Source organism: Cetorhinus maximus, chromosome 11 (assembly GCF_964194155.1).
Source record: "Cetorhinus maximus chromosome 11, sCetMax3.hap1.1, whole genome shotgun sequence".
NCBI lineage: Eukaryota > Metazoa > Chordata > Chondrichthyes > Lamniformes > Cetorhinidae > Cetorhinus > Cetorhinus maximus.
Genome location: NC_135889.1, coordinates 36047768 through 36177810, shown reverse-complemented (window position 1 = coordinate 36177810; position 130043 = coordinate 36047768). Strand labels below are relative to the sequence as shown.

The 130043-nt window shown below is 44.0% G+C and overlaps 2 protein-coding genes and 1 long non-coding RNA gene across 4 annotated transcripts; 2 read left to right on the top strand and 1 right to left on the bottom strand.

Moving 5' to 3' along the window:
* Positions 1 to 24569: 24569 nt before the first annotated feature.
* Positions 24570 to 26089, top strand: LOC144686514 (uncharacterized). The gene is made up of 2 exons (XR_013577938.1): positions 24570 to 24875; positions 25367 to 26089. It is a non-coding gene; the product is annotated as an uncharacterized LOC144686514 (long non-coding RNA).
* A 4923-nt stretch (positions 26090 to 31012) lies between these two features.
* On the bottom strand, positions 31013 to 106620 carry tyw5 (tRNA-yW synthesizing protein 5). The gene is made up of 8 exons (XM_078551805.1): positions 106470 to 106620; positions 82496 to 82650; positions 61659 to 61728; positions 59580 to 59624; positions 46706 to 46843; positions 37445 to 37532; positions 34977 to 35093; positions 31013 to 31379 (listed from the first exon to the last, which is right to left on the bottom strand). The coding sequence occupies exons 1-8, from the start codon at positions 106548 to 106550 to the stop codon at positions 31123 to 31125; spliced, it is 951 nt and encodes a 316-aa protein (XP_078407931.1). The 5' UTR covers positions 106551 to 106620; the 3' UTR covers positions 31013 to 31122.
* A 997-nt stretch (positions 106621 to 107617) lies between these two features.
* On the top strand, positions 107618 to 124734 carry maip1 (matrix AAA peptidase interacting protein 1). 2 transcript variants are annotated; one of them, XM_078551807.1, is made up of 6 exons: positions 107618 to 107965; positions 114016 to 114087; positions 114684 to 114810; positions 117184 to 117334; positions 121306 to 121403; positions 122902 to 123263. In XM_078551807.1, exons 1-5 carry the CDS (start codon positions 107651 to 107653, stop codon positions 121382 to 121384), a joined length of 744 nt encoding a protein of 247 aa, XP_078407933.1. In that variant the 5' UTR covers positions 107618 to 107650; the 3' UTR covers positions 121385 to 121403; positions 122902 to 123263. The 2 variants fall into 2 exon arrangements, with proteins under 2 accessions (XP_078407933.1, XP_078407932.1); XM_078551806.1 differs by having other exon boundaries at positions 107625 to 107965; positions 121306 to 124734.
* The last annotated feature ends 5309 nt before the right edge of the window (positions 124735 to 130043 follow it).

The following is a 130043-nucleotide window of genomic DNA, read 5'->3' as shown; positions in this document are numbered from 1 at the left end:
AAACTAAGTGAAAAGGAAAGGAACCATCATTAAACTTTATATGAGTCTATAGAGGCTTTCTTTACTCTCACTCCTCTTCCAGAAGGTAGGGTTTTCTTGCCTAATTTCTTTCATCTAGCTGTCATGTGAACTCAAACTGGTGGGACACATTGATAATGGAAGTGTCTTCCACAAGTGACACAACCTCTAATTCATCACAACAACATGTGTTATCTCTGGTGATAATAAGCATCACCTCATATACGTTCTACCATTGTTGTTATGGTTCCCCAGAGTGTGTTGAACTTTTAAAAAAGTTTATTCTTTCATGGGATGTGGCCAACGTTTATTGCCCATCCCTAATTGCCCTTGAGAAGGTGGAGGTGATTTGCCTTCTTGAACTAATGCAGTCCATGTGTTGTAAGTGCAACCCAGTGTGGTTAGGGAGCTCCAGGATTTCGACCCATCAACAGTGAAGGAACAGCGATTAGTTCCACATCAGGATGGTGTGTGACTTAGAGGGGAACTTGCAGGTGGTGGTGTTCCCATGCATCTGTTGCCCTTGTCCTTCTAGATGGTATAGATCGCTGGTTTGGAAGGTTCTCTCGAAGGAGACTTGGTGAGTTGTTGCAGCGCATCTGGTAAGTGGTACACACTGCTATCACTGTGTGTCAGTGATGGAGGGAGTAAATGTTTAAGGTGGTGGATGAGATGCCAATCAAATGGGCTGATTTGTCCAGGATGGTGTCAAGCTTCTTGATTGTTGCTGAAGTTGCATCCAGGCAGGTGGAGAGTATTCTTTCACACTCCTTACTTGTGTTTTGTAGATGGTGGACAGGCTTTGAGGAGTCAGGAAGTGAGTTACTCTCTGCAGAATTCCCAGCCTCTGACCTGGTCTTGTAGCCACAGTATTTAATGATACTGTTCCCTCACTGTTGCTGGGTCCAAATCCTAGAACTCCTTTTCTAACCGCACTGGGTTGTACCTACACAACATGGACTGCAGCAGTTCAAGAAAACTATTTATATGGCTGGTCCAGTTCAGTTTCTGGTCAATGGAAACCCCCAGGATGTTGTTGATGGAAGATTCAGTGAGAGTAATGTCATTGAATGTCAAGGGGCGATAGTTAGATTCTCTCTTGTTGGAGATGGCCATTGCCTGGCACTTGTGTGACATGAATGTTACTTGTCACCTATCAGCCCAAGTTTGAATGTTGTCCAGGTCTTGCTGCATTTGGACACGGATTGCTTCAGTATCTGAGGAGTTGCAAATGATGCTAAACATTGTGCCATCATCAGCAAATATGCTTATTTCTGATCTTATGATGAGGCAGCTGAAATACCCTGAGGAACTCCTGCATGGATGCCCAGGGTCTGAGATGATTGACCTCCAACAAGCACAACCATCTTCCTTTGTGCTAGGTATGACTCCAACCAACGGAGATTCCCATTGGTTCCAGTTTTGCTAGGGCTCCTTGATGCCACATTTGGTCAAATGCTACCTTTCTGTCAAGGGCAGTCACTCTCACCTCATCTCTGGAGTTCAGCTCTTTTGTCCATGTTTGGACCAAGGCTGTAATGAGGCCAGGAGCTGAGCTTCTCTGACAGAACACAAGCTGAGCATCAGTGAATGGATTATTGGTAAGTGTCACTTGCTAGCGTTATCAATGACCCCTTCAATCAATTTGTTGATGTTTGAGAGTAATACCACTTAAAGAAACCCTGCACTGCTCAAAAAGAAGATGCATTATGCCTGGAGCAGGTGTTGGAAGTTGAGGTTGGAGAGAATTTGAGCTGAGAATGAGTGAGGAATGGCCTAGAAAGGAAGTTAGAGGCTCTAACTGATTTTTAACGCTGCACTGGAAGTCTTGGTGATCGAGATGGAAAGGAAGAGAGATGATCTCTATCTTTAGGCAACCAGGAGGCCCCCCAGACACACAGTCAAAAAGCTGTGTGGGCAGATAAGTTTGGAGGTCAATGACAGAAGTCAAGCCCCAAGAACCTGGATGCAGCACTGCAAAAAATTCAATGACCTCATTTATGGTCAGATCAGTGAGTGTATCTTCAATTAGAAACATATAAAATTTACAGTGCAGAAGGAAGCTATTAGGCCCCTTGAATCTGTGCTAACCTTAAAAGAGCTATTCAGCATTTTCCAGCTTTTGGTCCGTAGCTCTGTAGTTACTTAATGTGCACATTCAAGTTTTTTTTTAATACAATGAAGGTTTCAGCCTCTACCACTCTTTCAGATAGTGAGTTCCAGATCCTCACCACCCTCTGGGTGAAAACATTTCTCCTCAACTCCCTTCTAATCCTTCTATCAATTACTTTAAATCTATGCTCCCTGGTTATTGACCTTTCTAGGACCCTCATAATTTTAAACACTTCAATTAAATCTTCCCACAACTTTCTCTATTCCAAAGAAAACAACCTTAGCCTATCCAATCTTACCTCAGCTCAATTCTCTCCTCCTGGCAGAATCCTGGTAAGTCTCCTCTGTGCTCTATCTAGTATGATCACATTCTTCCTGTAAGTCTCCTCTGTACTCTATCTAGTATGAACACATTCTTCCTGTAATGCAGAGACCAAATGACATATCTGACCAACTGCACCATTAACCTCAACTGCTAACTCACCTACCAACACTTTCTATCAATCAGGACTTCTACCGAACATTCACAGAATTCACCTCACATTCACAAATGTAGTAGTGCTGCAAGCCTTCCACTCTCATCTCACAGGTTACAGACACCTCCCAGCTGAGGCTGCAAATAGAATTTTGAAAAATAAAACGGGTAACTATATTGGCAAACAATGATGTACAACAACAAAGAGAAACATTTAACTGGGTGTTCAACAGAGTGCAGGGAAATATATATTCCACTAAAAGGAAAGAACAATCTAAACACTAGTGAGACTCCATGGATGAATAAAGACATAAGGGAACAATAGGAAAGAGGTTTATGTTAAGCACATGGACAGCAGGGGAGTGCATGATAAGTAAGAATACGAAGAGAGCAGGAGAGAAATCAACAACACAATGAAGGCAAAGAGGAACCATGAAATTAAATTATCAAGGAACATAAAACCAAATATTTTACAGGCATACCAATAAAAAAGAGAAAACTGTGTTGGAAATAGGACCATTAAGGGATAAACAGGATAATACAGAGCTAATGACAGAGAAATGGCATAAATATTAAATAATTATTTTGTTTTGATTTTTTTTTAACCAGAGAAATAGAACAGGTGGACATGACATTGAACGATGAGATGAGAAATGAGATGAGTGGATTTAAAATTTAAAAAAAGGAATGTATTGAATAAACTAATCAAACTCAAAAAGGGTAAAGCATCAGGTCCAAATGGATTTCATTTTGAAAGAGCAAATAACATTCGCGCCACACAAGTGCCAGGCAATGACCATCTCCAACAAGAGAGAATCTAACTATTGTCCCTTGACATTCAATGGCATTACCATCGCTGAACCACCCCCCACTATCAACATCCTGGGGGTTACCATTGATCAGAAACTGAACTGGACTAGCCACATGAATACTGTGGTTACAAGAGCAGGTCAGAGGCTAGGAATCCTGTGGTGAGTAACTAACCTCTGACTCCCCAAAGCCTGTCCACCATCTACAAGGCACAAGTCAGGAGTGTGGTGGAATACTCTCCACTTGCCTGGATGAGTGCAGCTCCCACAACACCCAAGAAGCTCGACACCATCCAGGACAAAGCAACTCACTTGATTGGCACCCCATTCACAAACATCCACTCCCTCTGCCACCGACGCACAGCGGCAGCAGTGTGCAACATCTACAAGATGCACAGCAGGAACTTACCAAAGCTCCTTCGAAAACACCTTTTATACCCACAACTGCTACCATCTAGAAGGACATGGGCAACAGACACATGGGAACACCACCACCTGGAGGTTCCCCTCCAAGCCATTCACCATCCTGACTTGGAAATATATCACCGTTCCTTCACCGTTGCTTGGTCAAAATCCTGGAACTTCTTTCCTAACAGCACTGTGGGTGTACCTACACCACATGAATGCAACGGTTCAAGAAGGCAGCTCACCACCACCTTCTCAAGGTCAATCAGGGATGGGCAATAACTGCTAACCCACCCAGCAATGCCCACATCCCACGAATGAATAAAATAAAATTAAATAATCTAGGGAAAGCATAACAGAGGCATTACTACTCATATTTAATAATTTGTTAGAAAAAGATGCACTGCCAAAGTACTGGTAGATAGCTAATGTAATTCATTTATTTAAGGAGGAAGACAGAATAGCCCAGATCTTCTGGTCAGCAATGATGCTGGGCAAATTGCTGCTGCCTGACTTTTATATGCTTTTTCAGTTGGTACCTCCAATCCCGGCTGCAGCAGCAATGGATTGGTGCAGGCATCCAAGAGGAAGAATGGCAAACGCAGGAGAAGATGGGTGAAGAGAGAAATCCCTCCTCCCCTTTTTACAATGTTAGGTGCTGTATTCAGTTCAAGTTTTAAAGGTCTCAAATCTTCCGTGGTGACTGAGTGAGTAAGTGAGTAGTGGGTGAGAGTGGCTGGGTGAGTGGGTGAATGGGTGCATGGGTGAGTTGGTGGATGCATGAGTGGGTAGATCAGTGAGCGGTTAAGTGAGTGGGTGGGTGAGTAAGCAGGTGAGTGAGTGGGTGAGTGAATGGTGGGTTAGTGAAAGATTGAGTGAGTGAGTGGGTGAGCGGGTGACTGAATGGGTGAGTGAGTGGATGCGTGGTGAGTGAGGAGCTTGCTGAGTGTGTGAGTGCATGAGTGGGTGGGTGGGTGAGTGAGTGAGTCAGTAGTGAGTCGGTGCGTGAGTGCATGGTTGAGAGAGTGGGTGAGTGTGTGAGTGAGTGAGTGAATGAGTGAGTGAGAGTGAGTGGATGAATGAATGGGTGAATGAGTGATTGGCTGGGGGAGTGAGTAAGTGAATGAGCAGATGGGTGAGTGGGTAAGTGAATGCATTGGTGAGTGAGTGAATGAGTGAGAGTGAGTGAGAGTGAGTGAGCGGGTGGGCGAGTGAGGGAGTGAGTGGGTCAGTGAATATATTAGTGAGTGGGTGAGTAAGAGCTTGTGTGAGTGAGTGAACATAGGAACATACAATTAGGAGCAGGAGTAGGCCATTCGGCCCTCTGAGCCTGCTCCACAATTCAATAAGATCATGGCTGGTCTGATTTCAACCTCAACTCCACATTCCTGCCCACCCCCGAGATCAGGTACAGAAAATGAGAGAGGGAAAGCAATATTGGATTAAGAGAGATACAACAGACAGAAATAGAAAGCTATAAAATGTTTTATTTTATGTTTTTGTATTGGCAAGAATAATTAAAATCTGAAGGAATGAGACTCCACACGTGCAAAAGTTAATTTTCAGTGTCAGAGAGACTATTTGGCAGTAATGTATACTTACCATGTCATTACCATTTACTTACACAGAAAGGAGAAGCCCTGACTTGTTCTGGTGAGTTTAGAGTATATATGCTGGGTAAATACAGCAACTTCAAAGTGTTCCACGCATTTCAATGCTGACCGTCTACTGTTGTGGCAAAGCTTCAGGAGTAGGGCAACTCAGAAAGCACTTTCCTTATTTAAATGTCCAACTGTATATGTAAAGTCACCAGACATTTCTGTACAATTTACACCCTAATAGTGAGAAGCACTGTCAGCCTCAACATTATTTCTACTGCAAATTAGTTTCATTGTGTTGCACTGACCATAACTACACCACAGTGGGCAAGAAATCTAAGGCAATAAAAACAGAAAATGCTGGAAAAACTCAGCAGGTCTGGCGGCATCTGTGGAGAGAGAAACAGAGTTAACTTTTTGACTCCAAATGACGGACTTATCCAGAGTCTGATGCAGACCCACCTCCCTGGCAGCTGGTCTGAAATCCAGATTCAAGACATTTTGGCTTCAATTATGCAGGATGTTTTGCCTTATTGGGAGCCCATAAGCAGAGACTGCAGAGCAACACATGCAGTAGAACTGATAAGTGATCTATGAGTGCTATGAGTTGTCCAAGAACAGATTTATTTACAACTCTCTGCTATTCCTATTCTAACCACCTGATGGAGCCTGTGCACCGTTACCACAACTTGTGTTGAGTAAAATCGTTGATTATCTTGTGGACATATATTCTAGCTACAAGAAAAGCTTGCATTTATATAGCACCTTTGATGTGATAAAACAATAAAAGTGCTTTGCACTTAATCAAGGAACTGGGTGTTAAGGAATATCCTTAAGAAGGAAAGCGAGGTAGAAAGGTAGAGATTTAGAGAGTGAATTCTGGAGGTTAGGTTGTGGATGTGCTGTTGAATGTTCATTGCACGGGGTCAAATATGACACGAAGGTTGTGAATGGTCCAGTTCGGCCTCAGACAATTACCAGGAAGAGGAATGGAGTCATTAGCTAGGGAGCGGAGTTTGTGGCAGGGACCAAAGACAATGGTTTCAGTCTTGCCAATATTTAATTGGAGGAAATTTCTTCTCACCCAACACTGACATTTTACAGACAGTGGAGAGGTCATTGGAGATGGTGGTAAGGTAGATCTAGGTGTCATCAACATACATGTTTTCAGATGATGGCACCAAGGGGCAGCATGTGGATGAGAAATAGAAGAGGACCAAGGATAGATTCTTGGGGCACACAAGAGGTAACTGTGCAGGATGGAAAGAGAAGACATTGCAGGTGATTCTACAGCAATGATTAGATAGACAAGAGCCAGGCCAGTGCAGTCCCACTAACCAGGATGACAATGGAGAGGCATTGACAAAGGATAGTGTCATCAACTCTGTCAAAGGCTGCAGATAAGTCAAGAAAATGAGGATGAATCATTAACCTTTGTTGCGGTCCTTTGTGACTTTGATGAGAGTCATTTTGGTACTGTGAAAGGGGCAGAAATCTGACTGGAGATTTTCAAACATCAAGTTATCGACATAAAGTTAAGAGCGGACACCAGTATCAAGGAATTTGAAGTGGAAGGGGAGGTTGGAGATGGAATGATTTTTTGCAAGAATAGAGTAAAGGGTTGGTTTTTTGAGGATGGAGCGGTGAGGAGTGCAGGCCAGAACCTGAGGAGAAAAAACCATTAACAACGTTAGCTAACATGGATGCCAGGAAGGGAAGGCGGATGATCAGCAGTTTAATGGGAATAGGGTCAAGAAAGCAGCAGGTCAGCTTCATGGACCTGATGAACTCAGAGAGGGCATGAGGGAAGATGGGAGAGAAACTCGTGAAAGATCAGAGTTCAGGATTGGGGCAGGGGGAACCTTAGAGGAAGTTTAACCTAGTGGGCTAGGGGGAGGGAAGTGGCAGGCAATGGATTGGATGGGCTCAACCTTAGTGACAAAGAAATCCATGAGCTCCTCACATTTCTTGTTCAAGTGACGGTGCAGGAGACAGGAGAGAGGGGTTGAAGAAGATGTTTTGCAGCTGAGAAAAGCAGTTAGAGGTTACCTTTGCAATCCAGGATGATGCTGGAATAGTGACTAGTTTTCACAGAGGAGAGTAGGGACAGTACGTTAACTGAACACGAACTGTATATAACTGACAGAGTTACAAAATATTTGATTCTATCATCCATCATATCGAATATAAATAAGTTACATTGAATTTAAGCACTTGAGTTTGAATGTATTTTTTATTTACTGAAAAAGTTGCACCGAAATCGAACAACAGTAAAAGGAATTGCCAAGGCTGGAAATCTGAAACAGACAATTCTGCAGACACACCCGAGATATTCAGCATTTGGGGCAGAAGAGCTTTGTCATTAATCCTGAATCAGAGCTCAGAACCTGTTCAAAAATTGTTTACCTGACCCTCTCACGTACGTTTTTAAATTTAAAAATTAGATCAGCACGACATATCAACCAACGGTATATGATGCAGACAGATTCATTCTCTTTCATTCTGCGTGGCACTCACAGTTACAATTGTGATTAATTAAATGCAGCACAACATTTTAAAATAGATGTAGAACCTGTTTTGCCCTTTGTAATCAGAAATTTAATTATTATCCAAAGTAGGCTGATCTGATGCACTATCAATATGATATCCTACCAATATACATGTGGGACTAAAAACAAAAAACTACTGCGGATGCTGGAAATCCAAAACAAAAACAGAATTACCTGGAAAAACTCAGCAGGTCTGGCAGCATCGGTGGAGAAGAAAAGAGTTGACGTTTCGAGGACGTTTCGAGGACGTTTTTTCATGTTTCATTACATGTGGAACTAATTCATTGAAGAATATGCAGATCAGCGGTGGGGACGATCGTATCCTTGTCCAGCTGCACATTGAATTAATCTGGAGAAAAAAAATAAACCAACTTTCCCACTCTTATAGTTCAGCTGGGTGGGTCCTGGAATCTATCCAAAGAAATTACACACATTTCATATCAGCATATAATATTCCCATTAAGCAGTGTATTATTGTAAAACTTTCCCTCTTTTATGCAAGTTAGCTCAGGTGGCTGTAAGTGATCACTGCCCTGCTAGTGATGTGGACAGATATGGTGACTATATCTTCCCCAGTGGTAACATCTTTGTGTTGCAGTTTTAACCCCCGAAAGGAGAACTGGAAGGGAAAGAAATCGATGAAATACTTTCTGAAATTAATCACAGGGCAAAGTTTTGCTCTTGTCGAGCGGGCTCGGCTGGGGCGGGTGGGGGGCGGTCAGGAAGCCGACCGGGAGCTGTGATTGGGGCCAGACCACGCTGGGCAGGCCAATTAAGGCTTGTGCGCTTCGCGGATACATGCGGGTGCTTTTAATTTCTTTAAATTACCTTTTTAATGGCCTTAATTGTCAGCAGGCGTGCTGCCGACTCTGGTGCGTTTCCATCACGTGAGTGGCGGTGATATCGGGACGCTCACCCGACATCATCGCTTGTCATTTTACATTCAGTCAGGTGGGGTGCATGCCCACCCAACGAGCTAAAACTTCAGCCCATAGAATCTTACAGTACAAAAAGAGGCCATGCAGCCCATTGTTTCTGTGCTGCCTCTTTGAAAGTATTATCCAATTAGTCCAATTACCTTTCCCCGCATCTCTGCAAATTATTTTTTTTCTTTGCATTTGATAGTTACTATTGACACTGCTTCTTCCTTTCAGTGTTTTCTTTCAATCATTCATGAGTTGTAGATGTAGAGTAATGGCATAATGGTTATGTTAATGAGACCATGATGATACTAATGATATAACGTTGACATGAGGAATCAGATAACCAAGAGGCTCCAAGATAACTAGGTGCAGAATGGTGTCCTGTAATCCATGTGCTTACCCTGAAGTCTTTGTAAATAGTTCTTAACAAATTGTTTCAAGTTAAACTATACCAACTATCTCAAGTCTGTCTTAAGAGAAGCAAAGCCTCATCAAGGTATGGTAAGACAAGAAGATAAGACAGTAAAGCCGCACTAAAGCTCGGCAACAACATAAAACATGGTAGCAGTGCTGGGGCCACAGTTTAGCAAACTGCAACCCACAAGTGATGAATGGTGAACAGATTGACTTTGCAGCGATAAAGATCAAAACGAAAAGTACCGCAGTGAGGGGACAGTGAAACACGCACAATGTCAATAGCTACTGGACAGCCACTACCCCTTCCACAACCTTTCCAGCACATCAAGGGTCTGCAGCAAGGACAGCGATGGGAGCACTGGAAGAGACAGTTTGAAAGGTACTGGGCGGCTTTGGGTTTATAAGGGAAAATTCAAAAACACCAAGTCTGTACACTTCTTTATGCTGTGGGAGCCATAGCTGATGAGGTCCTGGTGTGGCAAGGTGTCAAGGAAGCCTTGGCATCATATGACAAGGTTATGAGGGCCTTTGATAAGTACTTCGGCCCCAAGAAGAATTTGGTTGTAGAAAGGGCAAAATTCAACCAGAGGAGTCAAAGGCTGTGAGAATCCATTGATTCCTTCATTAATGATTTATATTGATTGGCTAGTAACTGTGGTTATGGAGCCTTAAAGCATGAATTGATTTGACACTGCATTGTAGTCAGCGTGCTCAATAACATGCTGTCCAATCTGTTACAATCCAAAGATGATTTGACCTTAGAGAAGGCCAAACAGATCATGAGGCAGGCTGATTTGTGATGCCAGAATCGGGGTGTAATTCGGGGCGACGTCGAGGCTCAGGTGGGTTTGATCCAGTACGTAGGCCCAAGGTAGGGAGCCCCACCCACCGAAAAGCCCACAAAAATGTCCACCAAAACCACCAAAGGGGTAGGGAGAATTCTTCCACCTATGTTCAAGTGCTCCAGATGAGGTGCCAACAGACAACACCGCCATAAAGACTGCCCAGCAGGGGGAGCTGAATGCTTTCTCTGTAGCAGGACCAGCCATTGTAAACAGTTTTGCAAATCCAAAACATCATTCAAAGGAAGAAAGCTAGAATATATTTCCAACCATTTTGAGGACCAAGAAATAGGAGACACTCTCTTCCAGTTTGATGATTTCCTAGGGGAGATCAATGAAGCCAATAAACAGTTCTGGTCTGTGGAGTTGGAAGTACAAGGCTATAGAATGGAATTAAAACAGTACAGGCAGGAATCCTGCTTATTGGACAGATTGCACTGGCTTCAAAATTAGCTTAAAGAAGTAAAAATCCAACCGTCTGACATTAAGTTACAGGGGCCTAGAGGCACAGACCTCCAAGTGAAGGGTTGGTTCACCACCACCCTTAGGCATTGAATGGGCTAGGGTTGTTTTCCTTAGAATGGATGAGGCTAAGGGGTGACCAATTTGAGGTGTATACAATTACAAGGGGCCTAGGTAGGGCAGACAGGAAAGACCTGTTTCCCCTAGCTGAAGGGTCAATTACGAGGGTAGGGGGGGGGGCAAAGATTTAAGGTGATTGGTAGAAGGATTAGAGGGGACACGAGGAAAAACTTTTTCACCCAGAGGGTGGTGGGCATCTGGAATTCACTGACTAAATTGGTGGTTGAGGCTGAAACGTTCAACTCATTTAAAAGGTACTTGGACCTGTACCTGAAGTGCTGTAACCTGCAAGGCTGTGGACCAGGTCCTGGAAAGTGGGACTAAAAATGAGTGGCTAGTTTATTTTTTCTCTTTTTATGGCCGGCGCAGACATGATGGGCTGAATGGTCTCTATTTGCACCGTAACCTTTCTATGGTTCTATGAAGAAAAATAAATTAACAAAAGCTTTATATCTTACAGAACAAGCCAATTTCTCTGCTCAGCAGGTCAGTGTGTTTAAGACTTGGTTTTACATAGAAATTTGACAAGGTTTCAGTGGAGGAGAGCGTAGCAACACTCCAAGGGTGAATTTCCAAAGTTGATGAGAGAACCGACAGACTCCGATACTGAAGCTGCTCTTGAAGTTTACTCATTACGCAGTGAGTCCTTCTTTATTATAGAAGCACCATCCACTGGACTGCATGAAGAGATTGCAGGTCTCTCGCTTCTTTTCACAGACGGGCTAGAAGGCAAGGAAATAAAAGACACTGAAAAAGATGGTGACCATCCACCAGAGGATGTTCTAGATCTTGCTTGGCTCTTTCCTGACAAAGTTCATGAGAAGGAACCCTTTGCAGAAGCAGGTGATCTGTTGCAAGATGAGGACCTAGATCTTTGATTCCACTGCCAATGCAGCTGAAACCTCTGCTGTCTTTTTTGAGAAGTCACAGCTATTTGTTGAAGAAGGTACTGAAAAGCTGAATTTGTCAATTTGTCCCACTGAACGCACTAATGAGATACATCAGCAATTGCTGGCTGACCACACTGAGCTATGCAGGGAGGAAGAGATGCTTGATTCCAAGTTGGATCATACCACTAGAGGAAATGCAAAGCTTATTAATTTGTGTACAAATAGCCTTCAGCCCACACTTAAAGCTCATCAGCAAGTCATGCTAACATTCAAATCGTCTTTCAGTGAAGAAGCAGAGGCCCAAACTACAGAGCTTCTACAGCTAAGAGTCCCACACAGGAATTTCATCTAGATCCAGGTCTGGAGGTTTATTCCATTGTTGAAGATGATGTAGTCTTACCTTGTGCTGACACCGTTATCTCATTGCCTACAGTGGAGCAGGTGTTGCTGAAACAAGCCTGAAAATGATACCACTACCTACAGAAAGTGCAAGTAGTAGCCTAAAAGTAATACGGAAGATGTCTTTTCTTCATATCCCGCAATGTCTTCAGGATGTTCTTCATTCTTCTTCTTGTTTACCAGATATATTCAAATCTCAGGTATTGAACGCTTATGTTGTCATCCATGCATCAGTGAATGAGACAGCTGTGAAATTCTTCATCGAAGTTGAAAATGCTTCATCTTCTCATGCCCTTCCCCATTGTGCAAAGTGGAAGCAGAAGATTACAGAGAGAATGTTTGTTTGCCCTCTTCCAATTAAAGAAAGTGCCACTGTCCATATCCTGAAGACTTCTGCCTTGAATCAGTTTTTCATTGAATGGGTTTTACAACCCTTACAAACAAGTTGCCGTAAAGATCACAGCCAGTGTATCAGCAGTCATCAGAAGCTGCTATCCCACTGCATCAATGTGCTTGCCTTCCAAGGAGAAGAAAAGGGAATACATACATCCAGAAAGTCCTCCAAGAGAGACGAGAACACTGTTGGAAGTGAAGACTTGGGTTGGGTGGGGGGACGGGGAATGTATTCCATGGCACTCCTGGCTTGTGCCTTGTAGATGCGGAAAGACTTTGGGGAGTCAGGAGGTGAGTTACTCATTGCAGAATTCCCAGCCTCTGATCTGATTTTGTAACCACAGTGTTTATATTGCTGATCCAATTCAGTGTCTGGCTAATGGTGATCCCAGGACATGATGGTGACAGATTCAGTGATGGTAATGCCATTGAATAACAAGACGAGATGGTTTGATTCTATCTTGTTGGAGTTGGTCATTGCCTAGCACTTGTGTGGCCCGAATGTTACTTGCCGCTTATCAGCCCAAGCCCTTGCAGCTCTTATTGCATGCGGGCATGGATTGTTTCATTATATGTTGGAGTTGTGGATGGAACTGAACTGTGCAATTATCAGCAAACATCCCTACTTCTGACCTGTCTTTGAGGGGAGGTTGTTAATGAAGCAGCTGAAGATGGTTGGATTTGGGACACTTCTATGAGAAATTCCTGCAGTGATATCTTGGGGTTGAGATGACTAGCCTCCAACAACTGAAACCATCTTCCTTTCTGCTAGGTATGACTCTAACCAGTGGAGACTTTTCCCCTGATTCCCACTGACCTCAATTTTGATAGGCTCCTTGATGCCACACTCAGTCAAATGCTGTCTTGATGTCAAGGGCAGTGACTCTCACCTCACCTCTGCAATTAGCTCTTTGTTCATTATTGACCAAGACTGTAATGAGGTGTGATGGAGAGTTGTCCTGGCAGAATCTAAGCTGAGCGTCAGTGAGTAGGTTATTGCTGTGCAAGTGCCGCTTGATAGTTCATAGAAACATAGAAAATAGGAGTAGGAGTAGGCTATTCAGCCCTTCGAGACTGCTCCGCCATTCATTATGATCATGGCTGATCATCCAACTCAATAGCCTGCTCCTGCTTTCTCCCCATATGCTTTGATCCCTTTTGCCCCAAGAGCTATATCTAACACCTTCTTGAAAACATACAATGTTTTGGCCTCAACTACTTTCTGTGGTAGCGAATTCCACAGGCGCACCACTCTCTAGATGAAGAAATTTCTCCTCATCTCAGTCCTAAATGGTCTAACCCGTATCCTCAGGCTGCGACCTCTGGTTCTGGACTTCCCCACCATTGGGAACATCCTTCCTGCATCTACCCTGTCTAGTCCTGTTAGAATTTTATAGGTTTCTATGAGATCCCCCCTCATTCTTCTGAACTCCAGCGAATATAATCCTAACTGACTCAATCTCTCTTCATATGTCAGTCCCGCTATCCCAGGAATCAGTCTGGTAAAACTTCGCTGCATTCCCTCTATAGCAAGAACATCCTTCCTCAGATAAGGAGACCAAAACTGCACACAATATTCCAGGTATGGTCTCACCAAGGCCCTGTAGAATTGCAGCAAGACATCCCTGCCCCTGTACTTGAATCCTCTCGCTATGAAGGCCAACATACCATTTGCCTTCTTTACCGTCTGCTGCACCTGCATGCTTACCTTCAGCGACTGGTGTACGAGGACACCCAGTTCTCGTTGCACATTCCCCTCTCTCAATTCATAGCCATTCAGATGATAATCTACCTTCCTGTTTTTGCTACCAAAGTGGATAACCTCACATTCATCCACATTATACTGCATCTGCCATGCATTTGCCCACTCACTCAGCTTGTCCAAATCACACTGAAGCATCTCTGCATCCTCCTCACAGCTCACCCTCCCACCCAGCTTTGTGTCATCTACAAATTTGGAGATATTACATTTAGTTCCCTCATCTAAATCATGAATATATATTGTGAATAGCTGGGGTCCCAGCACCGATCCCTGCGGTACCCCACTAGTCACTGCCTGCCATTCGGAAAAAGACCCATTTATTCCTACTCTTTGTTTCCTGTCTGCCAACCAGTTTTCTATCCATCTCAATACACTACCCCCAATCCCATGCGCCTTAATTTTACATGCCAATCTCTTATGTGGGACTTTGTTGAAAGCCTTCTGAAAGTCCAAATAAAACACATCCATTGGCTCCCCCTCATCAACTCTACTAGTTACATCCTCAAAAAATTCCAGTAGATTTGTCAAGCATGATTTATCTTTCATAAATCCATGCTGACTCTGTCCGATTCTGACACTGTTTTCCAAGTGCTCAGCTATTAAATCTTTTATAATGGACTCTAGAATTTTCCCCACTAATGACGTCAGGCTGACTGATCCATAATTCCCTGTTTTCTCTCTACCTCCCTTTTTAAATAGTGGGGTTACATTAGCTACCCTCCAATCTGTAGGAACTGTTCCAGAGTCTATAGAATCTCGGGAGATGACCATCAATGCATCCACTATTTCTAGGGTTACTTCCTTAAGTACTCTGGGATGTAGATTATCAGACCCTGAATATTTATCAGCCTTGAATCCCATCAATTTCTCCAACACCATTTCCCTACTAATACTGATTTCTTTCAGTTCCTCCCTCTCACTAAACCCTGTGTTCCCCAACATTTCTGGTATGTTATTTGTGTCTTCCTTTGTGAAGACAGAAACAAAGTACATATTTAGTTGGTCAGCCATTTCTTTGCTCCCCATTATAAATTCCCCTGTTTCTGACTGTAAGGGACCTACATTTGTCTTCACCAATATTTTTCTCTTCACATACCTATAGGAACTTTTGCAGTCAGTTTTTATGTTCCCCGCAAGCTTACTTTCCCTTTCTTAATCAATCCCTTGATCCTCCTTTGCTGAATTCTGAAGTGCTCCCAATCCTCAGGTCTGTTGTTTTTTCTGGCCAATTTGTATGCCTCTTCCTTGGATCTAATATTATCTCTAATTTCCCTTGTAAGCCATGGTTTGGCCACTTTCCCTATTTTACTTTTGCGCCAGACAGGAATAAACAATTGTTGCAGTTCACCCATGCGCTCTTTGAATGTTTGCCATTGCCTATCCACCATCATCCCTTTAAGTAACGTTTTCCAATCCATCATAGCCAACTCACGCCTCATACCATCGCAGTTTCCTTTATTAAGATTCAGGACCCTAGTCTCAGAATCAACTATGTCACTCTCCATCTTGATGAGGAATTCTATCATATTGTGGTCGCTCATCCCCAAGGGGTCTCGCACAACTAGATTGCAAATTATTCCTTTCTCATTACACAATACCCAGTCTAGGATGGCCTGTTCTCTAGTTGGTTCCTCAATGTATTGGTCCAGAAAACCATCCATTATACACTCCAGGAATTCCTCCTCTATGGTATTGTTACTAATTTGATTTGCCCAATCTATATGCAGATTAAAGTCACCCATAATTACAGATGTTCCTTTATTGCATGCGTCTCTAATTTCCTGTTTAATGCCATTCCCAACATCACCACTACAGTTTGGGGTTCTATATACAACCCCCACTAACATTTTTTGCCCCTTAATATTTCTCAGCTCTACCTATACAGATTCCACATCATCTGAGCTAATATCTTTCCTCACTATTGCGTTAATTTCCTCTTTAATCACCAAAGCAACTCCACTGCCTTTTCCTTTTTGTCTGTCCTTCCTAAATGCTGAATACCCCTGGATGTTCAGTTCCCATCCCTGGTCACCCTGCAGCCATGTCTCTGTAATCCCGACAATATCATACCTGTTTACATCTATTTGCTTGGTTAATTCATCCACTTTATTGCGAATGCTTCTCACAAGACACAAAGCCTTAAGGCTTGTCTTTTTAAAATTACTTGTCCGGTTCACACTATTTTTCACTGAGGCCCTGTTTGATTCTTGCCCTTGATTTCTCTGCCTATCACTTTTCTTATTCCCCTTTCTGTCTTTTGTTCTTTTCCTTGATTCCCCCTCCTCTGACTCCTTGCATAGGCTCCCATCCCCAACCACTCTAGCAAATATTCACCCGAGGATATCAGTCCTGGTCCTGCCCAGGTGTAACCCGTCCAGTTTATACTGGTCCCACCTCCCCCAGAACTGGTCCCAATGCCCCAGGAATCTGAAAACCCTCCCTCAAACTATCTCTTCAGCCACGTATTCATCCACTATATCCTGCTATTTCTACTCTGACTAGCACGTGGCACTGGTAGTAATCCTGAGATCATTACCTTTGAGGCTCTACTTTTCAACTTACTTCCAAACTCCCTATATTCTGCTTTTAGGACCTCATCCCTTTTTTTACCTATGTCGTTTGTACCAATGTGTACCACGACCACTGGCTGTTCACCCTCCCCCTTCAGAATGTCCTGTTGCCACTCTGAGACATCCTTGACCCTAGCACCAGGGAGGCAACATACCATCCTGGAGTCTTGTTTACGGCCACAGAAACACCTATCTATGCCCCTTACAGTTGAATCCCCTATAACTATTGCATTCCCACACTTTTTACTCCTCTCCTGTGCAGCAGAGCCAACCTTGGGGCAAAGAATTTGGCACCATCAATGACACCTTCCAGCTTTACTAATGATTGAGTTACACTGATGGTGAGGTAATTTCCTGGATTGGATTTATCCTGCTTTTTTGTGGACAGGGCAAAGCTGACCAAATTTCCACTTTGTTCTGCAGATGCCATTCTTTTGGTTGCACCAGAACAGCTTGACTGGTGGGCTGGTTCTGGTGCACAGGTCTTGAGCACTAAGCAGGTTGTTCTCTGGGCCCATATACAGTGCTCTCTGCTGTTTCTTGATCACATTATTTTGTTTTTTCTCAAAAAATATACTTTATTCATAAAATTTTGCAGAAATATATTACATAACAGCTCAAATTTGACATTACATAAAGGGCAATACAGCTCAATTTCTTTCAGTAGAGTACATGGGGCACTGAGGTGCCTCACTACACTTACAATTACAGGTTATATTTACAATATATATTTCATGTCAAACAATCTCTGGTGCATACATCCTGAGGGATTTTACACAGGTTTCAGCTACTCTCTGTAATATAGCAAAAGGGCCTTAGTCTGCGGCCTTTCCCCATTGGGCCTTTGTGGTGACTGCAAACAAGCTTTAATGCACTCTTCAGGATATAGTCCTGGATCTTGGGAGGAGTCAGTCTGCAATGCTCAAATGTGGACAAGTCTTTGCACTGAAAATTCAGCACGTTTTGGGCGGACCAAAGAAACTGACAGCAGCAGTTGGCGTTTATCTTGGTGTGCATCCCGAGGCCATAGTGCACTGAGCTGGAACGTACAGCACTGAGTGGGCCATAGAACACTGAGCTGGGCCATAGAGCACTGCGCTGGGCTGTAGAGCATTAAGCTGGTCTCTAGATGACTGAGCTGGGCCATAGGGCACTGAGCTGGGCCAAAGAGCACTGAGTTGGGCCATAGAGCACTGTGCTGGACGGTATTGCATTGAGCTAGGCCATAGAGCACTGAGCTGGGCCGTAGAGCACTGAGCTGGACCATATTGCACTGAACTGGACTGGACAGCACTGAGTGGGCCATAGAGCACTGAGCTGGGCCATAGAGCACTGCGCTGGGCCTAGAGCACTGAACTGGGCCGTAGAGCATTAAGCTGGGCCCCAGATGACTGAGCTGGGCCATATGGCACTGAGCTGGGCCGTAGAGCACTGAGCTGGGCCATATTGCACTGAGCTGGGCCATATTGCACTGATCTGGGCCGTATTGCACTGAGTTGGACCATAGAGCACTGAGCCTGGCCGTATTACACTGAGCCGGGCCGTATTGCACTGAGCCGTACTGTATGGCATTGAGCTAGGCAGTCGAGCACTGAGCTGGGCCGTAGAGCACTGTGTTGGGCGGTAATGTACTAAACTGTGCCATATTCCACTGAACTGGGCTGTGGAGAACTCCGCTAGGCCATAGAGCACTGAGCTGCACTGTAAGGCACTGAGCTAGGCTGTAGAGCACTGAGCTAGGCCGTAGAGCACTGCACTGGGCCATAGAGCACTGAGTTGAGCCGTAGAGCATTGAGCTGGGCTGTAGAGCATTAAGCAGGGCCCTAGATGACTGAGCTGGGCCATAGACCACTGAGCCGGACCGTATTGCATGGAGCTGGGCTGTAGAGAATTGAGCTGGGCCGGGGAGCACTGAGCTGGGCCTTATTGCACTGAGCTGAGCCGTTGAGCACTGGGCTGGGCCGTATTGTAATGAGCTGAGCCGTAGACCATTGAGCTGGGCTGTAGAACACTGAGCTGTGCCCAATTGCACTGAGCTGGGCTGTGGAGCATTGAGCTGGGCTGTATTGCACTGAGCTGGGCCATAGGGCATTGAGCTGGGCTCTATTGCATTGAGCTGGGCCATAGAGCATTAAGCTGGGCCACAGAGAACTGAGCTGGGCCATAGAGCACTGAACTAGGCCATAGACCACTGAGCTGGACCGTATTGCATCGAGCTGGGCCGTAGAGTACTGAGCTGGGCCGTGGAGCACTGACCTGGGCCGTATTCCACTGAGCTGGACCGTATTGCATCGAGCTGGGCCGTAGAGTACTGAGCTGGGCCGTGGAGCACTGACCTGGGCCGTATTCCACTGGGCTGGACCGTATTGCATCGAGCTGAGCCATAAAGTACTGAGCTGGGCCGTGGAGCACTGAGCTGGGCCGTATTCCACTGAGCTGGCTGTAGAGCACTGAGCTAGACCATAGAGCTCTGAGCTAGGCTGTGGAGCACTGAGCTGGGCTGTAGAGCATTAAGCAGGGCCCTAGATGACTGAGCTGGGCCATAGAGCACTGAGCTGGTCGATAGACCACTGAGCTGGACCGTATTGCATCGAGCTGGGCTGTAGAGAACTGAGCTGGGCCGGGGAGCACTGACCTGGGCCATAGAGCACTGAGCTGAGCCGTATTGCACTGAGCTGAACCATTGAGCACTGGGCTGGGCCGTATTGTACTGAGCTGAGCCGTAGACCACTGGGCTGGGCCACAGAGCATTGAGCTGGGCTGTAGAACACTGAGCTGTGCCCGATTGCACTGAGCTGGGCTGTGGAGCATTGAGCTGGGCTGTATTGCACTGAGCTGGGCCGTAGAGCATTAAGCTGGGCCACAGAGAACTGAGCTGGGCCATAGAGCACTGAGCTGGGCCATAGACCACTGAGCTGGACCGTATTGCATCGAGCTGGGCCGTAGAGAACTGAGCTGGGCCGTGGAGCACTGACCTGGGCTGTATTCCACTGAGCTGGACTGTATTGCATCGAGCTGAGCCATAGAGTACTGAGCTGGGCCGTGGAGAACTGAGCTGGGCCACAGAGCACTGAGCTGGGCCGCAGAGCACTGCGCTGGGCAGTAAAGCATTGAGCTAGGCCGTAGAGCACTGCGCTGGGCCGTAGAGCACTGAGCCGAGCTGTATTGGTCTGAGCTGGGCTGTAGAGCACTGAGCTAGGCCACAGAGCTCTGATCTAGGCCATGGAGCACTGAGCTTGGCCGTAGAGCACTGAACTGGGCTGTAGAGCATTAAGCAGGGCGCTCGATGACTGAGCTAGGCCATAGAGCACTGAGCTGGGCCATAGACCACTGAGCTGGGCCATAGACCACTGAGCTGGACCGTATTGGATCGAGCTGGGCCGTAGAGAACTGAGCAAGGCCGTGGTGCACTGAGCTGGGCCGTATTCCACTGAGCTGGGCTGTAGAGCACTAAGCTAGGCCATAGAGCTCTGAGCTGGGCCGTATTGCACTGATCTGAGCCATAGGGTACTGGGCTGGACCACAGAGCCCTGAGCTGGGCCTAGAGCTTTGAACTGGGCCATAGAGCACTGAGCTGGGCCGTAGAGCACTGAGCTGGGCCATAGAGCACTGAGCTAGGCATTAAAGCACTTCGCTGGGCCGTATTGCACTGAGCTGGGCTGTAGAGCACTGAGCTAGGCCATAGATCTCTGTGCTAGGCCGTGGAGCACTGAGATGGCCTGTAGAGCATTAAGCAGGGCACTAGATGACTGAGCTGTGCCTTAGAGCACTGAGCTGGTCCACAGACCACTGAGCTGGACCGTATTGCATCGAGCCGGGCCGTAGAGAACTGACCTGGGCCATGAAGCACTGAGCTGGGCCGTATTCCACTGAGCAGGGGCATATGGCACTGAACTGGGCCATAGAGCACCAAACTGGGCTGTATGGTACTTAGCTGGGTCGTATACCACTGAGCTGGGGCATGGAGCACTGAGCTGGGTCGTATACCACTGAGCTGGGGCATGGAGCATTGAACTGGGCCGTATTGCACTGAGTTAGGCCGTAGAGCATTGAGCTAGGCTGTATTGCACTTAGCTAGGCCATTTTGCACTGAGTTGTGCCATAGAGCACTGAGCTGGGCCTTATTGCACTGAGCTTGGCCGTATTGCATTGAGCTGAGCCGTAGAGCACTGGGCTGGGCCACAGAGCATTGAGCTGGGCCGTAATGCACTGAGCTGGGCCGCAGAGCACCGAGCTGGGCCGTAGAGCACTGAGCTGGGCTGTGGAACACTGAGCTGGGCCCTATTGCACCGAGCTGGGCCATAGAGCACTGAGCTGGGCCCTATTGCACTGATCTGGACCGTAGGGCACTGAGCTGGGCTGTGGAGCATTGAGCTCGGCTGTATTGCACTGAGCTGGGCTGTAGGGCATTGAGCTGGGCCGTAGAGCACTGAGCTGGGCTGTAGAGCATTAAGCAGGGCCCTAGATGACTGAGCTGGGCCGTAGACCACTGAGCTGGACCGTATTGCATGGAGCTGGGCTATAGAGAACTGAGCTGGGCCGTGGAGCACTGAGCTGGGCCGTATTCCACTGGGCTCGGGCATATTTGACTGAACTGGGCAGTAGAGAACCGAACTAGGCCGTATTGCACGTAACTAAGACATTTTGCACTGAGCTGGGCCGTAGAGCAGTGAGCTGGGGCATATTGCACTGAGCTGGACCGTATTGCATCGAGCTGGGCCATAGAGAACTGAGCTGGGCCGTGGAGCACTGAGCTGGGCCGAATTCCACTGAGCTGGGCTGTAGAGCACTGAGCTAGGCCATAGAGCACCGAACTGGGCTGTATTGCACAGAGCTGGCCCATAGGGCATTGAGCTGGGCCCTATTGCACTGAGCTGGGCCATAGAGCACTGAGCTGGGCCCTATTGCACTGAGCTGGACCGTAGGGCACTGAGCTGGGCCGTGGAGCATTGAGCTTGGCTGTATTGCACTGTGCTGGGCTGTAGGGCATTGAGCTGGGCTGTATTGCACTGAGCTGGGCCATAGAGCACTGAGCTGGGCTGTAGGGCACTGAGCTGGGCTGTATTGCACTGAGCTGGGCTGTAGAGCATTAAGCACGGCCCTAGATGACTGAGCTGGGCCATAGAGCATTGAGCTGGGCCATAGACCACTGAGCTGGGCCATAGACCACTGAGCTGGACCGTATTGCATCGAGCTGGGCCATAGAGCACTGAGTTGGGCCCTGTGGCACTGAACTGGATTGTAGGGAACTGAGCTAGGCCGTGGAGCACTGACCTGGGCCCTATTGCACTGAGCTGGGCCATAGAGCACTGAGTTGGGACCTATTGCACTGAGCTGGACCGTAGGGAACTGAGCTGGGCCGTGGAGCATTGAGCCGGGCTGTATTGCACTGAGCTGGGCCATAGAGTACTGAGCTGGGCCGTAGGGCACTGAGCTGGGCTGTATTGCACTGAGCTGGGCCGTATTGCACTGTGCTGAGCCGTAGACCTCTGAGGTGGGCCGTAGAGCTCTGAGCTGGGCTGTAGAGCACTGAGCTGGGCCGTATTGCACTGAGCTGGGTGGTATTGCACTGAGCTGGGTCGTAGAGCATTGAGCTGGGCTGTATTGCACTGAGCTGGGCTGTATTGCACTGAGCTGGGCCATATTGCTCTAAGCTGAGCTGTAGAGCACTGAGCTGGGCATTAGAGCATTGAGCTGGGCTGTAGAGAACTGAGCTGGGCCTTAATGCATTGAGCTGGGCCGTATTGCATTGAGCTGGGCCGAATTGCACTGAGCTGGGCCGTATCGCACTGAGCTGGATGTAGGGCACTGAGCTGAGCTGCAGAGCACTGAGCTGGTCCATAGAACACTGAGCTTGGCCCTTTTGCACTGAGCTGGGCCACAGGGCATTGAGCTAGGCCCTAGGGCACTGAGCTGGGCTGTATTGCACTGAGCTGGGCCGCATTGCGCTGAGCTGGGCCGTATTGCACTGAGCTGGGCTGTATTATACTGAGCTGGCCCATATAGCACTCAGCTGGGTCATAGAGCACTGAGCTGGGTCATACAGCACTGAGCTGGGCCGCATTGCACTGGACTGGGCCGTATTGCACTGAGCTGCACCATAGAGCACTGAGCTGCGCCATATAGCACTGAGCTGAGCCATATTGCACTGAGCTGCACCATATAGCACTGAGCTGGGCCGTATTGCACTGAGCTGGGCCATATTGCACTGAGCTGGGCCATAGAGCACTGAGCTAGGCCCTATTGCACTGAGCTGGGCCATAGAGCACTGAGCTAGGCCCTATTGCACTGGGCCATATCACACTGAGCTGGGCTGTATTGCATTGAGCTGGGCCATAGAGCACTGAGCTGGGCCGTAGAGCACTGAGCTGGGCCGTAGAGCACTGAGCTGGGCCGTAGAGCACTGAGCTGGGCCGTAGAGCACTGAGCTGGGCTGTAGAACACTGAGCTGTGCCGTAGAGCACTGAGCTGGGCTGTAGAACACTGAGCTGGGCCGTAGAGCACTGAGCTGGGCCGTAGCACACTGAGCTGGGCTGTAGAGCACTGAGCTGGGCCGTAGAGCACTGAGCTGGGCCACGGAGCACTGAGCTGGGCTCTATTGCGCTGAACTGGGCCATGGAGTAATGAGCAGGGCCATAGAGTACTAAGCTGGGCCGTACAGCACTGAGCTGGGCCCTATTGCACTGGGCCATATCACACTGAGCTGGGCCGTATTGCACTGAACTGGGCCATAGAGCACTGGGCTGGGCCATAGAGCACTGAGCTGGGCCACGGAGCATTGAGCTGGGCTGTATTGCACTGAACTGGGCCATGGAGTTCTGAGCAGGGCCGTAGAGTACTAAGTTGGCACGTAGAGCACTGAGCTGGGCCGTAGAGCACTGAGCTTGGCCATAGAGTACTGAGCCTGGCTGTAGGGCACTGGGCTTGGCCATAGAGTACTGAGCCGGGCTGTAGGGCACTGGGCTTGGCCATAGAGTACTGAGCTGGGCTGTATTGCACTGAGCTGAGCCATAGAGCACTCAGCTGGGTTGTAGGGCACTGAGCTGGCCCGTAGAGCACTGAGCTGGGCCGCATTGCACTGAGCTGGGCCGTAGAGCACTGAGCTTGGCCATAGAGCACTGAGCCGGGCTGTATTGCACTGAGCTGAGCCATAGAGCACTCAGCTGGGCTGTAGGGCACTGAGCTGAGCCATAGAGCATTCAGCTGGGCTGTAGGGCACTGAGCTGGCCCGTAGAGCACTGAGCTGGGCCATATTGCACTGAGCTGGGCCGCATTGCACTGAGCTGGGCTGTATTGCACTGAGCTGAGCCATAGAGCACTGAGCTGGTCCGTAGAGCACTGTGCTGAGCAATAGAGAACTGAGCTGGGCCGTGCTGCACTGAGCTGGGCTGTGTTGCACTGAGCTGGGCCATAGAGCACTGAGTCCTGTGTTATGGAGCTGCTCGGGATGAACCTTAATAAAAACCACATCTCTTTCTAGAGCAATTGTGGAATTTTTTAAGCTCACATGTAGTGAATTAAATTGATTGGAGACTGGCTTCTGTGATGGTGGGAACCTCAAGAAGCCAAGATGGATCATCCACTTGTCACTAAAATAGAAGCAAAGTACTGCTGGTGCTGGAACTATGAAATTAAAAATAAACAGGAAATGCTGAAAATACTCAGCAGGTCTGGCAGCATCTGCGGAGAGACAAACAGAGTTAACTGCCATTTCTCTTCCACAAATGCTGCCAGTCCTGCTGACCTTTTCCAGCATTTTCTGTTTCTCCTCCATCCACTTGTCACTTCTGCGGAAGATGACACTCAACGTAGCCTATTTTCACTCAAGGCCTGGACTCCGCCATCATTGAGGATGTATGTTTAGTTTAACTGTGCTGGGAATTAGGAGTCTTCGACAAAGCTTTGGTGTTGACATCACTGGGCTACATGTCTCATTTAAAATGAATTTGCATTTTGACAGCTTTAAAACTCTATTGTGAAGATTGCTGCCCTACTCTATGACGCACTGCTCCACCGCCCCTCACCACGGAATACACGAAGTTTAAGCAAAGACTGGAAATTTCTGGAGCATCCTGAGCAGGCTACACGATGACGAACTGACTGACTATCTTCACTGACAGCAAACAGAATGGTGGGTCTGGTCTCTTCATGTTCATACACCATGTAACATTATTAACTCATGATTTCATTCACTAGAGTTGTTAGAATAGGGTATGTACAGTACTTTGCAAAACAACTCCAAAAAATAACTGAACCATCGTTACGGTTATTTAATAAACCGCCTTCCAGTATAATGTACCTCCAGGATAAATGGCCACACTATGTCCCCACTGTTTACTGTCATTAATGGCATCGAATTGAATGCAGCAGCATTTCATAAACTGAAGGATTTAACATCATTAACGAGCGGGCTATCTCAGCATTGCTTTCACAATAGCGGCACTGTTCTTTTCCAGCAGGTCTGACAGCATCTGCGGAGAGGAACACAGTTAACGTTTCGAGTCCGTGTCGATAACTGTGCTCCTCTCCGCAGATGCTGCCAGACCTGCTGAGTTTTTCCAGGTATTTTTATTTTGGATTTCCAGCATCCGCAGTTTATTGCTTTTATCTGTTCGTTTCCAGGTTTGCCGTGAAGTGGTTTTGTTGTTGGCAGTTCTGTTTCTCGCTCTGCCGGAGACCCAGAGTTTCCCAAACTGCTGCCGCCGGAGGAAATGTCACTGCAAACTTTACGAACTGCTGTACGGCGCAGGGAACCATGGCGCTGGTATTTTAACGGTGGGCAAACGGGGATCCGAACTCGAGGGGCCCTTCTCGTCGTCGGATCATCCGTTTCTGATGTCGCCCAGGAAACAAGACGAGGATGACCCGAGCAGAGAGCTCGTCCCTTGGCGGGGCTCCGCGGCTGCAGCCACAGTCCAGTATAGTCTGTCTCTCTGCAGCAGGGTCTTCGACCACTTCCTGAGGTGTCTAGCATTTGGAATAGCAGAAGGTCTTCAACAGAGTGATTGTGATTATTTTGCAAAGTTATGTGTTGGTGTTATAAGCAGCACTTAGTCATAGAGTGCGGGATAGTTACTATTATCATCGGTGAAAATTACCTTCTGTTGTCTAGTGTGTGGTTTTGTTTGTGTTTGTGGCATCTTAAGTATTGTTGTCGAAGACTCCAGATGTATTGTGTAGTCATTTTACACAGTACCCTGAGATGTTCAGAAACCCAATTGTGATTTTGCAATGTAAACCCCACGTCGCTAGGGAGTTGTTCATCTTTGTGATGTTACACATTCTATATTATTGTTCAAAACTTCAATGATTAAAGGCACGAGCAAGTATTGGTTGGAAAAGCAATATCAGTTGATTCTTTCCATTTTGTAAAGCGGTGCGATAAAATGTGCAAAGTGACGGGAGTAGATCCCAATTGTACGAAATACAAAGGTCTAGCCTTTTGCTAACATTTTTAATCCATTTTGTTTTCTATCGCAATATATAAAGATGCAAATCATCTTAGAAATGAGCGCAGCGACAGGCTCTGTGCTCAAACACCTGTCCAACATGGATTCATTTGTTGCATTATACAAAATAAATTAAGAGTAAATGGTGGTACTAGTGGCAGGCACAATGAGGAAATAGATGGGGCTCGCTGTTACTCCAATACTAAGTACTACCAGTAAAATAATACGATCATATTGCAATTAATTGGATTAAAAACTCTACATTAACTGAGTATAAAACCTGTAATCAAGTGAAAAGTCCCCTAAAAGATCTGTAACCGTGTGTAGGTGCATATTTGATTGATACACAATTCCTACGTTTATAACAGTTTCGATAGTAGGCACGGGGGCAGCATCACTTTGACTTAGACAAAATCAACTTGCTCCCAATGCACAAGGTGGAAAGTACTAGGCAGTTAATAAATGGGTGGTGTTTTCAGTCGAGATGTGAGGATCCTTTACCCGTATATTTAGTTTTGAGTGGGATGACAACTGACACGGCACATTCAATTGATCTTTGCTCAAAAGAGCTTTTTGCTGATGAAAACACACTGCTTTGTCAATCATACAAAAGCATGCATTTATATAGCACCGTCAACATAATAAAACAACCCAAGATGCATCTACAGGGGAGTTCTAAAGTAAAATTTGACATGGAGACACATAAGCTGACATTGGACCAACAGCTCGGTCAAAGAGATAGGTTTTAAGGAGTGAAATAGAGGCGGTGAGGTTTAGGGGGGAAATTCCAGAGGTTAGGGCCTAGGCAACTGAAAACTTAGCCAATAGTGGCGGAGCAATAAAAATCAGGGAAGCTCAAGAGAGCAGAATTAGAGTGCAGAGATCTTGGGTTTGGGGCTGTAGGAGATTAACAGAGGGGTTGAGATCATGAAGAGATTTGAAAACAAGGATGAGTGTTAAAATCAAGACATTACTTAACTGGGAGCCAGTATTGGTCAGTGAAGACAGAGTGATGGGTGAAGGATCTTGATGCAAGTGGGACATGGGCAACAGAGGCTTTGGATTATCTCCAGTTTACAGGTGCTAGGGAGAGGGAGGGAGTTGTGGTCAGGGAATGGATTTGGTAGCATGGATCAAGGACAATGGCTTCAGTCTGGTCAATGTTTAAAGAGAGGAAATTTCTTCTCATCCAATACTGGATACTCTTTCGAGTTATCAACAGTCACAGATTGCAACTCTTTTGAGTACAATCACAGTTCTTGGTTTCCAGGAGTGGGACATGAACCCACAACCCTCTGATTCAAAGGCGAGGGTGCTATGAACTGAGCCACAGCTGATATTGGACAAACAATCTGACAATTTCAAGATTGTGGGGCTGTGAAGAGAGGTGATGGTGAGGAATATGCTGAACAGGAGGAGATCATTTGGTGCATTATGCCAGTCCTGGGAAAGCTATGCAATTAGTACCACTATCCTGCTCTTTCCCCATAGCTTGCATTTTTAAAAATTTTTCAAATATATGTTCAATTTCCTTTTAGAAGTTACCATTGGATCTTCTTCCACCATTTAAGGCAGTGCATTCCAAATTAAAAATACAAAAAATTTGTTTTAAGGATGGGGGCTGTGTGTGTGTGTGAAAGAAAGAAGTCAAGCTAGGGTGAAGGCTGCTCCACTCAGTGGGTCACATTTCCATGGGCTGTAGCTCAGACACCCCTGATCAATATTATCATTTTTTGCAACTTTGTACTTGCAGCCAGCAGTATTAATCACCTGAGAGCCAATGGTAGTGCATAACCATATTTCAGGGCTGTCCAATCTGTCATCAGACATATCCACCCAAACCTCAGCCAGCCTGACATGTCAAGTGGCTTGTGTTCTGACATAAAATTGTGTTCTCACGCCAGCACCCCCAATACACTTGGTCCAGGGTTCCAATTGTTTTAACATTTCAAGGAGTTTTTTTCATAATTAAAGAATTGTCTTAATGAGAAATGTTTAAGCCTTCTGACTTTGTGGGCTGACTAGCTGCAATCTGTGAAGCTTTAGAGTTAATATCAACTTAAATCGATGTCCCACTTTTTTTACTGGAATCTCAAATTGCTGACACCAACAGATGCGAGTGTTCAAATTTAAAATTGATCCATTCACGAGGCAACAGTGTTAAAGAACAGTGCTTTCCGAGCCCATACCATTCAAACAGGATGAACGACTAAATAAGTAATATAAATGCAAAGTAGGACTGAGTTACCTGGGTTTTATGGATCAGATATGAGCTGAGACATTGACATCCCTGGTCTATATTATCCTTTTTTTGCAAGTGTGTGCTCCCACAAATTTGCTGGTAGTTTAAGTTCCATAGTTATATATGTATATATATATATTTTTTATTCATTCATGGGATGTGGGTGTCACCGGCTAGGCCAGCATTTATTGCCCATCCCTAATTCCCTTGAAAAGGTGGTGGTGAGCTGTTTTCTTGAACTGCTGCAGTCCATGTGGCGTTGGTACACCCACAGTGCTGTTAGGGAGGGAGTTCCAGGATTTTGATCCAGTGACAGTGAAGGAACAATATATTTCCAAGTCAGGATGGTGAGTGGCTTGGAGGGGAACTTCCAGGTGGTGGAGTTCCCAAATATCTGTTGCTCTTGTCCTCCTAGATGGTGGTGGTCATGGGTTTGGAAGCTGCTGTCGAAGGAGCCTTGGTGAGTTCCTGCAGTGTATCTTGTAGATGGTACACACTGCTGCCACTGTGCGTCGGTGGTGGAGGGAGTGAATGTTTGTGGATGTGGTGCCAAACAAGCAGGCTGTTTTGTCCTTGATGGCATCAAGCTTCTTGAGTGTTGTTGGAGCTGTCCTCATCCAGGCACGTGGAGAGTATTCCATCGCATTCCAGACCTGTGCCTCGTGGATGGTGGACAGGCTTTGGGGAGTCAGGAGGTGAGTTACTCGCCACAGGAGTCCTAGTCTCTGACCTGCTCTTGTAGCCACAGTATCTATATGGCTGGTCCAGTTCAGTTTCTGGTCAATGGTAACCCCCAAGATGTTGATAGTGGGGGATTCATTGTTGGTAATGGCATAGAATGTCAAGGGGCGATGGTTAGATTCTCTCTTGTTGGAGATGGTCATTGCCTGGCACTTACCACTTGTGAGCCCAAGCCTGGATATTGTCCAGGTCTTGCTGCATTTGGACATGGACTAATATATATATAAAAAAGTATATAAGCGGGGACAGAGAGAGAGACATTGTACATCTGTACGTTTCTAGCCTTCTGCTTGTTTGCTGACAATCAGCTGATGCCATATCTAATGTATTAATCCATGTATTATATATATTCCTGTATTAATCAATTACACTGTTAAGATACTTAAATAACTTACATTTTTATAGCAGCTTTAACATAGTAAAACATTCAAAGGCATTCACAAGACTAGAATCAGAAAAAAAATTGACATCAAGGCAAAGTAGGACAGATGCCCAAAAGTTTCATAAAAAAGGTAGGTTTTAAGAAGCATTTTAAAGGAAGAGAGGCAGAGAGCTTTAGAGAGAGAAATATAGCTGTGGCTACAGATAACTGAAGGCACAGTTGGCAGTGGTGCAGTGAAGGAAATTGGGGATTTAGAAGAGGCCAGAGTACAGAAGGTTAAAGGGGTGGAGTCGGGTAATGTTATGGAAGTGGAAGTACGTGGTCTTAGTAATGGAGAGAATAGTGTTGAAAATTCGGCTCAGAGTTAAGGAAGATACTGAAGTTGTAAACAGACTGGTTCAGCCTGAGAGTAACCAAACAGGGGGATGAAATCTGTGGCTAGGGAACACAGTTTGTGGTGGGCACCAAAGACAATGGTTTGTCTTCCCCACATTTAATTGGAGAAAATTTCTGCTCCTGGATAAGACAACAGGTGCAGTGGAGGGGTCAAGAGAGGTGGTGGTGAGGTAGAGCTGGGCGTCATCAGCATGGAATCTGTCTTCAGGTGATGCCACTGAGGGGCAGCATGTAAAACGGTCACAGGTAGGATGCACGACAGACAGATGCTTGGGGGCCTGCAGAGGTAACAGTACACGAGTGGGAAGAGAAGCCACTGCAGGGATTCTCTGGTGATGGCTGGATAGATGAAAATGGAACTGGTTTGCATAAATAATTTAATCTTTTGTTACCAACCACTAAAAGGAAATGAGAAGAGATGATTGGCCTCCAACAACCACAACCATCTTCCTTTGTGCTAGGTATGACAGTTTACTGTCTAGTTATGTCTTATGCACAGCCTTCAAGTTGATTTCACAAAGAATCCTCATCTTTTAGGTAGGTACTCTTCGTACATTTTTAAAAGGCAAGACAAGTTCACTAGCAATGTTTTGAAACTTATTTTCTACGCTGTAAGACATATATATATATATATATATATGGAGATCTTAATGCATTTAGAAAAATATTATCCCATTATTTGGTTAAAGGCACAAGAGAGATGTACTAATGTTAACATTTTTAATATTAAACATGATTTTGCACTTAAGAATTGGCCAAACTGTCATTTACATACAGTATAAAATTTGATTTTTATACACCATTTGAAATTTGCACCATGGATGCTCTTTACTCCCATAATGATCATGCATGATCTTTAGACACAACATGAAAATACTGCATGATATATTTTATGTGTTTCAATGGTACTTTGAAAAATTAGTGTAATAAGCCCCTTAAGTATTAAAACATGCAATCTAAAGCAGTTATGCCTACAAATGAGAAAATTTACCACTAATGTACTTACTGATAATGGTTTATCTTATCATTTAAAACAGAAATTCGTGGAAAACTGCAAACTCTTTTCAGAATGCAAAGATTAGTTTTATTGTAAATTGATACGCTGACAAATAAATACTATACCTGTGTAATTGTTCTTGATTTGTATAATCAGGGCATAGAAATTATTCTACTTATAATGATTGCTGTATGATTTGCTTTGAATTCGTAGAACCATTCGCCGTGCATAAAAGTCTCTGTATTCGTCAGGAAGTTCTTCCAGTGTTTTTAAGGCTCGGTCTAAAATCTGCATAGCTCTTGAGGCTGCTACGGGATCCTTGTTTCCATAGGTGTCTGTTTTATCATAGCAGTCTGCAGGAAGGTGTTTCCAAAATACATTCACTCCCACTCCAAACTCTTTAGCAACAGTGTTATGAAACCACAATGCTGTGAAAATAAAGCAGTCTTTCAGATGATTATTTAGATGACTTTTACAAGGTAATTACAAAGAGCAATTTGGATGTTGCACTGGATGTTGAAAGCATATTAAGCCAGTATAACTTATGAACCTTAAGTCAAATTAATAATCAATGTGAAACTCATTTTTATGACAATCGTTGAAATGGCACATCTTGGTTCACTTATATATCCAATGCAGTCAGATTCCAAATAATATTCTATGGTGTAGATGGATACCTGCAGTTTCGGAACGTTTTGTCACAGTACGACAAATCTAAATCAAAGTGCCCATATAAGTGCCTGATCAAAAGGGCACTTGCACTATGAATTAAACCTGGATGCAATTAGCTCAGTTCCAACTTATGGGACTGAATTTTCGTCTGGGTGCAGAGGCGCATTTCGCTGTGCAATTGATTTTTTTTGAGGGGAAATCCAATTTTCCTCTCCATTCTTGATCTCTTGCCATTTTCCTCTGGCCTTTCTGTAGGTTGGGGATGCCTAGTGTGCAAAACGCACACCTGCCTCTGCTGAGGTCGGGTTCCCCATTTTAAATCAGATTTCCTCCCAAACACCTTTTTCGCCTGGAAGTGCAGGGTTTTGAAGTCCACTAAAAGCATACCAGGTTTCCTTCTGAAAAGGAAGAATGTGCAGGGCTTCTTCTTCTTATTGTGTCCACGGACAGTCTATACATGGCCCAGCCAGAACTGGACACAGGACTGAGGGGAGTAGACAGGGTGTGGCATTAGGTAAACTGCTTCTATAGAGATCTGGCATAGGCACAATGGGCCAAATGGCCTCCTTCTGTGCTGTAACAATTGTGAGGCTTGAGAGTTTGTGAAGAAAATGGAAAACCTGCTGAAGAGTGGGAACATTCTGAAAGCTAAGTGTAAATGTTTTGACACCTTCAAATGTCGCTATTAGTAGCTGTAGTGTAATGGGGATGCAGTGATTCACCATAGGGATCTGTCCTGCAAAGATAAGTTGACCCTTACATTGACCAGCATTGGGTGATTGTTCACTTTACAGTACCTTTCCAATGGAGAAAGTAGCATAATGTATTAAAAATGTTTAAAAAAAAGTCTTCAGCTGTCCTATTTTTCTTCTCTGATTTAATTGGACTGGCAGATCTGACTTTTTTTAAAAAACCCTGCTTCTGAATATAGACAAAATTGTCTGCCCCTGCTCCCCTTCCACTGATTGACAGTGCTTTGAAATGCCAACAGTTATCTGTTCTGTCAGTGGAGCTGGAAGCCTTTGTGGTGACAGCTCTTCCATTACAGATGCTTGGCTCGGTTTTGAAAGCTTCGGCTCATCAAGCTGTGTTATGAGCCTATAACAGAATTTGTCTTTGACATGGTTTCTGGTTTGTTTATTAACTTAATAGGCACTTAAAAGGTTACAACTTTATTTTCCCTTGGGTTTTTTTGGTCCAGAATCAATGACAGTGAGCTTGAATTCAGGGTTTTCTTAGATTGTTAGAGGTTTCATGTTTTTCCAATGATTTTAAAATAATTTCCATGGCTATTGCGTGGCTCCTGAGAACTGTACATACTGCATACTGGGTGAGTGGCTCTGGAGTATACATGGGAAGCATAGAGGTGACTAGGGGAATGTGAGGTGGCATAGGGTGGCATGAGGGAATGAGGTGACGAGGGAATCTGAGGGGGCATGCAGTGGCATAGCGGAATTTGAGGTGGCATGGGATGGGTGAGGGAATGAAGTTTAAGGGACCTTTAAACAATGCTAGGAGCTGGGCTGCTGTGTTGGTGAACCAAGGCCTTCGCACCCACACTCCTTTACGCCTCGCAAAATGCACTGTGAATCCAATCCCTTTGTGAAAAGATGAAAATCCCTCGTAAAATCACACATGAGTTGGGTGTGCATTTATCAAGCCATGAAAGTGCGCAGGTTGGGTTTTGTCCCTAGCCTATATGAAAATTTGGCACCTGGGATCCCAACAAAACAACTGAAATATTGTTGCAATTTGTAGCATGTTACATCCAATCAGGTCTGGGTGCAAGATGTCAATGCTGGGAGCCTACGAATTATTTTTAAAACGTTTATAGCACAATAAGTGATGCTAGGAATCCGGGAAGGAAAGCAAAGGCTCATCAGAAATTGACTTGCTGGCCAGTTAAAGATGTTGAGGTCAAAGAGTTGGGACAGGGATAAAGCTGAAGTGGCAAGGGCATGAAGAAAGGTTTAGTCAGAGTTGGGGAAGGCTACAACGGAGTTGGAGTCCAGGGTGATGCAGATTTTCTTCATTCTTTGGTTCTGAGCTGCAACTGGAGTTACTGGTAGAACTGGCAAACTAGGGATCAGGAAGGCTAGACAAATAGCGGTTCAGGCAATGATTTGGAGAGGGCATAAATATAAGTTGCTGTTGATGGGTGCCTTGATTCAAAGTTTAATTCTTTATGTTAAGTTTTAATTTGTGCTGAAACATTTCTTTAATCAGGCAATTTGGTTCAGCAACTCTAAATGGGCCAGTCACTGTATGGCCAAGGTGAGATGAGATAAAGGAGAGGCAGGTTTTTTCATAGAGCGCTGACAAAACAGATTCTTTCTTCGATTTGATAGAGGAGAAAATGATGTGAAGGCTTACAGATTTTAGCAAACAAGGGAATACAGTAAATTAAAACCCATTCATTAAAACAACACAAAAGATTTGTCTAATAGGTGAATATCCATTTATCAAATCAGGCAGCAGAAGACATTCTGTGAATCACAGCTGTTTTATTATTAACTATAGTTCTGTACAAATATCAGTTTCTACTATTCCCTTCTGGATACTTTCTCTGTCCAGAAGCAAACCCACCGGCTGGGGAAAAACCCAGCTCTTAAGCACAGGCTTCAATGAGCATCACCTGCTCTCAATTCACTCTGAGGCTTGTCCTGGTTTACTCTTAAAGGAACCTGCATTTCAAACATTGTCAAGATTAACCTATTTATTGAAGAGACGAATATACCCAAAGCCAAAATAAAATGGTGGCTAAAGGATCCCTATTTTCCAGAGGGTGCCTGTGAAGATATTCACAGATTGGACTGAGGGACACCATGTGGCCTGAATTACAACGTGCTATGTTTATAAAGACAATGTGGACATTAGTTTGAAGTATAGTTACAGTTGTAATATAGGAAGATATGGCAGCCAATTTTCACACAGCAAGAAGGTATGTGATCAAATAATCTATTTTTATTTATGTTAGCTGAGGGATAAATGTTGGCCATGACACTTCCTTGTTCTTTTTGAATATTGCTATGGATTCTTTATATCCACTCGAAAGGACAGATGGGACCTCAGCTTAACATCTGATCTGAAAGATGCATCTCTGACAGTCCAGCACTCCCTCAGTACTGCACTGAAGTGTCATCCTAGATTTTGTGCTCAAGTCTCTGGAATGAGGTGAACCCATGATCTTCTGACTCAGAGCCAAGAGCCAATAACCTTCACTATTTAGTTCATTTTGATAGCAATACAATACTTATCATCTCCTGTTGTTCATATGATAAAAAGATTTATGAATGTTCTGCTGGCCTATTTTGAGATGAAATTTATGTGTGAGTTTTGTACTTGCAGATTACCTGGAATGAAAAGCACATCTCCTGGATCTAATTGACATTCATAACACTGAGCTTTGACAAATTGTGGATATTTTTCTAAGTCAGGAGTGTCCAAGTCCAGGACCTCAGATTTATCACCTGTGCAAAGTTAGAAAAAAACTGAAATGAAGATCATAGTATATTATTAAAATATAAGAGCTTAAAAATCAATTGTTTATTTTCAGGAATTTTAAATGCCAGCCTACATATGGATTGATTTTCATTTTATATATTGTACATTTTGCTATTGAAACTGGAGACAATCCCAGAACTGTACACATATTATTAGTGTCAACAGCAAACACAAAAGCAGGGCGATTGGTGGGGATTAGGAAACCAATAAGAGGGAAACAATTATTTTGCCTTGGTACTCAGTAGTATTTACTGGAATTACACTTGTGATCTTTAGATTGTCGGTATCGTGAATTTCTTCTTTTCTGTACAGCAATTGCTTTAGTACTGGTCTTATTTACTCTAATGTTCCATGTCGGTAAGGAATGGATTCACAACACAAAAAATGCCCTGTTTCTCTTTCTTTCGCTACTCCTTCACTTGCTTTGTTTATTTCTTTAAATTGCTTCCATTGAAATAAAGAGACAAAATCCTGATAAAGTTATGCAATGGTTTCTCAGCAATGCCAATTGTATCTGTCAATAAATTGTAATACTTCGTTGAAAGAAGATTTAAAAACCAATGTGAAAAGCATGCCTCAGTTACCAAAGTAAGATAGGAAAACAACCAGGCCATTCAGCCCTTCACTCCTGTTTCACCATGCAATGATATTATGCCTGATCTGTATCCTAACTCTATCTATCTATCTGCCTTGGCTCCCTTAATATCCTTGCCCAGCAAAAATTCATCAATATCAGATTTAAAATGATTAATTGAGCTAGCATCCACTGCTTTTTGCGGGAATGAGCTCCACACTTCTATTTCTCTTTGCATGTAGAAGTGTTTCATAAGTTCTCTCCCCAATGGCCTGGCTCTGATTTTAAGGTCATTTGTCCTGGATACTCCTCACCAGTGGAAAAAGTTTCTCTCTATCTACTCTGTCAATTCCTTTCAAAATCCTAAACACCCACTTTCAAATCAGCCCTCAACGTTATATATTCTAGTGAAACACAATTTATGTAATCTCTTCTAATAATCTAGCCTTGGTGCCCTGGTAACATGCTGGTGTGTCTGTATTACACTCCATCCAAGCCAATATAAGATGCGATGCTGAATGAGCTGCGCACAGTTCTCCTGGTGTGGTCTAACCAGGGTTTGTATAGCTGTAACAAAACTTCCTCCCCTTTATATTCTAGCCATCTAGTTATAAAGGCTAATATTCCAATAGTCTTTTTCATTTCATTTTTGTACCTAACCACAACATTTTAGTGATCTGTTTACATGGACTTCACAATCTCTGAACTGCCACTGTTCCTAACTCTTTACCATTTAAAATTACTTAAATCTATTCTTTTTAGTGCAAAATAGATGACCTCACCCTTATCTGTGTTGAAATCCTTCTCCAACAGCTTTTCCCACTTAATCTAGGTATGTCCCTTTGTAATGTTATGTTCCCGTCCACATGACTTACTTATGCAGTGGATCTTCACTTATGCCGTGGACCTTGGGATATATTACTCTTTATTGCATTAACTAACTCATTAAAAATAAAGTGAATAACTGAGGCTCCAGCACAGATCTTTGTAGGACTACAGATTACAGCAAAGATGGTTTTGAAGTTAGCCTATCCAATAGTTCTCTTAAATTACATCAATGACATCAATGTCACTTTGCATCCAAACAGTTATAGGGTATGAAAAATAACTTAGAGGAGGAGAAAGAGAACAAATTTAAGCAATGCAAATAAGAATAAAAACCATTCAGTGCAGAGCAAAGGTTCTGCCTTTACACAGTATTGAAAGATACTGATTGTGACAGGGTTAACAACTTAATTAGAGTTCCCAAGTAAAATCCACTTACGCAAATATTTTATCAGAACTATTTCTTCCTACCAAATTTGCTTCATTGCAAAGGAAAGGTATTACGTTATGACATAATTGTATTGTTAGGATAAGCTCTTCTTAGTACATTGCAATTATTTCAGAATGCACAGTTTTATATGTTGATCGTCACCAATCACTGGCATTGCAGGGTAGAGGTGATTAAATCAATTAAAAAAAATAAAGATTGAGAAGAGCCATCCTAGCACAGCAAATAGGTTAACAGTGAACTTAAATACCTGAAAGGTACATTGTTCTTATTACTGGGGCTCTGCATTCCATGAATATTCAACAAAACACATGAACACTAAGCAGATGGAACTAATTTGCCCACAGAGCACCTCCACATCAATACACTTCCTAGTCTTGCAAAGAAATATATAAATTAGGCTTGATGATACTTAATTTGGAATGAGTTTTTAGCAGCCCCCATAGGATCTTACCTTACTATAGTCTTACCTGTTAGGTACAAATAAGGTGCATCCTGAGGGTTGAAGAGCACCACTCGCTTCCTTCCTATTACTTGAATCAACAGGTTATCCATAACCTATAGGAGATAACAGTATGTTGCAAACAATTATTTTAGAAAGGTACAAGTTCAACTTTATCTCATTGAAACTGCAGCTTTGAGAAGATTCTGTCTGCTGAGTTTCCCCAGATATATTGTACATTTAGTGGTGGTAGAGTATGATCTTGACATGGGGATTATGTTGGAGGTTGCATTTTTCTGTAATTTTTCTCTTATTTTAAGGGGAAAAACAACATTTGCCATTCTCCATCAAACTATGATAAAAAAAAATTGCTGGTGAGAAATGAAGACAAGGTGCAGTCAATGCAGCTGAGCATAAGTCAGAAAGGAGAAGCTGTGTCACGTGAAGCCGCAGCCGGAGATCTACAAGCAGCAATTCTGGTTAGAGAAATAGGCAGGAGTATGTCTTGAAGAATACAAACATGCAGGTTTTAGCAAAGAGAGCTAGATGTGCTGGGTAGATATACTTAGCATCCAACAAAGAGTCAGTAAAACCCAAGCCAGGAAAGGAGACAGTCAACTGGTGGTAAAGGCTCGATGTGCTGCAAAAGGAACCTGGTATGATGCTGAAAAAATAGTTCAATGATATGTATTGCAGCTGCACAACTATCCTTCAACAAAGGGATTCAAAGTGAAACTAGTGAGAAACTTCACCACCAAAAATTACACACATTGTCCGAAGTTAAAATTAACACTATCGGCGAGATTTTCCGCACCCGCCTGCCGCTGCCATCTTCCAATCCCGCCGCCAGTCAATGGACTTCTGGCTGGGGTGCTGCCTCACCAGCGGCAGGTCCTGCCCACGACAGGGCCGGAAAATCCTAGCCTATAGTTTTGACACATTACAGTATCCAAAGGTTAATAGTTCTGTCAAAGTTTTCGCTTTCCCTTTGCCAGTTTTCTTCTTTTCTCCTGAAGGTATTGACTGATCGGTAGTATTCCATGGGCACCAGGAATTCATCAGCTTCTCACCAAAATATGGGGCTGAATCTTCTGAGGAGTGGCAATCCACCGGTGATTGCCACTCAGCTCCTATTTATTTCACACAGTGCCGGAGCTCCACATTTCTAGTCTGGACCCCCGAACCAGGCCTCTTCAGAAATGTAGAGTGTGCCTGTTCTTGGAGCCCTTCCTCATAGTGCAGGATCGTCGGGGGAAGCCAAGCCCCAACCACTTTTTACAGCACCTGCTGCTGTATTCTGTCTTCATTTACTAACACACTGAAAGGTTTTGAGGCATTTACATAGCTTTTCAGTGCGTTGGTGAATAAGTGTGAGTGAGGTGAGTAGGGTAAGTAGAGTGCTAGGGTGGTAGATGGCAGGATGGCTAGAATGCCAGCTGGGTAGGGTGGCAGGTGGGTAAGGGTGGTGAAATGTCAGGTTTGGGGGTAGTTGGAAGATCGAAGGGTTGGGGTGTCGGAGGATTAGGGGTGTGGAAGGGGAGTCGGAGGGTAGGGCGGGAGTCAGAGGGTTGGGGGTGAGTCAGAAGGTCGGTATAACATTCCTTGGGTAACTATCCAGTAAGTAAGTCGGAACCCTCCAAAATCTCCAACTAACTCAATTGGAGACTTTTTCAGAGGGTCCCAGGGAGCTGGGGAATTTCCCCTCATAAGTAGAAACTTCCTGGATGATTCCCTTGCATTGGGGCTTCTGATGGCTCCCCTAGTGTATCTTCCAGGATACGTTCGATCTCCGACCATCCGGAGACCGGAAGATCTGGGCCATGAGAGTCCAGACAATAAGCGTTGGCAAACTATCTGAATATGGGGACATTACAACTAAGGCTGGTCCAACCCTCCACACGTATTCACTTTTCAGCAGATATCATGGCGTAATGATTAGGAGCAGGAACGTCATTTGATTTTCCGCTCCATTACTCCCATGTTGCTTCCAACTGGATTTCTGATTAAGATTAGCCAACCCTGCACAAATGAGAAACTTCTAGTGTCTAGCTAATTTAAATGTTGTCCTTGAAAATCTGCAGGGTGGTGCATCTCTCAGCATTTCTGGAGATAAGCTAGTCCTGGAAACCATTGCTGTTTCCACCAAGGTTGCAGACCTTCACCACGTCAGCAAGTAAAATCTGCTGAAGAGTCCGTGGCTGGGAGGAGTCAATGTTAAGTCTGCTATATCGTCTTTTCCTCCCTTAGGAATAAAAACTTGGTGCCCCTACAGCCTCCTTAAAATACACAAAAACAATTCTACTTCTTTAAACTTCATGAGTCCAGGCTGCTAGGAGCCCCTGGTGAGTTTCAATGACGTCAATCAGTGCCAATGCTGATCATTTGCCAGATCCCTGGGTAGAAATGGGGCAAAAGACCTTGGACATACTAACTGGTTCATTTGGTACTGATTTAAACTGCATGAGGGAAAAGTATAAATTGTTGTTCCCTTTGAAATTTGGTATTCTTGCAAATCTGTCCTGATGAGTGCAAGATGAAAAGCTTTGACAGCATGTTTCTTTTTTCAGCAATACTCAAGTTCTGTACTACCAAGCTACAATGGTTTTTAATGTGTCCAAAAATAGTATCAATAACTAGACTGTTTCATAGTAAATAGTCAGAAACACAACATCTGAAACAAGCTAAATATTTCTCTTTGATCACAGTAATTTATATGACTGTAATCTATGCCCCTTTTATTTTGCTTTTTATTTTTGCAATTTCAAAGTCAAAAAGCCACATTTTATGAAATCCTAAAGGGTCTTTTCTGAATTTATTCTATGCTTCTTTAATAATATGAAGCGAGATGAGTGCCAAACCTATTAAATCGCCCAAGGGAGACATACAACTATATGGCATAATTAGCTGAACATGATAGATGCAATAGAAAGGGCACCATGACGCATCCATTTCTTATTATTGGTTTCCTAATATTAACAGCATTATTGTAAAAATACTGACATGGAATCTAATATATGATTACTAATGGTAATAATATCCCATAATGAGTACATAAAACAGGGAGTAATGTTGTAGGGGGAAGCACTTTCAAAGTAAACTACTTAACCCCTTTTATCTTTGCCACATGCAGTTTATTTTATAAAATTCTGTTAGAAGGCAGGATTACTGTTCTGTGCAAACACCCTGAGAAGATGCGACATTTGAGACTGAGTAGAAGTCCCTTTCACTCCCAGCTGCTATCAGCAATGACTTAAGCCAGCAAGACTTAGTATTACTAAGTTATCAATTGTCTACTTAAAAGACCGGGCATCACTAAGTGCTGGTTCAAAGTCACTTCCTAGCTCAGTCTGATATATTCTCCAGGTTATAAACTAGGAAAGAAAGTGGCGTTGACTGATGTTCTTTTAGGCCTTCAGCCAATGATTAAGCTTATTAAGGGCACTGACTATGAGGGATTTAGGAAGCACAACCAACCTAATGTACTTGGTCTTCTAGAGGATGCCACAAAGACTGTAAATGTTTTTTCATGTCTTGGGAAATAAGAAACAAAACCTGCGCTTGTCAACGCATTCTACCTTCAACAAACTTTGATCAAAGACCTAACCCTGTTGGATAGTCAACAGTCTATTGCTCCTTTTACTGTACTGCTCCTTTTACATCTACTTGTAAATGCTAACATTTTAAAGGATCGGCTTTGACTCAATGGCAGCATTCCCCTTCAGTCAGAAGGTTGTGAGCCCCACTCCAGAGACTAGAACAAATAGCCTGGACTGGCACTTAAGTGCAGTACTGAGGTATTGCTGCACTGTTGGGGATGCCATCTTTTGAATAAGATGTTAAACCAAGGCCTCATCTGCCTTTTAACGGTGAATGTAAATGACCCCTTGGGACTTTCGAAAAGTGCAAGCCAATTCTCCAGGTGTCCTGCCTAACTTTCTCCCCCTCAATTAACATCACTAAAACAGATTATCTGGCAATTCAATAGTTCTCAAACAGTTTTGGTTGAAGGACCTTTTTAAATGAATTAGTAATCACAGACCCCTTCCCCTATCTAAACTACAATATTTGATACAATACATCAATTTAAACTCTCAGCGTGTAATATAATTTCAAACTAGTCCAAAGACCGTGGCCAGCGTCCTTAGAATGTCTAGATTTCAAAGCAGATATTTTCCTACCGTCTCAGCGTGGAACCTTTTTGTTTACTTTCTTTTGCCACTGCTCATGTCCACGGAAAGGTTTTATAGAAAAATATTTTTCAAGAAATAAATCCATAACTTTTCATTGGCTCATTCATGAAATGCCATCCACTAATTGGATGAGGTTCATGTCAGTCATCAACAGCACATTCGTGAGCATTTGAAATAATCCTGCCCTACTGCTACAATGGCTGGAAGTGAGGAGGCATTTGTGGGAGACATAGGTAGTTACTCATTGGTTCACAATTACTAACAATTGCTCACAGGCTTGTGAATGTGCTGCTAATGAATGATATGATCTTCATCCAATCGCCACATGACACCTCCCTCCACTGCTCATTTGCTTATTTTGTGGAACCTCTGGAAAGTCTCTACCGATGCTCCTCCCCCCCCAACCCCGCTGCCTCCTGCCCTCCGACAATCTCCCAGGAGTCCGCTGACCCCAGTTTGAGAATTGCTGTGGTAACTTATCTCATTGCTGTCTGTGGGGCCATGCTGTGTGCAGGCTGGTTCTTGCTTTTGTCTACATTACGAAAGTACACTGGATGTGAAGTGCATTGAGACATTCAGGTCTTAAAAAGTTGTGATAAATTGCAAGTTCTTTCTTTAAAAAAGGAGATATTAAGCCTTCATGCATGTGTAACGGTCAATTTTTTAGCCAGGCTGGATAATATATAATTTAAGGTTAAATTAGACATTTAATTTAAACATAGAGGTGGAAAAGGCTGTCATGAGTATTGTATAGCTACCTGACCCTATGGCTTAGAAACATAGAAAATAGGAGCTGGAGTAGGTCATTCGACCCATCGAGCCTACTCCACCATTCAATATGATCATGATGCCTTTGGAGTCCAGAAATCTATCTACTTCCTTCTTTAATCTATTCAGTGACTTGGCTTCCACAGCCTTCTGTAGTAGAGAATTCCATAGGTTCACCACCCTCTCAGTGAAGAAGTTTCTCGTCATCTTAGTCCTAAATGGTCTACCCCGTATCCTGGGGCTGTGACCCTTGTTCTAGACCCCCCAGTCATAGGAAACATCATCTCTGCATCCAGTCTGTCCAGCCCTGTCAGAATTTTATACGTTTCAATGAGATCCCCTCTCATTCTTCTAAACTCCAGTGAATACAGGCCTAGTCAGCCCAATCTCTCCTCATACGACAATTCTGCCATCCCAGAAATCAGTCTGTTGAACCTTCGCTGCACTCCCTCTATGGCAAGTATATCCTTTCCTAGGTAAGGAGATCGAAACTGCACACAATACTCCAGGTGTGGTCTCACCAAGCCCTGTACAGCTGCAGTAAGACATCCTTGCTCCTGTACTCAAATCCTTTCACAATGAAGGCCAACAGACCATTTGCCTTCTTAACTGCTTGCTGTACCTGCATGCTTGCTTTCAGTGACTGGTGTACAAGGACACCAGAGTCCCTTTGCACATCAACATTTCCCAATCTATTACCATTTAAATAATACTCTGCCATTCTATTTTTCCTTCCAAAGTGGATAATTTCATACTTATCCATTTTATAATGCATCTGCCTTATATTTGTCCACTCACTCAACCTGTCTAAATCGTCTTGAAACCTCTTAACACCCTCCTCATTGCTCACATTCCCATCAAGTTTTGTGTGGTCGGTAAACTTAGAAATATTACTTTTGGTTCCCCCATCCAAATCATTGATATATATTTTGAATAGCTGGGGCCTAAGCACTGATCTCTGCGGTGCCCCACCTAGTCACCACCCGCCACTCTGAAAAAGACCCATTTATTCCTACTCTCTGTTTCCTGTCTGCTAACCAATTCTCAATCCATGCCAATATATTACCCCAATCCCATGTGTTTTAATTTTACACACTAACCTCTTATGTGGGACTTTATCAAAAGCTTTCTGAAAATCCAAATACACCACATCCACTCGTTCTCCCTTATCTATCCTGCTAGTTATGTCCTCAAAAAACTCCAGTAGGTTTGTCAAACATGGTTTCCCTTTCATAAATCCATGTTGACTTGTCTAATCCCATTGATATTTTCTAAGTTTCTTGTTATCATATCCTTTATAATAGACTCTAGCATTTTCCCTACTACTGATGTTAGGCTAACCAGTCTGTAATTCACTGTTTTCTCCCTCCCTCCTTTTTTAAATAGTGGGGTTACAATTTCCACCTTCCAATCTGCCGGGACTGTTCCAGAATCTACAGAATTTTGGAAGATGACAACCGGCACATTCACTATTTCCATGGCCACCTCCTTTAGTGTTCTGGGATGTAGATTATCAGGCCCTGGGGATTTATCAGCTTTCAGTAGCATTGATTTCTCCAGCACTATTGTCTTAGTAATACTAATTCCCTTCAATTCCTCCTTCTCACTAGACCCTTGGTTCCCTAGTATTTCTGGGAAGTTATTTGTGTCTTCCTCCGTGAAGACAGAACTAAAGTAGTTGTTTAATTGCTCTGCCATTTCCTCGTTCTCTATTATAAATTCTCCTGTTTTGACTATAAGGGACCTACATTTGTTTTCACTAATCTTTTTCTTTTTACATACTTATAGAAGGTTTTACCTTTTGTTCCCTACAAGTTTATTCTCATACTCTAATTTTCCCCTCTTGATTAATCCCTTGGTCCTCCTTTGCTGAATTCTAAACTGCTCCCAATCCTCAAGCTTGCTACTTTTTCTAGCAACTTTATATGACTCCTCTTTGGCTCCAATAGTATTCTTAATTTATTTTGTTAGCCATGATTGGACCACTTTTCCTGTTGTGTTTTTGCGCCAGAAAGGAATGTATAACTATTGCAATGCATACATTAGTTCTTTAAATATTAGCCATTCTCTATCCACCTTTTAATGAAGTTCCCCAATTTAACTTGGCCAACTCATGCCTCATACCTTGTAGTTTCCTTTGTTAAGATTTAGGGCCCTAGTTTCAGATTGGACTACTTCACTTTCCATCCTAATGAAGAATTCTATCATGTTATGGTCACTGTTAACAAGATTATTAATTAAACCTTTCTCATTGCACAATACCAAATCTAGGATAGCCTGTTCCCTAGTCGGTTCCTTGACATACTGGTCTAAAAAACCATCTCGTAAACACTCCAGGAATTCATCCACTACAGTATTATTGCTAATTTGATTTGCCCAGTCTATATGGAGATTAAAGTCACCCATGATCACTGTAGCACCCTTGTTACATGCATCTCTAATTTCCTGTTTAATGCCGTCCCCTACTTTATCACTGTTTGGAGGCCTATGGACAACTCCCACTAATGCCTTTAGACTTGTCTTTTTTTTAAACATTTTTACAGATTTTTTTTATACTATAGCCACATTTGCTGCTAGCCCTCATTTCCTCTGCCTTCCACTTTTGCTTTCTACTTTTCTGTCTTCCATTCCTATCTTTGTTTCCCTCCCTTGTGCCTCCCTACTCAGGTTCCCACCCCCCTGCCAATCTAGTTTAAACCCTACCCCACACACTAGCGAATACCCCTGCCAGGAATTTTGTCCCAGTCCTGCTGGGGTGCAACCCATCCAACTTGTACAGATCCCACCTTCCCTAGGATCGGTCCCAATGCCTCAGGAATTGAAATCCCTCCCTCCTACACCATCTCTTCAGCCACGCATTCATCTAGTCTATTCTCCTATTCCTGTTCTCGCTTGCACATGCCACTGGGAGTAATCCTGAGATTACTACCTTTGAGGTCCTGTTTTTTATTTCCTGGCTCCCTATATTCTGCTTTCAGGACTTCAACCCTTTTTTTACCTATGTCGTTGGTACTGATATGGACCATGACCTCTGGCTGTTCACCCACTCCTTCAATGTCCTGCAGCCACTCGGTGACATCCTTGACCCTGACACCAGGGAAGCAACATACCATCCTGGTATCATGTCTACGGCCACAGAAACGCCTATCTGTCCCCCTAACGATAGAATCCCCTATCACTATTGCTCTCCCACTCTTTTGTCTCCCCCCACCTCTGTGCAGCTGAGTCACTCATGGTGCCATGGACTTGGCTCTTGCTGTATTCCCCTGAGAAACCACCTCCCCAGCAGTATCCAAAACGGGAAACCTGTTGGAGAGGGAGATGGACCCAGGGGACTCCTGCATTACCTGCCTAGTGCTTTTATTCTGCCTGGCAGTCACCCATTCCATTTCTGCCTGTGCACTCTTGACCTGCGGTGTGACCACCTCACTGTGCGTGCTATCAACAAAGATCTCATCCTTGCGGATGCTTCACAGTGACTTCAGGTGCAGCTCCAGCTCCAAAACATGGATTTCGAGTGGCTGCAGTTGGAGATACTTCCTGCACACATGGTTGCCCTGGACACTGGAAGTGTCCCTGGCTTCCCACATGATACAGAAGGAGCATTTCACTTGGCCGAGCTGCCCTGCCATGACTTAGCTTTAAATTACTCCTTTTACTTCCTCTAGTTTAGAGAATATGAAGGACAGAAGAAATACTCACCAGGTCCTACTCACCAAGGCCTTCGCTTTTCTCACTGAGGCAGGGTAGAAAATGAAAGGATCGCCTCCTTCCCTCTTCAGCAAACTCCCTCTCTCACCAAACTATAACTGAAGCACTCTAATGCAGCCCAAAGCAGCATTCCACTTCAGACAAATGCAGCATTGTAGATGGCTTGCTTTTATGCTGTCTGAATCTAGCTTCTGAAAACCTGTTTAAGCCAGTTAACTAATTTACTAGTTGCAGCTGCAAGCAGAGCCTGTATAATCTCTGTTTTAAAGCTGGACTAAAACTCATCTTCTTCCAACCCAAAGAGCAACTTTTAGTTAGTTGCTAAATTAAAAAAAGGTACGACTTTAGATAGAAATTAATCCTTAAAAGTTCCTCTCTCACCATACTACAGCTGGAGCACTCTAATACAGCCCAAAGCAGCATTCCAGTGCAAACGAGAAAGCGGCCTCATCCTGGAAACTGTCTAACATGTCCATGCCAGTATGTACAACAACATCAACAGGTTCATTGTATTAAAGCATACTCCTTCAAACATCAGGTAAGTTAATATCTATTGCATCAACGTATAAACCAGAAAAAAAAGTCTCAGTCATACAATGTACATTAGTCATGCTACATACATCATAATGAGTCCAAAGCTGCAGGCCTGGTGAGCTGATTCGAAAAACACTGGAGAAAAACTGATTCTTCTCAAAAAACTCTGGGATGTTGATGTCCTCAGCCAGAGTTGGGAATTGTTTTCTGATATCCGCAATATCCTGTTTTGAAATCAGCAAAGAAAGATGTTGTCAACTATTTCTTTGATATACAAACAAACAGAAATCTAATTAGTTTTGGAAAAAAACAGCTACCATAAGACATGATAGCGAGAGTATCAGAATTTGCTAATTTATACCACAGATTTAAATTGCCATTCCAATCTTACAGGGACAGAGTTAGCATTAAGGATTAAAAATCAACTTCTGCATCAAAGCCTGAAAGCCACTGTTGGCAAGTTTCTGATTAACACTTAATAAATTCCTCTCACAATTATTTTAACGGCAATATTAATCCATTTACTTTGAGTATGTTAACAGCCCTGTTAAAACAGTTGTGACAGCACTTTATATGAGCTTTTAACACCTCTGTGATAGTACGGAAGTTGATTTAGCACAAGCTTTAACACTACCGACAAAACAACAACTTATATTTATATAGTGCTTGTAAAGTAATGAAAGCCCCAAGGTGCTTCACAGGACCATTTTAAAATAAAGTATGTCACCAAGCCACATAATGATATATTAAGGTCAGATCATCAAAAGGTTGCTCCAAGAGGTAGGTTTTATGGAGTGTTTTCAAGGAGGAAGGCAAGGTAGAGAGGCAGAGATGTGTAGGGAGGTTATTCCAGGGCTTAGGGCCCAGACAAGTGAAGGCACAGTGACCAACCATGGAGCAATTATGATTGGGAATGCACAAGAAGCCAGAATTAGATGAGTGCAGATATGAGAGATGTGGGAGGAGATTAGGGAGATAGGGAGGGGCAAGACCATTGAGGGTTTGAAAACAAGGATGAGAATTTTAAAATCAAGAAGTTGGTTGAATGAGCCAATGTAGGACAGTGAAGAAGGCTGTTAAATGTTCGTAAGGTAACATTGCTCTTTATAATTTCTGCTCCTTCAATTTTCATAAATTTTACTTGACCCTTTTGGCTTAAATGAAGAACTTGCATATTACAGTAATCTTTGTCAGAGCTGGATTACAAATTCTTGCGGCCACGGGGTCAAGAACATTCAGGCCTCCTCCACACCAGTCCCTTTGATCCATTAAAACACAAATGTGCAGTAAAATGCATGAAGATTTAGGCCCTTATAAAGTTTACATTCTTTAACAATAATAAAACACATCATATCACAACATATTACACTCAAATGAAAAATATTTTCATGGGGTCTCTGGCAAGGGCCCACTGGACACAAATGTTCCTTGTATTAATCTGTCCCTGATCTTTGTACAAGATATGATTTACAATCAGGATACTGATTATCCAGCCAGTCTCTTATATTGCTGTAACCAATATTGCATGTGTCGTTTTGTCCTATTTAATCCATGGGTATAAGACCATAAGACGTAGGAGCAGAAGTAGGTCATTCGGTCCATCGAGTCTGCTCTGCCATTCAATGAGATCTTGGCTGACCTGATAATCCTCAACTCCACTCTCCTGCCTTTTCCCCATAACCCTTGATTCCTTACTGATTAAAAATGTCTATCTCAGCCTTGAATATACTTAACAATCCAGCCTCTACAGCCCTCTGTGGTGAAGAATTCCACAGGTTGACTACCCTCTGAGAGAAGAAATTCCTCCTCATCTCTGTCTAAAATGGGCGCCCCCTTACTCTGAGATTATGCTCTCTGGTCCTAGACTCTCCCACAAGGGGAAACAACCTCTCAGCATCTACCCTGTCATGCCCCCTAAGAATCTTATATGTTTTAATAAGGTTGCCTCTCATTCTTCTAAACTTCAAAGAGTACAGGACCAACCTAATCAACCTCTCCTCATAAGAAAATCTCTCCATACCCGGGATCAACCTAGTGAACCTTCTCCGGACTGCCTCAAATGCCAGTATATCTTTCCTTAGATAAGGGGACCAAAACTGTTCACAGTATTCGAGGTGTGGTGTAACTAGTAACCTTGTATAGTTTTAGCAAGACTTCCCTATTTTTATACCTCATTCCCTTTGAAATAAAGGCCAACATTCCATTTGCCTTACCTATTACCTGCTGAACTTGTATGTTAGCTTTTTGGGATTCATGCACGAGGACTCCCAAATCCCTCTGTACTGCAGCTTTTTGCAGTCTTTCATGTAAATAATATTCAGCTCCTCTATTCTTCCTGCCAAAATGCATAGCCTCACATTTTTCCACATTACAGGCAGAAATTTTTGCTTGGTGGGCAGGCGGGCACATGCCCGACCCACTCAAGCGTGAAATGACGTGCATTGATGTGCTGATCGAGCTGATGTCAAAGCACAGTCGCGCAATAGTTTGGTCGGTGGGTGCGTGTCGGTGTAGGCAGCGTGCCCGCCAACAATTAAAAAGCCTGTCGAGGCCATTAAATAATCAATTACGCTAAATTTTTCGCTGCCCGTCCAACCTAACGGTTGGCGGCAGACGGAAAGGCCAACCCGCTTTTGCATTTTTTTGGAAACCTCATCACAGACGGGATGAGGTTTCCAAAAGCAAATAAAAATAAAATTAATTTTTTTCAATTGAATTAATAACATATCCCCGCTCATGTAACGGAGTCACGTGAGTGGACGTGTTTTATTACATTTTTATTTTCTTTATTTTTTTATATCTCATCATCTCCCTGAGGCAGCTCTGTTTCTCAGGGAGATCATGAAGCGCTCACTCGCGCACATGCGTGAAATTCGTGCTACCTGCTCGCCCTCCCAACCCCAACCACACAGGCAGCGTTGAGCATGCGCTCGCGTTTCAAGCTGGGCAGGATTTAATTGGCCTGCCAGCATGAAATCGCAGTACGGTGCGGTGTCAATTGTGGGTGGCAGCCGGCTTCCCAACCACCACCGCCTGCCCGCCAAAGGCAAAATTCTGCCCTATATTCCATCTGCCAAGTGTTTGCCCATCAGTTAACCTGTCTATATCCCTCTGTAGACACTGTGTCATCTTCACCACTTGCCTTCCCACCTATTTTTGTGTTACCTGAAAACTTGGTGACAGTACATTCACTTCCCTCATCTAAGTCATTAGCATGTATTGCAAATAATTGTGGGATCCCAGCACTGATCCCTGTGGCACTTCAATAGTTACAGGTTGCCATCCTGAAAATCCCCCCCTTATCCCAACTCTCTGCCTTCTATTAGTTAGCCAATCCTCTATTCATGCTAATATAGTACACCTAACACCATGGGCTCTTATCTTATTAAGTAGCCTTATGTGTGGTACCTTATCGAACGCCTTTTGAAAATCCAAAAATATTACATCTACTAGTTCCCCTTTATCTATCCTGCTTGTGACCTCATCAAAGAATTCTAATAAATTTGTCAGGCATGATTTCCCCTTCATGAAACCATGCTGACTCTGCTTGATTATATTATGCATTTCTAAATGCTCTGCTATTACATCATTTATAATAGACTCTTAACATTTTCCCAATGATGGATGTTAAGCTAACTGGCCTGTAGTTATCTGTTTTGTGTCTCCCTCCCTTCTTGAATAAGGGTGTTACATTGGCAATTTTCCAATCTCCTGGGACTTTTTCGGAACCTAACTAAGGATTCTTGGAAGATTACTACCAGTGCATCCACTATCTCTGTAGCTACTTCCTTTAATATCCTAGGATGCAACCCATCAGGTCCAGGGGACTTATCGGCCTTTTAGCCCTATTAGTTTCCTTAGTACTTTTTCTCTAGTGATAGTTATAGTATTTATTTCCTCCCCCTCATTTGCCCCTTGATTATTTAGTATTTTTGGTATGCTATTAGTGTCTTCTACGATGAAGACTGAAGCAAAGTATTTATTCAACTCCTCTGTCATTTCCTGGTTCCCCATTATTATTTCCCCAGCCTCATTCTCTCAGGGGCCTATTTTCACTTTGGCCTCTCTCTTCCTTTTTATATATTTAAAGAAGCTCTTACTGTCCATTTTGTATATTACTTGCTAGTTTACCCTCAAAGTTTATTTTCTCCCTCTTTATTTTTTTTGGTCATGTTTTGTTTGTTTTTAAAACATTCCCAATCCTCTGTCTTGCCATTAATTTTTGCCACATTGTATGTTTCTTCTTTCAATTTGATTTTATCCTTAACTTCCTTGGTTAACCATGATTGGTTTACCACTTCCTAAAATCCTTTTTCCTCACTGGGATATAACTTTGTTGTGAGTCATGATCTATTTTCTTAAACGTCTGACATTGTACATCAACTGTATTTTCTGCTAAACTCCTTTCCCAGTCCACTCCAGCCAACTCTGCTCTCATTCCATTGTAATTACCCTTATTTAAGTTTAGCACAGTTGTTTCCGACCCAAGTTTCTCACTCTCAAACTGAATGCTAAATTATACCATGCTTTGGTCACTGTTTCTCATGGGATCTTTTACTATGAGATCATTTATTAAACATTTATATATTACCAGATCCAAAATATCCTGATCCCTGGTTGAATCCACAACATATTGTTCTCGGAAACTGTCCTGAATATACTCTACAAATTCTTGCTCATGGCCACCTCTGCTAATTTGATTTTCCCAATCTACATGAAGATTAAAGTCACCCATGATTAATGAACTGCCTTTTTTACATGCCCTCATTATTGCCTGATTTATTCTCTGTCCTACAGTATAGCTACTGTTAAGGGGCCTATAGAGTACTCCCATCAGTGTCTTCTTCCCCATGTTATTTCTTAACTCCATTCATATGGATTCCACATCTTCCAATTCAAGATCATTTCTTGCTATCATACTTATTCTATCTCGTACTAACAAAGCTACCCCGCCACCCTTTCCTTCCTGCCTGTCCTTTCAAAAAGTCACATATCCCTGAACATTTAGTTCCCAGCTTTGATCTCCTTGTAACCATTCTCCATAATGGCTATAAGATCATACCCATTAACCTCTATTTGTGCCATTAATTCATTTACTTTCTTTCCCCAATACTACATGCATTTAAGTAAAGAGCCATTAATTTTGCTTTTTACCATTGATCCCCCTTTGACCTTAATTTGCTGCTTTTTTTAATGTTTGTATACTCTGTCCCTTCCTGTCACACTCTGGGTATCAATATCTAAAGAGCTGCCCTGCAATGCTGTCATATCCTTTTGCTTTGTTAGCCTATGTATCCCTTCTCCAGAATCACCCACCCCCCCACCTTCCATTTAGTTTTAAGCCATCTCTACAGCCCCAGTTATTCAATTTGCCAGCTCACTGGTCCCAGCACGGTTCAAGTAAAGCCTATCCCACCGGAATAGATCCTTCTGCCCCACTGGTGCCAGTGCCCCATGAACTGAAACTCATTCCTCCTACACCAATTTTTGAGCCATGCAATTAACTCCTTGACTCCATTCACCCTATGCCTGTTTGCTCATGGCTCAGGTAGAAATTCTAAGATTATTACCTCACTATCAATTAAATATTATGTAATTTGTAATCGTTTAAACAAGAACACTTTAAAGAAAATAAAACACACACAAATCTGCATTTTATTTAAATAAAACAGGATATGCTGGAAATACACACCTTGTCCATCAACAGCTGAATAAAGGATGAGTGTAACTTTTTTTAAAAATTCATTCACGGATGCAGGTTTTGCTGGCTGGGCCAACATTTATTGTCCATCCCTAGTTGCCCTTGAGACGGCAATGGTGAGCTGCCTTCTTGAACCGCTGCAGTCCATGTGGTTTAGGTACACCCACAGTGCTGTTAGGGAGGGAGTTCCAGGATTTTGACCCAGCAACAGTGAAGGAGTGGTGATATATTTCCAAGTCAGAATGGTGAGTGACTTCGAGGGGAACTTCCAGGTGGTGGTGTTCTCATCTATCTCCTACCCTTGTCCTTCTAGATGGTAGTGGTTGTGGGCTTGGAAGGTGTTGTCAAAGGAGCCTTGGTGAATTCCTGCAGTGCATCTTGTAGATGGTACACACTGCTGTTACTGTGCGTTGGTGGTGGAGGGAGTGAATGTTTGTGGATGTGGTGCCAATCAAGCAGGATGCTTTGTCAAGCTTCTTGAGTGTTGTTGGAGCTGCACTCATCCAGGCAAGTGGAGACTATTCCATCACACTCCTGACTTGTGCCTTGTAGATGGTGGACAAGCTTTGGGGATTCAGGTGGTGAGTTATTTGTTGCAAGATTCCTAGCCTCTACCCTGCTCTTGTATACAGTTTTTATATGGCTCGTCCAGTTCAGTTTTTAGTCATTGGTAACCCCCAGGATGTTGATAGTGGGGGATTCAGTGATGGTAATGCGATTGAACGTCAAGGGGGCAATGGTTAGATTGTCTCTGGTTGGAGATGGTCATTACTGGTGGAGACTTCATCGATTTGCTTTATCTGGATAAAATTACTTCTCACTTATAATGAACGTGACCCAATCTAGTTGTCAAGAGATATTGAGCAAAGGCACTTGTAAGCATTTTCCCTGAAAAGATGGTTTGCCCACCTGCAAAGTTACATTATGAAAAGTATAACGTGGAATTTCCTAGATTGCACTCACACAGAAATTTACGCTTGTTTCTTCACTAACAGGAACCAATGCCAGAATTTCCTACGGAGCTCATTTGCTTACGCCAGACCATAAAAACTGGCATAAAAGAAATACAAATAAAGCCCCTTCAATAGGGGCAATAGAGAGATGGCTGTTGTCTTCTGCCATTCTGCCTGGCTCTCAAAGCCTTTTGCCTCTGCTGCTCCTCCTCTTCTAATTATTATGCAGAATGGTGCATATCCATCGGGAAGGCCATTCCAGCTATTTAGTCCTTTTGCACACATGGGGATGAAAGGGGTCTGAAAAACATTGCAAGGAGCCTGACAGCCATTTGGTTAAGTATAGTGCAGACTTCAGTAAAATTTCATCTTCCTTTTGAAGTGAAGCACTCTCAAATTTGAAAGATCTGTTCTGCTGTTATTAGGCTGCTCTGCATCTAGAGGTTTGCACACAGATCTTGACAAAAATCCAGAAAACTCATTTGTGCTGGTCTGTTGCACAAGTGGCAGTAGACTTCATCTTACGTAGCTGCAGAGCACAACAAACAATCGAGGAAATTCACACAAAACAATGGGGAGAATTTTTCCTATGGCAGGCGGGCTGGACAGGAGCAGGCGGGGGCAGGTGTGGAGCCAATCACCACCCACAATCGGCTGCGCGCCACCACTTTATGCAAGCAGGCCAATTAAGGCCCACCCAGCATAAAGTGCAGCCGGTAGCGCTCAGCACTACCTGTGCGGGCGGGCGGAGGGAGAGTCGGGCCTGCGCTCTTTCGTGCATGCACACGAAAGAGCGCAGCAATCTCCCTGAGGCAGCTCCGTGCCTCAGGGAGATTGAATAGAGAATAAAACATTTTAATAAATGTAAAAATTTATTTAAATATGTCCCCTCATGTGACAGTGTCACATGAATTGGGACACATTTGTGAAATTGGGAAAATTTATTTATTTTATAAAAGCTCCAGGAAACTTCAACCCGCACGTGGATGAGGTTTCCTGAAAAATGTGAAGGCGGGCTTTTCGGCTGCCCGCCAACCTTAAGTTTGGACAGGCAACATTCTTAACTAGTTTACATACTTTCTTAATAGCTTTAATAGGCCGTTGGCATTTTGGCGCCTCTGGCATGTGCCCGCCGAACGAAATATCAATATGACGCGCGATGACGTCGGAACACACGCCCGGCGTCATCGCGTGTCATTTTACGCATCAGCATGTCGGGCCCGCCAGAAGATTCAGCCCAATATTTCAGTTGAAAAGCACAATTAATCAGTTACGTGCAAATCTCCTTGAAAAAAGGCAGCAGCAAAATGCCACACTTGTGCGCTGGTTTACAGTGGAACTCCCCAGGAAATTCCAGGCCACTATATCTTCTGGCTGCACAATTTCAGGACTTTGCTTACTGGGCAGGATTTCCTGGTCGGCGAGCAGGGGGCGGGGCCCGTTTGCCGACGTGTAAAATGACGCGGGATGACATCAGGCGGAACAGCCGAATCAGCCGTGCGCCCGCTGACCTGTCAATGGCCTATTGAGACCATTGACAAACTCATTATCATAAATGGACCTACCTGTCCAAACTTAAGGTTGGCGGGGCAGGCCGGGAGCCCTGGTGGGCTTCAGAAAAAGCATGAAACCTCATTCACAGGCGGGATGAGGTTTCATGTAGGTTTTTAAAAATTTAATAAAAGTTTAACTAAACGTGATGGACGTGTCCCAACTCATGTGACAGTGTTACATGAGGGGACATGTCAGGGAAATTTTATTTTTCTATTTTTAGCATTTTTACATTTGGAGCTGATCTCCCTGAGGCGGCACTTAGCCTCAGGGAGATGAGTGCGCTTTTTCGCGCACATGCACGAAAGAGCGCACTCTCGGCTCAGGGAATTCCGCCCCCCCCACCCCCCCCCACCCCCAACCCCCCCGCCTGCACAGGGAGCACATAGCGCTTCCTGGCAGACATCACGTTGAACGGGCCTTAATTGGCCCACCCACGTAAAGTGGCAGCACGCCTCCAAGCGCCCCCTCCTGAACTTCCCCCCCAACGGGGGGGAGAATTCTGCTCACTGTGCTGTGATCTCAGTCACAAAACTTCTGTGGGTCTGTTTGAAATCTCCAGTTTTTTTTAAACAAATGTTGTATTTTAGTAGGCCAGTGAAAACTTTTTAAACATAGGGACGAAATATTTATAATGAAAATATGGAAGAAAGAGGTCATCTGCTTCTTCCCTTGCTGAAATCTAAAGTAACTCTGCTACTATTATGCTATTTTCCCCAATATAATGTTCCCCAAGAGAAGGTGTAAGATAGTTGCACAAACCAGCAGTTACTTGTTAACAAACTGCAGCATAAACATATGGGCCGGGATTTTCTGTGCCTACTAGTGTCGGGTGTGTCCCGTTGTGGGGCATTCTAGAATGAGAGGCCATAGTTTTAGGTAGATTTAAATCAGAAATGAGGAGGAACTACTTTTCTCAAAGGGTCGTGAATCTGTGGAATTCGCTACCTCAGAGTGCAGTGGATGCTGGGACGCTGAATAAATTTAAGGAGATAGACAGATTTTTAATTAGTAATGGGTTGAAAGGTTATGGGGAGATGGCAGGAAATTGGAGTTGAGGCTAAAATGAGATCAGCCATAGTCATATTGAATGGCGGGGCAGGCTCAAGGGGCTGAATTGCCTACTTCTAGTTCTTATGTTCGGTGGCGTGAGCAGACAATATCCAGTTTGCGATTGTCCGCTCCGCCCGCCAACAGCGGGCCGCATTCCCTGCCATTGGACTTCAGGAACCTCATTGTAATACATCTGCTTATCATTATAAGGCCAGTCCACCAGACTCACCCCCCAACCGCTGGATCATCCGTCCACGTCAGCCGGAAAACACGCTGACGTGTTTCACAACGGCATCTATAAGGCATGCGCTTGGTGGACTGCACTTCACTCAGGACATCAAGGTTTGTTTGCCTACCTTGCTTCGGTCAGCACTCAGTCATCAGTGTCAGGCTTCATAGACAGCACCACATCACTTTTAGGAGGGCTCACGGTAGGTCTCTACCTACCGGATCAGCCATATGTGGGTGGCTTTTCAATGGCTGCAGGGCAAGGTCTTGCTTGGAGAAGGGGGGTATCCCAGGGTGTGTGTGTGGGCACATGTTGATCTGTGCAAGTGGCCTCAAAATGGTGAGGGCTGAGGAGGCAGTCTCCAGAGGAGATGAGGCCAGATGGAGATGTGAGGGTGTGAGAGAATGGGTGGTGATGTCCCTTGAGCTGGCAGTGAGTGAGATGCCAGTGAATGTGTGATGGGCTTGAGTGTGTGAGTTTAGCGTGATGAGATGGTTGCCATACCCTGACTGCATAGATGAGATCATTCATCCTCTATCTGCATTGGATGGCCAACCTCTTCTGTGCAGAATTGTCTCTGACCACTGCCAACACCTACCAAGCCGGAGTGCTAATGTTGCTGCCCCTCCTGCGACCAGTACGGGGGTAGATGACCTCACAGCGGGCCTCCACGGCGTCCAAAAGGCACTCATGGGCTGCAGTCTTCTTGCCTTTTGGGGCCATGTCTTCTTTGTTGCAGTCCTAGGCTGGGAGCACTGTGCACAGCTGTACTTTAAATGTGGTGTCTGGCGTGATGAAGCGACGAGGCGATGGTGTGGCAGGCGAATGAGAGTTTGCCCATCATGGAAACGGCGCGTTTCCCAGGAATGCATAAGTAATGCGGTGGGTTTGAGATGATACAGCGTGAAAACCCGCCATTGTGACCAATGGGTAAAAAGTAATTTTACCTGCCCACTACCGCACGTGGCGCAAATCTGTGATGATTCTGCCCATACTTTCACTTTTGGTAAATCTTACTTTAATTTAATTATTTACTTACATGACCAGTAAGTCATGCACCGGTGTGACACTCTGTACATGTTATGCACACAAAGTAAATGCATTGCACAGAAATTAAGGAAAGCAGATAAATAATAAAAAGCTAACTTCCATCAAAGAGCTCAGAACTATATTAAACAATTCATGTTAAACACAAGGGACTTGTGAAAGGATTGGTGGGGGAGAAAGGGAGTTACAGAAGATTCAGTTTTCTAGGCATTGGCAATGTTATCTAAGTGGATAAGGCACTCGAGTCAGCTGGACCATGGACTGGAAATTCCTGGCCCCCTGATGCACAGGCAAAAGTGTGGTTGGGTGTGAACTGCATCCACTGCCGACCCTACCAGGAGTCCTGGGGTTAGCTAATTTCCATAATGCTTCATGAGATAAGGCCACGAGTTCTATCAGCAGTAACTGCTGACTCCATCCCTCACCCTGACAATTGTCTGAAGCTGAACCAGGCTGTTCAAACCTTGATGCCATATCTGACGTCGAGATGAGCTTCCAACCACATATCCTCAACATCACTAAAATCTAAGATGAAGGCCTATATCAATCTCTGTAACATTGCCGGACTCTGCCCCTGTCTCCGCTTCTCTGCCGCTGAAACCTCAATCATGCCTTTGTTGCTTCTAGACTTCATGCTTCTAATGCATCCTTGGCACAGGCTTTGTATATTCCACCCTCTCTAAACTTCACATCATCCATAATTCTGCTGTCTATATCCTGACTCATAGTAAGTTGCACTCATCCGTCAACGATATTCACTGACCTACACTGTGGCTCCCAGTTAAGCAACATCTCAATTTAAAATGAACATCCTGGTTTTCAAATCTCTCCATAGCCTTTTATCTCCATATTTATGCAATCTCCTCCAGCCCCCAACCGTCCAAGATATCTGCGCTCCTATGATTTTTGGCCTCTTAAGCATTCCCAATTTTAATCACTTCACTATTGGTTGCTGTGCCTTTAGCTGCCTAGGCCCTAAGCTCCGAAATGCCCTCCCTGAACCTTTTCTCCTCCTTTAATACATTCTGTAAAATCTACCTCTTTGACTGAGCTTTTGGTCATCTGCTCTAACATCTCCTTATGTGGCACAGAGTGATATTTTGTTTTATAATGCCCATTAAGTATCTTGGGGTGCTTTATTTTGTTAAAGGTGCTATGTAAATAAAAGTTATTGGTGTTGGCCTGTATAATGTAGTGCTTTAGAGAGAAAGGGATGGATATGTCCCAAATTCCTGGCCCACAAAGGCAGAGGTCACAACTTACACCCTTCCTCAACCTAAGCATTTTGGGGCAATTACACTTAATGCATTCACTTTAATTTTTCTTTGCTTTTGAAAAACAGAGGTAAATTTTCTTCCAGTATATCTTATTAAAATGTCAGTCAGATCACACTAACTGCTGTTTCAGATAGACATACCTTAGGTCAAAGTTCAGATATTCTTTATTCACAAAAATACACATTTCAGTTCATTAAATTCATTGTTTTTGAGCCACATATAAACATATTCTTTTTCCAGCTATTGGATCCTTTATAATTCCTAAGGTTTCTTAAATGTAATTTTTCAAGTTAGTAATTAAAATATCATTCAGTCTTTTAAATAATGTTACAAGTTTTTTTGCTAATATAAATATCATATCTGAACTTTTGCAATAAACTAGAATGTGTGATGAAACTGTTGCTTTGAAATGTCCTAATAATTACAAAATGTTCCCTATTGAAAAGTGTATTATTAATAATACTAAACACAAGATCTAAAGTCCATTTTTCTGTATTTCCTTTGTGTTCATGCATCTTTAAATAACAGCAGATTAATTACCTGTGACATTTGAAAGCTTGTTTAGTCTAATTACTGCATTTGATCTTGTTTCAAAGAAATGCTAATTATCTGCAGAGTGCACAAGGCTTAATACAAACATTTAAATCAACTGTGACACAAGCCTATTTAACCTCATGTGGTCAAAACTGAACAGCATAAGTAATTTTTGACGGGCCATATTTATTTTAGTTAATGCCCTCCAGCAAAAGTTGCCTGCTGACTCATTGAATAAGCAGACTCAAAAGATCACAGCTGCAAGCCCTGGTCTATGCAGTAAATGGCTCACAGCTGGGTGATGGTACAGGTTCCACAAGCATTCCTGGAGTAAAAAAGTCAGCACTGCTCGCTATCCAGTGACATCAGTTGGATATTGTGCATGGGTGAAAGTTCAGCAAGAATGGGATCAGACCTGACTGTGATACTCTTTAGGATCAAATAATCCCCAAGCACTGATTGTCCAGGCTGACAGCATGAGCACTTCCTAGTGCCACTGAATGAAACCCCAAATATCAGTGGCTTTATGAGAGGAGGACAGAAAGCTAGAAAAAATCCAAGGGTAGTGCTTTAGTAGCTGCATATTGTGAAACACTTGACTGTTTATTCACTCACCTTCCGTGGATCTACTCCTAGTGACCGTAAGTAATACTTTTCATCCTGAACACAAAACAAACAGTACATTAGTCATAAGGGCACTCAGCTCTGTGCAAGTTACAGCAGTCATTAAAGTTTCATACATTCAATGTTATTTAGAAGTTCTGGGATAAACTCCTCTAGTCTTGCCCTTTCAATGACTGCTCCCTGTGGAGTTCTCAAAGAAACATTAGAAAATACATTGGCTTATGTACAGAGCAAATGGGTGTAAAACAAATCCCTGAAGACACTAAACAAAATTTGAGATAACTTAAAGCAAGTCTAATGATGCACTAAAACAAATGCATTATGCAGATGATCACAGTTATATAAATGAACTCACAGGCCATAAAACGTCTGGAAGATGGGAGAATGGCAATTTTTCTCTCTGCGACAGATACATTGGCAAGTTAGTCCAATTGATTGCTTTTCTACTTGTTAATAAATTATTTTGATCGAGTTCTGGGACCTAAATAATTTTCCCATACAATCTTCGGCAAAGGTCACTTTATACTTGAATTTACTTTGCAGTTTTGACATTTTTCAATTTTAGATCTCAACAGTTCTCCTGTGATTCAGAGGATAACTCTATCACATAGCGAGGTGTTGAATCATGTAGACTAAAATCCCTAGTCCACCCTAAAAAATCTCAACTGGAGTTTCTGTAGAGATGCTACAGTTTGCCTCGTCTTTCAGGGTTAGGCAGGAGAAACAAACAGATAACATGGCTGTTTCTGTTTACTGCTGACAGGGCACTTGTGTAGATCCCTTTTTGGGTTTGGTTCTGATGGGCCAGTGCAGTCGAAATGTCCACCAATATTCACTGTCCAGCTAAAAATGGCTTCTTGCCATCATTCCTACACCATTCATACCCCAGCATGAATTTTCAGGACAGGAGAAACAACAGGGGAATATTTGTAGACAGGATGGATAACATTTTTCATTACAGAAGTCTCCAGTGTAGATGAAGCATCAGCTAAGTTCATTTTCCTTTAGATAAATACATTTAATAAAGAACTCCAAGAAGACATATTAAGCACTGCTCATTATGACATATCAGTGAAGCACAGATTAAGAACTATAACCGCATATGCAATTCGTAAATATAAAGTTGCTCTTCGCCCAGTACATGTTACAGCAAATATGTCTAACTCCTGGGTTCATATAACATCATTGTTGTTTCCCTAAAGTGACAGTCAACACTATATGTCCCTCTATGAATTTATTGCAAAAAGAATAATTTTGTTTAGTTAGTTATTTTCTCTATTTAGTCATCCAAATCATCCACAAATCCAAATTCCTCTGGGTTATTATTTGCCTGATGCTTCTGCTGACTTGTGATTCAGTTACAAATGTATGTTGTTTGTTAACTGTTTCTTTCACTTGATGATGGTGGGATTCATCCTCAAGTGTGGTCCAGTGTTGAAATAAGTATGAGGTGCCTCCTGTATTGGAAAAAGGCACTTCCTGGAGCACTGGTGAGGTTGGATTCTGACATCTTTGCTCTTGGAACTACCATACTCAAACTCTCTAGGGGTGATTTTCTACTGCCATCTGCCCATTTTTTATTTGTAAAACAAACGGGTGGCAATTGAACTTCGTAGGGGACGAAGAAGGAAACGTGACAGGAAGGGTTGGATTATGCACCTTGGCTGCTCCATTGATATCCAAATCCTAGTTGATGCAACTTCCTGTTTTGATGTTGTTTTCCCTTTGTTCAGAACAGAAAATATTCTTGCGCATTTAACTATTTATGTTCATTGCCAAACTGTATGGTTGCATGAAATATTTTGTATTTCTCCAGGCAGAGTATAAACTGCAAAGCTGCTGTAGCCAGAGATTAATTTACGTGTGATTTTTGTTACCATCATGCGTACCTTCTTCATTAACTGGCAGCACTTTACAGTTGGCTCTAACACACCAGTTTGATGCTGCCATACTCAACCTTGTTACAGTTGAAAGCAAAGAGCAAAGTACAAAATATCTTCCCAGCTGCAGCAAGCAATTTCCATAAAACAGATTATTTCAGTACCAGTTTTAAGAAAACTGAATTAATACCTCAGATATGAAATATTCCGCATGTGCTGTCTCTGCTGCACGCTTCACAAACACATCAAACGGTAAAGTTCTGCAAACAAGAAACAAATGCATTTAAACTAGATTTTGAAGCTATAAATGATGAACGGATCTTTGAAGTGAGTAATCTTAGGTAACCTTTGGCCTCAGAAGGACCAAAAAACAAGAACAAATGAACATACTGAAAAGGACAGGAAGAGACTAGTTCAAGGCTTTGCAAACTGTGGGTCGTGATGAGGTGAGATTTTGGGGTCATGAGCTCTGAGTTAGCAATAGCTGCCATGGAGCTTGGACTGAGTGCTTACAGCAGCGAGGCCTCTTTAAATCCTCACATTTTTTTTCCATTGGTGGGCTTGGCCTAATAGACAGATCTTTGAGGCCTGATTGCTGCTGCAAAAAAAACCTGTGTAAAAGTAGATGTTTGGAAAACCCTGCAGTTTAAACAATACCCACCATGCTGAACTTCTCCCTCCCCCCCCACCCCAGCTGCTCATGAGCTAACACTCCCTTCCTCCCCTGGGGTCACATGAAGTCTGAGGCATTAAAATAGGGTCACACCAGGAAAAAGTTTGGGAAGCACTATTCTAGCTGATCTAATGAGTTTATCACACCTTGGTAGGGTGTAATGAAGGCGATCAAGTTAGCTCCAGGAACTCATGGTGGCTAGTGTCACAAACCTCCATTACCCTACCTAGGTTCTAAAGATCAATATGTTCACCACTCACAAGGACTTCTCCAACTCCATTCTGAATGCTTGCAGTGAAACCACACTCACTGTACGTGCTGCCATGTTATTCAGAGGTTGACCACTCATGGCATCTAACCTAGTTTCAAGCTTAGTGGGGGGAGGTGATGGCGAGGGAGGGAGTGATGACATAGTGGCAATGTTACTGGACTAGTAATCCAGAGGCCCAGGCTAATGCTCTAGGGACATGGGTTTAAATATCACCATGCAGCTAGTGGAATTCAAATTCTAATAAATAAATCTGGAATATAAAGCTACCCTCAGTAATGGTGATCCTGAAACTATCAATTGTTGTAAAAACCCATCTGTTTCACTGATGTCCTTTAGGGAAGAAAATCTGTTGTCCTTACCCAGTCTGGCCTACATGTAATTTCAGATGCACAACAATGTAGTTGACTCTTAACTGCCCTTTGAAATGGCCTAGCAAGCCACTTAGTTCCAGGACAATTAAGAATGGGCAACAAATGCTGGCCTTGCCAGCAACACCCACATCCCATGAAAGAATAAATTTTAAAAATACCTCTATTTTGGGGGACCTTACTGAAGGCCTTTTAAAAATTCCAGATAAATTACATCAACTGCGTTATGTTACGATCAGATGAGGAGAAATGAATTGGCTCCACTTTACTCAACTCCCTTGGTTGGTCACAAAAAAGATTTATTTTTTCTTTTCCTATAGATGCCTTTTCCAATCAAACCAGGTTTTCTTGAGTCAAAGAAAGAGTAAGTTTATCAGTTACTAAACCCGAAAAGAAATAGTAAAAGATGCAATGACACACACACGCAAATCTCAGAAGTAGGAAAAGTTAGAATCCAAATAAAAGCTACAAGAATCTACAATTAAGTCCTTTGCTTGTCCTTGAGGCATAGATTGTTGAACAATTGTTGCACGCAAATGTGAGGTGAGAAAAAACTCGAGTGGTTAGGGTTTGGAATGCACTGCCTGGAAGTGTGGTGCAGGCAAGTTCAACTGAGGCATTCAAGAGGGCATTGGCTGATTATTTAAATAGAAACACTGTGCAAGGTTACGGGGAAAAGGCACAACACTGGCACTAAGTTAAAATGCTCAGAGAGCCGATGCAGACACGATGGGCTAAATGGCCTTCTTCTACACAGTAACAATTCTGTGATTCTGTGAACGTCACTTGAAGTTAGCTGGTTTCTTTTAAAAACTTTGGCCAGGATTTTCCCCCTGGTGATTTGGGGGCGGGGCCCACTCGCCGAGGGGAAAATGACGCGGGATGATGTCGGGAGGAACCCCCAACGTCATCCCGGTCCATTTAAATCTTTAGGAAACTCTTTTGAGTTACCAACAGTCACAGATTGCAAATTCTTTCGAGTACAATCACAGTTCTTGGTTTTCCAGGAGTGGGACATGAACCCACAACCCTCTGATTCAAAGGCGAGGGTGCTATGAACTGAGCCATAGCTGACACCTCTTAAATCTTTAGGAAGGCGGGCGGACAGCGAAATCAGCTGTCTGCCCGTCGACCTGTCAACGGCCAATTAAGGCCATTGACAGGCTAATTAACCTTGTTAAAGACTCTGCCCGTCCAAGCTTAAGGCTGGCGGGCAGGCCAGGAGCCCCAGCGGGCTGCAGATTATTCATGAAACTTCATCCACTGGCGGGATGAAGTTTCATGTCCGTTTTTTAAAAATTTAATAAACTTGTGTTTCTTATTAACATGTCCCATCTCATGTGACATTGTCACATGAGGGGGACATGTAAATAATTTTAATATTTTTCTATTTTTTGACTTTTCTTACCTGTCAGTAAACTCCCTGAGACAGCACTTTGCCTCAGGGAGTAGTGCGCTCTTTCGCGCGCATAGCGCTTCCTGTCGGGCAGGCCGCTGGGCAGGCCTTAATTGGCCTGCCCACTCAAAATGGCGGCGGGCCCCTTTTCGGCGGCGGGGGTTGGCTGCCCGCCTGTCGCTGAGCCGGTGGGGCCCTCTCGCCCACCAAGGGCAAAATTCTGCCCTTTGACTTGAATTGAAGGTAACTGCACCTTCCTGGAGTCCATTTTAGCTTGAGAGAGAGAGAGAGAGATTCCTTATTGCTCTCTTCAGCAGTGTTTCCAGCTAATTTTGATTTTTCTCTTTCTAGCTTGGCAATACCAATTCTTACACCTCCTGTCTGTATATTCTAAGAAGGAATTTGATTAACATATCTTGCAGTCAGTGTTGTTGAACAAGTAATCACATTTTTGATCTTTCATCTCAGAAATGTTTGACACATTTCAAGATAATAGAAACCAACAGGAGATGGGGTTATTATGTCCTCCACAGGGGTTTTGAATGTCTGTTGGGTATCTGGCTGGTTAGCAGTTCCCATTGTCTTGACAGAATTACAGTTGATTCAAGTCAGGCACTTTGCATTTTTAATGTCTTCCTTTCAAGAGTTCCTTTTTGAAGTAGACCTTGAACCCACAGGTGAAATTTCATGAGCAACATGTCAGCAGTGCAATCCATATAATAACTTTCCAGAAAAGATCAACTTAGAATTTCAGGCATCAGTTGACTCGGGCAGCCATTTTTGGTCAGTGTCTTTTCTTGTCTTTTTTAAAAACAGATCCACTTTAAACAGTTCAATATGTTTTTGTTTAGCTGGTGAAGTTATAGGTAGATCTCACTCAGTCACAATTTCCTGTCGTTGTGACAGTTACCACTGCCCACTGTTACCTTTTCAAAAAATTAAACTTTACTCGTTCAAACAATATTTCCCTTTTTTAAATCCATGTTGACTATTGATCATTATATTTCTCATTTCTAGATGTCCTTTTATTCTCTCCTTTAGTAAGGATTCCATTATTTTTCCTACCATTGATATTAAGCTGACTGATCTATAATTCCCTGGACATGTTTGTCCCCCTTCCTAAATATAGGAATTACATAAGCTGGTGAATCAGTGCTGCTCATCCTCCCAGGTCAATATATCCTTCCCAAAATATGGTGCCCAAAAAGGAAAACAGTACTCCATATGGTATCTAACCAAGTCTCATAGAGGGTAGCTTACTCACTTTTATATTCCAGCATCAAGAAATAAAGATCAACATCCCTTCAGCCTATTGATTGTTTTCTGTACCTATCTTATGGCCTTAATGATTTGTGTTCTTGGAAATCTAAATCTCTTTGCATTTCTACAGTCTGTCATTTCTCATCAATTAGAAAATACTCAAATTTACTGTTCTTGGGTCCAAAATGGATGAACCCACATTGAACTTCATTTAACCTTGTCTTGCTCACTCGTTTAACTGGTCCCGTGTCCCTCTGCAACTTTCTGCTCCCATCTGCACTACTCACTGTCTCTCCTAATTAGTGTCATCTGCAATTAAGGGTTTGAAGTTCACTCCTTGATTTAAGCATTAATCCAAGATGACATTCGACTCCAGTGCAGTTCTGAAGGAAGGGTACATTATTAGACATGCCATCCTTCAGGCGGACATCTACCTTTGATGGGACCATTCAAAGGAAATTAAGAAATTAAATCCTTTTTTAAAATTCATTTAAGGGATGTGGGTGTTGGTGGCTAGGCCAGCATTTATTGCCCATTCCTAATTGCCCTTGAAGTGGTGGTGAGCTGCCTTCTTGAACCGCTGCAGTCCATGTGATGACCCAGCGACAGTGAAGGAACTATAATTTCAAGTCAGGATGGTGAGTGGCTTGGAGGGGAACTTCCAGTTGGTGGTGTTCCCATGTGCCTGCTACCCTTGTCCTTCTAGATGGTAATGGCCATGGGTTTGGAAGGTGCTGTCTAAGAAGGTTTGGTGAGTTCCTGCAGTGCATCTTGTAGCTGATACACACTGCTGCCACTCTGCGTCGATGGTGGAGAGAGTGAATGCTTGTGGATGGGGTGGCAATCAAGCGGGCTGCTTTGCTATGGGTGGTGTCAAACTTCTTGAATGTTGTTGCAGCTGTACTCATCCAGGCAAGTGGAGGGTATTCCATCATACTCCTGACTTGTGCCTTGTAGATTGTGGACAGACTTTGGTGTGTTACTCGCCGCAGGATTCCTAGCCTCTGACCTGCTCTTGTAGCTACAGTATTTATATGCCTAGTCCAGTAAAGTTTCTGGTCAGTGGCAACCCCCGGGATTGATAGTGTAATGTAACATTTCTGCTCTGTTTCATTAATAACTATAGGTTATTTCAAATCCATTCAATGTATTTGAAGAACGCACTTTGATATGTTTCCGATATATAAATGCAAGCTTTTCTTTTGAAGACAAAACCCTTTATGTAACCAACTAACAATGGCTTTCTTGAACAAATATTTTACAGGTTTAAATTTACAGATTTAATAACAATGCTTACAACTCTCCTTAAAAAAGGCTTTCCACCTAATTGGGTGCACCTTAATTAGTTGCACTTATACAATTACGCTTGTTAACAATTTCATGTTTGTTTCACTTTAGAAACTGAAGTGGGTAGATGGTGCAGTGTCACAGATTACTGAAAAATCAATGTGAAAAGCAACAATATTGGGGCCAACGTTCAATCAGCCATAAAATTGAACATGCAGATCAACTATATTGTTGTGGAGTTGCAACAAACAAACACCAACAAGCAGGAAGGGTATTTAGAATAGCTTTCTTTGCAGGACACTGAATGACACTGGCAAGGTCTGGGCATTGTTCCATATAATGTACATTTACATTATGGTGACATTTAATAGCAAACTGGTCATCTTTACAGTTCAATTACATGAATAATTAATAATATTCATAGTCCCTTGTTATTCTCATGAGATTATTAAAATCTTGGTTATTTTAATGATAATTAAACATTTATAAAATGATTTGATGCAGAAATCCCAAAGCATCTAAATCAACTTCACTTAAATTTGCCGAAATTAAATTAGACGATTTATTTCTACCAAAACAACTCTAATGTATTCATTGTTTTATTGGAGAGTATGTACATATTCTTAAAACAGAAACACTTAATTTAGAAAGTACTTTAAAAGCTAGGAATTTAGTATCAGTTATAACCCCATGTGATAGAAAGACATTAAATTGGTTGTCAGCATTAAAACACAGGCCGGGATTTTTTGTGCCCGCCAGTGTCGGATGTGTTCAGTGGCGTGAGCGAGCAATATGGCGTGATCGGTTTCATGACAGCATGAAACCAATTCGCGATCATCTGCTCAGCCTGCAGATGGCGGGCCACATTTCCCATCATTGGACGTCGGGAACCTCATTGTAATACATCTGCATATCATTATCAGGCCAGACCACCGGAATCGTCGCCCCCCCCACCCCCCGATCGTCCGTCCACGTCTACGGGAAAGCACTCCGACATGTTTCACAACAGCATACAAAAGGCGTGCACTTGGCGGGTTGCACTTTGAGGGAAACTCGGAAGTGAGTACACAGCAACAATGTGCAGTGCCCGCCAGGGTTGCCTGTTGGACTTCAACATTCAGGAGCGTTGTGGAGGGGTGGGGGGCATCAAGGACAGTCCTGTCATTGGGGCAACTTGTGGGGGCAGCAAGGGCAGACATGCCGTTGAATATAGCGCGCAAGCATTCGGGGAGGGGGTAGGGTGGGTGAGGGAAGCGGCCACGCATTCAGGCAACCTGTATAAAGTGACCATTCCTCTGCAACTGAGACAGTTCAGGCGCAGCCACGTTGATATGACTGGAGTTGGGCTTCGAGCTTATCTGCTCACTCAAGCAATGCAGAGGCATGAAAGTGCCACCAAATGCTCCAAAGCTTTTCACCCACCCCGGCACAGACTGCAAACTAATGAGCGTTTTTGTGGGCCGCAGAACAGTTGGATGACTGTGCATTTTGTACAATCTCCTTGCTAAAGCTGGCCATGGAGCAGTCACTGCTGGAGGTGCTCACAGTCCCCTGCAATGTCAGCATCCCGGTTTGGACCAGTCTCCCCCCGGTTCAGGCTAACAGTGCAGCCTTGCAGTGCGGGTTAGGAGAATGCCTGAGCTGAGAGCACATCATGCAGTGCAGTGGGCAAAGCTGCCGCCAATCGGTTGGGCGGAATGGGGCGTAAGTGGGTGGGGTTACAGGCACCCATGCAGTGCACTAAACTCTGTCCATCCAAATGGTGGCCAACACTCTCCAGGAAGCATTAAGAGGCTTTCACACTTAACCAAGACAGGTTGCTAGTACACCCATGCTAAACACACATCTCTCTCTTTCATCCTGCAGGGGGAGTTCTTCAGCAGCATGGAGCCTGGTGAACTCGCTGTATGCCTCGTGGCCTACAGAGAGCGAAGATGACAGAGGAGAGAGCGACTGAAGCTCCTGGCTGTGCAGAGGCAGGAGCAGCACCCTCAGGAAGAAGGGGGCGGCTGGTGCTTCAGCACATGCCGCCGAAGAGCCACAGTGAGCTGTCGCTGGTCGACATCTAGCGACACCCAGGGTCTATAGACGCTGCCTTTCATTCCTGCAGATGACCGAGAATCAGTATCGCCGAACACTGCACGTGTCGAGGGGGCTGGTCAGCCAGACATTCCAGCCACTGCAGGATTTGGTGCTACGGGGATATGGAGTGCATCCACTGCCAGTGGCCATGAAAGTGATAGAGGCACTCAATTTCTATGCCAGTGGCTCCTTTCAGGGCTCCAAAGGTGGCTTCTGTGGGATATCACAAGCCTCCACCCACAAATGCATCCATGAGGTCACGAATGCCATCTTTGCAAGGGCACATAACTTTGTGCATTTCGCCCAGGACCAGGACAGCCAGGACGCAAGTCCACCAATATCCATTACAAGCCTACCGACTCCCACAGCTACCTCGACTACAGCTCCTCACACCCCGCTTCCTGTCAAGACTCCATCCCATTCTCTCAGTTCCTTCGCCTCCGTCGCATCTGTTCTGATGACGCTACCTTCAAAAACAGCTCCTCTGACATGTCCTCCTTCTTCCTTAACCGAGGTTTTCCATCCACGGTCGTTGACAGGGCCCTCAACCGTGTCCGGCCCATATCCCGCGCATCCTCCCTCACGCCTTCTCCTCCTTCCCAGAAACATGATAGGGTCCCCCTTGTCCTCACTTATCGCCCCACCAGCCTCCGCATTCAAAGGATCATCCTCCGCCATTTCCGCCAACTCCAGCATGATGCCACCACCAAACACATCTTCCCTTCACTCCCCTTGACGGCATTCCGTAGGGATCGTTCCCTCCGGGACACCCTGGTCCACTCCTCCATCACCCCCTACTCCTCAACCCCCACTTATGGCACCTCCCCATGCCCACGCAGAAGATGCAACACCTGCCCCTTCACTTCCTCTCTCCTCACCGTCCAAGGGCCCAAACACTCCTTTCAAGTGAAGCAGCATTTCACTTGCATTTCCCCTAACTTAGTCTACTGCATTCGTTGCTCCCAATGCGGTCTCCTCTACATTGGAGAGACCAAACGCAAACTGGGCGACCGTTTTGCGGAACACCTGCGGTCTGTCCGCAAGAAAGACCCAAACCTCCCTGTCGCTTGCCATTTTAACACTCCACCCTGTTCTCTTGCCAACATGTCTGTCCTTGGCTTGCTGCATTGTTCCAGTGAAGCCCAACGCAAACTGGAGGAACAGCACCTCATCTTCCGACTAGGCACTTTACAGCCCTCTGGGCTGAATATTGAATTCAACAACTTTAGATCTTAAACTCCCCCTCCCCCCATCCCCACCCCGTTTCTTTCCCCCCCCACCCGCTTTTTTTTCAATAATTTATATAGATTCTTCTTTCCCCACCTATTTCCATTATTTTTAAATCTAAAACTAAAACCTTTAGTCTTTCCACCCCACCCCCACTAGAGCTGTACTTTGAATATCCTGTTTTCCATTCTTAATTAGCACTTTTCTCAAAGACCACCACCTTCAACACCTCTTTGACCCTTTTGTCTGTGACATCTTTTGATTATTATCTGCTCACACCACACCCTCAATGTGTCTCTTCCCCCCCCCGCCCCCCCCCCGCCACCCCCACCCACCTTAAACCAATTTATATTTCTCCCTTGTTGAAACTATGCTGCAGTTCTGCCGAAGGGCCATGGAGGCTCGAAACGTTGACTGATTTCTTCTCCGCCGATACTGCCAGACTTGCTGAGTTTTTCCAGGTAATTCTGTTTTTGTTTTGTTTTGGATTTCCAGCATCCGCAGTAGCTTTTAGCTTTTTGTTTTTATCAGGACGCAAGAGCGATTGGATTTGCCCAGACCCTGGGTTTCCCACAGGTGCAGGGTGCCATCGACTGCACTTACATGGCGTTCAGATCTCCGTTGCAGCACGCAGTGAATTACATCAACCACAAGGGGTTCTACTCGCTGAATGTGCAGCTAGCGTGCAACCACCAGAAATGCATCCTGCAGATGTGCGCATGGTTTCCAGGGAATGTCCACAATCCCTACATCCTCAGCTGGTCACTGATCCCCGAATTCTTCCCGGGTCCACAGAAGCTGCAGGGATGGTTCCTCAGGGACAAGGACTACCCGTAGAAGCCGTGGCTGATGACATCCGTGTGACAGCCTCAGACTGCAGCAGAGCGAAGGTATAATGAAGCTCATGCAGCAGCTCGCACCTTGGTGGAGCAAACCATCGGGATGCTGAAAATGAGGTTCCAGTGCCTTGACCGGTCTGGTGGAGCCCTGAAATATAGCCCACAGAGGGTGTCACGCATCATTGTCATCACCTGCTGCACCCTTTACAACCTGGTGCTGCAACGGAGAGATGACTGAGGAGGAGATGGAGGAGCAAGAGGTCTCCTCCAATGAGGAGGAAGCCAACGGGTGATGAAGGTGAGGAGGTCCTCGAAGGCAACGGTGACAGGGATAAGGCCCTCTCATTGGCCAGACAAGGTAGGCACGCTTGGAAGGCCCTCATAGCTACTAGATTTGTGGAGGGTGATGACAACATGCAGTGAGGAGACACCCTGGGTCATGAGCTCCGTTGGCTGTTTCTCAGATATGCCTGCGGAAGCAAGGGGTGATAATTAATGCATGGCATTGGCCTGTGAAAGAGGACACATCACTCACAGCATGGTTGTCTGATGGATATTGCACTGCTGGACCCTCACGTGGCAGAGCAACGCCGACCTCACTGCCAGCACAGGATCAGTCCAGATCGTCGTCAGCCAGCTGGAAGGCTCTGTTTTCAAAGTCCATGAGGACCTTGATTTCAGGCATTCCTCCACCGGCCTGCGACCTCTCCCTGTTGTTGTGTGCCAGCTTGTCCTGCATGAATAGAGGTGGAGAAATTGTAAACGGGTCGCCTGCCAGGCCAGATGATAAGTATGCCTGACATTTGTGGATGGGGAGTGGTCCCATGCACGGGATAAGGGCAATGACGGTGAGCGTGAGAAAGTGAATGGTGATGTCCCATGAGCTGGCAGTGAGTGAGGGCCCCGTGGATGTGTGATGGGTTTGAGAACGTGAGAGCTGAGAATGAGAAGAGTGACTTACCCTGGCGGAACGGAGGAGATCATTCATCCTCTTGTGGCACTGGGTGGCTGTTCTCTTTTGAAGGGGGTTGCTGCTGACCACAGCTGCTACCACCTCCCAAGCCTGATTAGTCATGCCGCTACCCATCCTGCGGTCACAGCAGGGATACAGGACATCCCGGCGGGACTCCAAGGCATCCAAAAGGCATTCCAATGATGTGCCGCTGAACCTGGGCCCTGCAGTCTTTTTGCCTTTCAGGGCCATGTCTTCTCTGCAGCAGTCATGGGTTGGAAGCACTGAGAGGTGTGCTTGCGGCTGGACTTTAAATATGGCACCCGACGTGATGATGGCAGGCGGGCAAATGAGAGCCTGCCCTCCATGGAAGGGGCATGTTTCTGGGATTGCATAAATAATGTGGCTGGCTTGGGATGATACGATGTGAAAACCCGTCATTGCAGCCGGCGGGTTACCTGCCCACTACTGCACTTAGTGCAAATCCAGGGTGATTCCACCCATAGTGCCCAACATTAGATCTGTGATTGGACAACATTTGCTAAATAATCCTCAGTGTGCTAAGAATTACACTGACAACCAATTGAAGATTGTCAGTCACGCTCACAGTGTGGCTCATTTGCGTGTACTGGAAGCCACATACATTAATACACAGGGCCCTGTTCTTTGTAAACAGAAGAACTTGTACACACATTGCACCTGTTGCAGGTAAACAAAATAAGTGACAGTCATTCACTGATTCATTCCTCAGGGCAATGCCATGGCCAATCAGAGTCAAGCTACCTGGTTTAAATTTCAAACAATGCTTGACAGTTAACTGTCAGTCACCATCAACTGGTACATTCTCCATGGCAACGCCTTCACCATTCACAGTCCACTTGCCAACCAATCAGCACTCTCTTCTCATATCGTATAAATTGTTGTTCCCTTTACATTTGGTCCTGATGAAGACAAAAAGCTTTGACAAAAAAATTTTTTTCAGCAATATTCCAGTTCTGTGCTACCAAACGACTGTTTTTATAATAATATATAAGTCACTGTAATCATTTTGACTTACCTAAATAATAAGCCCACCATAATGTTATATTTTCCATAAAAAAGCAGGGCTTCTATATGCAGTCCCAGACTTTGAACATTTGCAGTTATGCTGAATGATCTTTCCTATTGACTGTATTAATCACTCACATTATGTGTATTGAAATTCTCTGAAGCCCAGCTTGTTAGTCTGCACATTAAAGACAAGTGGCCTCACATAAACAAGTTGGCCAGTGTAACGCTCATTACCAGCTAATTGAAAATGCAAACATTTCTCTGTCAGCAAGTGTATTCTTTACCCAATAAACGTGCAGCTGAAACACACGAGCTCTATGTTAGGAACAATGTGTAACTTTAAGTTTAATTTATATTTTGTATTTGGGTGTTAAAAAAGGTGAAACCTGGTTTTTGTTTCAATTAGAGATTTTTGCAAGTTTGGTGTCGGGAAGTCTGAATACATGTATTTTTGAAGAAGTTTTATAACTCTTGAAGTGAAGAGATGATCGACAGTAGACTGATCAGCGGTAATTGGCTGGGCTGGATTTGTCTTGCTTTTTGTGGACAGGACATACCTGGGCAATTTTCCACATTGCCAAGTAGATGCCAGTGTTGTAGCTGTACTGGAACAGCTTGGTTAGAGGCAAGGGTAGTTCTGGAGCACAAGTCTTCAGTACGATTACCAGAACATTGTCAGAGCCCATAGCCTTTGCACTATCCAGTGCCTTGAGCCATATCTTGATATCACATGGAGTGAATTGAATTGGCTAAAGACTGACATCTGTGATGCTGGAGACCTCAGGAGGAGACCGAGGTGGATCATTCACTCAGTACTTCTGGTTGAAGATTGTTGCAAATGCTTCAGCTTCATCTTTTGCACTGATGTGCTGGGCTCCCCCATCATTGAGGATGGGAAATTTGTGGAGCCTCTTCCTCCAGTGAGTTGTTTAATTGTCCACCACCATTCACAACTGGATGTGGCAGGATTGCAGAGCTTAGATCTGATCCGTTGGTTTTGGAATCACTTTGCTCTGTCTATTGCATGCTGCTTCTGTTGTTTGGCATGCACGTAGTTCTGTGTTGTAGCTTCACCAGGTTGATATCTCATTTTTAGGCATGGCTGGTGCTACTCCTGGCATGCCCACCTGCACTCTGCATTGATCCTGGGTTGATCCCCTGGCTTGATGGTAATGGTAGAATGGGGGAATGCATGCATAACTTTTGCAACAAATGTACTTTCCTATGAAACGAAGATAAGGGGGAACAAATCTCAGCTTTTTCCAATACTTACAGATTTTGGAGAATGCTTCGACAAACATTATACACTGAAATATACTGCTATGCCAACATGGAAATCATTTGCTAGGACCACTGATTGGACTAATCAATGCTCCTCTGTTCTTTCAGGAGAAGACAAGCCAAAACCAAGCAGGGAGGTCTGCGGAGTCCCGCCCAACCTGCTGCTGCTGACCAGGTTCAAGCAGTTTGCCCTTGAAAGCACATGATAATGACATTTAATCTCTTGACATTTCCAGTAAGTTTTTTTGTACCAAGTATAGCCATTTTCCACTCAATTTTCCATTCTTTTCTATTCTTTGCTGAAAGCTCCAATACTTGGAAACACAGAATGGTTACACTACAGGAGTCCAATCAGTCCATCATTCATGAACCGTTCACTCCAAGAGTGATTCACCCTGTGCCACTCCACCTCCTTTTCCCCATAGCAAATTGTTCCTCTTCAGATAATTATCCAATTCTATTTTGAAAGCCATGATTGAATGTGCCTCCAACATGCTCTCAGGCAGTGCACTCCCGATCCCAACCACCCGCTGCATAAAAAAAGGTTTTCCTCATGTGCATTGCTTCTTTTGCTAATCATCTTAAATCGGTGTCTTCTGGTTCTTGATCCTTCCATCAATGAGAACAGGTTTTCTCTACTCTGTCCGGACTCCTCATGGTTTTGAATATTTCCATCAAATCTCCTCTCAACCTTCTATTCCCTGAGGAGAATAGTTTCAGCTTCTCCAGTCTATTGATGTAACTGAAATTCCTCATTCCTGGAAACATTCTCATGAATCTTGTCTGCAGCTGCTCTAATGCTTTCACATCTTTCCTAAAGTGTGGCGTCTAGAACTGGATGCAATACTCCAGTTGAGGCCAAACCAGTATTTTATATAGGTTTATCCTAATGCCCGTATTCATTGGAGTTTAGAAGAATGAGAGGCGGCTCATATTGAAACATATAAGATTCTTAGGGGGCTTGACAGGGTAGATGCTGAGAGGTTGTTTCCACTTGTGGGAGAGTCTAGGGCCAGAGGACATAATCTCAGAATAAGGAGTTGCCCATTTAAAACAGAGAAGAGGAGGAATTTCTTCTCTCAAAGGGTAGTTAATCTGCGGAATTCTTTACTGCAGAGGGCTGTAGAAGCTGGGTCGTAAAGTATATTCAATGCGGAGATGGACAGATTTTTAATCATTAAGGGAATCAAGGGTTATGGGGAAAAGGCAGGAAAGTGGAGTTGAGGATTATCAGATCAGCCGCGATCTCATTGAATGGCAGAGCAGACTCGATGGGCCGGATGCCCTACTTCTGCTCCTGTGTCTTATGGTCCTTGCTTTTGTACTCTATGCTCCTATTTTTAAACCACTCTCTCAACCTGCTCTGTCACCTGCATTTATGCATATATACCACCAGATTCTGCCCCTTTAAGGGGCTACGAACTTGTTTATTAGTTAATTAGTTTATTTTTATTGGTATACTCAAAAGAGTATAAAAAGAGACCCCTTTAAGGGGTTGCTAATTAGTTTATTTGTTCATTTGGTTTTAGTTTGCTCAAATGAATATATCCCCAGGTCTCTGTTACTGCACCCCCTTAGGATTGTACCTTTATTTTCTATGGTCTCTCCCTATTCTTTCTACAAAAATGAATCATTTCAGGTTTCTCTGCATTAAATTTGATCTGCCAGTTGTCTGCCCGTTAACTAACCTGTCTATGTCCTTTTGAAATTTAACATTATCCTTCTAATGGTTCACAATAGTTTTGTGTCACCTGTAAATTTTAAAATTGTGACCTGTAAACTAATGTGCAGGTCATTTATATCAGGACGAGCAGGGGTCCGAACAATGACCTCAGGGGGAACTCCACTATAACCCTTCCTTCAGTTTGAAAAACAACCATTCACTGCTTCTGTTCCCTGTCACTCAGCCAATTTTGTATCTATGTTGCTCCTGTCCCTTTTATCCCATGAGCTCCAACTACATGGCCACAGGCATGAATCCAGGATGGTATGTCGGCCTCTTGTGCCAGGGTCAAGGGTATTGCTGAGCAGCTGAAGAACACTCCAAAAGGGGATGGTGAACAGCCAGTGGTTGTAGTCTGCATTGGTACCAACGATGTAGAAACAGGAGTTTAGTCCTGGGGCAAATTTTTGAGTTCGGCGGTGGGCACGGTTGGCTGGCCCGGGATCAGCCAGGAAACGGGCCGCCCCCCGCAATCAGCCCCTGACCACGATTTCACGCTGGCAGGCTAATTTAGGCCCGCCCAGTGTGAAACGCAGCTCCCCACTGGTCGGGAAGAGCCGAGCGGGGCGGGGGCTTGTTAGCCAGCAGGTCCAATGGCAACCCAGCGGCCAGTTTAAAAACAGCACAGCCAGCCCCTGGAAGGCTGCCACTGAAGAACGTCTGTTCTGTGTTAGCAAACTCAAGTGACGGAGTCGGGTGCGGCTCCAGGCAGCAGGTGGGAAGGCATGTCACATGGGCACTCGACCCCCTCCCCTCCCGCTTTTCGGACAAATGCCTTGCGGTCCTCCTGGGAGGTGGTAGCTGCCAGCAGGTACACCCTTGACCCCAGAGATGGGAAGGGGAGGCCACTGCACCTCACAAAGACAGCATGGGAGGAGGTTGCAGCGCAGGTTAACAGCCATGACGTGGTGCGGCGTACATGGGTGCAATGCCGGAAGAGGTTCAATAATCTGCTGTGCTCAAGAAGGGTGAGTACCATGTTGGCATGGGTCAGTGTGCAGAAGCGTGAAGGCGTGGCCGGCTCCCGTGGACCTTGGGGGGGTTAGAGTCTGAGTGCCAACTGTCAATGATGCCAGAGCTGACCAACAGGGTAAGCCCTGGCTGCTTGCACTGATTGCCTTGAGGCTCGAGGGCCACGACTCAGATGTGCCCTGTGAGGTGTTCCTCAGGTGGGGTTGGCCAGGCTGCAATGGCGCTGCAGGTAGAGAGTGGATTAATCAATGCTCCTCTGTCCTTTCAGGAGAAGACGAGCCATAGCCAATCAAAGAGGTCATGTACAGGTGGAGACCCACCCAACCTGCTGCTGACCAGGTTTGAGCAGGACACCCTTCAGCCGGAGAGCCAGCACGCTCCACATGCAACCAGATGTGGAGAGATGGGGGTGCCAGACGAAGGTAAGAGTGCAGTGCACAGAGGTGAGAGTTTCGGATGGTGCAACCATTCTAGTGTAGTCTCTTCATTGATGGAAGCCTCCAACCTAGAGTCCCCATTGGTCATTGAAAGACGATGGCACCATGATGCAGATCTCCATTGTCTCACCAGGGTGCCTGGCATGCACAGTGACAGTGTGATGATTTTCACCAAAGACATGTCCTTGTTCTTCCTTAGATTCACCAGCATGCACTCAATCTCTGGACCCCGAAAGGCACCCCCAATGCCGGAGGACCACTGGGCTTCATTTGCACCTGCATCACACCCGCTCCCTGAACCAGGCATCAGCGCAGAAACCAGCACCTCAGAGGGTATTAAACTGGCGGCAAGAATGTTGGTGCACATTGGTGAGGGCACTTCACACTCGCTTGAGGTGCAGGCAGAAGCAGAGAACGCCCAGGGTGCCGGCAGTCGGAGGACTGCTGGGGACCAGGAAAATGCTCAGTCGAAGGCAGGTGATGAGCCTCTGGAGTAGTCCGTTAGGTGGCAGATGCTGTATGTCCAGCGGGATGTGTAGGAGGGTCCGGCGGAGATCCATGAGGGTCTGCATGCCATGGTCTCCATTGTGGAGGAGTCCATACGGAGCATGAGTACTGCATTGACCCTCATGGCCGAGTGCACTGCCTCCTTCATTGAGAGAGTGGTGACTCTCATGCAGAGGCAGCTCCAGGAACAGAGTCAGGGATTCCTGGGGTTACACTCGGACCTGCAAGCCCTCACACAGGCAATGACAGTAGGTGGTCAGTGCCAGTGTGGGAGATGGATGAGGCACCCAGTATCCCAGCTAGGTGCCTGTCCATCAATAGTGAGCAGGGAGGTCCAGTGCGACCTCATGTTGGCGCACGAGCTGCTTGTCATCTCTGCGGGCTCCTCTCAGAGGGCTCTGGATGACAGCAGCAGCTCCTCCGCCCCTCTGCCATTGACCATCGCATCTGATTAGGCTGCGATGACTGGGGAGATGCCAGCCATGGTACTGGCCGCTCCCTCCCAGGCAGGGCCAGCATAGGCTCTACTGGCCAGAGGACAATCACCAAGGCCATCAAGACAGCAGAGTCGGCAGGCTGTCTCCAATGCCGGTGACAGCGAGGCCGGGGGCGGGGTCACCAAGACAGAGCACTCGGAAGTTCACGGGTTATTTTGTTAATTTATGTTTGGTTTATATGTCTGCTGGTGTCCCTGCCTCCCTGGAGGTCACAGAGGTCTGCCTCCATGCCCTCAGCGTTCTCCTCACCGTGCTCATCTTCGGACTCACAATTGGGGTCATCTTCTGTGGCTTGTGCAGCTGTGTCAAGATCCTCTTCCTCCAGTGGGTCCCCCCTTGCCAGTGCCAGATTGTGGAGAGTGCAGCATGTAACCACTATCAGTGACAGTCGCTCTTGGGGGATATTGTAGTGCACCTCCTGAATGGTCCAGGCATCGGAAGCGCATCTTGAGAAGACCTATTGTCCTCCCTACCACTGCCCTTGTGGAGGCATGGCTCCTATTATAACGCTACTCTGCCTCTGTCCTTGGGTGGCGGAGAGGCATCATAAGCCACCTTTTCAACGGGTAGCTTTTTATCCCGCCCGTGGATGAGGTTTTGCAAAATGTCGGCTGGCCGTTTTGCCTGTGGCAACGAGCACGAAATCGCACAGGCAACATAAAACCTACCTTAATTGCTGTTTTAATGACCTTAACTGGCCTTGTAATTGATGATGGGCACAGCTCTGACTCGTGCATGCGCCTGCCAACCGAAATATCGCCCAAGTGCACGATGACGTCAGGACACTCACCCAACATCATCACGTGCTATTTTACACTCGAGCATGTCGGGCGCGCGCCCACACGCTCAGCGAAAATTCCTGCCCCTGCAGTTAGCGCTAAGGAAGCTAGGAAAAAAATTAGCAAGCTGATGCAGAAAGTCCCCATTTTAAATTGATTCATTCAGCATCAGTAGTTTGGTGTCATGGTTACAATGAGATTGCTACGTGCAATTGGCATCAGGATTTACACTTGACCCATTCGGTGCCATTTTGGAGCAGCCATTCCTGCTACCCAATATGCCGACCCACCCACACACCGCTTCCCTCCCCGACCCTCTCCGCTTCCCTCCCCGGCCCTCTCCACTTCCCTCCCCGGCCCTCTCCACTTCCCTCCCCGCTTCCCTCCACGGCCCTCTCCGCTTCCCTCCCCGGCCCTCTCCGCTTCCCTCCCCGGCCCTCTCGCTCACCGCTTCCCTCCCCGACCCTCTCCGCTTCTCTCCCCGACCCTCTCCGCTTCTCTCCCCGACCCTCTCCGCTTCTCTCCCCGACCCTCTCCGCTTCTCTCCCCGACCCTCTCCGCTTCTCTCCCCGACCCTCTCCGCTTCTCTCCCCGACCCTCTCCGCTTCTCTCCCCGACCCTCTCCGCTTCTCTCCCCGACCCTCTCCGCTTCTCTCCCCGACCCTCTCCGCTTCTCTCCCCGACCCTCTCCGCTTCTCTCCCCGACCCTCTCCGCTTCTCTCCCCGACCCTCTCCGCTTCTCTCCCCGACCCTCTCCGCTTCTCTCCCCGACCCTCTCCGCTTCTCTCCCCGACCCTCTCCGCTTCTCTCCCCGACCCTCTCCGCTTCTCTCCCCGACCCTCTCCGCTTCTCTCCCCGACCCTCTCCGCTTCTCTCCCCGACCCTCTCCGCTTCCCTCCCCGACCCTCTCCGCTTCCCTCCCCGACCCTCTCCGCTTCCCTCCCCGACCCTCTCCGCTTCCCTCCCCGACCCTCTCCGCTTCCCTCCCCGACCCTCTCCGCTTCCCTCCCCGACCCTCTCCGCTTCCCTCCCCGACCCTCTCCGCTTCCCTCCCCGACCCTCTCCGCTTCCCTCCCCGACCCTCTCCGCTTCTCTCCCCGACCCTCTCCGCTTCCCTCCCCGACCCTCTCCGCTTCCCTCCCCAACCCTCTCGCTCGCCACTTCTCTCCCCGACCCTCTCACTCGCAGCTCCTCTCACTCATTTCCTCCCTCTCACTACACTCAGGAGACAGCAGCAGCGAGCAGGAGGGGCTGGTGTGGGGAAGAGTGGGGGGGGAGTTGGCGAGCACCGGCAGCTGTGACGGGCATGACAGGGCCGGCGGGCACTGGCGAGCAGGAGAGTGGGTCGGCAAGCGGGAGAGAGGGTCAGCGAGCAGGCAATAAAATAAAAAGATTTAGTGTATTTCTTTTATGCTTATAAATTTATTTTAAAAGTTATATCATTTATAAATATGGTAATTTAAGAATATACAGCAGTTCAGCTTGCAGGGTATAATGTTTTAATTTTTTCCCAATATAAAAGTCTCTATGTAACCTAACTACAGCTTTTACTTTGGTTGTAATGGGAAAATCTGGTTCACTTGAACTTGTTTCACTTAAATTTGCACTTTTCAAGGATACAACTACAGCGTTAAGCAACGAATTACAGGACTCCATGGAGTTTCAAAGGCAGCAGCAGTTTCCTGACACCTCATCCAAATGGCTAGTTTTCAAATCAGTGAGTGGTAGCAGGTTACTCGACTGCAGACCATCTCAATCTGGGTGGGATAGTTATCAATGAGGAACAATGCTTTGTAATTCAGGGTGACAGAAGTATACTTGTACATAGGGAAAATAAGTGGCAAATGAATTTTAACATAGAAAATTTGCGGTGGTGTACTTCAGTACGAAAAAGAGAAACATTTTTATTTCTATAAAATATTTTATATCATTTATAATCCTTATTATACACCTTATAATCTTAATTATGCGAGTAATGTGCTTTAAGTTGAGAAATATTGTTTTATTTGTCTCCCTTTCTAATGCTTGCTCTGGTCCTGTAACTTCCCGAACCAAGAGAATAGAGTGCACACCCCATATACATGGGGACGTTCGCTGATGATTGCACAATATTCAGCACCATTTACGACTCCTCAGATACTGAAGCAGTCCATGTCCAAATGCAGCAAGACCTGGATAACATCCAGGCTTGGACTGACAAGTGGCAAGTAACATTTGCGTCACACAAGTGCCAGGCAATGATCATCTCCAACAAGAGAGAATCTAACCTTCTCCCCTTGACATTCAATGGCATTACCATCGCTGAATCTCCCATTATCAACATCCTGGGGGTTAGCATTGACCAGAAACCGAACTGGACTAGCCATATAAATACTGTGGCTACAAGAGTAGGTCAAAGACTAGGAATCCTGTGGTGAGTAACCTACTTCCTGACACCCCAAAGCCTGTCCACAATCTACAAGGCACATGTTAGGAGTGTGATGGAATACTCTCTGCTTGCCTGGATGAGTGCAGCTCCAATAATACTCAAGAAGCTTGACACTAACCAGGACAAAGCAGTACACTTGATTGGCACCCTATCCACAAGCATTCACTTCCTCCACCACAGATGCACAGTGGCAGCAGTGTGTACCCTCTAGAAGATGCACTGCACAAAATCACCAAGGCTCCTTAGACAGCACCTTCCAAACCCACAACCACAAACCCACAACCACTACCATCTAGAAGGACAAGGGCAGCAGATACATGGGAACACCACGACCTGGAAATTCCCCGCCAAGTCACTCACCATCCTGACTTAAAAATATATCACCATTCCTTCACTGTCGCTGAGTCAAAATCCTGGAGCTCCCTCCCTAACAGTACTGTGGGTGTACCTATACCACATGGATTGCAAAAGTTCAAGAAGGTAGCTCACCACCACCTTCTCAAGGGCAATTGGGGATGGGCAACAAATGCTTACCTAGCCAGCGAAGCCCACATCACGTGAATGAATAAAAAAAAACCTCCTCCTGAGCTTCACCTAAGAATTCTGAAAGTGGCTAGAGGAGTGATCCAGCAAGACCGACTTTCTTGGTTTCCTACACCTTCCCTCCACAGGAAGCTCTTGGTCTCTGCTTGGCTTTTCCCCATTGTAGCATGGTTTGATATTAGGAATTCTGCATTGCATAGTCCAGTGTGTTGGGGTGCTGAGATTCATCTTGTAGCCTCCACCTAAAGTACCTGAACTCAAAACCTTTATAATCTAGTATTCATTGGTTTCAGACACATAAGTAGAAAAAGATACTGAATTATAGCAAGACATAATTCTATACACAGTCTCACAATGAATTACATTAAATAATATAAAATTTAATTATGAAACTAGTTGTAGTGCTCACTAGAGAAAAAGAAGCAATCTATGAGAACATTCCTTTTTTAAATTACCTGTAGATAAAATTTTTGTGGATAAAATCCATCTGTGGTACTGATGCAACATGGACCTTGACCTCTTGACTTCCTCCAGTTGTGCTCAGGTAATCCACTGTCCATTTGGATGTGCATGTGCCCAGGTGAATTCCTTTAAGAACTGCAGGTTTTCTCTAACGTTCATGAGAAAAAAAAAGATAATGGGAAATGCAAGTTGATGTCTAAAAACTAATTAACCAAACTTACTATTTTCTAATAGTTACCTATTTTGTGTTATTAAATTTGCAGTCGCACTTATAACTATAGTAAGTGTTCACAAATGTAGCCATCAAAACTAGTGCTTTCAGTTACATTACTCCAGCCCTCCATTGCGTTCTGCCCTAGGACTGGTTAGTCTCACATACATGAGTTATTTACTAGGGAAGAATAGCTGAGTTGATTTCCCATTGCCTTCCTCAGAGTTTTGGATCTTCAGAATATCTTCTCCAACCAAGTCTGAATGAGTCCCCACAACCTGATGTACTATTCATCACTTATTTTCATGATGCATTGCTTGCCTCACCACACATTGGGGAGAATTTTCTCCTCATCAGGCAGGCCAGTCGGGAGCAGGCGTGGGCCTGGACGGTGTCCCCGATCGGGTCTGCGCCGCCATTTTACGTGGCCGGGCCAATTAAGGCCTGCCCAGCATGATGCACACCTGGAAGCGCTGAGCGCTCCCTGTGCAGGCGGGGTGGGGGTTGCCTGAGTCGGGAGTGCGTTCTTTCGCGCATGCATGCAAAAAAGCACAGAAATCTCCCTGAAGCACCCATTAGTTTTAAGTCTAAAAAGTGTAATAGAGTGGCGAGAAAATTTTTATGACATGTCCCCTCATGTGAAACTGTAATTTTTCTGAAAATTTTAAATCATTCATGAAACCTCATCCTGCCCGTGGATGAGGTTCCATGAAAAATGCAAAGGCCGCCTGGGCTCTTTGCCTGCCCACCAACCTTAAATTTGGATGGGCAGCTCAGCTGATTGCCTTAATTAGTTTTTGAATGGCCTTAATAGGGCCTTTGACAGTTCAGCGGGCGCGCAGCCAACTCTGGTGCGCATCCACCGAACTGAAAATCTAAATGACGCACGGTAACGTTGCGATGCACGCCCGACGTCACCCCACCGTAATTTTCCGCCTCGGCGAGCGGGCCCTGCCCCCCCCCCACTCGCCGAGCCGAAGATTCTGCCCATTATCTGTACTGCTGCAAAACCCTTATTCATGCCTTCATTGCCTCTGGGTTGACTTCTCGAATACTCTCCTTGCTAGCCACATGTCTTTAACAAATTTCAGATTGTCCAAAACTCAGGCATTCACATTCTGTCCCACATAAGCCCTACTCACATATCAGCCCACTTTAGTCAAGGGCTATGGGAGGCAGACAGGAAAGTGGAGACGAGGCCTCAGTCAGATCAGCCATGATCTTAACAAATGGTGCAGCATGCCCAATTCGCCAAAGGGCCAAATGACTTACTCGCGCCCCTATTTCTTGTGTTTGCCTGACATAGCAAAGTAGACTTACCTTGTTTGTTTAAAACCTGATCTGGCTTCAGCAGTTCATCAAAATTAATCCTAGAGATATAAAATCCCATTCTATTTCTAACCTTTACACGTTCAACTGTGATTGGGCTCAAAATGTACGGCGGATCTACATTCTTACTGAACACTGCACAGACCTATTACATCCTAGACATGAGTGAGCCCCATCGATTTTTAAAGCTCATTTCAATGTTTCAGAAATTAATGCTTCAATTCACCTAACCTGTGGTTACATGTTTTGTAAAAAATAAACTACTCGGTGAACTCCCTGAATGACTAAACTCTGGGGTTTTTTTTATTCATTCACGGGATGTGGGCTTCGCTGGCTAGGCCAGCATTTATTGCCCATCCCTAGTTGCCCTTGAGAAGGTGGTGGTAAGCTGCCTTCTTGAACCACTGCAGTCCATGTAGTGTAGGTACACCCACAATGCAGTTAGGAAGGGAGTTCCAGGATTTTGACCCAGCGACAGTGAAGGAACGGCAATATAGTTCCAAGTCAGGATGGTGAGTGACTTGGAGGGGAACGTCCAGGTGGTGTTCCCATCTATCTGTTACCCTTGTCCTTCTAGATGGTAGTGGTCATGGGTTTGGAAGGTGTTGTCGAAGGAGACTCGGTGAATTCCTGCAGTGCATCTTGTAGATGCTGCTACTGTCCGTCGGTGGTGGAGGGAGTGAATGTTTATAGATGTGGTGCCGATCAAGTGGGCTATTTTGTCCTGGATGATGTCAAGCTTCTTGAGTGTTGTGGGAGCTGCACTCATCCAGGCAAGTGGGAATTATTCCATCACACTCCTGACTTGTGCCTTGTAGATGGTGGATAGGCTTTGCAGAGTCAGGAGGCGAGTTACTCATCGCAGAATTCCTAGGCTCTGACCTGCTCTTGTAGCCACAGTATTTATATGGCTAGTCCAGTTCAGTTTCTGGTTAATGGTAACCCTCAGGATGGTGATAGTGGGGGATTCAGTGGTGGTAATGCCATTGAACATCAATGATGATTGGATCCTCGCTTGTTGGAGATAGTCATTGCTTGGCACTTGTGTGCCGCCAATGTTACTTGCCACTTGTCAGCCCAAGCCTGGATATTGTCCAGGCCTTGCTGCATTTGGACATGGACTGCTTCTGAGAAATTGCGAATGGTGCTGAACATTGTGCAATCATCAGCGACCACCACTTCTGACCTTATGATGGAAGGAAGATCATTGATGAAGCGGCCAAAGATGGTTGGGCCAAGGACATTACCCTGAGGAACTCCTGCAGTGATGTCCTGGTACTGAGATGACTGACCTCCAACAACCACAACCATCTTCTTATATGCTAGGAATGACTCCAACCAGTGGAGAGTTTTCCCCCCTGATTCCCATTGAATCCAATTTTGCTAGGGCTCCTTGATGCCACATTCTGTCAAATGCAGCCTTGATGTCAAGGGCAGTCACTGTCACCTCACCTCGGGAGTTCAGCTCTTTTGTCCATGTTTGAACCAATGCTGTAATGAGGTCAGGAACTGAGTGGCCCTAGCAGAACCCAAACTGGACGTTAGTGAGCAAGTTATTGCTAAGCAAGTGTCGCTTGATAGCACTGTTGATGACCCCTTCCATTACTTTACTGATGATCAAGAGCAGACCGATGGGGTGGTAATTGGCCGGGTTGGGTTTGTCCTACAGGACATACCTGAGCAATTTTCCACATAGCCGGGTAGATGCCAGCTGTACTGGAACATCTTGGCTAGGGGCGCAGCAAGTTCTAGAGTACAAGTCTTCAGTACTATCGTGGAATATGGTCAGGGCCCATAGCCTTTGCAGTATCTAGTGCCTTCAGCCATTTCTTGTTTTCACATGGAGTGAAATGAATTGGCTGAAGACTGGCATTTGTGATGCTGGGGACCTCCAGAGGAGGCTGAGATAGATCATCCACTTGGCACTTCTGGCTGTAGATTGTAGCAAATGCTTCAGCTTTATCTTTTGCACTGATGTGCTGGGCTCCTCCATCATTGAGGATGGGGATATTTGTGGAGCCTCCTCCTCCAGTGAGTTGTTTAATTGTCCACGACCATTCACGACTGGGTGTGGCAGGACTACAGAGCTTAGATCTGATCCGTTGGTTGTGGGATCGCTTAACTCTGTCAATCACTTGCTGCTTATGCTGTTTGGCAGGCAAGTAGTCCTATGTTATAGCTTCACCTGGCTGACACCTCATTTTTAGGTCAGACTATTTCAACCAGAGCAGCCATATGGATCTACAACTAATCCCATTGTACTGAGTTTATAGAGAGGATAAAATCAACCAGAGTTTCTTCTGCTGATCATTATCCATTGACTTGCTGCTGAAAAGCACACAGATTTCAGATAGCAAGAGTATTAAATTTGTGTGAGATCCTTCTATGTTTGAAACTCACTATCTGGGCTCAAACATAAAGAATGGTCACTTTCATGAGGCATCACAGGGTGGGCACTGTCATGGGTTAACTGCCCGATTAGGCACTCTCAGCAAAGAGCACCATGCATTGCAAGCACTAGTCCAAAAATAATAAGCCCGCAGGTGATTTTCTATCCATTTAAGTTAATGTGAAGGTGTTTTACGACTTTAACAAAGACATCAAAAAGTAGGCCAGGTACCAATGTGGCAAGAATATAGATGCATCAAATTTTACCAGAGAGTAGGAGGCCATTTGCTACATTGCAACTGTGCAGCCTCTCCAAAACAGCTATTGCCCTTTTCATATCCTCTTTTACAATGTTCTTTTTCAAATATTTAAGACGTATTTGCAGTTATTTACTGGAAAAACTTTTAAAAGCAGACCCTCCTTTTCTCCTGCAACTCATGAAAAGAAATGAGGACTGATTAGAAACATGGAGCTGATCATTCAGCTCTTGGTTTTGAAATTCAGTTGGATAATGGAGTAATCTGCACCTAAAATAATCAGGTGCCCTAAATTGGGAGTGACACTTTCTGGAAAACATAGTTTAGGAAATCACAATCCACTGTCCCGAATTTGCCAATATGTGTAAATTGTCACTCCCTTCTTCTCGTGATGCAGTGAAAGGAACAGCAGGTCAGGAACTAGTTTGAATAATTTACAGAATTGAAATGAAAGTAACCTTGACACCAAACAAGTTTCTTTGTCCTGGAGGTCCTCGCATTTTTGTTAATACCGTACATTCGCAGTATTCTGGTTTCTTTAAAAAGAACTCTTTGCTTTCCCGAGACAAAAGTAGGCACAAGCCATATTTCAACAGCCATGGTGCTGCGACTATTGACTTATAATATTTAAGGACAACAGGAAAAAAGAAAGTCCTGCTTTAATTAGAGGATTGATGATTTGACTTGGCCTCTTCATCCCCTGATTCAATCCTGACTTTAATAACGAAGGAATATCAGTTTTATTTTTAGTTCTGGGTTAAAAATGCCTATTTTAATAATATGTGACTTGATAATGTTCATTCGAAAAACATATTTCTTACTATAAATTTTGCCACTTTAAATTCCAAGCCTTAGGCGTGCATTTTTATTTGGCTAAATTCTGTTAAAGGTCAATTTGTTTCCTTGTGGAAAAAATATTAGTGAAAAATAGCTGATGCAATCTGTAATTTGAATCTTTCATTTCTATAATGATATTATTGCTTATGAATGTTAAACTATTGCACTAAATAAAACTACAGGGATGGGATAAGAGTGGGAGATTGGGACTAGTTGTCTTGCTCTTCGATGGAGCCAGTGCAGACTCGGTAGGCTAAATGGCCTCCTTCTGTGCTGTACTACTCTATGATTCTAAACCTGACCTTCAATTAATCCGAAATTGGTGTATTTATTTTCCACAGTCATCAGTAGGCAACCTTCCTGCATTTACTGTCAAATTTCTAAATCTAGCGCAAAACAGCTAACCAGGCATACTTCTTAGGATCTGCAACTGTAAGATGCTATTGCAAACCTACTGATCAATATTCTGTAATAATTCCAGGAAGATAAGGCCGATTTAAAAAAAATAAGGAACTGGGAAGAAGAACTAAGGCCACCGAGTTTGAAATACACTGAGAATAAAAAATAAACTGGTAGTGGTTGGATTGCCAGGATTGGGTTTTAAAAGCTGACAGATTGCAAGAGAAAGAGAAGACCAGGCAGGAATTAATGACCACGCTCCATCTGGTTTTCCCTCAAAATTACATCAGGGTGCTGGCTAGCTCATAGGAACCAGATTTGCAACTAGTAATAAGATTCCCACCTAATTCAACCAGGCATGTCTAGCACAAGGTCCCATTATATGTGACAGTGGAGCAGGAAAGGGACAATAAGTGGTGCACGGTGATGTTAACTATGGTAGTGGCCTATTTTGCTCAGCCAATTATACAACTGCAGAAAATCGTAGTTTCCATTACCCATAGAAGGACATGGAGAAGATCAAACTTTATGGATATTTGAGATGGTTAATTTATTCCTCTTGAACATAAATTATTGCGGCCATTCTGCCACTATTTAGAGCCTTCTGTATCACCAGTGGAAAGTGTTCATCAGTTTCCAGTAGCAGCCTATCTTCCTACCACCACATGTGGTGCTACAAGTCAACAGATGCACAACAAAGCACCACACTTCAATGAAATTCACTGTTTAAGATATTTCAATGCATTAAAGTATTATATAAATATAAGTATTATGATAGCATCCAGAAATTACTCAACAGCATGTTGCTGTGTTACTATGGATAGGAATATAAAAGCTCCGAATGAAATGAAGAAGTTTTAGCCAGCACCTATTTTTAAATATTGAGCACGGGTTCTACAGATTGCTCAGCGAATCTTTCTTTAACATCTTCTGTTTGAAAATATTTTTGGGAACTTAACCATATTTCAAACACGGTACAACATTTTGTAACTGAGACGGAGATAAAATTAAACAAACAGAATTTAAATAAACCCACTGATCAACGAAAGCAAAGTGCCTGATCCAAGCTCTGACATTAACACTGTCATGAAAACCGTGCATCGAAAGGGAAAAGCAATAAAGAATTATTTGCATTTCAGTGGGACTTTAAATCCCTAAATTAAAGTCTCAAAGAGCTTCACAAGAGTATAATCAGACAAAAACAGAACAATGTGAAACAAGAGGGCTGCTCAAAACAAGAAATATTAAATAAACACAGAATCATGCAACTAAACAGACATTAGCCTTCCCTTCAAAGTGAAACAGTGCACTTTAAAGGTTGGATACAAACCATTCTGATAACAACTACTTCCTTTTTTCGAGAGTATTCTTAATCAAGGGCAGAAAGTGACTGAAAGTTGGCACTGACCCAAACAATCTCTCCAAATACAGGCAAAGCTAATGACACTGAGATTTCAAGTTATCCACCTTAATACATCTCAATAAGTGAGTGAATATTAAGAGCACTTCTTTGCTCCATCTCTTGGGGAAGCGGGTTCAAATGTTCATCTCTCTTCATTGTTAATACCACTTTATCAAAAATTGAATAAGGATATTAATTCCCCTGATATTTTAATTCCAAAATTATTAATTCAAATGTCTTGCTCATGTGTGGGTAAGATGCCCACAAACTCTTAATTTATCTAATAAATAGAAGCTGGATTCTTAAGCCTATTTCCAGCACAACTTGTCATCTCATAGTTCAATACGAAATACTCTACTTAATATTAAGCACAGGAATCTGGGCAATCATAAAATATCTTGCTTCTCAAACTTTTTTTACATTTTTATTCGTGTATACAATATGCAAAGGCAAATAAAAATACATGCAGCTCTGTGAAAAGAGAACCCTTTTCCCCATTTAGGCTTCACTTTATTAGGAATAGTTTTTTTTCTTGGGGATACACAAGGCTCCCTTATCCATCAGCATGAAAATAAATACATTCAATTTTTCCTTTGTATTGCAGTTCTTCTTACTGACAGCCTACCTAACGTACATACCTCAAATCTTTCCTCGTATGCGAAAATGCATTCCCTCCTGGAAATCAGATACTAACATTAAATTATCAGCAGCTTTGATGGTGTTACAGTTCACCCAGGGAGTCTGAGCCGCTAATGCAACCTGCAGTTTTACATGCATGTTGTAGTCTGGGGTTAACCTAACCACTGGTGCAGACAAGCCAGCATGTATAGGTGCCAGTCCTCTGCCTGAATAAATGGTGAGGGTTAGCGGCAGGAAGGACATCCAGCTGTAAAACCAACCGCCAAATCCAAAAGATGACAGTTGATATGTAGGGTTGATCAACCAGCATCTGGCGACCACGTGTGACATGGGAAAAGCCAAAAGAGGAAGGAATGTTGTAGCCTGGAGCTATGGATAATGATAGTAGAGGCTCCAACTTTCTTTCCAACACATGCTGACCAGGAATCTCTCCCACTCTTAATGCCTGCTTTTGATGTGTGCTGCAACGATTTGCAGGTTGATACTCACCTTGTTTAGCCGCATTATGAATGCACTTTTCTTGGCCATCAAATACTGGGGTGGGACTTGGACCTGGAGCTTCTGGCTAAGAGGTAGGTACACTACCAAGTGCATTAGCAGCATTACCAGCCTCTATTAGTAAGGTTAATTGATGCAGTGCGCTGTAAAGCAATTTGCAGTTTATTGCAATTAATTTTGTAAATTGAGGCCAGTTTCTGAATTCTAAAGTAGAATCAACACATCGATTTGCAAAGGCTAGTTGAAATCTGGAATTTTCTCCTCCAAAAGGCTGTATGTAAAATTGAAATCATGTGTCGGTTATGGTTCAGTTGGCAGCACTCACACCTCTGAATCATAAGGTTCCTGATGCAGGTCCCACTCCAGGGCTTAAGCACAAAAATCAAGGTTGACACTCCAGTGCAGCACTGAGGGACTGCTACATTGACAGAAGTGTTATCTTTTGTATGAGACATTAAACCAAGGCCCCTTTGGCCCTTTCGGGTGGACGTAAAAGATCCTGTGGTACTATTTTGAAGGACAGCAGGGCAGTTATACCTGGTGCCCTGGTCAACACAACACAACCCAACCATAGAACCATAGAAATGTTACAGCACAGAAAGAGGCCATTCAGCCCATTGTGTCTGCACCGGCTGAAAAGATTAGCTGCCCATTCTAATCCCACCTTCCAGCACCTGGTCCATAGCCTTGCAGGTTACAGCACTTCAGTTGCAGATCCAGGTACCTTTTAAATGACTTGAGCATTTCAACCTCAACCACCAATCTGGGCAGCGAATTCCAGATATCTACCACCCTCTGGGTGAAAAGGTTTTTTCTAATATCCCCGCTAATCCTTCTGCAAAGCACCTTAAATCTGTGTCCCCTGATAATGGACCTCTCTGCTAGGGGAAACAAATCTTTCCTGTCTACACTATCTAGGCCCCTCATAATTTTGTACACCTCAATCAAGTCACCTCTCAGCTTCCTCTGTTCCAAGGAAAACAACCCCAGCCTATCCAATCTTTCCTCATAGCTGCAAATTTCAACCCCTGGCAACAATCTTATAAATCTCTTCTGTACTCTCTCCAGAGCAATTATGTCCTTCCTGTAATGTGGCGACCAGAACTATACACAATGTTCCAGCTGTGGTCTAACCAGTATTTTAAACAGTTCCATCATTACATTCCTGCTTTTGCATTCTATACCGCATCCAATAAGCGAAAGCATCCCATATGCCTTCTTTACCACCTCATTTACCTGTCCTGCCACCTTCAGGGATCTGTGGAAGTTCACTTTCTCTACCCCTCTCAACATCCTCCCATTTATTGAGCATTCCTTTGCTTTGTTTGCCCTCCAAAAATGCATAACCTCACACTTCACTGGATTGAATTCCACTTGCCACTTTTCTGCCCACTCAAACAAACCATTGATATCATTCTGGAGTCTACAGCTATCCTCTTCACTATCAACTACACAGCAGATTTTTGAGTCATCTGCAAATTTCCCAATCGTGCCTCCCACATTTAAGTCCAAATCATTAACATATACCACAAACAGCAAGGGACCCAACACTGAGCCCTGTGGAATGCCACTGGAAACCTCTTTCCATTCGCAAAAAAATCCGTCAACCATTACCCTTTGTTTCCTGTCACTGAGCCAACTTTGGATCCAACTCTCCACGTTCCCCTGTATCCCATGGGCTTTTAATTTTCTGACCAGTCTGCCATGAGGGACCTTGTCAAATGCCTTATGAGAATTCATGTGGACCACATCCACTGCACTACCCTCATCAATCCCCCTTGTTACTTCCTCAAAAAATTCAATTAAGTTAGTAAGACATGACTTAACCTTAACAAAACCATGCTGACTATGCCTAATTAATCTGTGCCTTTCTAATTGACACCTTATCCTGGCTCTCAGAATTTACTCCAATAATTTGCCCATCACCGAAGTCAGACTGACCAGCCTAAAAGTATTTGGCCTGTCCCTTGCACTCTTTTTAAAAAATAGTACAATGTTCACAGACCTCTAATTCTTTAATCCCTCACCTGTACCTAGTGAGGATTTAAAAATGATCCTCAGGGTATCCGCTATTTCCCTCCTGACTTCCTTCAACAGCCTGGGATACAATCCATCCACCCCTAATGATTTATTCACCTTCAAGGATGTCAGTCCCTCCAGTACTTCATCTCTCATTATGCTTATTGTATCTAATATTTCACACTCCTCCTCATTAACTAGAATGACTACATCATCCCTTTCCTTTGTGAAGACAGAGACAATGGCCGGGATTTTCCATGTCCGCTGGCGTCGGGGGCGAGCAGACAATACGGCGTGAACGGTTTCACAATGGCCGCGTTTCCCGCCATCAGACATCAGGAACCTCACTGTAATACATCTACAAATCATTATTAGGCCAGCCCACCAGAATCATCCTCCCCCACTGGATCGTCTGCCCACGTCAGCAGGAAAACATGCCGACGTGTTTCACAACAGCGCATAAGCGACATGTGCCTGGTGGGCTGCACTTCACTCGGGACTCCAAGGTTTGTTTGCCTTCCTTGCTTCGGGCAGCACTCACAGTCATCAGCTCCAGGCTTCACAGGCAGCAACACATCACTTTTAGGGAGCTCATGGGTAAATCTCTACCTACTAGATCAGCCATATGTGGATGACTTGTCAATGGCTGCAGGGCTAGGGCTTACTTGGGGAAGCGGAACAAGTGGCCTCAGTCAAGGGAAGATGCTGCAGGACGAGGGCTGTACTGGGGGGGGAGGGTATCCCAGGATGTGTGTGGGGGCACATGTTGATCTGTGCAAGTGGCCTCAAGATCGTGAGGGCTGAGGAGGCAGTCTCCAGAGGAGATGAGGCCCGGTGGATATGTGAAGGTGTGTGCGAAAAAGTGAGTGGTGATGTCCCTTGAGCTGGCAGAGTGAGTGAGATGCCAGTGAATGTGATGTGGGCTTGAGTGTGTAAGTTTAGAGTGATGGGATGGTTGCCATACTCTGGATGCATGGATGAGCTCATTCATCCTCTATCTGCATTGGATGGCCAACCACTTCTGTGTAGCATTGTCACTGATCACCACTGCCATCGCCTACCAAGCCGGAGTGGTAATGTTGCTGTCCGTCCTGCGGCCGGATAGGGGGTAGAGGACATCACAGATAGCCTCAACAGCGTCCAAAAGTCACTCGAGAGCTGCACTCTTCTTGCCTTTCGGGACCATGTCTTCTTTGCTGCAGTCCTGGGCTGGAAGCACTGAGCGCGGCTGTACTTTAAATGTGGTGTCTGGCATGATGAAGCGGCGAGGCGACAGCATGGCAGGCGAATCGGAGTCCGTCCATCATCGAAACGGCGTGTATCCCAGGAATGCATAATTAATATGGTGGGTTTGGGATACCTGGGGCCTGCAGGTAAAATGTGGTTTTTCCCGCCCGCTACCGCACTTAGAGCAAATCTGGGACGTTTCCGCCCAAAGTACTTATTAATAACCCTGTGCACATCAACACATAAGTACATCCGTGATAGGGTCTACCCTTTCCTTAGTTATCTTCTTGCTCTTAGAGCAGCATTTTCCCCCCATCGGGGGGGGGTTGTGCAGGAGCGGGCAGTTTCCCGAGCGATGTCCCTGTTTGGGGACGCGCCGCCATTTTATGTGGGCAGGCCAATTAAGGCCCGCCCAGAGTGACATGCGCCAGGAAGCTCCCTGTGCGGGCGGGGGGGGAGAAGATCAGCGTTGCTTTTAAAAAGATAACAAATGATGTGAAAAATCACTGTCACCTGAGTTGGGACATGTCAATCACTTTTATTAGACATGTAACACAAATTTTAAATCCCTCATGAAACCTCATCCCACCCACGGCGCTTGGGCTCTTTGCCTGTCCGCCAACCTTGAGGTTGGAAAGGCAGCATTCTTAACAGCTTTAATTAGTTTAATAATGGCCTTAATTGGCCTTTGACAGTTCGGCCGAACTGACAACCTAAATGACATGTGGTGACATTTGGACACCCACCTGACATCACCGCCCATCATTTTACGCTTCGGTGAGCGGGCCCCACCCCCACTCACCGAAGGGAGAATTCTGCCCTTAATGTACTGATAAAACATCCTTGGGTTTTCCTTGATTTTACCTGCCAATATTTTTTCATATCCTCCCTTTCCTGATTTCCTTTTTTACTTTGCCCTGTATTTCCTATACTCCTCGAGGCTTTCTAACGTTTTAATTTTTTTGTGACTGTCATAAGCTTTCTTTTTCTGCTTTATCTTACCCTGTATGCTTCTAGATAACCGGGGGCTCTAGATTTAGCAGTACCACCCTTTTCCTTTGTGGGGACATGTCTACACTGTGCCTGTGGAATCTCACTTTTCAAATCTTCCCAATGGTCTGTCACTAATTTTCCTTCAAGTAACTGTAACCAGCCCACTTTTGCCAGATCACCTCTCAGTTTCATAAATTTGTCTTTCTTCAATTTAGAACATTTACTCCTGTTCTATCTTTATCCTTTTCCATAATTATGCTAAATCTAACTGTATTATGGTCACGAACTCCAAAATGGTCATCCACTGCTACAAACATACGAATGAGAAGCAGGCCCTTCAGCCCCTCGAGCCTGCTCCACCATTTAACAAGATCATGGTTGACCTGATAGCAACCTGAATTCCGCATTCCACCTACCGCTGGTAACCTATCACCTCCCCCCCGCCCCCCTGCTTACCAAGAATCTATCCACCTCTGCCTTAAAATATTCAAAGACTCTGCTTCCACCACCTTTTCAGGAAGAGTTCCAAAGACTCTTGACCCTCTGAGTGAAAAAATTTTGCCTCATCTGTTTTGAGCAGGCAATCCCTTATTTTTAAACAGTGACCTCTAGTTCTAGATTCTCCCACAAGAGGAAACATCCTCTCCATATCCAACCTGTCAAGTGATCAAATGATCTCCCTCTTGCTATTTGGGGGGTCAATGGCACACTCTGAATAGTGTGGCTGCCCCTTTTTTTATTTCAGAGCTCAACCCATATGGCCTCATTTGATGATTAATTTAGTATATTACCCCTCCTCACAGCTGTAGTTGATTCTTTAACCAATAACGCTACACCACCAGCTTTTTAGTCCCCCTCTCTATCCTGCCTGAAAGTCTCATATCCAGGGATGTTGAGCTGCCATTTTTAAGCCAAGCTTCCATTATAGCAATGATATTATGCTGCTATGTGTCTATCTGTGCCCTCAGCTCATTGGGTTTGTTTGCTATACTCCTTGCATTTAAATATATACCTTTTAACATTGCCAAATTCCTGTGCTATACACTTTTTTAACCTTTGCTTGTACTGCCTTTCAGAGTCACTCACTAATTTTCTGTCTCCTGCTCCCAGCTCTGAATTTGTCCTTTCTGAATCAACCCTCAGGTTCCCATCCCTCTGCCAATCTAGTTTAAGACCCTCCCAACAACATCAGCAAATCTCCGTGCAAGGGCATTTGTCCTGGTCCTGTTCAGGTGTAGACTGTCCGGCTTATACAGATCCCACTTTCCCCAGAACCAGTTTCAATGCCCCAGAAATCTGAAGCCCTCCCTCTTGCACCGTCTCTCCAGCCATGCATTCATCTGGCGTATTCTCCTATTTCTATACCCACTAGCACGTGGCCTTAGAGTAATTTGGAGAAAACTACCTTCGAGGTCCTGCTCGCTAATCTCTTTCCTAACTCCCCAAACTCAGCCTGCAGGACCTCCTCCCTTTTTCTACCGATATCATTGGTACCAATGTGGATCACGACCTCTGGCTGTGCACCCTCACCCTCCAGAACACTCCGTAGCCGCTCCATGATATCCATGACCCTTGCACCAGGGGGGCAACATACCACCCTGGAATCACGTCTGCAACCACAGAAGTGCCTGTCTGTTCCCCTGACTATAGACTTCCTTACCACTATTGCTGTCCTGTCTTTTCTCCTCCCTCCCCAGAAGCGCCTGTCTGTTCCCTGACTATCGAATTCCCTACCACAATTGCTGTCCTGTCTTTTCTCCTCCCTCCCTGCACAGCTGAGCCATCCATGGTGCTCTGGCTATGACTCTTGCTGGTCTCTCCAAAGGAACCCTCTCTCCCATTGGGTTCTCAGAATTGATTACCTGTTAGAAAGGGGGATGTCCTCAGGGGTCTGCTGCACTACCTGCCTCGCCTTTCTTGTCTGTCTGGCGGGCACCCAGTCCCTCTCTGCCTGCACTTTCTTAAGCTGCGGGGTGACCACCTCCTGAAACATGCTATCTATGCAGTTCTCATCCTCGCAAATGCACCTCAGTGACATCAACTGCTCCTCAAGTTCCAAGATACGGGCTTGGGTTTCCCTGTTTGGTGGCACTTTCTGCACATGTAGTTGTCCAGGACATTGGTAGCATCCTGGAGTCTCCACATGGCACAGGATGTGCACTCGATGGGTGTGAGCCGCCCTGCCATGCCTCAAATTATTTATTTACTGCACTAAAATTGAAAGTTCAGTTAAACACAATAAAATGTTAATTAATTAAATTTAGTTAGTTAATTTATAAGTTATAATCCCTACAACTCCCAATGAGCTTTATTACTGCTAATAAATTTTACCAATAATAAAAAAACTGTACAATGACCAATTACCTTATTCAGATGATCATAGACCTTTCCTCAAAATAGTGAACTAACCCGGCTATTTATAAAGTCCTCGCCCTAAGAACTTACTGACCGATCAAGTTAAGAGTTTCCTGTGACATCACAGTTTGTTGGTTTTTCACTGTTTCTTCAATCCCAGCAGCTGAGTGGAGTACTTCTCTGGTCCCCTACTGCAGGGCTGATCATTATCACATTGCTGTTTTGCTGCCTGCAAATGGTGGCCGCATTTCCTAGAATACAACAGTGGCTACGCTTCAATAGTGCTTGATTTGCTGTAAAGGACTTTGAGACATCCAATGGTTTTGAAAGGTAGTCTATAAATCTTTCTTCTTTAAGACTAAGAATAGCAAAGCCAGAAAAAAGACAAACCATGCACCAGGTTTTATTTCTAGAAGGATAGAATTGAAAATAGGGAAGTCATGCTAAACCTGTATCGAACATTGGTTAGAGCCTTAAAAGGAGTTGACAAATCAGAAAGATTCAAGGACGAAATTCCACAGTGTAGGGCCTTGACTTAAGAAGATTCATCCGCCAATAGTGAGACAGAGAGTGAAGGATGCACAAGAGACTAGAGAAATCGGGGTTCTCAAAAGGGTTGTAGGACTAAAGAAGGTTACAGAAATAGGGAAAAGTGAGACTAGAAATGGATTTGCAGACAATGAACTTTTAAATTGGAGGCGTTGGGGACTGGGAGCCAATGTAGGTCAGCAAGGACAAGGGTATTGGGGGAGTGGGACTTAGCGTGGATTAGGATACAGGAAGAAGAGTTGTGATGATCTTGTGCTTCTAAACAGCAGAGGATGAGACACCAGCCAGGAGAGCATTGGAGTACTCAATTCTGTACATGACAAAGACATGTATGAGGGCTTCAGCAACAAGTGGTCTATGGACATAGATAATCTTAGTGACCTGTACCTCATCAATGAAGCCCAGATGACTGAAACCAAATACAACCCTTCAACCCTTTCAGCAAGGGACTGATAAATATGTTTGAGAGAAATAAAGCTTCAGTTGATTAGGAAGAATCTGACAGCAGGTTAACATATTTTGATATTATATAATTTAGATATCTAACAATTGTACTAAATACACCAAATAGTCTTTGTGCTAACCGGGGCATAAAATAACACAACCATGCATTCACATCAGCTTAATATGATCCATTTTAAGACTTCTGGAAATTCCGAGAGGAGTAATCTAGTAAAGCAAGATTGTTCAAACTGTGACTGAGCACACATTCCAACCATTAAGAGCTTCAGCAGCTCTGTTCTATTTGCTCTTTGAATTTTGGGGGTCCTGAAGGTTTGTAAATGCATCTTTGCAAGTGCTGTTGGCTGACTGGTGTTTGTGTCAATAACTCTTTAGAGGGGAGTCAAAGTCATGTGATCAACATTTTATTACCCAACTAAAATATGTCAGACCTACAAGAATTGCAGGTGCCAGTGCTGAGTTTGAAAGAGGAAAGTGACCATGTGACCATGATGCTGACACCATACTCAGCAAAGGAGCAGCCCACATGACACCTTTCCCTACGCACTGAAAATGATACACTATACGCCTGGTTTTACACTTGTTTCAGAGTTTCACAAAAACATAGTGAAACTCGGAAATTTTAACACAAAATACATAAACAGGCACAACAGAAACACATATTCCTCAATTAAGCTGAGGCTTGGGCTATCTTCTTGATGTGCGATTGGTGTTTGAACACTAGGTATGTATGTTGTTGCTTGATTTGGAGACAGGACAGCTCAGAATGTCGCTAGGATGTACTTTTGCAAAAGTCCTTCATCTCAGGAATGTTTTCACAGGTGGTTTATCAGCACAAAGCAGTGAATGTTTCCTGCGGTATATAAAGTCTCCAAATTATGCATTGTAGATTCTGAGACCCATATACTTATGAATGTACTAGCACTCCCAAATACTCTGGCCAGGGAACTCTATCTGCACTGTTTCACTAGGGTCTACTGCTTGAAATGGTTTAGCATACATGTTGTAGTAATATTGCTGACATGGTTTCATGCCTATAAGGGCCAGAGTGGCTTCCTGAGAGGTGTTCCAGCCATAGGACTTAGTGTCTTGCATAAGGCCTGCACCTATACTTTCATTCGGTGTGTTGTGCCAATCTAATACAGCCTGAAACTCCGACTGACCGGACTCCTTGCATTTCATGAAGAGTCACTTGACGATCTTGCTGGCATTCTCGGCTTTGCCACTGGACTACAGGTAGTTGACGGGAGTGAGGGAGGACACACCACCTGTTTAAATTCCCACATCCTGGCAAATATAGCAAATTTTTCTGACGCAAATTGTGGTCCATTATCCACTAGAGGATGTCTGGCAAATGTCACAAACATTTCCTCCAGTTCTCTCAGAATACTGCTTGCATTAACTGAAGTAAGGCTGGTTTTCAGTAACATTTCAAGGATGTTACTGTAATAATCACATGTGACGAGCAGGGTACAGCCATGTAGCTCATAAAAGGTCAGCCCCAATTTCCCCCCCAAGACTTAAACGCAATCTTGTGCCATAGTAATGATTCTTTACTTGAAGAACTGTGATGGGCCTAACGTATATCACACTTTACAGTGCATTGTTTGAGTTCTGTTGACATCCTGGGGCAATAGAGGCCGTTGTAGGCACTACTGATATAGCTTTTATGCTGCTGTGCATTGAATTTGCGGCTAATGGGTTCCTTATACAGTGCAGCTGACATGAGTTGTTGTCCCTTGAATATAAGTTCAGCTTCAATTCTTGGTCAGCTGTGGCTCAGTTCGTAGCACGCTCGCCTTTGAATCAGAGGGTTATGGGTTCATGTCCCACTCCCGGAAACCAAGAACTGTGATTGTACTCAAAAGAGTTGCAATCTGTGACTGTTGATAACTCGAAAGAGTTTCAATTGTTGGTCAGCTGTGGCTCAGTTCATAGCACCCTCGCCTTTGAATCAGAGGGTTGTGGGTTCATGTCCCACTCCCGGAAACCAAGAACTGTGATTGTACTCGAAAGAGTTGAAGAGACTTGTTTGAGGTGTCAGCTGTAGCTCAGTTCATAGCACCCTCGCCTTTGAATCAGAGGGTTGTGGGTTCGTGTCCCACTCCCGGAAACCAAGAACTGTGATTGTACTCGAAAGAGTTGCAATCTGTGACTGTTGATAACTCGAAAGAGTTTCAATTGTTGGTCAGCTGTGGCTCAGTTCATAGCACCCTCGCCTTTGAATCAGAGGGTTGTGGGTTCATGTCCCACTCCCGGAAACCAAGAACTGTGATTGTACTCAAAAGAGTTGGTCAGCTGTGGCTCAGTTCATAGCACCCTCGCCTTTGAATCAGAGGGTTGTGGGTTCATGTCCCACTCCCGGAAACCAAGAACTGTGATTGTACTCGAAAGAGTTGCAATCTGTGACTGTTGATAACTGGAAAGAATTTTTGAGGTGTCAGCTGTGGCTCAGTTGATAGCACCCTCGCCTTTGAATCAGAGGGTTGTGGGTTCATGTCCCACTCCCAGAAACCAAGAACTGTGATTGTACTCGAAAGAGTTGCAATCTGTGACTGTTGATAACTCGAAAGAGTTTCAATTGTTGGTCAACTGTGGCTCAGTTCATAGCACCCTCGCTTTTGAATCAGAGGGTTGTGGGTTCATGTCCCACTCCCGGAAACCAAGAACTGTGATTGTACTCGAAAGAGTTGCAATCTGTGACTGTTGATAACTCGAAAGAGTTTCAATTGTTGGTTGTCTTGAAAGTCAAAGTAGTAGTGGAGGCATTCAGGTACCTCTGACTTGATCCCAGGTCGGTTTTCCTGAATGATTACATGGAGTTGCTTCTAAACCAGGTTATCCCTGCTGGATGATTAAATTGTTTCCAGTGTGAGTCTGCAGCTGGAAGAGATTCACAATTTTTCCAGTTCACATGTAAAATCACAGGTGTTAACTTCTGGCAGGTATGCTTTCTTAGTGTACCAGCTACGAGCAACTTCTCCCCTTTCTCACATGAAACTCTCAAAGACTGTATTTTTGCAATTTTAACAGCATTCGTTGGAGCTGTTTTACACTTTGTTCAGTGGCTTGAGCACTGTTGTTTCTAATAGGCCATTATTGGTTTCAATATTCCCCATGTCCCAGCTGATGAAGGCTTCAGATTTATTGCATGGTAACATGATCACTAGAAGTTCTTTCTCAATCTGTATATACCTTATCTCTGCTGCTGTTAATGCTCTTGATGCATAGGCGACCGGTTGTCCATTCTGCTTCATTGCCGCTCCAAGTCTAGATTGAGATCTATCGAATTGGAGGGGGATTTCTTTCCCGAGATTGTGGTAAGTGTGCTGGTGGCTGCTTCTTTGAGATACTGCAATGACAATTCGTGACTCTCCCCAGAACCATTCTGCGGTGAGCAGTCACTGGACCCCTGCTATATCAGACAGTGATGTAACTTTGTCTGGATCAACACAAATTCCTCTTCCTGTAGCAATATGTCCTATAAAAGGTACTTTTTATCGATGTCATTCCAGTTTGTTCATGTTTCATACAACACTATGTTTGTTGTATTGATGAAGAAAAGTTTCCAGATGTTTGTCATGGTTTTTAACAGCTACTTTAAGCATCTCTCTAAAACCAATGGTTACAAAATCATTTACAATGACCTCTATCCCTAGCAGTCCTTCCACCACCTCACACACCTTGTATTGGAAGACTTCTGGCACTGAGCTGATCCAAAATGGCAAACATTTCCAGTGGTATCGACCAAAAGGAGTGTGGAATGAGGTAATATATGATGATTGTTCATGAGAATCATGCCAAATTCCACTGCAGCGTCAGGAATCGTGATGACTATAGCATGATGTAACTACATCTTCAATAGTCGGCAGTAGACAGTCCTCTTTCTTGATAGCTTTGATAGCTTCAAGTCGCATGATAGCTTCAAGTCTTTAAGATATATGTAGATGTGTACTATGCCATTCTTCTGCTAATGGTACAATTCACATCAAACTGATCCATGAGGTCGGTGTTGTTACAAGGGCATTGATGTTCTGCCTGACAAGACCGTCCACAGCTTCTTTCAGCTTGTCCCTTCAAGCCACTGCTACACAGTGCAGGACATGTTGGACCAGACCTACTGCCTTGTCAAACCGATTCAGTACCCTCCATCAACAAGTCCTACCCCATCAATGAAAACTTGAGGCTGTTTCTGTATTAAAACGCTTCTTGGTCAGTGGCTTATATTTGTCGAGCATGTACACTGACGTACCAGTAGAGGGAGTGCTATTCATATGATCTGTATATAGTACTTAATGATGTTCATGGCCAGGCAGACCCTCCTACCCAACCAGCAGTGGGTGTATTGTCATGCTATTAACAAGCTTACAACCCCCTCTTCCACCTAAAGTCAACATGCTGTGCCTAGATTCATACTTGTCCTTTAAAAGGGAGCCTTGATCCATTTGTAAGCTACAACCTTGGTCTTAAGTAGTTTGATCTTTGCTAGCTTAAAATCTCACTTGGAGTTTTGAGACAGGTAAAATGGAATCATTTATCATTGCACACATTTGTCCATTTGAAATTTTGGGTAGATACCTGACTCCACTTTAAATGCAACACACTGCGAATCATCCAAACCAACAGTACCAACTGCACTGATAACAAAGACTGCTTCTGTGCTTGGTTTGTCATTTATTGCTCTTGTTTTCAGTCAATGTGCAGATGATACTTTTCCACAGCATTCCACTGAGAAATGGTTGCTTTTGCCACACTTGTTGCACATTTAACCCAAGGGCAGGGAACAGCCCTCTTTTATGGAATCTATGTTGCTTCCCACAGTTCCAACAATTACGAGTCTTTGGGAAGTCTCTGGCATTCTCCTGAAGGATGTCTCTGTCACACTTTCCAGTCTCTTTGGCTTTCTGCACTCACATTCTGTTCACTCAAATCTCCAATCATTTTTAGTTGCTTTCAGACATCTGACACATCTCAGAAAATGCTGGAAAAACTCAGCAGTGGAGAGAAGAAAAAACAGAGTTAACGTTTCGAGTCCGTATGACTCTTCTTCAGAGTCGTACGGACTTGAAACATTAACTCTTTTCTTTTCTCTCCAAAGATGCTGTCAGACCTGAGTTTTTCCAGCATTTTCTGTTTTTGTTTCAGATTTCCAGCATCTGCAGTATTTTGCTTTTATCTGATAAATCTCATGTCTTCAAAAAGGTGGTCAGCCTCTAGAAGCTGCGTCTCTCTCACCTTCGTATTCACAATCCCAAGTACAATTTGGTCTCCGATTATTTTTTGCGACATTACAGAATAGAAATCATATCGTTAGGCATGTTTCGCAGTGCTCTACAAAAATGGTCATATGTTTCACCAGTTTCTTGCATGTTTCTGTTCAATCTGTCTCTCTCAAGATGTTCTTGCATGGCTAGCAGTGGAGAACTTTCTCAGCACTAGCGCCATCTTGTCTTTGTCTCCAGCTTTGACCCAGTTCAACCACATGCAGTTGACTTCACATGCTTCTTCCCCTAACATTGTAATAAGTCACTACCTACATTCGTTCTGGCTTCTGGTCAAGTTCCGTCATGAGAACAGGGTTTTTCCAGGCCTGCTTGAATCTCTTCCACTTTCTTGAAGCATTGTGTCATTGGTGTTGTGAGCCAGAGGTGTTAGAGCATACATTGACACCACACTGTAGTGCAGCTTCATCTAACTTTTTTCTCTCATTCAAGGGGCCGACAAGCAAATTTTGGCAAGATAAGGTTTGGCACAACATTAAACATGAATTTCAAAAAGAAAATATCAATTCCAAAGCAATAAATTGATAATTTTTTTAAAAAAATGAATAAAAATGACCATTAAAAAGTGTCAAGCAGCAGAGTTCACCAATAAAAGCTTTTTTCCCTTTTTACTAAGAAGGAGAGCTAGTGAGAGACTGACGAGGCCCCAAATCCTGGTCACCAGGGAAGGGATGGGGACTGGGCCTGAGCTAAGGAGTTGGGTTTTATTAATACTGACCTTACATTCGCCTCTGATGGCACACACTCTGTGCTGGCCTCAGCAGAATTCATATGAACGTTGGGGTCGGAAGCGGGTTGCCTTTCAGCCTGGGTTTTCCTCCTCTCCTGGCCTGCTCTGTGGATAGGTTTCTGGGGAAGGAGGAGGAGGGCAGGGTGTGTGTGTCCCTAGCTTACTCCCAGTCTCAGGTTTCTTGCTCTCACCCACACTCACCTAGACTTGCTCACTTGGTCTCTCACCCAGTCTCACTCACGCAGGCACCCTCACCCAGACTCACTCACGCAGGCTCCCTCACTCCCTGCCTGGGAGGTTTGGACATTTTACAGCTGAGGAGGTATTCAGGACTCTGTGTCCACTCATCTGGAACTCCAGCTAGCCCGTACTGGGGGGGCAGGCGAGCACTGTTGCTGTAACTTTACTGTTCCTCATGGTCTCCCCAGCCTATGCCTGTCCCGCCATCTTTACCCCTGTGCTCCTTTAGGAGGCTGGGACCTGCATGAGAGGGCAAGGGAGCACGGCCAAAGGCAAAGAATGTGTGTGCTGTGAAAACAAAAGAGAAACCACACATCCTCCCACTGCTCAATGCTCCTACAATCAGAGCAATCAAATTTGCTAGCAAATACAGGAGAGAAACAGCCTGTGATTGGAGGAGCATCTCCTTGCAGAATCTTTCATTGAACCTACTCATAGTTTGAGCACTGGGTCCATGGGTCGGATAAAGAGGCTTGGCGGGCCAGGGGTTGGACAAGCCTACTGTAACTCTTTTGTTACAACACAAATAAACTAAATTAACAAAATTAGGGACAAAGTAAAAGGCAGCCCCTTAAAGGAAACTGCAAAAACAAACGACAAAATTTAAAGGAAACTTACAAACATTAAAGCAAAATGTGATTAAAGGGGTGTATAAAGCACCCCAGTCCCCGCGGTGCCCGCTGAGCACGGAAGGCCTCGACAGTGTCGGCAGACACCATTCTATGGTTCTACTAGATACATGGATGGGAGAGGTCTGGAGGGTTATGGGCTGGGTGCAGGTCAATGGGATTAGCGGAATAATATTTCGCCACAGACTAGAAGGGCCGAATGGCCTGTTTTCTGTGCTGTAGTGCTCTATGGACACCACCTGTTCCCACTCCAGGGATACCTGGCCATGAACGTAACCACGGAAGAGGGTCCAGAGAGTCAGGTTGGACGACCCCCTTGATCACCCGTTGCCTGGGCCTGTTGATGGCCAACTTGGCCAGGCCCAGGAGCAGCTTCACGGGAAGATAAGATGGTGGTTGTCAATTAACTGTTTAAATCGCACAGCCTGTCATAGATGTCCACCAAAAGTGCAAATTGCTTTAAATAATCATTACCACTACTGCTTCCATGTTTCAGGTCTCCTTAGAGAGTAGTTGATGCCGTGAGTAGTTAGAAAGAGTATCAATGTTATTAACTAACAAAAACATGTTAAACTTGCAGGAGCCAGTGCTGGGTCCCACATGTCTACTGCACACATGAACACAGACACATAAATAAATTCACATGCAATATACATGCCCATAATGCAGACACCAGCACGTACAGCAAACAAGCAGCTGTGTCAATGTTTGCATCAAAAAAAAAAATCAGAACACCAACATCTGTTAGTATCTGTGGCTTGAGCTGTATGCAACTTTATGAAAGCATTAATGTAAATTTTACATATGGCTCCAGGCTCCAAATCAGCCACAAATTAAGACCAAAATGTTTGAATGCTGGTAAAGTATCTCCAGCAGAAAGTTAGTGAAACATCATTCAAAATACTTTAAAGAGAGTTTTGTCAATTGGTAATCACGGTAAATGGAGGATGGAATATAAGAGAAATTAGTGACAAGATCAGATAATCCACATGAGGAAGGCAAGGGGAAACCACATCATATATTCATGTATTTTTTCCAGTCATATTGCTCGTGGCCGACAACTCAAAGTACAGATTGTAGCTAATGCTACGGGTATTTTCGTTTTTGTTAAAGTAGAAAATACATAAACCATAATGTAAATGTTTTTACTGCAGTTTCAACATGTAAACTATTCAACAGTCAGAAAGCTCGCACCTAAATGAAAATCCGTGCTTCAAATTCTGACAAGAGCCTTAATTCTCACTGTTCAAAGCTGGTTAAAGACATTATTAATAAACACAACCGTGTCTTTCGCGTTAAAACAAAATAATTACAATTTCCAGCCGCGTTACAGTCAATTTATTCTCAATTTCCATTTCCCTCAACGAAAGGAATTGAAGTTGTTTTTTTATATATTAAAAGTTCAGAAGATGTGAAACTTTCGATTAATTTGTAAATGTTAACAGTTCTTTCGGGGATTTCTCCCCCGGAACCGGTCGCGCTGAGCGAAAAGTTTGTGGCTGCATTTCAGGCCCTGCTTACCAGAGGGTAAATCTCCTGCAAAAACCTCTCTTCATCAACATTTCCATACACAACGACCGGAGCTCTCCTCACTCCATCCATCTTCACAAGGCACAGCGTCCGCCCCAAACTACAACCCTCCCGCACCCAGAGACACACACACAGTTCCTGGGAGGGAGATACAGGCGGATCCTGGGAGGGAAATACAGGCGGATCCTGGGAGAGAAATACAGGCAGTTCCTGGGAGGGAGATACACACAGTTCCTGGGAGGGAAATACAGGCAGTTCCTGGGAGGGAAATACAGGCAGTTCCTGGGAGGGAAATACACACAGTTCTTGGGAGGGAAATACAGGCAGATCCTGGGAGGGAAATACAGGCAGATCCTGGGAGGGAAATACAGGCAGATCCTGGGAGGAAAATACAGGCAGTTCCTGGGAGGGAAATACAGGCAGTTCCTGGGAGGGAAATACACAGATCCTGGGAGGGAAATACACACAGATCCTGGGAGGGAAATACACACAGATCCTGGGAGGGAAATACACACAGATCCTGGGAGGGAAATACAGACAGTTCCTGGGAGAGAAATACACACAGTTCTTGGGAGGGAAATACAGGCAGATCCTGGGAGGAAAATACAGGCAGATCCTGGGAGGAAAATACAGGCAGTTCCTGGGAGGGAAATACAGGCAGTTCCTGGGAGGGAAATACACACAGTTCTTGGGAGGGAAATACAGTTAGTTCTTGGGAGGGAAATACAGGCAGATCCTGGAGGGAAATACAGGCAGTTCCTGGGAGGGAAATACAGTTAGTTCTTGGGAGGGAAATACAGGCAGATCCCGGGAGGGAAATACAGGCATAGATTGGGATGCATTTCTGCAAATCCAGAATATTAATTTGAGGAACAATCAGAATATTTTATAATGATTTCCAGGTTAAAGCAGCAAGTTTGGAAAATTAGAATACATCATGTGCACCTAACAATGAAGCTAAGGTGACAGATAGTTTCCGTTTACTCATCCCTGTCTCTGGCATGAACTGGGAGTCTTTGATTAAGACAGTAATGGTTGTCAGTCATGTCCTGTCGGTTGAGGCGATGTCTTGTGTTCAGGGTTCGCTTGCTGCCCGGACGGGTTATTGTGTGGGACGCAGCCCAGCCAATCGGAGGAGAGGAGAGGGGAGGGGGCGGCGGCGCTGAGTTAAGATGGCGCTGGCGGCCAGCCGCTGGAGCTTCGCTCTCATCGGCCTGTCCTGGGCTCACAGGCAGCCCGGAGCCGCCCGCACGGTGAAACGGTGCCTGACGCCTTCCTCTCAGCTGCCCACCCTCAGGCCGCTTCCCTGGGCCAGGAGCTACAGCACCGAGCGGGACCCTCAGCAGCGGCAGCGGGGTAAGAAGGTGGTGGTGGTCGGCATCCCCAACCCATTCACCTGGGCCCGGACCAAGATGTATTTCTTCCTGATAAGAGCTTATTTTGATCAGGATTTCACCTTCGATGAGTTTGCCACTGGTGCCAAACAGGTGAGTTCCGGGGCAGAGTTAGTGTCAAATTCAAAAAGAGCTTCAATAGATTAGTTATAGCTCAGAAAGAGGCCATTCAGCCCATCGTGCCCGCACCGGCTCACTGCAAGAATAATTCAGCTAGTCCCGCTCTCCCACCTTTATCCTGATGCCCTGCAATTATTTTCTCTACAGATAATTATCCAAATACCTTTTGAAAGCCCCGAATGAATCTACCCCCAACACTCAGGCAGTGTATTCCAGATCCTAATTACATGCTGCATAAAACAAGTTTTTCCTCATGTTGCCATTTTTTTTGCCTTGCACTGTTGGCGCCACTTATTCACATTTCCATTAGTACACCACTCATAATTTTGAACACCCCTATCAAACATCCTCCATATTTTCTTCTCCAGTCTACCTGTCTAACTGAAGTACCCCACCCTGGAACCATTCTCATAAATCACTGCACCTTCTCTAAAGCCTTCACATCCTTCTGAAAATGTGGTGCCCAGGGTTGGACATACTATTCAAGTTAAGGCTGAACCAGTATTTTTTAATAAAGAGTCAGCATTACTTTTGTATTCTCTGCCTCTGTTTATAAAACCCAGGATCCCATGTGCCTTTGTAACTACTTTCCCGACCTGACCTGCCACCTTTTAACGATTTACAAGAACACAAGGTAGGAGCAGGAGTAGACCATATGGCCCGTCGAGCTTGCTGTGCGATGTCGTACTATCGTGGCTGGTCTTGGGCTTCAACTCCACTCTCCCACCTGTTCCCCATATCCCTTAATTCCCTGAGAGACCAAAAATCTGTCTGTCCCAGCTGTAAATGTATTCAACCCTCAACCACAACCTCCTGGGGTAGAGAATTCCAACGATTCACAACTCTTCAAGTGGAGAAATTTCTCCTAATCTTAGTCCTAAATGATCAATCCTGTATTCTAAGACTGCATTCATGTACCCCCCCCCCTCCCCTCCCCTCCCCCAGATCCCTCTGCTCTGAGCATCTTTTAGAATTATATCCTTTAGTTTACATTCCCTCTCCTTGATCTTCCTACTAAATTGTATCACTTCACGCATCTCTGCATTACATTTCCTCTGCCATGTGTCCATCCATTCCACCAGCCTATGTCCAAATCTTCCTCTCAGTTCACAATGCTTTCAAGTTTCAATGTCATCTGCAAATTTTGAAATTGGGTTCTCTGCACCCAAGTTCAAGTCATTAATAGCAGTAGTTCTAGTACTACGAGCCTTTAGCAACACACTTATCTCACCAAAAAACTATGTCAAGTTAGTTGAACACAAATTGCCTTGAACAAATTTGTGCTGTCTTTCTTTAATTAATATACATGTCTCGAAGTGACTAAATTTTGTGCCAAATTATCATTTCTAAAACATTTTCCACCACTAAGGTTAAATTGACTGGCCTGTTTTACTAGGTTTATCTTTACACATTTTTGAACAAGGGAACATTTCCAATTTTCCATTCCAGTATCAGTCCTGTATGGAAGCTGGAATGTGGAGTTCCCACATGGCATAGGATGTATGTTCTACAGCACTGAGCTCCCCTGCCTTGCTTCTATCCATTCAACAAACTAAACAGAAATTGACTAAATGCTTAGTTTTTAAAAATGGTCAGCAGCTATTCACCAATCAACATGTTCCCTTGTGCTCATGTCATGTTTAGTTTTTTTTAAACTTGGCTTCCTCCGAGCTCCAGCCTCTCTGCTGCTCTGTCTCTAATCCCCTCCACCTCTGGCTCCAGCTGCTTCGTCCATGACCCACTCCACTTCCAGCTCCAGCCCCTGACCCCTCAGGCTCCTGCCACCACTGACCCCTCTGACTTGGGCCTCCCCCGACCCCGACCACCCCCCTATCAGGCCTGAACCGCCCAACCTGTATCCTTAGTATGGGAAGCTGTCACACATGCAAGATGCATTCACACAAGTAAAAGAGGAATGCTGAATGTTTCTTTAAAATTACTAGGCTGTTAGTTGTATATTTTTTTTGACAAAAAACAATAAATGGACAACATGCCAGTCGCCCAAAGCTCTTCAGAGCCACCAACCTCTGCTGTTGGGTCAGTGATGAGGCACTGTTTCTTTTTGTGCCTATATTCCTAAGTCTGTCGCTCTGAATACGAGATTGATACCAGCTGCATGAATATTAGCTGCTGTTTCCCAGAATGGCTGACATAATTTGAAGCACTTTTTCAGTGCTTCATCACAATGAATGGGTGGGGCAGTATGGGACGGCACCAGATGCCATTCTAGTGGAGTTGCCTTGAGCTTCCCTGACTCCATCCTCGAGGCATTAAATTTATGCAGCAGCCAATTTGCACACACTAAGGTCCCAATTGCAACAGAGATAAACACCAGGTAATTTGTTTGTAGGGGTTAAAGACTGTTAGCCAAGACCTCTAATGATTGTTTCCCCAACCCATTTTTCCCCTTGCCACAATTTAATCTGTTCTTTTAAGTGCCAGTTATATCTTAACAGAAATCAAATTAGCTAACGTGCGCCTTTTTAAAAAGAATACAAGCAATAAACTCCAAAGTGTAGATAGAACAAAAAGAAATGTACCAAATCCAAATGCTGTTGCTTGTGACAATAAACACCCCCCCTCTATTGTCGAAGAAGACCTTGATCATTTTGTCAAGCACTACAAGCTCTGTCTCTAGAGACACCCAGGCATTGACATAGCCACAGAAGAGAAGCAGACAGTCGAACAATCCTCATGTCACATTTACTCCTTTTGCCAATTATTTTGAATCTGTGCCCTCTAGTTCTTGATGTTTTCTTGAGTGGGAAGAGTTTCTCACTACTTATCCTGTCCACACCCCTCAGGATCTTGAATATCTCTATCAAGTCTCCTCTCAGCTTTCTTTGTCTCCAAGGAAAACAGTACCAACCTCTCCAATCTATCCTCATAGCTACAGTTCTTCATCCTGGGAATCATTCTTGTGAATCTCCTCTGTAATCTCTCCAATGTCTTCACATCCTTCCTCAAGTATGGCACCCAGAACTGGATGCAGTACTCCAGATGCCTCATACAAACAACTAACTAATGTCTTATACAAAGAGATAAAAACAAAAATCTACCTCGGATGCTGGAAATCCAAAACAAAAAAAGAATTACCTGGAAAAACTCAGCAGGTCTGGCAGCATCGGTGGAGAAGAAAAGAGTCGACGTTTCGAGTCCACATGACCCTTCAACAGAACTGAGTATAGTTAGGAGAGGGGTGAAATATAAGCTGGTTTAAGGTGGGGGGCGGGGGGAGAGAAGTTGAGGGTAGGTTGGTTGTAGGGACAAGCAAGCAGTGATAGGAGCAGATAATCAAAAGATGTCACAGACAAAAGGATCAAAGTGGTGTTGAAGGTGGTGATATTATCTAAGAAAAGTGCTAATTAAGAATGGATGGCAGGACACTCAAGGTACAGCTCTAGTGGGGATGGGGTGGAAAGACTGACAAGGTATTAGTTGTAGATTTAAAAATAATGGAAATAGGTGGGAAAAGAAAAATCTATATAAATTATTGAAAAAAACAAAAGGGAGGGGGAAGAAACGGAGTGGGGATGGGGGGAGGGAGTTTAAGATCTAAAGTTGTTGAATTCAATATTCAGTCCAGAAGACTGTAAAGTGCCTAGTCGGAAGATGAGGTGCTGTTCCTCCAGTTTGCGTTGGGCTTCACTGGAACAATGCAGCAAGCCAAGGACAGACATGTGGGCAAGAGAGCAGGGTGGAGTGTTAAAATGGCAAGCGACAGGGAGGTTTGGGTCTTTCTTGCGGACAGACCGCAGGTGTTCTGCAAAGCGGTCGCCCAGTTTGCGTTTGGTCTCTCCAATGTAGAGGAGACCGCATTGGGAGCAACGAATGCAGTAGACTAAGTTAGGGGAAATGCAAGTGAAATGCTGCTTCACTTGAAAGGAGTGTTTGGGCCCTTGGACGGTGAGGAGAGAGGAAGTGAAGGGGCAGGTGTTGCATCTTCTGCGTGGTCATGGGGAGGTGCCATAGATGGGGGTTGAGGAGTAGGGGGTGATGGAGGAGTGGACCAGGGTGTCCCAGAGGGAACAATCCCTACGGAATGTTGCCGGGGGGGTGAAGGGAAGATGTGTTTGGTGGTGGCATCATGCTGGAGTTGGCGGAAATGGCGGAGGATGATCCTTTGAATGCGGAGGCTGGTGGGGCGATAAGTGAGGACAAGGGGGACCCTGTCATGTTTCTGGGAGGGAGGAGAGGCGTGAGGGCGGATGCGTGGGAGATGGGCCGGACAAGGTTGAGGGCCCTGTCAACGACCGTGGGTGGAAAACCATCTGATTTGATCCCTCTGTAACATACTTCCTCTCCAGTACTATAATGCCATTTTTAACCAATATTGCCACTCTCCTCACTTTCTTCCTTTCCTGTCTCTCCTAAACAACCTTGTACCCAGGAATATTTAACACCGAGTCCTGCCCTTCCTTGAGCCAGGTCTTTGTTATAGCAATAATATCATAATTCCATTTGTCAACCTGTGCCAGCAGTTCACCAATCGTATTAATCACCCTCCGTGCATTCACATACATGCACATTAGCCCTGATATAGGCTTTTTTACTTTCCTGCTTATCCGACCCCATCTAATGACTTACTATTGCCTATTCTAATTCTATCAAACTCTCCAAGTATTCTATCTACCTAGATGCAACTCTCTGAATTCACCACCCACCCCCCCCAGGTTCCCATCCCCCTGCCAATCTAGGTTTAAACCCTCCCCAACAGCACTATAGCAAACCTCCCCACGAGGACACTAGTGCCAGTCCTGTTAAGGACTTCTTGTATAGGCCCCACCTGCCCCTGAACTGACCCCAGTGCCTCAGAAATCTAAAGCCCTCCCTCTTAATCCATTTCTCCAGCCATATGTTGAACTGCTCAATCTTCCAAATCTTATGTTCACTCACACGTGGCACTGGGAGTAATCCTGCGATTACTGCTATTGAGGTCCTGCTTTTTAATTCCCCTCCTAACTCCCTGAAGTCTGCTTTCAGGACCTCATCCCTTTTCCTACCGATCTCATTGGTCCGAATGTGGACCACGACCTCTGGATGTTCACCCTCCCCCAAAAGAATGCCCTGCAGCAGCTCAGTGACATCCTTGACTGTGGCACCAGGGAGGCAACGTACCATCCTGGAGTTACGTCTACGACCGCAGAAATGTCTGTCCGCTCCCTGAACTAAGGAATCCCCAACTACTATAGCACTTCCACTCTTCCTCTTCCCCTCCTGCTGAGCCACCTGTGGTGCCATGGACTTGGCTCTTGCTGCAGTCCTCTGAGGAACCATCTCGCTTACCAGTATCTAAAATGGAAAAGTGGTTAGAGAGTGTGATAGCCTCAGGGGATTCCTGCACCACCTGTCTGTTTCTCTTATATACTGTGGCGGTCACCCATTCCCTCTCTGCCTGTGTACATGTTAGCTGCAGTGCGACCACCTCGCTAAATGTGTTTCCCACGTAATCCTCAGCCTTGTGGATGCACCACAGTGATTCCAGCCATCACTCAAGCTCCACAACTCTGAGCTCGTTCCTGTAGCTAGTGACACTTCCTGCAGATGTAGTCACCAAGGGTACTTTGTGCCTGCACTACTTCCCACATCCTGCAAGATGCACATTCCACATGGCCGAGCTGCACTGACATACCTTATAACTTACATAAAGCATTTACTACAGTATTTACTATTTTATTTTAATTATCTTAATTTAGAATAACTCCCAAGCATAGTACAATTTACTGTGTTTATCTCAGCCTTGCCCCTTCTTGTGCTCTTTTAACTCCCCGACTCCGCGCTCAGTCTCACCCCTTCTTGCGCTTTTTTAACTCTCCGGCTCTGCTAATTGATGCAACTTCTGCCCAACAGTCAATCCTATTTGAATGACATGCCAGTGTTTTCTTGCTTGTAATGCAATGCAACATGACTAAATACTTCTCTCATTTTCTCCTTACTGCCAATTGTGTTGTAGACATATTTTGGTATGTATATCAGTTTATGAAAATAAAGCTTCACGTTATATTCATTCACTTCTTCCATAGGCCTTTTCACAGGTGTCAAAGATGCTTTCAGAGTGCAATTTTGATGAATTGAAGGATCTTGTATCAAAAGAGGTAAAAAGCTATTTATATTAACCAGATTTTTAGATGTTTTCTGTTAAACAGTGGTAAGTTTGTAGTGATTTCAACACTTACTTTCTTGCAAATTAATACGTGTTTTGAACAGGAATAGGCTCTTGTCCTAGATGAATCCCAGGTTGCACTTTGTAAAAGCAAATTGCTGTGGCAACATTTGTGTTTGCCAATTTCCATATAACCAGTGTCACAAACACAATATGTTGAGGCAGGTTGAGAGAATCCATTGAGGTGTGTTTCCTCCCTCGTATTTGTATATTTTTTTTGTGATTTCTGGACATTTTTTCATAGTAAATACTCAGCTGTGACTTTTCAGAGGAGAGAAAATGGTTTTTGATTTTGTTTTAAAGCAGGCAATTTTCACCTTACACAACCTCAACATTAGCTTTCTCCTTTGAATCAAAAACGTTAGGGACGTGCTTTGTATATGACTAGCTGTTAAATCATTTTGGAGGTGATATCTTGCTGTCTGTCTTTCATTTCATGGAAAAGCTATTCTGTATTGGCTTCATGATCTGTATCTATCAGTAGGTCTGTTTTATTTTGTTATCCAAATACAAATTTTTTCTATACAGGCATTGGAGGAAGTGGAAGAAAAATGCTTAGCTTTGCCTATTAACCGCAGGGAGGCTTTAGCTGCTGACCTGGATGAAATTATGTATAGTACACCAGGTGATGTTGGAATTTATTATGATAACCAAGGTTTGTTTTATTTATTAAACTTGACATCAACAATATTTTTAGCTATTACATAGAACTGTATAATCAAAACCTTATTACATTATAATGCAGTTTTTGAAATGTGTACTTCCTGGAAATTTACTGAGTATTTGGGGAGAAGAAAGATTGAATACTAGTATTAACAATAATGCATCATCATGTACTTTCAGTTACCACATGTCCACTGCATATTGACCTGCAGAGTGATTGCTGCATGCAAATGAGATCATCATCATCTATGACTTCACCCTAGAGGCCTTTGTTATCCTGGCCGTTAGTGAAACTTCGCCCATATTTCCTACTTATTAAGACTGTCCATCTGGCTACAATTTTAATATTATTCCTTGCTCTAATCTGTGGCAGTGTGACATTCATTGTCAGCACCTGCCTTGACATGTCCTCTTAGTCCTCTGGCACCTTTGCTTCTTTGAGCATTTCACCCACTCCCCTTTCTTAAATCCTCACCCGTCACCCTGATATGTCCCCATGTAGCTTCTTAGCTAATGTCTTCTGGTTTCCACCCTGAACAGTTCTTCATTGGTTATTTCTCTTCACCTAATTCTGGTTTCCAATTTCTCTGCTTTCCTGTCTTTAGTGAATCTCACTGGCCATGTTAAGCACCACTTCCTGGTGCCATCTCTCCGCCCATGAATTCTCTCTTGACCTTCTCATCATAAGGCGTCAGCACCTGAGGGTTCTACTTGAGACAAAGCCATTTCTGCTCACTTTCTCTTTTTGTTGAACATACACATAAATGTATCTCACATCCTTCTGTAATTAACTCCATCACAGGAGAAAGCAACCGCTTCTCTCTCTCCCCTTTGCAACACCATCTTAATGTTCTCTTCTGACTGTCCATGTGCTTTGGCACAGCTGCTGCATTGAATTTGCTGACAGCTGCTTTGCTTCTACTTCAATATCTTCATCGTTCCAGCTGTTTTACTGCTGTCATTGCTCTAACTTTCTCCAGGGATAGTTCCCAGCTCATGTCCTTAAATCTCTTGGAACTGATTGGCTTTTTTGTCCACTGCTGGATCTGGCAGGATTACCTAAAGCAATATCGTGCCTTCCTTTCCTTGTCCTTTTAGATTATGAACTGAGCTTCAAGCTCTCCCCATCCTAGCCAGCACCAATATACTGCTGTTGAAATTCTTAACCACATTTTTGCCACTTCCTGATACCACAGAGAATAATTGAGGTGAATGGCACAGATGCTTTTCGGGGGAAGCTAGATAAACACATGAGGGCGAAAGGAATAGAAGGCTGTTCTGATACGGTGAGATGAAGAAGGGTGGGAGGAGGCTCATGTAGAGCATAAACATCAACATGGACCAGTTGGACGGAATGTCCTGTTTCTGTGCTGGAAATGCAAGTAATGCTATGAACACTCCATTGCCCTGCTTTTTGGCCCCATTAATTCTGCCGTTCACAAATTGCAATTTATCCAAGCATCTGCCACGTAAGTACTATCCTGCACCAAGTTCTTTTTCCCTATCACCCTGCTCACTCTTCGTCCTTCACTGGCTCCCCATTTCTCAGCACATCAATTCAGCATCCTGTTTACAAGACGCTCCAAGACCCTCACCTTTCCCAAATTCCATCAGGCATCTGCCTCCCATGCTCTGATCTCTGGCTCCCTTTACATTGTAGCCACCATTCTATGGCTGTACAGTAATATTTATATATATACTAGATTTGAACACTAATTTAGCATCACTTGTTAGGTTATCGACTGAAAACCTCCTGGTTCCTTGTTCAATTAAGCTTTTAAAAATAGATTTTTTTTTAAAAATTCAGAGGATTTGGACCCAAATAGTGTGTTTATTCTTGAATTGAGAGGTTTTTTTCCTAGCAAGCAGAAACTAAAAGAAATATTTTGTTCTTTTTTGCAACTCAAAAAAAAAATCTAGCAAATGGTATTGCTATCTTTGAAGGCAGATACCCATTATCAAGTAGGTGTTTAGAAACCCAAGAAAGTTTGTTGAACTACTGTGTCAGAAATTAAAACTGCTGTCTTCACCTTACCTATAGTACCACAATAGATAAAGGGATTAAAACATCTGACAGATTTACTAAATAGCAATTGGTTCTGGTTAAGTTGGCACTAATGTCAGTGGAAAAATTGGAAATTAAGTGGTGGTATGTTTATCATGCTATCACGAAATGAAATATGAAGTGTGTTGGAGTAGTTTCCAGGGTTTTGTTCAGTATTAGCAACTGTATTTTATTTTTAAAATAAATTTACTAGTTCTAATGACATCAATCTATATGTTTGTAATTTGGGATTTTGTTTTTTGTGGGAAAGGTTTTGATATGTTAGAAGCTGCTGACCATTAAATGTTGTCATCTCAACAGGTAGAAAGTTTGTCAGCATCATAATGCGTTACTGGTACCTGTCTGATGCTGACCTTCCTGATGAGACCCCTGAGGGAACTAAAGTGTTTCAAGTAGTCTTTGGTGATGAAAGCAGCAAAGACAGTAAGCGCCTGCTCACAGCAAATTATGAGTAAGTTTTTTAACTATAACTTTCCTCTTATACTGTACTGTTGGGAGTTTTGTTGAGTGTTTTATTGATGGCATTTGTTACTTATTGCTTCTTATGATAAGTAAATGTACAGAGAAACACTATAATTAACTGCTTACTGTGCTCACAGTTAACCGGAAGAACAAGCTTAGTTAATGTTGTACTGCACCCAACTGACTGTGCCACCTCACTACCCCAGGACTGGGTGGGACATGGATTTGGCCTCATTATTTCTCAATGTGACAAATCTGTGATCTCATCCTTTTGTTGGGTGTTGGTGGAAATTTTAAATTATTGTTGGGTGTGCTGGGGGGGGAGCAAGTTGTGGAGTAAGTCCACTTCTCAAACACTGGAGTGTTGCAGCAAGACTTCTGACAATGCTCTGAAAGAACTAGCTTATGGGGTAGCCTACAAAGGGTCGAAGAAGAGAAATGTGTAAAGAGCTACAGTATGTCAGGAGCCTGTGTTAAACTTTAAATATATTAGGGTAATTTGAAATTGCAGATGACATGAAACTTGGAATTGTAGTAAACACTAAGGATAGTAATACATTTTAAGAGGACAGTGGTACGACCGGGATGGGAGGATTGCGTGAATTATCAAGCTCCACTACTCCGCAGGCCATAACATTAAATGTTTAATTTTCTCACCAAAATGGCCAATTGTTTATCTATACTTCTAGTACCCAGAAGAAAAGAGACTGACTGACAAGGCTTCTTTCAAAAAACTCAATGATTAATTTATTATAAAACACAACTCTTTTTAAACAAGTTTTAAGAACTGGTTGACACACGATTGTAATCTGGAAGTATAACTAACTAACCCTTTTAAACTTCCCCAGCACACGTGGACACACATACACAGACAAACAAAAGACAAACAGGTAGTCTCTGCAGAGTCAGGTGGATGGAAAGAAAAATTTTTTTTTATTTCTAAGAAAGTTAAAATTCAGAGGTTTGATGCTGTCAGTCTGAAGTTCCCTCGGATGAAGATATGCCACTCGGTCCCGCAGAAGTTCACCAACAATGCTTCAGTGTGGAGGAGAGTATGGCTGGACCAATTCTTCTGTCTCAGCTAGCAAGCCCAAAATTATGCAGATAACCTATCCTCAGATGAGGATTATCTGGCGACAGGTCTAGAACCACATACGGTTTCACAAAACCGAGAGGGAGAGCGAGCAAGCTAGTCAGGGTAGCCTTCTATTCTCAGCCTTTCCCCAACAAGACTGAAAGCAAAACCACAGGTTCAAACTTAAGATTTGCCTCTGCCATGTGATTGCCTTTTTGTCTTCCATAACTTTCATTAAAGTTCTTTGCAGTTCAAAACAAACAAAAAGCTCCTTCTCAAGTACCACATAGCTCAGGTGATTTCTTGGAAGAGGCCTGCTTGTTAGCAGTTCCAAGATGAACTTATGACCCTTTTTTTATAAAAAAAAAACCTCTCGGGCAACTCTCCAAATGTTCAAATACTGCAATGTCCTTCAATATTTTTTTTCAAGAATCCAGTTTAAAGAGATGTGATTCTAGCAACAGGGACAGGCTGGGGAAGTGATCAGACAGATGGCGGTGAAGTTCAATACAGGCAAACGTGAGGTGATACATTTTGTAGCAGTGAGGAGAGACAACACATACTACATGATATGATTTTAAAGGGGGTGCAAGAAGCACAACCTTTGAAAGTGGCAGGATAGGTTAACAAAGAAGTTAATAATGTGTGTAGGAGCCTGCACTATATAAATAGAGGCATAGAGTTCAAAAGCCAGGAAGTTATGATAAACCTGTATAAAACACTAATTTAGCCCCAGCTGGAGTATTGTGTCCAATTCTGGGTACCACACTTTGAGAAGGACACGAAGGCTTTGGATAGTGTGCAGAAAAAGTTACTAGAAGGATCAGTTATATGGATAGACTGGAGAGGTTGGGGTTGTGATCCTTAGAGCAGAGAAGACCCAAGAGGAGATATGGTATAGGTGTTTACAATCATGATGGGTTTAGATAAAGTTAGTAAAAAGAATGTGTTTCCAATATCTGAAGGGTTGATATACAGAGGGAATAGATTTAAGATGAATGATAAAAAAGCCAGAGCTGACATAAATATCCTTTTTACGATACATGATTAAAATTTGGAATGCATTGCCTGATGGTGTGGTGGTTATAGATTCAATAGTAGTCTTCAGAAGGGAATTGGATAAATATTTGAAGGAAAAAATGCAGGGAAAGAATGGTAGAGTGGAATTACCTGGATTGCTCTTCAGAAGAGCTGGTGCAAACTCAATGGACCAAACGGCTGGCTCCATTGCTGCACTATTCTGTGAACTGAAACTTCACTCTGAAAATTGTATTGGAAGTGAGAAGACTAGATACATAAACCATGTTTCTATCACAGTAAGTTATATATTTAATCTTCTGTCTTGAATGTATTGTTTGTTTTGAAGTTGCTGAAATAGAGTTCATATCTCGTACTAAAACATTTAAAGCCTAATGATTTAGAAACACAGCAATATGTATTTGACTCTCAGCCAAAAGCTGTAGGTATTAAGATGCCAATGCTATCTGCCACTCGAGTAAGCTTGATTCAAGTATGCGTGTGTTCTGGTTTCAGCCCATTTACTATGATGCTGTTTGGTTGCAAATAGTGGAAGCGTATTGAAAAGTTAATTTAAAATAATTCAAAAGTCAGGAGACTGGGTGCCCTTCACCTAGGCTCAAATCCAACTCAAGATGATGGACTGAGAGTCTCAACTGCCTGCTGATTGTAATCCTGTAAATTTGGGTAAACTGAGTCCAGTGCACCCTTTGTGTGGGTCCACAGCACGAATCAACCTGTGATTAGCAGCCTCACTAGGAACCCGGTCCCAAATGGTTAATGTAGGAATTGGTAGCTCATGCTTTTCTGAGGTTGGGGCATAGTGGAAAGAGTTTTGTTCTGCAACAAACTTGTGCTATACTTGCAAATGCTTGGTGCTGACACTGGGTGGAATAGAGGAATGGTATCTTACCTAGAATGAACATTCTTCGCCTTGAGCACAAAGATTTATAAAAGAATGGTTGTAAAGCATAATGCAATTCAGCTGGAAGAAATAAATATTACCATGTAACTTAAGTGCAAGTTCTGTCAGTCTTTCCATACTTTGTTTAAGGGTGCTATACAATTGAATTTTGATGAAGTCAGCAATTTTGGTGCAAAGATTATTTGGCTGAGAATCTGTAAAATCTAGCTGAGAATAATCAGTTTTAAAATCTTTGTATCGTAGCCATTTTGCCATGTAATCAATCAGCTCTCTTTAGAGATAACCTATTTTTAGAAATCTAAGTGAAATTTGATAATGGATGCACTTGAGCAAGCTGAGTCATTTAAGTCATTAATATGAAATCATTGTGAAATGTAGTGTGTTGGGTTAAGAATTTCTGTAACGGAGTCAAGTTGAAATGGCAAGGCATAGCTCAATTGATGAATGCACTGCTCAGTATGCGTAGTGAGTCTTGCACATCACCGAAGTCCCATATCTGTAAGGGCACAAGCACACCTGAGCTGAGATGGGAAAACTCATTTAGGTTGCCCACTTCTGGGCATATTCCAGCGGAAGCTAAAAAAATGTGTGTAAGTATGAACATGTGGTAAGGAAAAGAGCATACTTGGCTGTGATGCTTCATGAATTTGAATAGCCTAATATTCACTGTCAAGGATCACACATGACAAATGAACAGTTGGGTGAGGTACCAGAGTGCCTGAAGCCAATGGAATCATAACCCAGTTAAAGTTAAAGGGAGGACAGTAGAACATTTGGGGAAAGGTAGGGTAAAATAATCTGGGCTCACACTGCATTTATATATTGAAATTGAGATTTATAGTGCTTTTAATACTTTTAAAATTATTCTTAAAACTATCTGGGAATGAGTGTTTTTGTACTCCCCTCTAAATTTAACCAATGTTTCATTCTTCACTGAACTTAGATTTCGACGTGAATTTACACAAGGTGTGGAACCTGACTGGACTATTACACGGATACAGCATTCTAAATTATTGGAATAATTCTTCTGAAAATCTTACTGTAAGGATGTTACTGCCTGTTTCACAGCCAACAAGAAAGACCTACAAGATTGACCCCCTTTTGATTTGTAATTTTTTAAACCTGTAAAATTCAAGCATTCTATTAGATCCTGATATTACATGAATGGCATTTTCTATGCTGTGTAACTGTTGTGAATGATAGATCTAGATTGTAATTGAAGATTTTGTCACTACAGAATTGCAAAACCTTCATGATTTTTTTATCATGCATGTGGTGGACCTCCTGACATTTCTTCAATTGAGTTTCATTTAACGTTCTCAACAGACAGGAGTAAATGGGTCTGGATAATGGCTGTCTGCTGGAACTTGCAAATAAAGTGTCACTAGCTACACCAAAATTGTAGCAAGTAAGCAGAATAACACTACTTGAAAGTGTGCTGTGGTGGGGAGAGAGGAGGAGAAAGGGGTAATACATATTGTTATAGGATCCTGTACAATTTGCAGCAGAATAGAAGTTAATGAGTATATTCCAGTAAACCAAATATATTTTTAAGCTCTTGAACAAAATCACAAGATAATTACAGATCTAGGAAACTAGTTCATGCATTGAGGAATATCCTGGAGTCCCCCATTACAACATTCAGTTGTTTCTCTCATGATTCCCAGGGTTTTTGGCTCCACTCTACTTGAAAGTGCATTCCATACCTTGTCACTGTGTGTGAAATGAGTGTCCTGATATTGATTCTAAATTTGCTTTTGAGCCCTCTTCCCCACTCCCTTTGCTCTAGTCCTAGTCAAACAATTCATTTTTCCAGTGTCACCCATAACTCAAACATTTGACACTAGGAATCAGCCTTGTGGGTCGTCTTAGCACTGCATCCAGTCCTTGAATGTCTTCCTTGTGTCTGTGACCAGAACAGGACACAATCATCAAGCTATGATTTGATCAGAGCACTGTACAGTCTGAACAATAACTTCCTCTGACTATTATATCACTGTTTTGGCTATATAATTCAACATTTTCTTGACATCTTTGGTTGATGTTCTGAATTGATTCGTCACATTAGCATTTGGCCTAATAAGATTCCCAAGCTGCTCTCAACTTATCCCATCACTATTTCAGCATCTTTCAAGGAATCCATATGTTGCCTATTTTTCCTTTCTCTATGCAATATCTTACACTTTTCTGTATTAAATTTCATCTGCCAATTTCCTATGCATTTGCATTCTGTTCAACTCATTTTCTAGTTGTCCTTTGCTGTCTGAGAATAGCCAGTTTTCCCACAATATTGTATTAATTGTATAGCTCCCAATGCGAACAAACATTCCCAATATTAATGGTCTTGCATAATTTTTCTTTCTCACCTGAAGTTGCTGCCTTCTGCATGTTTTAGTTCCACTGGCAATAACTGTCCTCCAGTACCTTTAAAGAGGTGTTCATGTATAAGCTGTTTGATCCTGTTTTCCACTGATGCAGTTTTCCAGCAGGGACCACTGGATGGTGATCTGATTGGGGCTACGCATTTTTCTCTTTTTAGCACATGGAAAGGCAGTTGTTGTGTCCTACTATCAAGCAGCTGAATTGATAATCTGCAGAGTCTGCAGCCTTCTGCTCTGCAATGCTGTTTTTCACAACAGGCAGTGTACTTACCAGCTGAAAAAATAAGTTTTCCAATTGAACACTTTTAATTGGAAGATCTTCTAGTAGTCTAAACAGTGCCAGACTGTCAACTGATTGAAATACAACACAAGAAAATGTCTTTTGACTGCTGTCATCTTCCTACTTGTAGCATTTAGCTGGTTCTTAAATAATTCCAGTGTCTTGTTCTTGGTCACTTTTCCTGGCAACACGTTCAAGCTGTTAATCAATCCCCTTTAAAATTAACACTTCCTAAATGTACTCCTCAAAGTAAGGCCTTTATTGGGCAGCACTTGACAAACCAGTTGTCATCATTGACTAGTTTTAGGCAAAAACCTGCCAGCACCCAACATGTTGAATGGTCACCAGTTCATGTTGGATTCAAATATTCAGTTCTTGTTCAATGTGGAATGTAAGGAACTGGATGATTTTTTTTTTTCCCTACAAGGAATGAAGAGATGATTGACAAGCACATTAACTTGTCCCTCTTCACATTCTTTTCCCTGTACAAGGGGAAAAAATGACTAAGCTAGTCAGTCTGTGCTGCTATCTCCTGAGTCAAAGTTTCAGTTAAGTGTGCCAGGCTGGGTTCTCCAAAATATGGAATTGGAGATCTCTTGTGTCAAATTTATTCACCACTTTGTTAAGATAAAACACTTACAGGGTGAAAATAGTTTAATATGTTCGTCACCTAATCTCGATAATTGTATATGCAGTGCCCTTTTATAATTGTCTATTATTTATATGGTTGCTGCAGATGCAGATTGACTGCTTTCCATTTATTAATGTATTTTTGTTGCTCCCAATGGGAGTATTATTGTCAGGGACTACTGTACTTAAAATGCAGTGACAGATTTACAGAAAATCTCTTGATGCTCTAACCTTCCCTTCCCATGGAGAGAGTACTTCTAGTAAATACTGTGGTTTGGTTTTATGGGGTTTGTTTTTGTACAAAGGAAGGAAAATGTCTGCACTTGTAGTCTACTTTGCAAAAGATACGAATATTAATTGAAGATTGAAAAATGTGTTTTTTATGAAAAGTGCTTTCAAGTTGTACTATCCTTCAACGTAACTCTTGTTTCACCCAGGGGTACATTTGTCACTGGCCACATTTGCACCCCATCCCCCATGATTCCAATTGTGAGCTGCTATCCTTGATTGAATTGCCTAGAAGCTAATTCTACTGTGAAGAAACAAGCAGGTTAATCCTGCACGGTCCTTGAGTACTGCCTGGTGGCTGATAGGTATAGTATAGGAGGGTGGGGATCAGATAAAGCCCCTCTTTCAGCAAGGGTTGGGAAATTTGTGGAATTAAATTCAAAAGAAGAGAGTAGGAGTTCAACTGCCTATAACTCAATTTACCGAAATGTAACCCATTAGTATCCAGGGTTGAAATAAACTGTTAACTACACTGACTTTTTGGAATTGGAATAAATATTTTCTGGGAGTTTTGTAACAGTGAATTCTGATATCTGTCTAATGGTGCTAGCTTCTCTGATTATATTCATAACTAAGGGCTTGGAGCACTTGTGATGGAATCCACCATTCTGCATTTTTCACGGTCAAAAATAGCAGAATATGAACCTCATAAGATACAACCACAGACACTGATTCACTTTTTACTGTAGTTTTTTTGATGTTTTCTAAAATTTCAAGTGGTGAGTTCTGATTTTTTAAAATCATTTTTGAGAATGAAAATGTGTTTTTAATGAATAAACCTGCTAGAAAGGAAGTCACTATTCTTTTGATTTCTTATAATATTGAGAGACAGACTTAATAAGATAAAGCCTATGACTGATATGTGGCCTCTTGCAAATGTCAATGAAACCGCTGAAACCTGCATAGTGAATTTAATGGCTGTTCATAAAAGACTGGTGTTTGGTGCAATTCTGTTTATATTGCCCGCAAAACACCTGATCATACATAACTGCATCAGTTAATTCTGCAGGACATATTGAGCTAAAAGTTTTCATCTTTTCAAAATGTGGCTGTTCCATTAACTAAATGTTGGATTTCAGATTTCATCAACGTTGTGACCCAGTATTAGGCATAGCGTTGGAGTGGCAGGCACATCTCACATTTTTCTGTGTGTTGCATCTAACGGTGAAAAATATTTGTAAAAAAAATTACCTTTCCTTTTCTGTTGGTCTTCCTATGTGTTACAGATTTCAGGTTTGCTCTAAATATTCTCCCAGAGTGAGTACCTGTAAGTGGACCTCATTTCGTTATGCATATTTATGCCCAATATCCAGTTAGTGTGTTACTGAGGGGCTCTTAATGATCAGGCCCTCAATTCTGTGCACTGGATACTGTGACCTTGTACACTTAAGAAAATCAACAAACTAGTTTCTTCTGCGTGAAACATGAATGAGCAGAATGCAGTATTTTAGTGAAATAAATCTCATTCCTAACACTCAAAACACAAATTATTTTGGGATGAAACTTGGTCAGCAATCCCTATTAGTATTAATTGACACCAACTTTGGGAAACAGAACTCCTCGGCACATCTTATTGTTCCAGATGTAAACCAGCTTACTGACTTGTACAGAGATGGATTGACAAATCTGACCTCATTTCTTCATGGGTTTTGTGTGTCAAGGATTGTCTTGCAAGACAAATAATCAAAGCCACCACTCCACCAACACCGCCACCATCACCACAGCTCTAATGTTGAATGCAACATTCCATGTCAGCTAGGGGGATGTAGTTTGCTCATAACCCTAATTCAGATTTTACTGCTAATCATTCTTGTCTACTTGTCTCCTTCTCCAGAGCAGTTATGAATGAGCAGTAAATGCTGGATTTATCAGTGACACTCATCCTGTGAATGAATATTTTGAAAAATCTTGCCTAATTGTCGAGGGTTAAATGCATCTGTACAAGTTCACTTACTGTGTTCTTCCCTTCCCAAACACACAGGCATACATCCTGGAGGTAAATACCCTGAAGAAATGTTTAGCCTTTTCCAATATCTGAACACTTCAATGTGTTTTGTAAATCCTTTCCTCTCCCAAGATGTTGGCTTCTACTTGGATTGAACAAGTTACGAATGGTGTGAGCCCTATCTTGGTCAAAAGAACCAATTTTGTTCTCAACGTTCAAATGTTGATTCTATCTGCAGCAATTTTAGTTAAAAACTGAAACACAACTCTGGACTTAAATATCACAACAATCAAAAATCCTCATCACAACAATTAGAATTCATATAGAAAATGAATATCAAATTACCTGTTTTAATCAAAAGGTGGAAATTCATAATCTTAACCTTCCATAGACAGATACTTTAATATCTGCTTGTTAGTTCCTCATGGGTGGTTTACTGTAGTTTTCCTCACTTTTAATATGCATGTTTCCTACTCAGCAAGTTCTGGAGAAATACTGCCACAAGAGGGAGTGTGTGACTGAACCATTATCGTTTAGCCATTATCCTTGTAACTTTGAGATGTGATTATATCTGCGGACCAAAGGTGCCTTATTTTACAACAGCCAGCTGAAAACTTCTTCCTGTGAAGTCAGAGGAAGAAAGAGTTTAGAATATGAAATTTGTGCACCTCAACATTGTGATACACAAATGACATAGTGAAAGGCTAAACTCCAAAGAGCTTAGTGCACTCCTTTCATCATCAGCACAGCTCCATTATGTCATCCAACTATTACAGTTACTACTAGCCTATTGTGCTGGTGGAAAGCAAGTACACAGCATCTCTTTTTTACTTGGATTTTCTTGCTGAGTTACTACCTTTAGCAGTGTAAGTTCAGCATTAGCAATGGATTCCACAGCTGCAGAAACAGCTTTTGCAAAATATAAGAGTGCACGCACATATCTGACTGAATGTCTGCCCTTAGGGATGAGCTATGTTGGTTAGTTTCTGAGAAGTATGAAAAAAGAGAGGAGAGTGCAATAGCAGAGCCCTGGGACAGGCAGTCAGCAGCACCTAGAGGAGAGTGTGAGAGGAGGACCCTGAGACAGGCAGCAGCACCTAGAGGAGAGTGCGAGAGGAGGACCCTGGGGCAGGTAGTTAGCAGCGCTTAGAGGAGAGTGTGAGAGGAGGACCCTGGGACAGGCAGCAGCACCTAAAGGATCTACTCTATTGAGAGGATCTAGCATCTAGTCTATACTCAAGTAGGAGTGAGGATAAAATAAAAGCAAGTGTCCAAATTCTGTTTAGTTAAGATAGGCCTGGGGAGCTCAGACCCGTGATTTGCACATCCTGCGCTATGTGGGAAATCCTAGGCGCTCCTGGCGGTCTGGATGACCATGTGTGCAGGAGGTGCCTCCGCCTGGAGCAACTTGAGCTCCAGTTTTTGGAGCTTGAGCGGCAGCTGGGGGCACTACGGTGCATTCAAGAGGCTGAGACGTTCATTGATAGCACGTTTCAGGATGTGGTCACCCTGCAGCTTAAGGAAGTGCAAGCAGAGAGGGAATGGGTGACCATCAGGCAGAAGAAGGGGACCAGGCAGGTAGTGAGGGAATCCCCCTGAGTGCATCTCGCTCTCAAACCACTTTTCGGCCTTGGAAAACAATGAGAGTGACGGTTCCTCTGTGGAGGCCAACCAGAGTCAAGGCCATGGCACTTGGGTGGTCCAGCTGCTTGGGAGGGTAGGGGGATGAAGAAGTGTGGAAGGGCAATAGTGGTAGAGGATTTGTTAGGGGAATAGACAGGCGCTTCTGCAGCCATTGACGTGACTCCAGGATGGTTTGTTGCCTCCTGGGTGCCAGGGTCAAGGATGTCACGGAATGGCTGCAGGGCATTCTGAAGGGGGAGGGTGAACAGCCAGACATCGTGGTCCATGTTGAGATCAATGACATCGGAAGAAAGATAAATGAGGTCCTGCAAGCTGATTTTAGGGAGTTGGGTCGGAAATTGAAAAGCAGGATTACTCCCGGTGCCACGCAGTAGTGAGTATAGGAACAGAAGGATAGAGCAGATGAATACGTGGCTGGAGAGATGGTGTAGGAGGGAGGGCTTTAGATTCCTGGGGCATTGGGACCATTTCTGGGGGAGGTGGTACCTGTACAAGTTGGATGGGTTACATTTGAACAGGAATGAGACCAACATCCTTGTGGGGAGGTTTGCTAATACTGTTGGGGCAGATTTTAATTAAATTGACAGGGGAGTGGGATCCTGAAAAGATGTTCAGAGGGGAGAGAAGCTCAGATGGAACTAGAAGTTAAAACGCTAGTAAGTGAGTCTGGAAGGCAGAGGAAATATAGGCTAGATAAGAAAGAAGTAAGTTTAGCAAGGCTAAATGGAATGTGTTTTAACGCGAGAAGCCTGAGGAATAAGACAGATGAGCTGAGGGCACAGATAGACACGTGGGAGTATGATATCATAGCTACGACCGAGACTTGGCTAAAAGAAGGGCAGGATTGGCAGCTCAACATTCCTGGTTATAGGGTATTCAGATGAGATAGGGGATAGAAGGGGTGAGTGGGGGGTCGCAATATTGATCAAGTAATCAATTATAGCAGTGAGGACGGATGATATCTTGGAAGGATCAGCAAATGAGGCCATATGGGTAGAAGTAAAAAACACAAAGGGGGCAAACACACTGTTGGGTGTGTACTACAGGCCCCCAAACAGCCAGGAAGAGATAGAGGATCAAATATGCAATCAAATTTCAGAGAAGCATAAGAATAGTAAGGCAGAAATAATAGGGGATTTTAACTGCCCAAATATTAACTGGGATATTTTTAGTGTGCAAGGTAGGGAGGGAGCAAAATTCTTAAGTTGCATCCAGGAGAACTTTTTTAGCCAGTATGTAGAAAGCCCAACAAGGGAGGGGGCAGCTCTGGACTTAATATTTGGAAATGAGCCCTGGCAGGTGGAAGGCGTATCAATAGGAGAGCACTTTGGGGATTGTGACCATAACTCAGTTAGATAGTTATGGAAAAGGATAAGGTTGGGCTTAGAATAAAAGTTCTAAACTGGGGAAAGGCTAATTTTACTAAGATGAGATATGATTTGGCCCAAGTGGACTAGGAGCAGCTACTTGCAGATAAAACTGTCAGAGCAGTGGGAGGCATTCAAGGAGGAAATGGCAAGAGTGCAGGGCAAATATGTTACCGCAAAGACAAAAAGGATAGGTGGACCAAGTCTGGAGAACCCTGGATGTCAAGGGACATAAAGTTTAGGAATAAGAAAAAAGAGCAACATATGGTAGATACCGAGGGCCCAATAGGGCAGAGTCCCTAGAGGGGTATAAAAAGTGCAGGGGAAATCTTAAAAAAGAAATTAGAAAGCTAAGAGAGTGCATGAGAAAGCATTGGTGGGTAGAATAAAGGAAAAACCAAAGGGTTTTTAAAATATATATATAAAGAGCAAGAGAATAACTAGGGAAAGAGTAGAGCCAATTAGGGAACATAGAGGTAATCTGTGTGCGGACCTGGAAGATGTGGGCGCAGTCCTTAATGAATACTTTGCGTCACTCTTCACAATGAGAAAGGACGACGCAGATATAGACATCAGGGTGGAGGACTGTGAAATATTAGAGGAAATTAACATAGAGTGGAGGTACTAGTGGGTTTTAGCAGCCTTAAAAGTGGAAAAATTTGCAGGCCCAAATGAGAAGTATCCCAGGCTGTTGAGGGAGGCAAAGGAAGAGATATTGGGGGCCCTGGCAGTAATTTTCAAATCCTCTCTGGCCACAGGTGAGGTGCCAGAGGACTGGATGACTGCTAACATTGTCCCATTATTAAAAAAGGGAGGAAGGGATAGACCAGGAAATTAAAGGCCAGTCAGTCTAACCTCAGCGGCGGGGAAGTTACTAGAAAGAATTCTGAGGGACAGAATATATGTCCACTTGGAGAGACACAGATTAATCAGGGATAGTCTGCATGGATTTGTTAAGGGAAGGTCGTGTTTGACAAATTTGATTGAATTTTTTGAGGAGGTAACCAGGAGTATTGATGAGGGTAATGCATTTGATGTGGTCTGCATGGGCTTTAGCAAGGCTTTCGATCAGGTCCCTCATGGCAGACTGGTCAAGAAAGTAAGAGCCCATGGGATCCAAGGCAAAGTGGCACATTGGATCAAAAA

What these genes read in the sequence shown, in the direction of transcription:
- tyw5 (XM_078551805.1), bottom strand. Translation starts at nt 106,550, where the DNA reads ATGGATGGAGTGAGGAGAGCTCCGGTCGTTGTGTATGGAAATGTTGAT. An exon ending in TAGGAGTAGATCCACGGAAG is followed by an intron (nt 46,844 to 59,579) that starts GTGAGTGAATAA and finishes ATTTCAAAACAG; the next exon opens with GATATTGCGGATATCAGAAA. An exon ending in AGATGTGCTTTTCATTCCAG is followed by an intron (nt 31,380 to 34,976) that starts GTAATCTGCAAG and finishes TTATTTTCACAG; the next exon opens with CATTGTGGTTTCATAACACT.
- maip1 (XM_078551806.1), top strand. Translation starts at nt 107,651, where the DNA reads ATGGCGCTGGCGGCCAGCCGCTGGAGCTTCGCTCTCATCGGCCTGTCC. An exon ending in TTGCCACTGGTGCCAAACAG is followed by an intron (nt 107,966 to 114,015) that starts GTGAGTTCCGGG and finishes CTTCTTCCATAG; the next exon opens with GCCTTTTCACAGGTGTCAAA. An exon ending in CTGCTCACAGCAAATTATGA is followed by an intron (nt 117,335 to 121,305) that starts GTAAGTTTTTTA and finishes CACTGAACTTAG; the next exon opens with ATTTCGACGTGAATTTACAC.